This window comes from Tyto alba, unplaced genomic scaffold (genome assembly GCF_018691265.1).
Source record: "Tyto alba isolate M040663 unplaced genomic scaffold, T.alba_DEE_v4.0 Super-Scaffold_22, whole genome shotgun sequence".
Lineage (NCBI taxonomy): Eukaryota > Metazoa > Chordata > Aves > Strigiformes > Tytonidae > Tyto > Tyto alba.
Genome location: NW_024881296.1, coordinates 13,487,832 through 13,630,362, shown reverse-complemented (window position 1 = coordinate 13,630,362; position 142,531 = coordinate 13,487,832). Strand labels below are relative to the sequence as shown.

The 142,531-nt window shown below is 44.9% G+C and overlaps 4 protein-coding genes and 3 pseudogenes across 4 annotated transcripts; 6 read left to right on the top strand and 1 right to left on the bottom strand.

Annotated features, from left to right (window-relative positions):
* Positions 1 to 26,893: 26,893 nt before the first annotated feature.
* Positions 26,894 to 40,934, bottom strand: DACT2 (dishevelled binding antagonist of beta catenin 2; the record flags this gene model as incomplete). Its single annotated transcript, XM_032996918.2, has 4 exons — positions 26,894 to 29,525; positions 32,756 to 33,043; positions 34,502 to 34,634; positions 40,527 to 40,934. Coding segments are annotated over 4 exons (2,628 nt in total), but the record flags the coding sequence as incomplete, so codon positions are not given.
* Positions 40,935 to 58,091: 17,157 nt separating this feature from the next.
* LOC116964164 (protein ELYS-like) lies at positions 58,092 to 80,810 on the top strand. The gene is made up of 18 exons (XM_042796122.1): positions 58,092 to 58,200; positions 59,408 to 59,661; positions 62,562 to 62,745; positions 63,534 to 63,741; positions 65,034 to 65,150; positions 66,147 to 66,231; positions 69,328 to 69,478; positions 72,338 to 72,470; positions 72,558 to 72,739; positions 73,210 to 73,271; positions 74,913 to 75,060; positions 75,147 to 75,297; positions 75,820 to 75,927; positions 76,435 to 76,570; positions 77,878 to 78,075; positions 79,067 to 79,214; positions 79,301 to 79,451; positions 79,974 to 80,810. Exons 1-18 carry the CDS (start codon positions 58,092 to 58,094, stop codon positions 80,158 to 80,160), a joined length of 2,712 nt encoding a protein of 903 aa, XP_042652056.1. The 3' UTR covers positions 80,161 to 80,810.
* A 4,226-nt stretch (positions 80,811 to 85,036) lies between these two features.
* LOC122153749 lies at positions 85,037 to 87,068 on the top strand (annotated as a pseudogene).
* Positions 87,069 to 91,496: 4,428 nt separating this feature from the next.
* On the top strand, positions 91,497 to 114,306 carry LOC122153718 (protein ELYS-like; the record flags this gene model as incomplete). The annotated part of the gene is made up of 12 exons (XM_042795902.1): positions 91,497 to 91,727; positions 94,627 to 94,810; positions 95,599 to 95,769; positions 101,385 to 101,421; positions 102,714 to 102,830; positions 103,826 to 103,910; positions 106,985 to 107,135; positions 109,989 to 110,121; positions 110,209 to 110,390; positions 110,861 to 110,922; positions 112,563 to 112,710; positions 112,797 to 114,306. Coding segments are annotated over 12 exons (1,656 nt in total), but the record flags the coding sequence as incomplete, so codon positions are not given.
* LOC122153717 (dnaJ homolog subfamily C member 25-like) lies at positions 96,332 to 97,823 on the top strand. Its single transcript, XM_042795901.1, has 2 exons — positions 96,332 to 96,354; positions 96,768 to 97,823. Exon 2 carries the CDS (start codon positions 96,867 to 96,869, stop codon positions 97,374 to 97,376), a length of 510 nt encoding a protein of 169 aa, XP_042651835.1. The 5' UTR covers positions 96,332 to 96,354; positions 96,768 to 96,866; the 3' UTR covers positions 97,377 to 97,823.
* A 2,129-nt stretch (positions 114,307 to 116,435) lies between the features above and the next one.
* On the top strand, positions 116,436 to 119,829 carry LOC122153716 (annotated as a pseudogene).
* Positions 119,830 to 124,561: 4,732 nt separating this feature from the next.
* On the top strand, positions 124,562 to 140,780 carry LOC122153748 (annotated as a pseudogene).
* The last annotated feature ends 1,751 nt before the right edge of the window (positions 140,781 to 142,531 follow it).

The window sequence follows — 142,531 nt, the reverse complement described above, 5'->3', positions numbered from 1 at the left end:
CTTTAGTCTTGTGTTTAGTTGTTTTTAGAGGCTACGTGCTCTGACAGGGGCCACATATCAAATAAAATGGGCTTCATGGAGTGACATCACTTATTCATTACATGTTTTCATTTTCTCGTGATGTTCTGCATACTGAAAAACACCTTATTGAAGTTAAAAATATTCAAATAATACTTGTGGAAAGGTAAGAGGGAAAGCAGAATGATTAGATATGGAGACAAAGCTCTAATGAATTTTTAAGGACTCTCATTATCAAAGAGAATTGCAAAACACGAAGAGACCAGTGGTGTGGTGTACTGACTGCCGTAGCCCTCCACCAAAAAGTCATAGTCAAATTCCTATTTTCTTTGTGCAGTCAATCTTTGTGTCGTTTCTGAAAAGTGTTCTCAAGTGCATCTCTAAAAACCATTTCAGGCAGCTGCCCCAGCTTTCCTTTGCCTAGCAGGGACTGCGCTGCCACATTAGTTTCCTTGCCTTCAGAAGAAGTGAAAGGCCAAAAGTCCACAGAATAAACTGGAGATGAGGCAGACTAATTGGTCTCAAAATCAAAACATATGGCTTCTTTCAGGATCTTGACTTTTTAAATACTTGTTTAAAGTAAACATTTGCAATTCCTCATGAAAGGCACTTTCCTCCCTGAATCCTCTTGACCCTCAGTGACCTTTCTTACCAATTGCACATTGCTTTACCCTTGGGGATGATTAAATCTTGAGAGGTTTTTTTTCTTTTCTTCTTTTATTCCCCACATTTGTCTCCGAGGACTAACTTAAGGACTGGCTCAAAGAAAGCTAACCTGGGTCAGAAGGACAGAAACACGCCAGATGCCCACCTGAGCAACCCACATCAATGTCTGAGGCTGGGGCCGGAGGGGAAGGAAGCTGCTATTCACACATGTCGTCACAGCACTTTGTACTCATAAAACTGGACCACAAAAAATAATCGCCAAACACTGATTCACCAAAGCTAAGTTTTCAAGCTAATCTTTGAACTGAAAGGCAGCTGGGATGCCTTGTGTCCCACGGGCAGAGGGGGAGCACAGGGAGGGAAAAGTGGCCTGAGGCAAAGTCATCACTGAGACAAGACATTTTAAAACTATGACCTGTGGCTCTTGTCTCCTCTGACAGAAAAAGGCTGACAAAAGTGATTGACTCCAGGCTGTAATTGCTGGCGAAGGCAGGCAAACCCTCCCAGTTTGTCTCCAGGGTGTCAGTACATGAAAACTGATTGAAGTCTCTCTGAAGTCACTTTATTCATAACTTGTGTTCCCTGCTCAAACGCACTCCCAAGCCCATGTGTAATTTTTAGACAGTGTCAGAGCTTGTGCGAGGGTCGGGCATTGCACAGCCACTCACGCCCCGGCACAGAGGGCCGGACGCTCGCTAACAGGACCAGGAGGAGTTGTTGTCCGAGTCCAGGCAACAATTGTTCCAGCCTTTCTTTTCAGTCATGTTTGATGAGAAGCTATGAAGAAGATCAGCTGTTGTAAAGCACTTCATTTTCAAAAGCTCCGCTGCTTAATGCCTTTGTCTGTCGAGTTAGATGTCAGCTTGCTACTCCCGTCCTCAATGCACAACGTGTCTACAGGGCTTCAGCATGTGGCAGGCAGCACCCACTGCCCAGAGCAGTGCAGAGGCAGCAGGAGCATCCCACATCCCTGTATGCAGACGAGTGAGAGTTCTGGAGGCAATGAGACACAGCAGTGCCATGCACAAATAACCACATGGAAAAGCAGACTGGTAAATTGGCCAGACGCAGCACCACTGTCACTGGAGAGATCTGCATTTGCAGCCAGCTCACGCACCCCTGTGTAACACTGCAGTGCTTCATGCCTGACACCTCGGGAAATTCCTAGCCCTGTACCTCCCCATTAGCTGTACAGAGGGAGATGGGTTCTCTATAATGTATCTGCCATTGCAGCACACACAGTTACCTGCGCTGTCTTCAACCTGCCTACTGAGCAGCTTCATGCAGACTGAATAGGTATCTTGTCTAAATGAAGTGTATTTTGCTGGTTTTCATCCTTTGTTGAGAGCTGTATCTTGACTGCTATTGCCCTCCATGATCTTCCAGAGATTTCTGTACTGGAGCAGGAATTCTTTCCCTGAGACCCCAGAAAGATGTCAAGGACCTGCTAAACTAGGCAGGAAGATCTGTCAAGACTATATGAGGGAGGCACCTGCTTCCACCAGCAATTCCTGAACCCACAGCTCCAGTAAAGGATTCAAAGGGAAAAGACATAACCCTGTTATAGGGTGAGGGCTCTCCTTCACAAGGACCTGAGCTTTACAGGCATATCCCCATTCCACTCAGTTTGAATTAGGACCCTGAGTCCAGATTTTGCATGTTGACAGGAGTACCCTCGCTTCTGCATTGCTGGATACCCTGTCCTCCTGGCTGAACCTGTTTCCAGTTTGTGAAACTTAAGATTAAAGGAAGATATTTGGCTTGTCCTGTTGCATCTCTGCTAAGTGCTTTAACCACTGTGCTATGAAGTCACAGTTTTCTGATCTCATTAATGTTTATTTATTCTTGAAGAGTGGACTTACTTCAAAGGAAGAACTCATCTCTGATTCCCACAGCCTGAATGTTACATCTCCCACCAGATCTGGCTGCTGACCCCTTTCTGAGCAACAAAAAATAGGGCTTCAGTGTTGGGTCTCCTAGATTGAAGGAGAATGTCTTAAACTATGGCGAGAAAACAGTGAAAACAGCTGCTTTGTTAGTAGGAGCCTTCTGAGAAGATGAAGTAGAGTGCGTCCTTCAAGCAACAGAAAGGGGAAAGCAGAGTCTGAGCATCCTTCCAGGCCTTAGGCATTTGTCTGGTCTCTGCACAGCTTGGTGGTGTCAGAACATAATTTGTCCATGTCTGTGGACAAAGTCTTAAGTGTTTAGGGACATTCAGGTGTCAACTGGGGTCATACAGCCTCTGAGCAGAAGTCTAAAGTCAGATCTAACAAACATGTTGATTTAAGGCAGCAAAGTGACTTTTTTGTGAACCTACTCTTTTGTAATAGTGAGCAGGTGTGTTTTTCTGATAGCAACATATGCCCATTCCTGTTTTCCCTCATTTCGAAGTAATTTTGTTTGTCAGTCCTGGATTAGCAAGAGACTCTTGCATTAAAAATCACATTTGTAGACGAAGGGATAGTCTTAAACAACATTGTTGACACTGAGAGTTTAAACACATGTGTTACTTGAAATGGATTCAATCTTCAGAAAAAATATATATTAGATACTCATTTGTTTAATGAAGTAATAGTTCAGTAATGCCTTATTATAGGATTTAGAGATAGAGATTGAATCTATATTTATCAGATTCCTTCAGGATGTGCTCTGTTGCCTCATTTCTCTTCCATCTGTAAAATGAGGGATTCTTTCCCAGCTGTGCCCTAGGTATGATTGTATCAGAGGCTTAGATATGATATAACCAATCTGATACCAGACAGGATTTTAGCAGATCTTAAATGCAAAAATCAATGCCAGCTAGGCTAAACAAGACTCTTGACATACGAGCATGACCAAATGTGAGGGCTTGCTGTGGCTTAACTGAATATCTTCATGAGCTTATTTGTCAGTTTCTTTCATACACAAGGTCTCAAATCTGGTGTATATGGCCATACAAACCAGAAAATGTATGCCAAAAATGTTCAACTTCATGCGCCAGCAGGCTGTACAAGCATTTTATAGGAAACATTACTTCACAGAGCTGAATGTACACATACCTATGCTTATCAACTGTCTTTGTTGATGAAGTTATCCCTTCAATTATTTTTTTTTCCTTAAAGGATCCAGCATATTATCTCACATTAACATAGCTCCTGGAACCAGGTGGGGAAAATTCTCTCCTTCATGCTGATAATGAGGCCCCACAGTTCTCATTTTCAGTGCAGGTGAGATGGAGATATGCGTAAACTTGTCTCTGACTATATCTAGGCTGTGTGTCTTAGTTCTTTATCTATACATTGGTCTGGCTGGAGCGTGCTGTAATTCCTTGTGGCCTGCATGCCCGGGTTTCGTGCTCAGGCATTTAGGAAAATTGTGAATGCTCAAGCCCTTTTCAGCAGGGAGCCTAGGTGAGGCTGGGGCACCCTCTCATAGCCTTGCAGGGAGGAGTTCAGGGAGGAAGCTGTTGAAGAGCTATATAACAGGAGGAGCATCCTGAAACTCTACGGGGCAGTACAAGACAGAGTTATTATTCCGAAGGTTTTTACAGAAAAGATTACAGGTTCAGTGTGAATGGAGATTGCATTACTCATTCAAATATTGAGGCTGCCACTGTGTCTGTTGGATGAAAAAGATGTAAAATTAAATTATAAACTATGTTGAAGTAACACACTGAAGATGTGCAAAGAGGTTTCTTCATCTAAGTTATCTTTCTAAGTGCAGATAAGAAATTCCTTCTTTCCCACTCCCACCCCAAACCTCGTCATGAACCCTCAGCAAAAACAACTCTCCCAGTCTTCCAAGAGGTAAGGTAACTCCCTGCACTCCACTTGCTAGAAGTGACAGTAACATATTTATACATGTATTCTTAAATCAGTATGGTTCAGGTGATGTTAAATGAGGAGACCACCCATCTCTGGGGCTGTCCCTGCACCACCAGGCTGCCCTGTGGTTGTACCCCTGACCTTTAAGAGAATGCTTTTTAATCGCAGAGGACCACGTGGAGAGGGGGGCTGTCCCGATCAATGTCAGACACACAACTTCTCTGACATAATTTGGCAATACAATATAAACAAAAGACACACTTCATGGAAAAGGCATGAGGCACGCCCTGGCCCAGTTGCTCTGCACACTCACAGCCCAGCATACTAGACTATTTCCATTAGCTGAAGTAAACACCACTTGAGTGAAAGTAGGAGGGAGACATACCTCCTATTGAAATATCTGACTCTTTTCTGAAATGGAGATCTTTCAAATGTTTACTGTCTTTTTTCTAAGACCCTGTTTATAGTTAGTATTAGTACTGTGCAGTAGCAGTGCCACACAGCACCCCCCTGTTTTCCCATGAATGAGATGTTGAATGGATTGCTTCAGATTCTCTTGCTGGTGAAACGTACCTCATGGAGAAGACAAAAATCAAAGTTACGTTTATAACCTGAGTCTATTTTATTTTAGTGGCAAAAAGCCTTCTTGTTCAGTTTTAAAACTGATCCTGTTATAGTTTTCCCTTTGTCTCAGCTTTTTCATCTCTCTTAAAACAACTGTAAAGTGAAACATATTTTGGCTATTCTGATAATCAGGGAATCAACATTTGAAGAAGAGTTCTCCGAAGTGTGTATCACCCATAGCTCAAGGGCTCATTCCTGGGCTGAGGAAGAGTTGTTTAGGAGATCATCTCACCTTTCATTGTCCTTTGAAATTCCAGCCCCGACTGTTTATCTGCTCCACTGACTGCAGCCCATAAACCTCTGTGCAAAATGGGATTAGCAGAAATACTCACCACCTATTACGTTTTTTTGTTAAATTAAGGTGAGAAGAGCACACACGATCCCAAACCCATGCCATGGTAAGCCGATGCAGAGCCAATAATCTTGCTGCCTTCTCCAGCAGCAGCATTAACTAGGGCTCTTCTTGTAAGCTGCTGTAAACCACATTCTGCCTTATCAGAAATTACGAGATTTTACTCTGTTTTTCTCACTGGTAGTCTGTGAACAGAGAGCATCTGTAGCAGCCTTCTCAGCAGTCGGTAGTGGTCAGTCCTGTAGCTGAGCTGTTCGCTCTGAAGGGTGCGGTGTGGCTGAGCTGGTAGAAATTAAGTGAGCAGCGCTGCTGCTGCAGGCAATTCACAGTGATGATTTCTCCATATGGGAATTCAGCAATGAGTAGTTTTGGGTATAAAAATCTATATTAAAATATGTCTGTCTGAAAATTACAGCTAAATAAACAATATTCATTTTACAGACTGATTTTTTTAGATAGTCATTAGTGCTCAGGTTCCTTAGCATCTTACTGACAAAGAAAGCAGGGCAGAGAGCCTGGCTTTTCTGCACCAGCCCTATGTGGAAGTGTGCTAAGCTCTCTCCTGCAGGTCACGGGCTCAAGCCTTTGCCCAGGCCAGGGTAGGCTTGACGGCAGCAAGGACAGGGAGTTGAGGGGAAGGGAGAGTGAGGAACAGGACCTTCAGATGTTTCCCAGCCTCCGAGCTGTCCTCCACTCCCAGCAAGCAGAGAGGCAGCTGCGGGTTTCTGAGCTGAGCAATGGCACAACTTTGGTCCTGGATGCTTTTTCCAGCTGACAGGCTCTGTTGTCATTTTAACGCACGGGGCTGATCCTGAGATACTCAATGCTTTCCACTTTGTTGACATACAGGAAACATCCATTTCTGGATGACTGAATACACCAAGCTCTGCTTTGATAGTTTGGCCATCTGCAGTCAATGTTATCCCTAGTTATGCAGAAATGGAGTAGCTGCCTCCTGACATGGCCTGAGCTGACCCTGGCTTCCCTCTGCTTGTCTGTGCCATGCTCTCAGTCTGTAATAACAGCCCCAAGCTTAAAACAACACAAAAGGTATATTTACAAGGGGTCTTTTCTTGAAGGTGGAAGCCTCCCTAAACCTGAATCTGCAGAGATGCAGACAGGAAGCTGCTGAGGGCACCACAAATCATACACATCCTTATCGAATGACAGGTTATTAAACCTGGGCCTGAAGCTATATCAATGCAACTGTGCAGCATGGGTCTGGTTTGTAGTGTGGACACAACGAATCTTCTTCTCCCGGTCAAACACTGTGAACATGCCTCAGGGCATTTCCTTTCTAAAACAGGAAGTATAATACATCCCCCCAAAATTGGGATGTTGCACAGCAAAGTTTGCAAGGCTTTCAGATGCAGTTGTGTTTGGGGGCAACGTAGATATTAGCAATAATATTTCAGGTAGGTAGATTACAAGGTGATGATTGACTTTGTGAGCTTCTACCTTACTTTGTTCTCTAAATGAGAAGAATTAAAGAGCTTTGCTGCTGAAAGTTTGCAAAAACATTCATCTCTCAAATAAAGATCTATCTGTTTACAGCTAAGGGAAAGCAGTTGAAACTGTAGAATAACTGATTTCACTAGGACAAGCACAAGCTATTGCTGTGTGCAACTGGCAGTAAAATTCAACAGTGTGAAAGGATCAACGGGAGAAGATAGGAATATAAAGCAGATAAAATCTAGACCACTTAGGCTGTGTAATGCAAATTCATGCACATGAAGTATATGATGCAATGAACAGACAACTGAGAGTTTCATCCATAATTTGATTAGCCTTGAGTGGTTCTAAATAAAGTGGAATAGAAGAACAGGGCCATCAATTTGCAGTCATATTTCAGATGAGTTTCTCTTAATATATAGACACTTTAAAAGAGCATGAATGTTTATGTAGAAAGAGAAGAATGGGGAGTGATTTTATGCTGCCTGCAGTGATGTGAAGAATAATGTTGGGCAAGGATGTTAACCACTCACTGTTGTTTTAAATTTGCTTCTGACCTATCTGTTCATCGTTGCAACCTCAGCACTGTAATATGGCCTGCTTTGTTTTTTTGCAAGTTTACATAGTACAAGAAAGCAGCACACTGCAGAGTGACTTCTGCAAATAGCTTTGCAAATTCATGTTCCACATCTCTGCCTGCAGTTAGACACCCGTAGCCACAAATTAACGTTTCATGGCAGTTTCATACTTTGCAATAGTCAGATGGTTGCAAAAGTGATGTGTCCAAACAATGAACATGTTTCTGGCATTCATAGGCAGTTGCAGCTGTTGAGTCAGGCAGCCATTTTCAAAAATTTGGTCATAAATCAGAAAAGAATGGCTTTCTTAGCTGATGTAAAAAATGTTAACTTAGTTGAATGTGGTAGCCATAGTTCAAATGTGAATTAAACAGACCAGAAAAAGGACACATGGCTTGGGGCCATATGGCTAAATTTTCTGTCCTGAAACATGTTGTCTAGATCTAAATTACCTTTTTGGAACAGCCCCTGGCCCATGCTGTCTCCCCAAAATTTGTCCATCCTTTTTCTGGGGGAGGCTGCTCACCATGAGACCAACCTGACTGGTAAGCCTGGTATATACATGTACCACTGCCTGAGCCTGTGTCCTTGTCTTGTTGGGCTCACTGGTGTAAATTCAGACACTAGTGACATGGGATGAAACAACAGCAAATCGTGGCTGCATCACACATTTCCATCAACATCAGCATCAGTGTGGTGGTGTCAGAAAACTTGAGCCCGTCCTATAGAACTGTCTGTTATAGAGCAGCATGGAGTATACGAGGGAAGTATCTTAATGCCCTTGCTCCTTTCCTTGCCACTGATTTGCTCTGAAGGGAAGGAAGAGGAAGAAAAGTCACTGCATCACATAACAACTGAAATACTGTCCTTGGATAGGTTTACACACATCTTTAGCATGCTAGGGTGTAGTCCTGACTTGACCTCAAATGCGATCTTAGAAAAACTTCAGCAGCTATGTAAGAGTTTATCATCAGTGCAGGAAAATCTCCTTCCTTGTGTGCTTTAAAAGATAATCATGCTATTGATCCAAGCTGTTTTTTATAAGACTTTCACAGTCATTTTTTTTCAAAGGAAGCTGAGACTGGCCAAATCTTAGAAATAATCCCCTTAAGCTTTTAAACAAAAGGGCAATATTGACGCAAAGATATGTATGTACAAGCCAGGTAAGTAATGATAAGGGGGTACCCAGGGTGGAACAGCTTTCTGTGGCAGCAGCAGGGCAAAACACTGCACTGCACTAGGGGATGATATGATAGTGGTGGTTGCAATAGCCAGGGACATGACTTTGAATCCAGGGAAGACTACCCAGCTCCTTTGCTCCTGTGAAATTGCTCTGTAAGTAACTTCAAATTCCACACACAATTTTTTACTGGCATGAGGCCTTAGACTTCCCAGTCTTTGCTCCTCTGTGTCTTCTCTGTACAGAGGGGGAAATAAATAAGAAAGAACTCTCTTTCATTAAAAGCTGTAGTGTTATCATAGGAAAGACAAATTATCCAGTGTATATATTCAGTCTCACACTGGTCTGGTTGGTTGCATTGAGATATACAGATCTAATATCACAGTTGTTTAAATGAAGGGTAGAAGAAGTTAATTGCAATTTCTTCTCACTAAACATTTGTAGCAGAAGAAAATTAAAAAAAAAAAATAGGAACGAAAGTAAATATAAAACACATCAATTCCCAAGAAAGAGAATGAAAGAAGTGTCACCACAGGACACAGTTTCTGTCCTCCCTCCCAGCAAGCTCTCTGGGTGCAGATCATAGACTTTTCAAGGTCTGAGGCCATTACTGAAGGTAGCCTGAGTATATCAGGAATATTTCTCATTTTTATAATCTCTTAATAACAGACTACTCTCATAGGGTATGCCAGCGACATTAGCTTCTGCTATAAATTGCAGGAATTGCATGGTTGTTTCCTTGTGCCCTGAGCACATAAATATTCCCAAGGAGGAAGATGAGAGCCATCCATGGTCAGTGAGGGCAGAAGTAATAGCATTTATGTGGGTCAGCTTAGAAAGCATTATTAAAAACAAGCATAAAATCTGGCATTTTAATTGTAGGTGTTCCTGAGGGTAAGAGCCTTTCAAAACCCACAGACAACATCATTAATGAGAGAGGATACAAAGGAGGAACAGTACTGCTGTAAAATGCACTGCACGCTACCTCCGAGTGACCAACCTGCCTGAAAAGCAACTGAGTCTAGCCCCATTTTAGTGCAGTCAAAACAATAATCTGCCCAAAGACAATTACTGCCCTAGGCAAGAAAACTATGTTCAAGCCAGGGAAAAGAGTTTATATGGGTCCCAGCAGAGCTACAAGTCTGCAGTCAGGATCAAGGGGTGGTACAAATGCCAAGAAAGTTCAGAGAAGTGAGTTTACCTTGCACATTACAACAGTACTTTGTCTGGTCCATACTTACATTTAACAAGTTCCCTCCTCACCATAAATGATGGCACTTTTCTTTTTCACTGGAAAATAACAGATTATCAAAACAGCATTTCTATTGTAACATATTTTAGCTAAATTTTTCAGGACATCAGTTACAGAAACGCACTTCCAGCTCAAACAGGGAAGGAAGGAGAAACATTCCAGAGAAGCTGAGTGGCCAGGAGTGACAGTGCTCACCTTGGGCAAGAGCAGAGTGGTTCAGTGGATTAAATCAACTGAAATCAACATTTATTGGTCTTTGCTCTGGGCTTGAGTATCCTCTGGAGAGGGATGTGGCTGGACAGGAGGAGGCAGGAGGAGAGTCAACACACAAACACCAGAGTCCATGTTTGATCAAGCAAACCTCATCACTTAATTTATTTCAGGAAGGACAAAGACAAAATAAAGACAAAATAAATTGAAATAGGGACAGCCCATGCCACAAGTAGGTTCCAGGTTGCAGGGAAGGGCAGAGCCCCAACAGTAGCATGCCTGCTCTACATCTCTCTCAGATAAACACTTCTTCACAGTCAGTATTTCACTAGCAAATGACAGCAGCCTTGTGTAGCCTTTTCCAAAATATTTGGCTCCAGGGGTAACCTTAGACAATTGAGTTTCAGGAGGAGGACTGCAGCCACAGAATGGAAAGTAAATGAGGTTATTTGTTTACAGAAGAAAAGCATCTGATTGATTTGGGAGAGGAATTTCAGAAAGAGGAGACTTAGGCACAAGTCTCTTGTGACACTCAGGACAGCCTAGCACAGATGTCTTGCTATGCCAGATTAAGGAAAAAAAAAAAAAAAAAAAAGAAAAAGAGGAGTATGAAGTTAATATTATAATAATAAACTAAAATAGTTTCTTCAAAATTTGGGGGCTTTATCTAGCATAACAATCATAATGATCTCTTAAAAGGCTTGGTCAAAACCCATATTCTGCCTTTCTGGTCCTTACCTATTTCCTTTCAACTACCTAATGGCTTCCTCTCAAAAGGTGTGACAACATCTTCCCTTCCCACTTCAAAACCTGCTTTTTGTTTATTAGTTAATAATTTACTAGGAGCCTCAGGTAGTTCTCCTTTGTAAAAAATGCATGGGCAATCCCAGCTACAAAGTCAGCCCTGGCATTGTTACACCTCCACATCATCATTAAGTTACCTTATAGCTGTTCAACACAAGGCAAAGAGCCTCTCTGCTGCATCCCTGCTTCATCAGCACTTATTAAATTATCTGCCTCCATTTGGAGGAATCTTAAAGTGCCCGAAACACTCATGTTACTTTTGCACCAGGATATGGAGCCTGTCTGCTTTTGCAGCTTCTGCTCAGAGGATCCACACTGCTTGCAAGGAAAGTAGACTTTGGTGTACTTACTGTCAAAGTACATGGGAATACAAGAATACAAGTGGATGGGTCCTTGCCAGGCTGTGTGGATGAGAGGTGGGGCTGTACTGTTGTGTCGTATACCCTGGCTGAAGCCCAGGTGAGGCATCTTGGTGAGTGAGGTCTTGAGGGTCTTCAGTGTGGGGAGTAAAAGAGGCCAATTTCAGAGCAGGTTTCCAGCCACACTTACCTGTCAGTGCCAGTGTACCCCAAGGAGCTGAAATTCCACTGGGAACACTCAGAAATAGTCTCCTATATACAAAATACATGTCAGTGATGGGCCAAGGAGGGGGAATGTGGCTGTTGGACAGCTGAAAGGAAATAGGTAAGGATAACTAAGGACTGGCAAGGAAATGGGTGAAGATGGTCGTAGGTAAGGATTGGAGATATCAGGTCTATTTTCATGTGAGAGTTGAGGATTTGCGGCTGCCATTTAAGCACTAATTCTTTTGAAGACCAAGTCTTCCACTCCCCAAAACTGGCATACTGATACTGATTTAGTTGTTTATTTGCATGTCTTTTCCTGAGGCAGATAAAGTGTTTTCTTTTCAAGCTGAAATTTCATTTAATGATAGAATTATTGGCTTGTGTAAGTTTTACTGAAACATAATCATAAAGGATGTTCTTCATGGAGTACTTTTTGTAGGAAGCCTGACTATTAATATCACGTACTGTGCACCACTGAAAGATCAATTACTGGAGATTACGTAGGAAAAAATCTTATTGATTTACATACTCAAATAGTAGAGTCAAAACATAATAAATGAAACCAAATTCACATGCAACTTACTGAGACAAATATTTTGTTATGAAATATACAGTTTGAATGCTCTAAATATTCTTGTTTTCTTCATAATTACATCAAACACTTCCTCCCCTGTGTCCACTACAAGGGGAGAACGCACTTTATGTGTAAATAAACAAAATTTAGTTTGTGTCTATAAACTTGCCTTACACATATGAATACCCTGAAAACTATGAAAACTTTTATAGGAATTTTGCAAAGGTCATTGAATAGTAAGTATTAAAATGCAGAACTCATATCTATATATATACATATGTGCATATAAGTGTTCCAAACTAAAAAATGAGTGATGGCTCTGGCCCAGGATGGGCAGTATATCTAGCAGAGAGTTTCCGTGCTTAATAAAAGCTTTTCTCTGTCAAGTTGATTTAAAAACTGCAGCTGCTGTTTGAAGCTGCTGTATTTCTTGGAAACTCATTATAATCCAAAGAGGGTGTTTTATATTTGAGCAATAGCAGTGCATTCTAAAATTTTTTTGCTCACATGATTTTCTATGACTATTACACAGAATACAACAATTTTTTAATGGAATTTGGAACCCATAAAAAGGGGCAGATGTCTCAAAGAACTTTGCAGGCTGTACGATGAACATATTTTCATTTCCTTAATAAACTATATTTCTGTGCAATACTCCCATGAAAGCTGGAATTTTTAATGGTCTCAGTCGGTAGAGCTTTAGATGAGTTACACCAGTCTTCTAGATGTTATGTAAACCCTAAACCAGATTTGCAAAGGTTGTTTTATGTAAATTAAAATTTTGAGCTACTCCTTTTGAAAGATATTTGTATCTATTTTGTGGCTATTTCTTTATTCATCATGAAAGAAAAAAAAGGTGTAACCCCTTTTTGATTTTGACAAGTTTTATTATATAACATTTTCCAAATTAAAAGATGTCTTTCCTCTTCTATTTTTCTTTCCTACCTGCCCACCATATATTTTTTTTGCCCTATGTAATATACTAATTGATATCTTGATGAAGTTTTCCTGTTACTTCTCCACAGTATTTTTCTTTATGTTTTTTCCCTTTATTTATACGCCCCCACACACACTTTGCTCACACTCTTTTCAGAGCACAAGTGTAATGCAGTGAGAGGAAAAGAAAACAAATCTTACTGTCAAATCCCTCCCCAGCCCGACTCAGGCCTTTTGAGTCCTTTAGCCTCTTTAAAGATAGAATTACAATTTGTATAATCTATGCTTTGCCATACACAAGATCCAATAGATCCTGTCGCCACAGCTGATAGAAATGAGAAGCCATAAAGCTGCACATGAACTAGTAGCACACCTAGAACTGTTCTGACAGATGTAGCCTTAAATTGCATTTTTAATGTATTCAAATAAGCTGTACATAATTATGATTAACATTGCTATCCCCTGACTGATTCGTGATTAACATGTGTGAGCTTTAATATCATTTAGGAGAAGGATCAAGTGACCCTAATTGCATCCAACTTGTCCATTTAAGTGCTTGATTTTTTCTAGAAGAGTTGTTTGTATAAATGACACATCTCAATGAAGGGAAGCTGATGTTCTGGTTAAGTTTCTTTTAAACATGGTATAAATTACAATTTCAGTTATTAACGCCTTTTGTAGAACTGTACTTCAAAATGTTTCACATTAAAACTAATTGAGATGAGGAAGCAATGCACAAAAAAGTAGGAAATGAGGTCCTGGAACCTTATTTATATGCATCAGAATAATTACTCCAGCATGTAGAAGTGTTTCTTTTTCTTTGAGCTAAATATTTTCTTTCCCAATTCACTGTTAAAGCAAACATAATATGTGTGGTTTTGATCTTACTGTTGATTAAGAAAACCCTCCTAAAACCCTGAACCAGACCTCAGAAGCATCATTGTGCAGTGACAAAAGCTTTTTATTACTAATTGTAAAAGCAAGGCAGTCTCCAGCAGAGAGTCGCTGGGTTGCTGACTGATGCCTTGACAGATAACAGACAATCAGTTCCACAACACTCCAAGATTCCTGGTGGAAAAACAAAAGATGCTTAATTTACGAAAAACAACCAGGCATCCACTTAGTGATACCATTATGCACTGGAAAAGACTCCGTGACATGCAGACATACAATAAGCTTGCTAAAAAGTAGGGAAAGAGTGGGGTTTGTCCCTGAGTGGGTAAATAGTGAAGGAATGGCCATGACACTCATTAAAAGCCCTGAACCTTTCTTTCCCAGCTTGGGTGGGGCTGTCTAGTGTTTGCACAGCACGTCTAGGCGACAGCGTAGGGGTGAACTGTGTCCATTTGGAGATTCAGACCTATTCTAAGGGATTTTCTATCCCTCTGCTTGTCAAAATGGGACTGTCAGGCATTTCAGTCCTCTACCAAACTGGAATGGGAGGGTGGCAACAAGTAAAGCTACAAGAGGAATTCATAGGTCAGGAATGAGCCATTGGGATACTAGGGACACAGAACAGAGATCCAACAATTAATGGGGTTTCCAAAGCTTCCCAGAAGATTATTACAGACAGGCTGCAGCTGAGACTTTTTCGTTTGAATTTGAATCCCACAGCAAATGCACTGCAGGATTTTGAATATGAAATACAGAATTGTGTCACCAGCAAAGGGCAAATTTTCCTGAAGCAGTGAGGTGGATCTAAGTTTGCTATGTTTGCTTATCCTACTAAACAGCCCCTTTTCACCCTTCATCAAATCCCTGTTGTTGTTATTGTTATTACATGGATGCTCACTGGGATGGCATGAACATGCAAACCACAGGCAAGACCCTGCAGAGGCAGATGCAGGCAAAGAGGCAGAGGGAGTCTCTGCCCCACAGCACCTACCACATGTGACAGAAGGGCTTGGGAAGATGCCAGGGAAATGTATGGGGAAAGCTGAGAATGCCAAAAACGTAGCATACATCTGAGGGAGGCTGGGATCTACAGGTCTTTCAGAGCAGGAGCTGGGTCATTCATAGTGCATGAGAAACACTGGGTAGGGCAGAGCTATCAGAGCAGCCCTGAAAATGCAGGGTCTTTGTGCACAGCAGTTTAGCTGCTGTCATTAGTTTTATTAGGTCTTTCGCTTTTAATGTCACTCCAGCCACTCCAAACCCCGTGTCTCAGTGAGTGCTGAGGCTGGGTGTGGAGACTTTTGCCTTGTGGTTATTTGTAGCATGGGAAGAGGAAGAGATGGATAAAGCGCATATAAAACCTGGTTGTTACAGGAAAGACTTGCTCCCACACCTGCTGACTATGCAATTGAAGACACACATAGTCTGCCAGTGCTGCATGGAACACTATGGTGGAGGCTGGCATATCCAACAGCTTGTAATGAAACCAAACATAGGTTTGTCCAGACATGGGAAAGGGGATGCGTGAGGAAATAAACCAGGCAGACCCTCAGAATGAAATCACACCAGCTGAGAAATCTCTGGAGGAGAAGAACAGGGACTTGACCAACAGATAGCCAAAAAGCTGGATGAGGAATAATAATGTGATGATAAATTATTGACTGGGCTGAGATTTGGTTATCCCAGGCACTCTGCATCTGGTGTGATGGCAAAGCTGACTGACAAACTGTTCCACCCCAATAGTCCCACACAAGCACATGCATCTTTTTTTTTTTTTTTTTTTTGCTATGATTTAGATGCTCTGCAGCATACTTGAGAGAAATGGCAGATTTTGGACAGTCCTTAGAGCTGAGCTGAGATACAAGCAGTGATGACCTTTTGACCATGTTTGGTGGTTTTTAACACTGTGCTGGAATGTACACTGAACAAAGAGAGCAGTTTCTATGAAAACAGGTGCATTTGAACTGGTCAACCAAATACAGACTCCTGAACAAGATGGAGATGTTACTGAGATTCCTGGCAGACCCCCTGGGTGGGGAGCTTTCTGTTAAGACCAGAGGAAGCTATCTCTTGCATAAGATACATTTAAGTCCTGTGGCACCCTATAGCTGAATGACCTGCCATCAAAAGCTACCCTTCTCCTCTGGCATGCAGGAAAATTGTCCCTTCCCATTCATATGTACACTAAGCGCTCATGGAGCTTGCAGGAACTTGCTCTGAAGTTTGTTTTTATTTATTTTTTTTTTTTTACTTCTCAAACAATATCTGAATTACATTCCAGAGCTGAAACAAACACAGCAGTGCAACTGTCAAAACTATTCAGCAATTTCCCTTCCAAGTTACAAAAGTGCACCTTTTACTAAAGGAAAAAGAATGCATGTTACCTTTATTCAGCCCACCCAATGGAGTATCCTGCTGGGAAAATCCCTGTTTCTGGGGCCATAAGCTTTTCCCCTTTAAAGTTCTTGTCTTCAAAGTTTGCTTTTTGTTTTTACTGTAAATTACCTAGCAAAGTCACAGGGCTTCAAAAGTTGAGTATCTGTGCATGTCTGAGTCAATATAATTTATTTACTTACATATTTACTATCAGCAACTAAAATGAGATGCAGTACTTCATGTTTATAGTCCCCTTTTCACATGGATGTTTGTGATAGTTCTGGGTTCATTACATGAAATTGTGTGTTTAGGTAAATCTACAGAGGTTTGATGACTTGGTTCCTTCTTATCCTGCATCTGGTAATTTGGACTACTGCAACCAGTATGAAAGCAGGTCAGAAATATGAAGGAACTAGATTAGTTGTAGTTGTGGAGATGTCCCTGTGGAACATGCACTTTTTCTGTTGATAGAGTATATCTAGGACTAGCAGGCACTCGGGCTACCAAAAACATACTCTCTGTTTCCATTGAACAATTTTATACAACTGGAGAATGCAGTTTTGGTCATGTCTTGAATATGGCTTTGGACAACCTTAATAGAGCTGCAGAACTGATATATTGATATATTATTGTTTGGTTGATTTGGTTTGGTTTGGTTTTTTTTATACCCTGAATTAAAGACTGTTTGATTATTTAACTGTCAGTAAGAGAGGAAATATCTTTTACCTCTTTTTTTCCTATGGAAAGAATGGTAGTTTTCATTCCTTTGCTTTTGGAACGATGCAAAGTCATATGAAAAATAGCCATTTTAAAAATCAGCTGAGATTTTCAAAGCCTGCAAAAACCAATTATGTGCAAATTCCCTTTGACTTGATTTAAGTGACTGTGTAAGGTGCACAGGAATGGTAATCTGGCCTCTTTGATTCTTAAACAGAGCAATAAACCAATTCATAAACAGATTATTGAACAGAACAGTAACTAAAGCCTCAAAGAAAGAGAGACACAACATTACATGCTAATATCTAAAAAGGTAGGTGCTGCAACTTTCCAGAGGTTATTAGATGTTACAGAGTTTTTACAAGTCTATTCAAGGCTTGGTGTCCTCTAAAAATAATTCATCAGCTGTGCAGAAGAAGATATAAAAGCAGAGGTCTGAGGGATTTTTAATGCAATGATTTTTGATTCATAGATTCCTGTTTTATTTCTTTATTCTTAGATTAATCCAGGGTTTGGATATAATTTACAATGTCACAGCTCTGTGTTGTATATGTGTTATGGCTTGCCCTTACTCATATCATCCGTACACTTATGTGCTGGGCCTACCCTGAAACTCACTTCCACCATTGCCAGTACTGTCTAAAATAACTCCTTTATAAAAAAATAAAATGTATTAATCCCCTTCTATTTATTCTAACAGTTCCTTAGATATGTCAATGACAGCTGCATACAATCAAAAGCAGCTACCCACACCCTCAGAAATCAAATGTGTCTAATCTGATGTTACTTATTCAAAAGTCAGGTATCACTGAACTGAGTAATTTTGGCTCCTTGCAGCCAGTACTTCTGGAAAACAATTGAGTCCACCTATCTGGGAGACCTTGTTTGGAATGAGATAATTTCCCTGCTGACGGCAGTGCTACTCGCTCTCTACTGGAAATACGAAGTACTTAGGAGACTGGTTTAACTCAGATTCCTAAATTTTGGATGCCTGAAGACACACATCACAAATTCCATCCTAAACCCATTGGTACTTGCCTTTAAGGCATTGGAAGAGACTTTTTCCCCTAGCTTGCTGAGGAATTTTAAAATTGTTTTGTGATCTAAGGATCACTCTCCCCTTAAAACCAAAATACAGCATTGGAAACAACCAAAGTTAATAGACTCTAAAACTCAAAAGGATTACAGGAGGATTTAGTCTGACCTCCTGCACATTACAAGCCACAGCCTACAGATGAGATGACAGAGAAAGATATTTGGGGTTTTTTTGTTTGGTTGTTTTTTTTTGTTAGTTTTGTTTGCTTGTTTGTTTGATTTTTGTTTGGTTTTTTTTGTTTGTTTTTGTTGTTGTTTTGTTTTGTTTTGTTTTTTCAGAATGACAACATGGAAAGTTCTATTTTTATAGCAAAAAAGGGCTTTTATTGAAATAACAGAATAATTTCCATTGAAGAAAAATTCCTGGGAAGCTATAACTGCACTTGATAATTTTCTTCCTAATGTTTAAATAGAAGAAGCATTGTATTCATCTAGATATTTGGCTTTATCTGGCTTGAACTCACAAATATTTATTGAAATGCTAGAGGTGAGTTTAAAACGCAGAGATAGTTTTGTCTCTGAGTCCATTTAAAAATCAGGTTTGTTTCAGCGAAGATTTAATTATCTATTTGCTTCTTTAAACATAGTTTTATAACTTCTCAGACGAGCAGTCAAAGCAAATCACAATCATTATCCAGAGTTTCTTATTAAAGGAAGAACAGAATGTCTGCCAATACAGAAAGCCAAGTAAACCATAGAGAGTATGCTCCGTGTCTCAAAGGAAGACCTTTAGCTTTACAGGAACAAGATGTTTTTTCCTACGGGTGTTTGAGTAAATGAGAGCAATTAAAACTGATGTAGCATTGTGCAGCCATGCAGGCTCAACATACAATGACTGTATTATATATTACAAGAGGTACTTTATTGGTTGTATTTCTGCCGTGGATTTCTCTTAGCAATATGTGTCTAGTGAAGACAGTAATTATCCTAGCTGCCTTTCTTATAGTCTTGTATAAGTCTGCATACTTACAGAATAGACAATATATACTTATATATATAGTATAGTCTTTATAGTCTGGATACAGACTTGGCCTTCTTATACCTGGAAGGCTGATGTGAACTGAATCCATAGGGAAATACAAACAGTGGCCCTTTGTTGCAAACCACATTATCACATTGAGATTTGTTATAGAACACAATTTTATTAAGGGCAATTTGTGCTCAAATTGGTCTTGGAATATGCAAAAAATAGCGCTCTCCATCAGAGAATTGGGCAGTGTAACTTCAAATTTAGAGAGAGGCGGCTCAGGAAGCAAAGTCTGCTGCGATAAAGAAAACTGCAGACAGACACCAAAAGGCGTGGAGCCTAGCTTCCACAGGGCACGCTCTTACCTCAGCAGGCTGGGGTGGCCATCTCGGAAAAGTCAGGGAAACCGTTGTGTAAAGTGGAAAGTGGGATAAATTAATTCTGTCATTACAGTAGCTAATTATAGGTGATGGTGTAGAATGAAGTTTGTATGAAAATAGCTGTATTTTGTTTCTATTAATTCTCATGGCTGCCTGTGGATCTTTCAGCACATACCAACTGCACAGGGTTTTATCTTCCTCTAATTTGTAAAGGTGAAAATTGGGTATGCTTGTGCCAAGGAGCCAAGCTGATGTGGTGAGTAAGGACACTGAGGGTTGGTGTGTTGAGTGGGGTCATTCACCCCTGCATCATGTGGGCCCAACGGGAGACCCAACATGCATGATGTCTGCTTCGCATGAAATACCTGGGTGCACCTATAAAAAAAGACTGTGGAGGATCTGTTTGTTGCCGTTTGGGTTTTGATTTTTAGCCTAGGCTGCATCCTTCTCTGCAGTAGCTTCCTTGCTATCTAGGGCAGCTAACTCCCAGTGTCCCCAAATTACATGTCCAGAGACATACGAATGAACATGAGCCATGAGAGTATGTTTCTGCAGGCTGGGTGGGGAGACATGGCCAAACATTTTCTTGTTAAATGTCCTCTGCATGCACTGAGGTTGATCTTTATTGGCTTGACAAGTCTTCTGAGAAAAAGAGCAATTCCTCTGGAGGAAGGTTCCTGGCTGCAGACATGGGACACGGCAGCTGGGGAGGTGACGGGGGCTGGGTGGAGGGGACAGGGTGCAGGAGCAGCCCGGCAGGAAGGTGACCCCCAGGCAGCTGGCACCACAGGCTGGGTTTGGGAGGGCGCCTTCGGCTGTGGATGATGAAAACATATTCGGGATATTTGGCTTCTAAGCCTGCTGTGTTTCTGTGGCACACACGCCTCCCTGACAACCACACTGATGTTACTTAATGTGGGAGGCTGCTGTGATTATATACTAACCACAGTGCTAGAAAATTATTAACCCTCCTATAATAACAGAGCTTCAGAGTGTCCCTTTTTATCAGTCTCCCTGCCTATCTTGCAGACTGTTTCAGTCCTCTGTACTTATTTAACACCATCTGTGGAGAGCTTTTCCCCTTGATTTGCAGTAACTTATCATCAGACTGTGAAACTGTTTTTTTCTCATCTCAGCTCTCCTGGAATTCTTCCTGTATCTGGATGTATAGATTCCTTGTTCTGAAGTCCTCTTCATCTCAGACACCTAGGAGACAATATGTGGGTTTTCAGGCTTTTTTTGAGCTGTGAGCTAAAAATTTGAGATGAAAGTTCATACTGGGGTACAATGTAGTTAAGCCTGCTGGCATTAGGCTTATTATTCAGTTACCTTTCTCTGACCTCATAGAAGCAGCCTGCGCTCTATAAATACTGCTTATAAAGCTGTGGTTGTAGGCATACAAGTATTATATCAATTCCAGTGCCCCAGTGACAACAAAGGAGACCCAGGATGCAAACATAATTAAACCCACAGAATTTAAATGTAGCGTGAAGAGTTAGAAAAGCTATTCCACAATCATATTAACTTTATTAGATGTACTTTGTACATCTGCAACATATGCCTACTTTTTGGGGGAGAGGGAGGAAAAGATGCAGAATTTTACAAAAGATAGTTATGAGTACAATTCAGATGATTCAGAATTCAGGTGCAAATCAGGTAAGCACAGATGAAGCTTCCCTGAACATCTTGGTTTAACAAAATACATCATGGAATTATTTTCAATAAATTCAGCCCACTCCAAAGTCAAATTGAATATCCCCAACTTGTTAGCTTCAGTAGGTGTGATTAAAACAAAAAAGGGAAATGTTCACAGTACTAATTTTAATCGGCAGCATCTCGTTCTCAGTACCTCTCCCATATCAAGACCTATTTTCTTCGCAAAATATAGTCTAAGTCAGTGACAAGGTACAGTGTAGTCCAGACCCCCCTCTGCTTTTCTTCCAAAGCGATGTCTGTGGACATAATCACATCCACCCATCCACTGAGCTGCCTCTTCCCAGATATCTGTATATACATCTAATGCTATGAGGATGTACAGCAAATTTGCATTGCAATAAATAACTTCATAAACCTCAGTCCTTATGGAGTATAAAGAGTTCTATGCCAAGGTGAAATTCACAGCGACCAGAGGCCACAGTGTAGCTGATAAGCACCCTCTTCTTCCACTAATGCCACAGTGAAATAGCAATATTGGGGACAGAAGAGGTATTGATTTGGTTACGCACAGAAGCATGGTGAGCAACAAAGATAGTGAGCACACTTAGCGTATAATCAAAAAAATCTCTTTCCCTTTGAGAATAATTTCTGTTCATGTAGCCTTTTGCCATAAGTTGCTTCTGAGATAAAGAATCTGTTTAATTTCAACGATCGCAGCATAGAAGACTTTGGGTATGCCCTAGCCATTAACTTCTTCCATTTCCTTTCCATTGAATAAGTTAAAAAATGGTTTCTGCATTGCATGTTTAAGATATAACCAATTTTCTTCCTGATTGCAACTGTCTCTGCTCTTGCCCTTTTGCATGTCCAAGTGCATCAAGGGAGGGTCAAGTCAGATGACCCTCCTAATGAAGAGCATGATAATGAACTTCTGCTTCTCTTTTTTTGATTCTATTATTTAGAGAATGTTAAATAGAAAATGGGAAAAAAATGCATAAGAAGCCATACTACTGGCAATTTCTGCCAAATTCTGTATACCCGGACAGTGGTCAAAGACTTTTCATAATTGAACTTGCTGGCTTTCATTAGTGAATGAGCTAATAATCTTAGAAGATTTAAGAATTTATTTGTGTTTTAGCATTGCAGTGGTCCAGACAAAGTCTTGAACTTTTATATGTTAAATAGTTAAGCTCTTGTTGATGCTACAACTTCTCATATGGGTACAAGTTTCATTTCTGGATTCATGCTGAAGGGTACTTCCTGTTGTCTCAGGTCAATGTATCTATAACGTTCCACCTTGGAAATTGTAGAAGAGTTTGGTGGAATATTAAACATAATAACACACTGAGTGAATTAGAATCTTTAGCTTTTTAGACTCACTTTTTGGACATTAAGAATGTAGAAAAAGTATTGCATGTAAATGTAGGAGTGAAGGTTTGCAATAATGCATATTTCTCAGAGCAACTTGTTAGACTGATGTCTGTATCTTGGATGATGAAGACTGGGCACAGAAGGTGATTTGACAGAATTTTTGAAATGGAGATTCTTCATTTGGGCCTTGTAAGTCTGCAGTTTGGATTCAACATTGCCTGGTCAGCTCTGCCTGGTCAATTTGATCTGTGGGCTTTCTCCTCTCTTGGTTTGCAGCATTTACAGGATCACCAGACTGCTGATACTCTTTCAATTTGTGTTTTGAAAACCAGAATAAACCTGAAATACCATCATTGTGCACAGCCCTATCTCCCCTGCTCCGCCACTAACTCAGATGTGATATGGCAGTAGGATACTCCCCAGACAAATCAGCCATAAACACAGTTACTCCCACAGCCTGCAGCTCAATCAAGAATGAAAGTGAGGTCAGAAATCCTCCTTATTTTTCATTTGTCATGACAATCATCCTACTTGCTGACACCTTAGGAACAGCATGAGGGTATAAATGAATCCAGTGACTTCCCAGGAATTATGTCGTGGGTGAATTTGATGCACAGTATCCCCAGCTACAAATGCCAAGCCAGGAAAAGAATGGAAAAACACTGGAATGCTTGGGAAAAAAAAAAATCATTATTATCTAACAATAGTCTCCGGGCTTCATTACAATGATAACACATGGAATTAATAGATTTGATGGTGGCTGGACTTCTGCTCATTTCAGCTGTTGCTCCATTTATGTTCTGCATTGCAGTATAATTAGACATACTGTGATGGTTTTAAACCTGAGAAGTACAAGCATTAAAAAACAGCCCCTAGCTGAGCATTTCCCTATTGATTGCTCTTCACCCATATCTGAAGTATCACAGTAGCTGTCCGTACACAGTGGCAGCTAACTGTGGAGTCCTGGGTCTCCTTCACATCCATGTAAGATATGGGAGACTGCCTAAATGCTGTATTGGTGTCATTGTATGTTGATATTCCTCACAGGCAAGTTTCAGACATAGGACTTCTTGTCTTCCAGATTAACATATGTTCTTTCCTTTACATGGTTATTCAAGCTGCTCGTCTCAGGGCAGCTTCCGTAAGAGCATGTTCAGCAAGGAGGGTTGAGTTCATGGTTAGGGAGCAATAGGTACTATAGCTCTCTGCAGGAGCCAGAGGGTTTGCTGTGGTGTGGAGGGCAGAGGGGCTGCTGTAGTCAAAGGCTGAGCTACAGTCTTCCACTAAGCACAGCTGGGGTGAGCCCTTCAGCCTCAGGATGGTTGAGGAGGGCTCAAAAGGGGCTTGAAAATGAAAGCTGCTGCTATTGCTTCAGAGTAGCAACTGGGCAGTCCTTCCCTGGCATGCTGCTGTCTTGTTCCCTGTCAGACAGATGCCTTGCTTTGCTGCACGCTTCCTTTGAGCAGTCTTTCCCTAACCGGGGACTTTGCACTTAGTAGTCTGGAAGAACTCTGGGCTGGGGTGCTCCCTGACCTTGTAGCCTAGGAGTGATCAGCCTCTGTCCCACGGTTTGCATACTGGATGTGGACTTGAAAATCTAAGGTTAAGGCCAAGAAGGCTCATAATTATCCAGTTCCAAAATTATTAGAGTAATAAAAGGATAATGCTTTAAAATCATAATTCTGATCTATTCCACAAATTACTCTTAACACTTCCTTAATTCCCTTTCTATTCTCTTTTTCCTTTCTTTTCTTTGCTTTGTGGTTTAGGAGCAATTTGCTTCTACACCGAGGTGCAAATGCCTCCCTTTGTCAGAAGGAAACCACTGATCTGGTGCATAGATTTCAGCAGTGGATGATTTTGATTCACTGGAGCTTGAAGGGATGATGACAGATGTTAGCTCCTGCAACAGAGATGCTGCATAAAGCTGTTCTGAAACAGCCGTCAGATCTATATACTTGCTAATCAAGTCACAGTGAAAGTGCTAAACTTCTCACTCCTAAAAGTACCTGGTTTGGTGCTAGACTTCTAATTGAATCACCGACTGACATTTTTTCATTCTTTTAGGCTTTTATAGTACAAGATGCTGCAAGGTAAAACAATTTTGTGGATCCTCTGGAAGGGAAAACAGTGAATATTTCTATTTTGTTTTGCCATGACCACAATTAAAGCTGGGCATCTCTCATTCTCATTATGAGGCTCCATATGGACCTGAAAGCTGTTTTTATGATGTTTAGTATATACATATAAAAGAATAGTGCATCAGAGTACTTATTGATATTTGGTGACTTTAAGTATGTTTCATATGTTTGCTTTGGAGGCAGGCACTCCTGGGTGCTGTCAGAAGAGCTAGCCTGTAGTCTCTGGTGGACTGAGCAATGACCTGCATCACACTCGTACCCAGTTGTTATCAGAATTCTCAGTGTACGTGCCAACAAAACATACTAATTTTTATCACTGTTTACTGAACTACCATCACGTTCTTGGTGCCAGTATTGCTGGACTATCGGCCATCCAAATCTCCTGCCTTGCTTTGCACTGTCCCACTTCTTCCCTCCAGAGCTCTGGTCCCAGCGCAGTTTCTGCTCCAGCAGAGGAAAGCAGTGTTTCCGAAGGGCAGTGCTAGGGCCAAGGTCCAATGTCCTGGAACAAGGAGGGGTGGCACCACCCGCTCTGCCCTCCCAGAAAGTCACAGCTCAGTAGCATCACCGCACATGGTGACACAGCAACACTTAACAGCAGGTTCTCTGCATTTCTGGGGTTCTCCAGCACCACAGGTTTCCCCTGGATCAAGTGCAGGTACATAATCATATTTCTGTCAAATTAGCCAAGGCATAGGATGATGATGTTTGTGCCAGCTTATATGCATTAATGTTGGCTTTACGCTGGCTCTGAGATGAGAGATGTGATCTGACCTGGCAGAAGATGGGAGCTGTAGAGGCACTGATACCTCATCTAGCATAAAACCTGCCAGTACAAAATTAAGTCATCATTTTTCTTTATTTGAGTTGGCAGCGTGAGTTCATTCTGGATCAGCACTTTCATCATGTGTCTGGCAACATTTCTGACGGAGTATTAACAGCCCTAAAGCAGGATTTACTAAGTTGTGGGACCACAAAATTATTGTTTGAGCTTACTCTGATAAAAAGGCAGGGAGCTACTGGGTGGTGGTTTTACCAGGTTTCAGAATGCTCCTACCCAGAGCAGTATTCTAGTTAGGAACAATTTCCTTCCACATGAAAAAAAACAGTTTCAAAATTCCTATCTAACCAATAAACCCCACCCCAATACAGAAAATCCATGGATTAAAGGTTCATATGTAACTTTTTACACGCTCCCCCAAATGAAACCTTTTGTGTTTGGGAAAAAGAATCCTTTTGTGGTGTAGAAAGTCAACAAGGCATAAATCACTATTTTGTTTGTTCTGTTGCTAGACATGCTGAACAAGAAACCACCAGCAGACCTGTGAAATTCTCCCATTAAATCTACCACAGTGATTACACCCAATACACTTGGGATCATGAAAAAAATGTTTAAACATATTCCACTGGCTAAAATGTAGTATTTTTATAGTTGCAGCAAGGATGGTGCTATGCATTAGCTCGAATACTTGAATTAAATGACTTTACGTAACTTTTACTTTACCTCATTTTCTAAAAAGGATTTGAAAATAGAGTGGTTTACAAAACATAACATAGTTTCCAAAGAACAGAAGGCATTGGCTAAAAATTTAGTCTTTCAATACTCCTGTTTGATAATGAATGCTTGGAGTAAACAAGCACTCTTTTACCCAGTTTCTGCAAAGCACTTGCCTTTTGTTTCAAACCCAGTACACTGGGCTGAATGAGGTAATGCCTCTATCTCCCAGGCCAGGAATGTATTCAGATTGGGCACTGAAACAGGGTGGGAGGATAATACCTGCTCTTTGGTAAACACAGGGTGAACTTCAGCTCAGCTTCCAGATTGCTGTGCTCAGAGGAAAGAATTAGGACTGCTTGTCTGAAGACAAAAAAATCACTTCATCAGTTTAGCAACTGATTCAAAGCTTCACACAGGTGCCCTCAAGTGCATTCAAAACACATTAGGTATACATAAATACACATTTTAAATTAAAAGTGTCTTGTGAAAAAATTGCATCAATTTCAGTGAGTCAGTGAAACACTACCCTGTCCTCAATACAAATAGTGTTTTTAAATTCACTGATTTAGAAGCAGGTGCTGAAGCAGGTTTCCTGAGGTAGAGGCTGAAAGGACCCTGGTTCTGACTGAACTAAGGCAACCCTCTGAAAAATGAGAACCACCCCCCTGCACAGTGATCATGAAAAAACAAGTCTGCTTCACCAAAGAAAGCTCCTCTGCATTCCTGGCACGACGTTAGAATTCAGAGTAATTTTCTTTAGACATCAAAGTCAGACAAGCACAATTTTCAGAAGTACATTAAATAGTATTTATTGAGTTTGCAATTTCAGGGGCAAAGCTATAATCTCAGTCCCAGCTATTCACACACTGTAGCACTGAGCCCTCATGTTCTTTCAGCCATTCAACAAATGAACAATAACATGGAACATCATAAAAAGGGGGTTTGAAAAAAAAAAAACCCTATACTTTCAGGTTTGAAAACAGGAAACAAACTTAAGTATTGTTCTCATTCACAAATACATCTGCATTCTTGATTAACCATAGTATTGATTTTACAGAACAGATTCATCTTCCTGGTGTTTGGGAGGTGTGGTATGGTTGATCTGAAAGAAAGTAAAACTACAGAGAGCACTGAGAGCTTTTCCATACAAGCACAGTGACAGCTGGATGGTTAATGCAGACTTCAGACTGCAAAGAACTCCTCACAAGAGGGACGGATGCTACCAAATATCCAGTTGGGAAAAGCCCCTCTTCTTGGGAAGTCTTTGTGTCTGGGACCAATTCTGTAGGTACATAGGGTCAACAAACCATCAAGAGCCTGCCTGTAAAATCTTATGGCAGAGGCCGTTTTCATTTTCACCATGGTGACCCTTCTGTATAGTAAAAAAAGGCATCACACAATACACACGGATCCATATTTACAGAATAAATGGCAAAAGAGGAAATTAGATACAGTGACATTTATGTCCAGGCATTATCAAACAAGATCCCTTGTGTTGATTCAGGGGTTATTCACAGTTCTTTAAGCAAGTCCTTTTCTCTTCATATGGGTTCTCTTGTTTTGCAAATGAGAGCCACCAGGATCTCTCACTGTAAGAAACAGATGCTTGCTTTCCCTTAAACCATGGTCATGACCTTCAGAGAGGCAGGTTGGAATCTCCTAATCTTCTTCTTTAGCGCCTTTGAAGCTTTGATGCGACAGATTTTGGGCACTGGGGGAAGAGGCTTGGAAGAGGCCTCGACAGTTCCCAATTGTCTGACCGAACCTTCAGGCCAAATCAGCTCACTCTCATCCCCCTCATCATAGTCAAGGGCAAGGCTGCTACTGTTACTGCTGCCATCTGAATCGCTTTCACTGGATTCACTGTCCCCGAAACGGTTAGTCGTGAAATCGCTGACCTCCCCTTCACTAGTTTCTGCAATGGTGGAGTGGAAGAGAGAAGAGCACTCTGCAGAGTACTCAGAGTGGTCTGACTCGCTTTTGGCATAAGCTCCATGGCGCTGACTCTTGGAGCGAGCCCTTGTACTGACAGTGCGCAGGACACCAGCTCTCCTTGCTGGCTGCCTTGATGCTCCCAGGCCAAAGCTACTAGTGAGGCTGGCCAGGTGGGCCTTGGCAGAGATCTCCACTGTGGACTGCCACTTGCGCTGCTTCTTCTTGCTGGCTGCATCTACGCAAGCTCCTTCGAGTGAATACAGTGTGTTGGCAGAGGCTCCGTAGAGCTCTGGCCTGCATGGCACTGTGGGGAGCCTGACCTGCACAGGGAACAGGCTAGACTCTGAGCATGACCTGCCGGTCACGTCACCGGAATACGAAGGTCTCCGCACGAGGCTCTTTGCTCCGTGATGTCTTTGGGGCTGATTCCACTCACCAGGCAGCCTGGCAGCTCCATGGGACCCTCTTGATTTCTCCATGCAAAAGGCTTGCTTCCCAGGCCGTAGCACCCTTTCACTGTTCCTCCTCTTTATCTTCACTGCCTTTGTTTTGGAGCTGGCAAACTTGACTCGGACTTGGTGGGATTCTGCAGGGACAAACTGAGCGTGAACAAACTCACTCCATGCCACTCGCTCATGACCCCCTGTGTTAGTCAATTTGGCATTGCCACACCTTTTGAGGGGCAACTTTCTGGGTGGGATGGCTTTAGCGTTCCAGGTGCCTGGGCTAGAGTCCTCCTGGCACAGCTGTGAGCCGGATGAACTACATTCCACACTGCTCTCTGTTGCTTCTGCCAGAGGAGAGCCCCTTGCTGCTGACTTGGCAGGATAACAACTATTCACAGCTGAAGGCTCTGTGTCAGGCCGAGTGGATGGCTGTTCTTCATTCACACAGCACATGGTCTCCTGCTGCTTGGCACATTCCCCCTCCAGCACCTCTCTCTGCAGCTTCCCTTCAGCTTTGTTACTTTCCAGAGAACTTGCTTGTTTTTCCAGCTGGCTACTGCTGCTGTTAATTTTCACTCCACCGGTGCTGGGGGTTATAATGAGTCTCTGGTGCGTTGTGGCTGGCTGACTCTTTGTTGAAACCCACTCACTGGCATCAGCCCGGTTGTTCCCTTTGCATCTCGTCAGCTGCAGTAATTTATTGATGTAACCCCCTGGCTTGGCCTCAGCAGTTGGCCTAGTCCTAATCAAGCTGGGACCTGTGACACTAGGCATGGATTTGCTGGGAGGAGCCTGAATGTCTGCTTCTGGGGATGTCCCCACCAAAGAGAAAAGGGGACTTTGTAAAGCCACTGCATGAAGGGGGCTTGGGTAAGGATACACATCAATGCCATTCTTGGAGACCAAGTCGTTCTGGAATTTGGGGTCCATGCTGAGCAAGTGTGTGTCTCCAGCACGGCCCTGAGGCAATGTGGATTTGAGATCTGTCTCTTTCTGAAATCTAGCGTCTGCTGGAATGACTCTTTCCAAGTCACCTACACAGTGGATGAAAATAAATAACCTAATTAAATCACAGACAATTACATTCAAACTGGCTTACACTAAAGTGCTATTTCAGACCGATGTGCTAGCTTTTACTAAAATCAGTAGCATGAATGAAGAAAATAGTTTCAGTCCTCCAAGATCACTGAATTACTTCAAGGCTTTTATTCACCTGACCATAACAGGAGATGAGAATGCCTTTTAATGCCAGTAATAAATCTCTTGCCTTTGCAGGAAATTTAAACTGTGCTACTTAGATGAAAGTAAATCTCTGCATATATAAAGATGTTCTAGAATGTCACAATCTAACAGGAACCCAAACAACTAAACAAAACCAAGGGATTATTTTTATTTCTTAGCAGAGATAAAAAGTGAATCCAACAACCAGAAAGCCTGAAGCTGAATGCCATATAAAATTATCGAATATGACAGATACAGTTTTTGAACAGTCTGTCCCCCAGGATATAATAAAGACTTCCTCTGGATATATAACTATAACTCAAAAATTCCTGAAATTTCCAGCATGCAGAGTCAGTGGGATTTTTTTTTTTAAAGTGGTTAAATCTGAATTCCAGCTTTTCCTTAAACCCTTGTATATCACCTGTCTTGGAAGAATCTATAGTACTCAACCAGCTGCTATAAGAAGACTTAAACAGACACTAGGTTAGTGTTTCTTAACCTCTTAAATATTGGATGCTGTAGTTGTTTACTCTTTTGCATTTTGCTTTAGTAAGGTATTAGTAAACAGAAGCACTCCATGCACATGGGAGAGCCATTAAGTCTCGTGTCCCATGGGCCACAGAGGGACATGACTCTACTTTTCCTTAACCCCACATCCAGTGAAACCTCCTAACTGGATCGTTCATTTCATTTGATTACAACATTACCAGTGTCATGCCTTTCTCAAGTAACTTCTTAGAGATTCCAGAAAGAAATATTCAGAAGTTTTAATAAAAGGCAGAAAATAAGGAATGACATAATTCTATGTGTGTTTTTTAAAAAAAAGTCAACCTTAAGGACAAAGAATAATGAACTAAAGAATCTTTATTTTGACAGAGAAAAAAAGTCTAAGGAAAACTATTCAGGCAGATGGGAGGTTCAGTCCCTGAAGACGGCATTTTTATGGCCACCAATTGAGATCTCTTAAATTCTGGAGCACTGTCAAGGTTGCTGTCAGTTACACTTGACTGCTGCACCTTCCTCTTAGGAGCATCTCCTGTGTGCTGAGGGGACAGGTTGTGTTCTTGTGTGAAGCAAGACTGTTCCATCCAGACAAGTCACCCAATAGAGCACTATGGTGCTGTGTTACCTCTGGTACCAAGAGTACTGGAACCATCTGCAGTTAACTTGGATTTCTCTGCACAACAGTGCAGACTTCAGTGCCAACAAATCCTCAGCTAACTGGTTTCCTGGCTGCTTCATGCTACCAGAAAACCCAACCATCAAATCCAACCACATATTTCACTTACAGTGACTATTTCTGTCCTGTGACAGGAAGCTTTTGAAAGACTTCAGAATTTGGCATTGTCTGCAGTGTCCTACCTAAAGCACTTACAGATCTGCTACAGTGAAGGTTAGGATGATGATTTCTCAAACAATATATTTTCATAATAAAAATTAATTAGGAAATTGTTGGCAGTGGGTGGTGGTACTCTCTTGTGCAAAAAAAACCCCAGGAAGGTGATCAAAAGAATGCTGTTCTTGTGGTGTCTCAGCAAGCTCTCTGCTTGCCACTGAAAGAAAAGGCAATTGGTTTGTACCTGCAGTTATGTGTGGGGACAAGCTAAGGAGAGGAAAATAGAAATTTCTTCTCCTCTCCCAATGATGCTCTTATGAAGCAAGATTTTGCCTCGCTTCCTGCAATGTGGTCAACTTGGTGAGAATTGTTTCTTCAGGACTACACCCACTACTACCCCACTACGTATGTTTCTCACACTGAAGGAAGTAAGAGGTTGTACCCAGGGAACAGGGAGGTTGTGGTGGAAAAACAAAGGAGGGCTGAAGGAGGTCTGTCATCTTGCTCCCGCAACCTTACTTAACATCAGTTATCCCTTTTTCTGTCAGTGTTTCTCCATACTGAAAAAACCATAAAGCCGCCAGGGCCTTAGTAAACAGTTGCAAGGCAGGAAAGTTTCTAATAGAACAAAAAGTCTATGATCTGAACATAGAGGCTACGGAGCACTAAACTCAGCTCCATCCCCAGCCCCTGAGAAGCCTTTGCTTTTATCCTATAATTTACCACCATCGCTTCAGGTGTGTCTGCACAGATCGGTACAGAAGAGCTGGTCTTTCCTCCTGCTCCAAGCAAGCCAGAGGTGAGCTAGCTCAGGTCAAGAAGCTGTGGGAATGACTCCAGAATGACATGATACTTGACATGATGTTCCCAACAGCCTCTCTCTTTCCATAATGGAACTGTCACACATCTGGCTGGGTCCCCATATGAGCTACACTAACACAAGGTTGCTCTGAGGCCACAGAAGGACCCAAAATAAGAAATGATATGATGTCACTTCACAGATGGGTGAATGAGAGATTTGGAATATGAATGGACTTGTCCATTTTGTCTAAAGGTGTGATGTAAATTCATGGTTGATCCACTATTAGGCTCATGACTGGTTCCTAGATAGTCAATTAACCTTCAGTGTCTGTTATCCCTAACTAGATTAAGAAAAAGAATATCACTTAAGTCCACAGGAGTATGACTAAATAGGGCAAGGTATATACAAGTATTATCATACTAATTTTACAACAGATTGAGAAAACAGGCACTAACTCTGGAAGAGTCTCTTTCTCCTTAGGTATCTGTACAATCTTTCTCAGTAAAATGCATCATCTCTGACTTTGAATTCATGTTATATTTTTCTTATGTCCCTGCATCTTCGCACAAGGTATTTCAAATACTGCAATTTTCCTGATTTCACAAGCAGGTAAATTAAAAAAAGTACCTCAACATTCATTACAACTTTATCTCATGATCTTAAGTATTTTTCCATTTCTAAATGCATACTTTCTCATATTTGTTACTGTTTAAAAGTATCTGAGTGTGGAGACAAGTGAAAGTTAAACAGTAAACAGTTTGGCTCTGTGGTTTCGATTAATTCTCACTTTGTGTATTGAAAACTAACGTTATGTATTGATTACACATTGGTTAATTAGGTCCTAAAAGTAACAGACAGGATTCTGCCCTTCTCTTGAATGAGTATCCAGTTCTGCAGTCGATTACCTGTGGAAACTGGCCTTGGTCGGGACCTGGCAGGAGTCCCAGAAATGTCTGTGCTAGCTATAATCCGACATCCATCACTGACATAGGTTCCTGGCTGTTGGAAGCTGGTGGTGTGCACAGTAGTTTCATCTGCAGACTTGGGTCGGTAATCAAACACACTGAGCCTTGCTTTAGGGTGTTGAGAGCCGGGCAAGAGACTGGTGTGGGAGGAGGAGATGGACTCACTGTACACAGAGGTACAAGAATTGGAGAGTGAGCAAGAACCACCGTCACTCAGGTCATAGAAGCCTGCAGAATTAAAATAAAGAGGAAGATACTTCTTATTTACAGTAACTAGACAAGCTCTGTAAAAGAAAAATGCAGAGAATAAAATAAACCTTCATTTGCTATGTGCCACAGGCCTAAATTTACAATCATTTATTTGGGTAACTTTAGCAGAGGTACACTCCAATTCAACCATCTTTTATTGGGCTTCTGCATATTTGCTTAGGCCCTGGGCCAGCTTGGCACGCACATGCATGCTTAGTTCTGAGGGTGGGATGGGGTAAAGTGCAGCACCATCGCTCCCAGTTCTTCACTGGAGAACGTCTCTGGAGACTATTATGCAACTGGCATAAAATAGGGCCATCTTACCCTGTTGTAACTTGTGCTAGGTGCATACAAGCACAACTTGGATGGAAAAGTAGAGTAACACTAGCCTGTGATCAGAGCTGCCATCTATGATAGCTGAGATGTCTATGGGCAGAGAATGGAGGCTATCTTCCCTCTCTAGGTCTTGCGATCATTGACAATTAATTATGGAAGTATTAAAAAAGGCTCTGTATAAATTCAAGATAGGAATTATTGCTCTCCATATAATGCAAACAGAAAAGGAAGCAGTTTGCTTTTGAACTGTGTATGTGCCCAACTCCTCAACTTAAACACTCAACAGAAACTTGCATTTTTTATATCCACTTTAAGTAGCAGGCTGCAAATCTGTATGCTGTAAATAAAAAAATTCTTTCCTTGTCTCACTGAAGACTTAAGGCTTTTCAAAATTCAGTTTAAAAAGAAATATTTCCATTGCCCCAGACTAGATAACAGAAACTGGTTTTAACAGACATCCTAGCTATAAAAGTCTGCAGTACAGCACGCTCTGTGAATCAGACCAGAAACCTGAAACTCAGTCTCCTTCTGTCCATGAGAGCTTTGGGGTCTTTTTTCTCAGTATCTTTTAATACAAGCTGTTTCATTTTTATATAAATGACCAAACATAATTTGGCTGGAGCACTGCAATGCTAGTGATCTTCAAAGCCTTAGTGAACTTCAGGCCTCAGGACCCTTCTTGGATTCAAACAGAACACTGACATGGATGTCAGTCTCCTTCACTTCTAATAAGGACTCTAGCCACTTTGCCAGTGGTCATTCTGCACTGGACAAGTTAATTAATCAATAAACCTGCCTTCTTCCATTTGTGGCTAAAATCTCCATTTTAAAATTAAAAAACAAACAAACAAAAAAAAAAAAAACAACCCACAAACCAGAAAAAATACTGTTTGAATAAATAAGCATTTTCCAACTAAAACATCTTTGCGGGAAAATTCCCACCAGCTCTGTGAGTGTGCTCTGCGCCAGATGACTGCTCTCCACCTCAGCCATGGGGCACTGATTCTGCCCAAACAATACGGAGGGTTTTGCTTTGCAGCTGACACCCCTCAGTTCTCATAGCACCACGCCCCTGGGAATAAATGACCAAGTGCATGTTACCTGAGCTGGGCCGGCTGTCACTATCCAAGTATTCACTGGAGGTCTTACTGACGTCCAATTTCAGCTCACTTATTCGCTGGTCTAGCTGATCCAGGTGGCTTTTCAAGCCGACATCCTGTCTCCTCAAACGAGACTAATTCACAAGTCGAGGGAAGGAGGAGGAAATGAAGAATAATCACAGTTAGAATCTCAGCAGCAATGTATGAATTCAGGCCATCTGTGCTGGACAGATTCTGCTCTCATGAAGTGTTTTGCTTAGCTAGGGACTGTTGCAATTGGCTCTCTGTGATGAGACTGACATAATGGACAAGTACAAAACATTCTGTTTCTCAGTATATATTGTCTTCTGCCCAGCTGAACGTGTTCTCAAAACTTTTCATACTGAATATACTTATTTTAACCTTTAGGGTTTTTGCTACATCTATGGCAGGAACTGTATCTCTAAAGAGGATGACAATCTTTTAACTAATTAACATATTAATATATGCACTGTGTTTTGCCATACACTGCCTCTGAGCAGAGGATGAGATAAACATGGATTGTCTGCATGAACTCTAAGATGTTGCCTGATGAAAGGAAACTGCTGTATGGAAAGGTATCTTATTGCCACACAAAGTAAAGTCAGCATACTCCTTTCTGTAACACCCTTGGCTTTGATGACATGTCTTTATGGTTGAAAGGGTACACTGCATGAACTGTGACATCTATTTCACTGAAAGTTTTGCTTGCGTATCTCGTGGCTAACTATTTCCACACGTTTTATGCAAGAAGGCAGCATTTGAACGCTGCTGTGAAAATGACTGTATTTAAAATGGTGTCTCAAGCTTGTGAATAATAATCCTCCAGACGCCAGCAACAAGGTCCTTTGCCTACTTCAATCGCTGACCAGGCTGATCTGAGGTAGCAGTTCCCGCAGCTGCTCCCCCAGTATTTTTGCTGTCAGCACGGTGAGGCAGATGGCCAGGCATTAGGCACCAGCCAAAGAACCACAGTTTGTTTCTGCCACAAACTTCTCACATGGAACTTGGCAAATTATCTAGGCTCAGTCACTATTTAGGCCACTTCTAACTATATCACACCTCACCATCCATCCAACAGTACTTTACAGAAAGGTGGTCTCTTGAAGTTGGTTGTAAAGTTGAGTTCACAGACCTTGAGAGGCCAGGTTTCCACTCAGTAATGGCAAGAGAAAACATGTCTAAGATTCTTCTTTATGTGTATGTTTCAGATTTAAAAATACAGGTGGCAGTTCTAGCAATATTTCCAACCCCAAATATGAAAAAAATACAAACTAGGTCCCTTGAGCTAATTAAAATCTCTGCAAAATTAAATGACATGCAGAAAATCAAAATCAGTATGGTACACATTTTGGACTCCACTTTCCTTGTGTTCAGATTACTCAGCTTTTAGTATCTGCATTTTTAGGTTTCTCTATAGCTATAAATACTAAAAGCAAGGAAAGCGAAGATCCCAAGGTAAATGATTAAAAACTGGGATTCAAGGAAAAGAGAAAAAAGACAATGTCCCAAGTCTCACGAGACAACTGCTACAGTTGATGATGCTGATGAGAAGAATAAAAAGGTACTTCTAGCATGCTTTTATGGAGAACTGGAGGAACATGCAAGACACAAGAAATAAAGCCCTTTTTTGTTAGTGTCACACATCTAGAAAGGTTTTAAGGTCAAGATGCTCATTACTGCCTCCTAGGAAAACCCGTGGTGATCTTCTCTCTTCCTGTTTCATATAAACAAAAAGGAAGGGAAGAACCAAATAATAAAGGAGATTTTCTATCCCATCTGAATTATGAATGTGACACCTTCTCAGTACTACTTTATTTCCTTTATGGTGAAAAAGCAAAAAGCCTCCTTCAATCCTACCTACTCAGGAAATCACAAAGTTTTGTTTTCACGGCTGGAATTAATTGCTTAATGATTAATGTTTTGCCAGCCAATCCCTCAGTCTGTGGTTTCTGATTAATGACAGAGAGGCCACAAGGCTCTCAGGTATTCAAAGATTATTTATTATACCTCCAGGTTCTGTCTGCGCCTTCATAGCATTTTACCCAACATGCATGATTTACATCATCGTTTTTAACCCTTTTATGGTGTCTTACACCATCGGGTTTTCATGTTTCCAGCAGACTTCATAGCTTTGATCTTTCGGTTAACTCCTTCTGCACTCCAAGAGAAGAAGCATTCCTCAAACCACTTGGACAAGGATGACTTTTCCCGTGTGTTTGCTTGAGGTTGTTATTGCTCTGATAACCACACTGAGCAGCACCAAGAACAATAAACTCTCAACACACTCTTTCTCAATTCACAACATGAATTTTACATGAGACAAAACCTTGCAGGTGTAGCCATCTGTTTGCTTTGGGCAATGCAGCTGTGAAGACTTCTGTACACTGCACAATGCAGGACCTGACTTTCCAAATCAACTTGTATTATCGATGGCCTACAGATTTGGGGAGCCGAATCTGGGATAGTCATACTACTCATTTTTCAGAAGGAAGAACGCTCTCTGAAAAGCAGGTTCCTTTAAGTGAACACAAGTAGGCACCCCAAATGAAGGCACCAAAACCCATTGGTCACATTTGACTATTCTTCTCAACTATTACTCTCTTTGGTTAAACGGTGCGGGTGTGTGTGTTTGACACTTACTGGTTGTAGATTAGCACCTGATAATTTTATTAACCAGACTGTACTTTGAAATGGACAAAAGATAGCATTAATCTTACCTAGTTTTGCACACCTAAAATACACTCACCCTTGAGTCTTTTTTGTAACTGATGGTGCAAAGCATATGGTTTCAGAGGAAAAACAATTTAATCTATCCCAGACCCATATTATAGAGTGAGGTGAATTCCTTTTGGAAGCACCTCTTTCTTGCAGTTCACAAAAATTTTGTTAGTTTAATATTAAAATTTTTTTTAAAAATCCTGTTTTAAAGGATGTTTTCTATTTAAAACTATGTAAAGCAGAAAAAAAAAAATCTGTGCAAAATGCAGGGTACTAAGTGTTGTTTCTTTTTTTTTTCTTCAGTATAATGTGTCCCTTCTCACATTTTTATATCATCATAAGGCACCTGAAAGCTTGCAAAACAAAATAATCTGATTCAAATCAAATCAATTGTTTTTTATAAATACATTCTCTGAGGAAACAGCTAAGAAAATACGGGATGCTGCAGCCTTAGGTATCAATCTACTTTGACAGTGAAATTGTCAATTTCTTTCCTTGTGTTAGCCTTAATTTGCATCTCTTATTTTTCCTCTATGCGACCATGATGCAGTTTGGCTAAGAGACAAGTTTAGCACCTTTGGGATCACTGACAGTAGACAGCATCACTTAATTCTGCTTCTTCTCTGCTACAGAATTGATCCTCCCTGCACTGTAGTAACTTGCAGCTGCCAGAAAAGCCCCTGGTCACCCAAACGAGCCACTGGCTGGGGCAAAAAAGAACGTAACTGCTAGGGGCAACAGAAAGCCTGCAGCCTTGCTGCCTACAGCAGACTGCTGGAAAGGCCAGCTACGGGCTGTTGCTGGTACCTGTTGCTGGGGAAGAGATTGGGATGCTGGACTGGAATCCACACATGGTCCCTATGGCATCTGATGGCTCTGCTCCACCCATTCCCGCTAGTGGCACTCGACTCCTTTAAGATACAGCCTCTGCCCTTCTGTTTCTCACCTTACCATTATAGGATAAGCATGGCTTGACTTGTTACCTGCCTTGTTTTCATTGCCAAGATGCCCTGAGCCACGTCCAGCTGATACAGCTTCCACATTTTATGTTGCAAAGACCAAACTTTTTACAAATTAAACTGTGACCACGCTAAAGCCCAGGGCTACAGCCCTACTTGAAACTTGGATCAAGATACACTGCAAGGCAAATCTACATTTACATTGTTAATGAGTTTCTCAATCTGAAAGCTTATAGAGCAGCGATCACATACTCTATCCGTCCACGGGCCAAGAACAACAACAATGAAGACGTAACACTCCCTGAGCAATGCTGTGCTCTGCATTTTCTGTTGGTTTTAGTTTTAACTTAATTTCCTGTGATCATGAACAGAATTTTCAAGGGTTTTGAGTGCAATATGCTGTTCACGAGTCACCAAGAAACAATTTTCAGCCTGTGGTCACTGAGTTCCTAGGATCTGTGGGCTATTTCTAACAGGACTGTGAAAAGCCTGCTTTCAAGTGGATTTCCTTTGCTGTTAAGCAGCTTTTGAGGTATGCTCCTCTACTCAAATATATGTCCGCCATTTGCAGGGGAAAAAAACAATAAAGGTACTAGGTATGTCAATACGAAAAACTTCCAGCAACCATGGGTCAGTCGGAAGAGCTCTGTATCACTATTTCAATAATACAACCGCATTTTTGCTGAAGAACCTGCCCCTGGGTTTATGTAGTTCAGAGTCACCCCTCTCAAGCTTTATGAACACTTCCCTCCCAGGCAGCCCAGAAGACGTTTCCCATAATTGCACTGGCACCTACTGGTGAAATCTGTCCCTCTCTGGTGATGTGCTGAGCCACTCTCATCCTCCCAGCTCCTGCATGTCTAAGGGCAGAAATTAAAGGCCATTTTTTATTTCATTTTTAATGGGTAGTTTCTCCCATGTCCTTGTAACATGCCAATAAAGTCCTGACAAGCTGATCTTCTATTTTTGTATTTCATTTGAAACAATTCAGTAATTAAAGCACAACAGCTGACATGAAAAAAGAACAGTCACTATGGTCAGAGGTCATCGGGTGTTTCTGTTAACCCAGTGGCCCCAGACAGGCAATAAATGCCTTCAATTCTTTTGCTTAGTTAACAAAAAAAAAAAAAAAAAAAAAAAAAGTATAGCCATTAGTTACCATTATCAATTACAAGGAATCAAGATGTTGGCAGTCCACTTGTCCTGCATTTGTTACTTTAACCAAGATGTGCCCACTGCTGTGTTTTTATATGTGACAGCGAGGTTTCCCTGAAGGTTAAAGCCAATTTTACTCTGAGATGCTGCCTGCTAAAGCTGCCTATGGGGAGCGACTAACCGTGCTGTTTTCACACCCGACTGATAACTGATGGCCAAGTCTTGCACCAGTACAGGGAGGGAAAGGGCTCTGAATTGAGTCTGAGTTTACTGAGGTGTGTAATTGCCCATACTAGAGATTAAAGCCCTTTCCCCTTTGACTGTTGTCTCACCTACGACACTAGTTTCAGTCTCAATTCAGAATTTCTTTTTCTTCCACAACAAAAAAAACCCAAAAACATGCAAGCAGGCAGTGCAACACTTCAAATACAAGGCCTGGCGTTCGGTTATTCTCCTCTTTTGATCATGCAATCCGTGGCGAGAACAAAGTACTCCTGGCCCACGAACCCGCTCCTGTCAGGCACACAACTGCGCGGGCACACGGAGGTGTATGCACACACGCCTGTCCCAAACTCCTGAGCGATTACTCTATTTACGCGTAGCTCGCCCTGCGCGTCTTTTGACCTCCTGCTCAGGAGGCATTACTGCCATTACGAGCCGAGCGCTCACAAGCGGTACGTGCATCACGCAAGTTAATCATCTCCTACTCCTCGGCTCCGATGAATGAGCGACGCCGGGCCAGCAACTTCCCCTCGGCGCTCCTGCCGGCACGGAGCCCGCTACCACCGCGCCGCGTTTCGGGCCGGTGGATACGCGCCCAGGTGAGCCCCGCCTGAGGAAAGGCGGCGACCGGGGCGGGCGCGGCCGCCGCTCGCACCTGCCCGCGGCGGGAACCACCGCCGCCGGCCCCGCAGCGGCGGTTCCCGAGGCAGGGAACCGGGCGTCAGGCCCCGCAGCGGCGGTTCCCGAGGCAGGGAACCGGGCGTCAGGCCCCGCAGCGGCGGTTCCCGAGGCAGGGAACCGGGCGTCAGGCCCCGCAGCGGCGGTTCCCGAGGCAGGGAACCGGGCGTCAGGCAGCCCGGTGCCGGGCGGCCCTCCGCCCGCCCTCAGCGCCGTGGACCCCCGGAGGCGGGAAACGGGGTCCCAGAGGCAGCGGGGCGTGCCGTCCCTTACCAGCTGCTCCTTCAGGGCGGTGAGGGTGGCCTCCAGCCGGTGCTCCTTGCTGCCGGCGGACAGGGGCTGATCTCCTCCGCCCTCCACCGGCAGCTGCGGCATGGCCAGGGCGGCCCGCACCAGCTCCCGCTGCTTCTCCCGCAGCACCTGGAGCTCCTGGAGGCCGGCCAGGGCCGCCTGCAGCCTCTCGCCCACCCGGCCCCGGTCCCAGCCGCCCGCCCGCGGGGCGCCCAGCAGCATCGTCAACGCTGGGCCGCGGCACCGGCCATGGCAGCGGGGCGGCGGGGAAGCGGCGGGGCTGCTCCCGCCCCGGGCCGTGGCTGCGGCGAGGGCCGCACTCCCCGCTCCGCGGCTGGCACCGGAGCGAGTGAAGCGAGGCCGCGGCAGCTCCTGCGGTTTTGGAGGAGAGGTGGGGACAGGGGGAGGGAGAGAGGGCGGGCGGGCGGGCGGGAGGGAGGGAGGGAAGGAAGGGAAGAGGGCTGCGGCTCCGGGCAGCGCCGGGGCCACCTCTTCGGGGTGGATACGCGCGGAGAGGAGCCAGTGCCCTTGCGCTCCCCCCCGCCCCGCGCGGGGGCAGCCGCGGCCCCGGCCCCGGCAGCGAGGCCGGCCCTGGTGCCCGCCGGCCCCGGCACAGAGAGCGGCGGACGAGCCCCCGTGCAGCGCCGGGGCGGGCGCGCCCAGCTCCGGAGCGAGCGCTGGGGCGGCTGAGGGGATGGGCCCCGGGCCCGTCGCCGTGCTGCAGCCCCGCGCAGGTGGGAACGGTGCGACGGTTCGGTGCGGTAACGCTCCCCTCCCAAAAACGCGGCGCTTGTAGCTCTGTCCCTTCCCCTCTTTGCTGGTGTTGCCTGGCAGGCACAGCCACCCCACTGGCACTCCTCATCTCGGTCCCCAGAAACCAACCCTGCTGGCATCTAATCGCAGGAGTTTGCTTTCTTCTACTGAATTGTCACTTTGGAAGCAAGGCAGAGACCTGTTTTGTGAGGTCAAGGTGTGGCTCGGTCCCCCAAAAAGTCATTCAAAGGGCTCGGGATTTGCTTTAAATGGGACCTGAAAACACAGTTAGTTGTGGAAACTCAAGGCTATGGTGCTGTTGCTACCAAGAAATGCCTGTGTTTAAAGCTCCTAAGAAAAGGATCTGCAGCTTCTTGGGAGGTAGTTGGTTAGCAGACAGCAAAACCAGTATGTGTATTCTGTAGTGATGCTGAGGGGGAGAAGAAGCCCTGATACCAAGAGTGGTGAACACAGTGGGGACCATGCTAAGGGAGACTGATTTGCTGCTGCCTACACTGAAATGGGAAGCATTTGGATCCCACAGATCCTGAGATCACTGTGTACCACGCTCAAGAGATTGCAGTCACTTCAGGAAGGGTGTATCATTCCCCACAAAACAGTGAGTGCACACAAAACCCATCAGTCTGTGGTTATTTTCTGTTCACCCTGTGGTGTATCTTTAAAAGCTAGCGTACTTTAATTTGAATGCCACTTGACTTTGTACTGGGATACGTGAGTTGGGTGAGTGGGAACCAGTTGCTCTGTCATCTGTTCTTCAAGTAGCCTTCTTTCAACACCATGTGTGGGTGGCCGTTTCCACACTGAGATTGCAGCCAGCCTAGCTCTCCCTGTAGCAGCCCCTGGCTGTAGGAATGGCAGAAGCACTAGAGTAATGTCAAATCCAGCTACTCCTGGCAGGGGACAAATTATTTACGTGTTTGTTCACCAAGTCCCATGCAACACATTATTTGACAGTCCCAGTAGGACCAAGCCTTGCTTTCACCATGTCACTTTCAACAGTTTTCATGTAGCTTGATGATTTGAGAACAATATTTACCCTGCAAATTTGAACTCTGTCAGAAGGGATCCAGAGAGGTCCTATTCTGACAAGTCGTGCACAAATATTCATGAATGTCTTCAACTGCAGATGGAACTGCAGGAACAGGAAGGACTGATGGTCATAGCATTACAGTGCTTAGTTAACGTGTGTATGAGATATGACATGTATGATGTCATCTAAGGTGTGTTTTGTTTTATTTTGTCTTTTCCCTTTCTCTTTAATGGATATGACTCTGCTCTTCTTCCTTCCCCATTCATCTCGCTGAACTTCCCTTTACAGAGCAATGCCTCAGTGTCAGGATGACTGAACTCTTCATCTACAAGGTGGAAAGAAAAACTGAGTTCAAAACTGAGATAGTCTTGAAGGTGCTGACAAAAGACAGCATGAAATTCTGTCACCTTTTGGATGGAGGGTGGCAAACAACCATCAGTGTGTGCCATGTGGCAAGAATCTTGCAAAATGCCATTGCAGGTATGAGGAGCTGAAGCGTTTTTGTAAATCACTTGTCTTGGCCCTTGTTAAAACAGACATACAGCGCAGTTCCTTATTTTATTCAAACCATGTTCTAACATGACCAAATGAGTCACCAACACAAATACCAGTTAGTACATACTTGCTAGGAGAATTAGATAATATAAGGTCATATAACTTCCTTTCTTTTCCTCTTTCCAAGGAACTCTTATGCCTTGCTCTTTGTTCTTCCTCTTCTTTCATCTTTTTATCTTTTCATACATTAAATCCCAAATGGGCTATATCACATCAGTATCTTTATTCTAATCAGCTTCCTGATTATCCCCTCGGTTGTACTGATTACTTTCTTCCCCAGAACCCTTGTGATGTCACTTAATCTTTTCAGATAACTCAACAAATAGCTTGTGTTGTCCAGTTTCTGGAGGAGAGAGTAAAACATGTGAATTGTCCCCAGATTTAAAACTATGAGATTATGTGGGAACTGGTAGTGGTAAAGGTGAAAGCTTCAAAATAGGTACTTATAAAACTTCTCTTATTCTTAATGACTGGTAAAGAACAATGTTCGATATTGATGCTCTGTAAAGTTTTACTAGAAAATGACTTAAAAGAATGACTTAAGAAAGACTTAAAGGAATCAGTCTATAGGTTTTGCTGGCTATCTTTAGTACACTGAATCCAAATGCTGTAACGTAGCTTGCACTTTTCAGGAGCCAAACAGTGTGTCTTTTCACTTATGTTAACTTAATTCCATTATTTTCAAATACCTTATTCTTGATTTATGCAAGAGTTGGAATAAGATTTCTGTTTTCCACCTATGGATCCTGAGTTGTAGTAAAGGAGTTATATAGTTGAAAAATCAGACACCAAAACAGTAGGAAATAATTTGTCTGCATAACCTTATTTTAAGTCCTGATTTGTATGGTGTGGTCACACAGTGTTGTTCCTCAGTAAGTGTGTAGAATGAAAGATGGGTGATCAGTGGGAAACTACTCAATGTCCTCTGTCCTCATGCTCCAGCCCGCACCTTATTTACTGCAGATCATTTAAGCTGTGCACTGCCGGTAGAGTTTCCTTTTGCTTTTTAAAAATATACTTGGCATTCTAGCTGTTAAGTGCCTTATGGTATGAATGAATAATGTCTTAATAACATCCCAAAAGGTATAAAGCTGTTTTTGTCTTCTAGGAGGGGACCTGAGGCACTGAGTTTCGTTTCAGAGATGCTCACTCATTTTAGGTGCCCAGTGGAGATGCCTTTGGCCTGATTTTTCAGTGTACCTAGTATTATACAGTTAATATATATCTATTTTATTGTTCCAAGCAGGGTTCCCTTTGACTTCAGTTGCAGTTCTGAGCACTCATCGCTTTGGTAAATTGTATACTGGGCATTTTAATTTGAATCCCTAGAAAAATGAGGAACACAATTAGTGCTCCTCATATGGAGCCAGCTTGGGTGTGCCTGCACCTGTGGTAGAGACATGCCCTCAGAGCCTCATAAACTACCAGAAAGCAGGCAGGTGTTATTTACCCGGTTTGGCAGAGATGTACAAAGAGGTTAACCCTTTTACACAGGATTGAACAGGAAATCTGTGGTAGGACTTGAAAGTGAAGCAGAATCATTCATGTAACCACAGAAATTACTTTACTCCCAGTCCTGTGGATGTATACTAGCCGGTTAGTGTGAGACTAATATTAAGGGTAAGACAATTTGTATTGACCTCCAGATGTGTTTAAAAGAAAAGTAGTTGAGTGTTTGCTTTGGATGAAGTCCAGAGTACACAAAATGCTTTAGTATACCATAGAACTTCAAGAGGTAAATTGCGGTTTGCTTCCTGCTTTTGCTCATGTTGTGAAAAATAATTCAGAGGGGTTTTGGTAACATTACCTTGTGGAGAGATACAAGTCTCTCTGCATAGGCTTCAGCCTGTGCGTATTTAGTTGTGTCTTTAGCTTGTACTTCCATTGGCATGTGTAGCAATGGCTGAGGAAGAATCTGTTTGTTTAGGACTATCTCCTGACATGATAGAAACTCAGTGTGTGCACCAGCATCTTCACTTTGCCAGCCAGCCTCTCTGTCTCTGGGAATGTCATGTTCATGGGAGCTCCACAAGCCTCTTGCCATTGATCCTGCTGAGGGTCTCATGCAGATATGCTGCCTGAGGGAATTTTCTGAGCTGTTGACATCTGGCAGATGTTTAGAAGGTTAGTTGGAGGGTGCAGAGCAGTCACATGTGGTTTGAGCCAAGCCTAACACAAGCCATTATCCTACTTAAGATAAAGCAAAGTGCAGTTCTTGTACCTGTCACTCTTGTTCATCGTATGCCCAAGAAGATGTGGATGGAGCATATCCTTTCATGTAAAAGGACTGAGGCACTGCTTAGTGGCACAGGGTTCTGCTGTGGTGTGGGATGGAGACTTCTGACATTTTTGGGAAATACGAAGTTCTACCATTAAGAATATCCTGAAAGTGGACTAAACCCTTATGTTGCCCACACTGGATAGTGTTAATTCTGCACTAGCACTTTTTGCCAAAGAATGCATAGTATTATATGTCCCTCTGTGAGGTGACAGTAAGTAAATTGGCATTGTCCAAACATTTCATCTAATTAGCAGAGCAGCTGACTTTGAAAACACTCTTCTTAAAGGCTGATGTCTCGAAGATTACTTTATTTAATTAGAAAGAAACAAAACACTGGTAGGAAGATGTCTTTCTAGAGCTCAGAGAATTTTATTTGAATTAGAAAAAAAAGACTTTTTGAACTATATGTTACATGGTAATGGTTAGGGAAAATGAAGTGAGAGCACATCTGACAGATACATCTGCTGCTGCAAAACCAGATTTGAGTTGATGGAGGTCTTTAGAAAGAGGAATCTTCTAAAAACATGAGTAAAATCCTACCTTTGGCTACCAGGGATTAGGAGATGTCCACCTGTTTTTGTAATTATTTCTTTTTATTTTTCGCAGCATTGCAGATTGTTTCTCTTGTGTCACTCCCAGCACAATGGTGGGGGTTGCAAGGAAGGAAGGAGGCTTTTCTGAGGACTGTTACAAGCTTAGCATGAAAATGCTCATTCTTGTCTCTTTCCAGTTAATGCCCTCTAACTGTAATATTTGTAACTAAAAGCCCATATTTTGGAGTCCGTAAAAATGTGTTCATGTGAATAAATCTGTGGATAGATAGGCAAAAGGGGGAGGGGGCACAGGAGCAACTGTTGCACTGATAGGGACTCAGGAAGCACAGAATATGCAGGAGAATGGAAAAAGTGGTGGGGAACAGAAATCCAGGTAGTCAGAAGGAGTGGTACACAGTAGCCAGGATGAGGCTGGTGACAGAAGCATTAAGAGGGTTAAGCCAGAAAACAGGGTTAAGAGCATCAGTATTCAGAAAGAATGGGAGATGTGGGAATCTAATAGAAAATGGGAAAACAGTGATACAATTTGGTGAGGCTGTAATGGCTTCTTGCCAAGGATCTTGAAAGCATTGTCATCCTAAATTAACAGGGAAGAAGTCAAAACGCAAATAATTTGAACTGCAAGAGGTCTAAATTTACAACAGATCGTAACCAGAGGTATCTGGGGGGCACATGTGGTGAGTACGGTTGGCCTGGGCCAGTGCTCAGGGAGTTGCTGCACTTGCACGTGTTCACGGACACAAAGTTGTTGTAAGAGTCTTTGGAAAAAAAGGAAACTTTTAATTTGGCTTCTCTACAATGCCAAATACGGATACGGGGTGCTTCTGCCAGGGGATGGACAGGCCTAAAGAGAGGAGCTGGGTCAGAAGGCTGTCCCACAGAGATAGTAGGGCAGTTTTTGAAGAGGAGCTATCTAACTTGTTGCTGCGAGGGGCAGCAGTGTTTCCCCATCACTTCAAAACCGTATCTCTGTTCTGGTGGAAGGAGCCAGGCTGGCTGCTTGGGCTGGGGCACACACAAAGAGGAAATGGAAGCATGTTCATTCTGCTGCCCCTCTGGGCTAGGCGTGTTTTGTCCACACTGGCTCTAGCCCTGCTTTGATGTGGCTTGTAACCTTGCACTGGATTGTGCTCACTTGGTGCCAATTGTCCCTTTTCACTTTGGCTCCTGCGAAGAACAATTTGCAGGTCAATGCTTGCCTGAAATCAAACACACAAAGCCAGGACACAGTCTGCCTCATGATGTTACATCAGAAGCCAAGGAGAGCAACGATTATTTCTCTACATTGAGTGATACCTTCTTTTATGTCTATTGGTCTCTCTCATTAGCCTCTGGATGAAAATTCAGAACTGACTACTAGTTAATCCTGATATTAGTCTCTAATTCTCTCTTGCAGTCTCCCTCCTTTCCATATTTCCTCCCACCAATTACAGCCTGTACTTTTTTTCCCAGCAGAACCTCACTTTCTTCCTGTCCTCCTGATTTCTGTTGGCTCTGCAGCAATATTTTTCTGCCTTCATTATAATTCATAATGCTTAGCAAGTTCACATCACTTGGAGATTTAATTACAATATTGTTTAAAACCTTCTTCATGATCATGAATGTTAAATGTGAACTCCAGCAACATTGCAGTACAGTTTCAGATGCTCCTCCCAGTTTGGTCCTTGCTCTTTATTACTGCTTTTCTTCTACTTTATTACCCTTTAACAGCTTTACAATATAGGTCATCATGTTTGCATATCCAAACTGCCAGCTTTTCTGTTTGAATGCTAGATTACTCAAAGTGATTTGTAATCCCTTGTTTCAGGGTCTGCTGTCATTCTTACATGCACAGCTTATTTTTACTTATGGGCTTTTCTGCTAATATTGGAAATATTTTTGGATTGCACAGCTGTCTTCTAAATATATTTGGAATCACAGTCTCTGCTATTTTTTGATTTAATCATTTATCCTTCTTCATTTGCCTCTAGCTCAAGGGTTTCCAATTTTCTTCTTCCACTTGTCCAGCATTAATAAGACATTAATCCATCAAAGCCTTTAAAATTACATCAATCAGAGAATTCTTGTTCCATTGATTTATGTTTCACATCGTATGTTTCACATCATATTCTTAACTAGCATTTCCATGTGGATTTGTCTTTTCACCATTCCTTGTGTGTGTGTATGCAGGCATGTGTGTGTAACTCTATGATCTTTCTATTTTCAAAGTTCCGTACTTCTCTGCAAAACAAAGCAAAACCTGGTGTGTGTAAGGTTTGAAAAATGAATGTATTTCCAACAAGAAAAACTATACAGAATCATAGAATGTTTCGGGTTTGAAGGTATCTTAAGGATCACCTAGTTCCAACCCTGCTGCCACGGGCAGGGACACCTTCCCCCAGCCCAGGCTGCTCAAAGCCCCGTCCAGCCTGGCCTTGAACCCTTCCAGGGAGGGGGCAGCCACAGCTGCTCTGGGCAACCTGTGACTGCCTCACCACCCTCGCAGGGAAGAATTTCTTATAGCTAATCTAAATCAACCCTCTTTCAGTTTAAAGCCATTACCCCTCATCCCATCCCTAAAATCACTGACAAAGAGTCCCTCCCCATCTTTCCTGTAGCCCCCTTTAGGTACTCGGAGGCTGCTATAAGATCTCCCCAGACCTTTCTCTTCTCCAGGCTGAGCAACCCCAACTTTATCAGCCTGTCTTCACAGGGGAGGTGCTGAAGCCCTATGCGTGCCAGTGTGCAGTTCCAGAGTATAAAGTATTCCTCCTGCCTTACTTCAGAATTCCCCTCTGAGGTTTTAGAAAGGAAGGGAACTACCTTTTTTCTGGACAGATGTAGCTTAAAGTTTAGTTAGTGCAAAACAACCTCAAATAGTTTTTCCAGTGAGAATAAAACACAATGCCAGAAAAAAGAGGGAGAAAAAAGGGTCCTTTCATGGCAATGTATCAACAAGCTTAGTTAGGAATGGCAGAAGTTTTTAGGACATACGGTTAGAAAGCCTCAGGGCACCTATTCAGCAAGATATGTAAACACTCACCTAACTCTAAATAGACAAATGGTCGCACTGAAGTCAAAAGCACTACTTCTATGCTTTAATTTAGGCACATGCTTTAATAACTTGCTAAACTGAAGCCTAAATACCCACTAATTTTAATCTTGCCGAATACTTTTGGAAATTCTGGGTCAAGGCATTCAGAACAAAACATCTTTTGTTAAAAATTGTTAGCTTAATCCAGGAGGAACATGGAAAGAAAGAGGAATTCTTCTTACAGTTTCACAGCATGCTGATTCTCTGGTGTTGTATTTATTTGCATTGGAGATCTGTGCAGGTAGTGGGGGTTAGACTGCAATGCAGAGGATGGCATGGTAATGTGTTTTTATTGACTAACAGGCATTGAATGCATTCAGATAATGCACCCTTAGCTTGCTGGTTGCTCATAGGCTTGCTCCTTTTGGATTCTTTCACTAAAAAGCAGAAAAACCAAGCCAACAACCTGCTGACTTGTGAGGACTCTGATTTTATTGGGCAAGCTTTAAAATGCATTTCCTTTTCTAGGAAAGGTAAAATGGGGCAGATCCAGTTTGCTCCACTGAAATTAATGGTTAATGGGAATATTTTTGTGAGTTTTGTAAACTAGTAAGATTTATATGATGTTGTATGAGGATCACACTGAGCACTGTGGCAACTGGGAAATGTTTTCACATAAATGACGACTTTAGGAAGTGAAGGTGTGTGTATCCCCTCAGAAGCCCATCAGTGCAGCAACATCTGAGATGGGAGAAGAAGCCTTATCAAATTCCTTGTTTCATTCTGATAACATTAGATCCTTTCTTTTTGCTAAGACGGAAATGTATGAAAAGCCATATTCTGAATCTCATGTTTCCACCATTGTTTTGCCTCTTTATAAGAAGGAGCAGTTATATGCAAAACATGCCTTGGGGAGTATGCTTTCCTGCTGAGTCTACCCTGAAAGAATTAATCACAGAGCTTCAGTTGTGTCTCTATTTCCCAAAGCTGGGGCCTGTCTGGGCCCCATAGCTAGGTCAGTGATAAAACCATAGCAGAGATTGCTTCAGCATTATAAATTGGCAAAAATTTACTGGTATACATCACACCACTGTAGAATTGCTAAATTCATCAGTGGAGCAATATTATTGCAGACTTTTCTCATCAACAAAGACTTTGCTTCATTTTTTCATGTCTAAAAAGAGCAGTGGCAAACAAAAATAGTGATATTTATTTATTTTTCACTTATTTCTTTCCCATAAAGGTTAACTAAACTAGCTACTGAATAAAATTTAATTACTTTACAGACAATAGTTCTTTGCTCTTAGGCATATTGCAGGAGAGCTCTGCTGGCAGAGGGATGGTGCTTATTCTGTGAGACTATATTTTCAGCATGTTATGCAGCACCAGCAGGTTTGCAAAACTCCAGTTGTGTATCGGTACCAACAGTTAGTGTCTTGCATGCTTTGCTGTTTACATACAGGGTCTTCAGAATTCATCACCATCTTTGCAAAAGGGTGGTGATCAGGAGCAGTTATAAGTCATTAGTGAGCTGTGGAAAAACAAATGGAAAACTTAAGCATGTTGAGACACTAACAGTGTGCTCAGCAATGGGATGGGCTAAAGCACATATTGCACATTCCAGGATGGGGAAGATGAATGGGAGATGCATAGCTGATCTCTAATTCCTCTGCTACAGAGGCTGTGGAGTTTGTGCTTTGTTTAACATTTCTGTTCAAATTTTTTTGTGTGTGTGTGAATAGGCTGTGAACAAACACACACACATACACATTATCTATGCCGCGACTTTGCAATGTCACCCTCTCTATAACTTATTCCTCTTTAGCAAATTTGTGTTTATTTTCAGGTGCCTCTGAAGATTCCTTGGTTACATTCTTAATTGGATTTTTTACTAGACTAGTTCGATTGCAAAGTACGTTGCCATGTGAACACCTGGGAGAGACAGGAGACAGGAAATTGTAACTTGAGCTTTTAATAAAAAACTGGATTCTTAAAATCACTTAAAGTTTTATAAATTAATATCTGCAACCCATCCCCAAGTAATCCTTAATCATAATTCAATTGCAAAAAGTCATATAACACAATTAATTGGACACGAGATGATTTGGTATTGTGTGAAATATATACTACTATGTTCTGTACATACTACTGTTCGTAACATCTCATCCCTCACCATAGGAGATGCACATGGCCTCATTTGCTTTCCACATGTCTTTCTGATGCAAGAATGTGAGCATACAGGACATCTGTTACTTGTCTTGACGTCCTTTTGGCTGCAGTGATACCAAGTACTCTTCCCACCTGTGCCAGGCTATGAAATAAGCCTTTTGAGTCTCACCTTCTGCTGAATGTTCTTATACTCAGCTTCAGAGGTGTTGTGGAGAGCTTGCTTGAATGTACAGGAGTAGAGGAGCTGAGAGAATTAACAGAAGCCTATGTCAAGATGGTGCTGGGTTAAATCTGCATTAAGATTGAGACAGCAGAGAAATTATCCCAAAGGATACCACTCTCTAATTCTCAGAGAAACACAAGTAGCACTAGTATGTATTTCAGTAATGGCGCTGATAGAAAATTTTGCATGGTAATGACTCAGTGCTCCCTACATATAAATTATCTATTAAAGCTATTGAGCCAGATCCACTTTGAGCATACCTGAAAGCCAGCTTGAAAAATGTCCAGGGAATTAAGCTTGGTCTGAGTTTATGGGAGGGGCCAAGAGTGGTGTGGGAGGGGCCAAGAGCCGTTTGGGGGGCCAAGAATGGTGTGGGAGGGGCCAAGAGCAGTGTGGGAGGGGCCAAGAGTGGTATGGGCGGGGCCAAGAACAGTGAGGGAGGGGCCAGAGTGGTATGGGGGGGCCAAGAGGGGTGTGGGAGGGGTCAAGAGAGGTGTGGGAGGGGCCAAAAGGGGTGTGGGAGGGGCCAAGAGGGGTATGGGAGGGGCCAGTAGCAGTGTGGGAGGGGCCAAGAGCAGTGTGGGGGGGCCAAGAGCAGTGTGGGAGGGGTCAAGAGTGGTGTGGGAGGGGCCAAGAGCAGTGAGGGAGGGGCCAGAGTGGTATGGGGGGGCCAAGAGGGGTGTGGGAGGGGTCAAGAGAGGTGTGGGAGGGGCCAGAAGGGGTGTGGGAGGGGCCAAGAGGGGTATGGGAGGGGTCAATAGTGGTGTGGGAGGGGCCAAGAGCAGTGTGGGAGGGGTCAAGAGCAGTGAGGGAGGGGCCAAGAGCAGTGTGGGAGGGCTAAAGAGCGGTGTGGGAGGGGCCAAGAGCAGTGTGGGAGGGGCCAAGAGCCATTCAGAGGGGCCAAGAACGGTGTGGGAGGGGCCAAGAGCAGTGTGGGAGGGACCAAGAGGGATGTTGGCAGGGCCAAGGGGTATGTGGGCGGGGCCAGTGGCAATATGAGGGGCAAAAAGGGGTGTGGGAGGGGCACAGAGCGGTGTGGGAGGGGCCAAGAGTGTTGCGAGGGGGCCAAGAGCGATATGGGAGGGGTCAACAGCAGTGTGAGAGGGACCAAGAATGGTATGGAGGGGGCCAAGAGGGGTGTGGGAGGGGTCAAGAGAGGAGTGGGAGGGGCCAAGAGCGGTATGGGGGGGCCAAGAGGGGTGTGGGAGGGGCAAAGAGCAGTGTGGGAGTGGTCAAAGATGCTGTGGGTGGGGCCAAGGGCCTAGGGGCGGGGCCAAAAGCCAGGGGCATGACCAAAAGATGATGGGGCGTGGCCAAAAGATGAGGGGCAGAGTCAAAGGACAAGGGGGCGGGGCCAACGGCTGGGGGGGCAGGGCCAATGGACTAGGGGGTGGAGCCAAGGGCCGAGGGGGGCTGGGCTAACGGCTGAAGGGGGACGCAGCCAATGGCCGAGTGGGCGGGTCCAAGGGTGCTTTGAGCAGTGCCAAGGGGGCTGTGGGCGGAGCCAGTCGTCTTATGGGGGGGGCCAACAGGGGTGTGGGAGGCACCAAGAGGGGTGTGGGAGGGGCCAAGAGGGTTGTGGGAGGGGTCAAGAGACGTGTGGGAGGGGTCAACAGGGGTTTGAGAGGGGTCAAGAACGGTATGGGGGGGGTTAAGAGCAGTGTGGTAGAGGCCAAGGGCAGTATGGGGGGGCCAAGAGGGGTGTGGGAGGGGTCAAGAGCAGTGTTGGAGGAGCCAGGAGAGATATGGGAGGGGTCAAGAGCAGTGTGGGAGGGGCCAAGAGCGGTATGGGAGGGTCCAAGAGCCGTGTGGGACGGGCCAAGAGCGGTATGGGTGGGGTCAAGAGTAGTGTGGGAGGGGCCAAGAGCAGTGGTGCGGGGCAACAGTGGTGTGGGCGTGGTCAAAGGGGCTGTGGGCACCCCCTCTCACGCCCCTCTCACACCCCTCTTAACCACTCCCACACTGCTCTTGGCCCCCCCCATACACTCTTGGCAACTCCCTCACCCCCATTGGCCCCCCCCCATACTGCCACTGGCCAATCCCACAGCACCCTTGGCCCTGCCAGATCCCCTCTTGGCCCCTCTCACACTGCTCTTGACCCATCTCACAACTCTCTTGGCCCCCCCCACAACCCTCCTGGCCACCCCGTACTGTTCTTGACCCCTCCCACACTGCTATTGACCCCTCCCACACTGCCCTTGGCCCCTCCCATACCCCTCTTGGCCCCTCCCACACTTCTGGCCCCTCCCACAACACTCTTGGCCCCCCAAGCGAACAAAAGGAGCACCTGAGACTTGTAGACTTGAAACGGGAGGAAATACTCGAGATGAGCAAATACCTGTGATGCCTGTTCCTCCTAGGAGAGGTAGGAAGCCTAAACTGACTAATTCAGAAAAAGTAGAAAGCAGCCATTCTGATGGACAAGCGTTGTCCGTCAGCAGGCTGCCCATAGCTGTTACTCCAAGAGGAGGATTAAGGAGAGCAGAGGAAGCTGCTTCTGAAGTCTCGCAAGAGGCTAGCGAGGAAAGTTCTCCTGCTGAAGGTAGCGTTATTGCTTCTGCTCCTTCCAAAAGGACTAGAGGAAGAAAAAGTTGAGCAGGAGGTCAAGAAGCTGGCCAGAGTGCCACCGATCAGAAGATTAAACAGGCAGTCAGTCCCAGCAGAAGTGCAAGAAAACCGAAACTCATTGATTGACAATTTACTGGCAGTATTGTCAAGGATCAGGAGGGGCTGCCTAGTGACCAACTCCTCTTACCTGTGCCAACTAAAAGAGGCAGAAGGAGGAAGAGGAGTTCATCAGAAGTTTTGGAAAATTCTGCCCTTGATCTGTCTAAATCATCGCTTCCTCGGGCAGGATTTAAACTTCCTGTCACTCCTAGAAGACGCGCGAGGAAGGGGGCACAAATTTTCTTGGCAGGCAAAGAATCTGCCTGTACTCAGGAAGGCATACGTGCAGGTGGGAGAGTGGAAATCCTTGGTTCTCCTAGGGGCAGAAGAAGAGTTCCACATGCCAAGCCAGAAAAAACGGATACTCGTGAGCAAGAACTTCCACAGGCAAATGAGGAATCAGCCACACCCAGGAGTCTGGTTTGCCAATTGACGGGGTTAACACAAAGGACACAGACACCAAGCTAAAGAAATAGGCTTATTTTACCTTAAAGCAGCAGAAAGAATAAGCAAGGTAATGCACCTAGACATTACTGTTTAAAGCAGCAGAAAGAATAAGCAAGGTAATGCACCTAGTCGTTACTACATAAAGCTGGCTATAGTGATTAAGAAAGATCCATCACCAATTGCCCTCATACTTTACCATCACCCCGACCCGTGCATCAGCTGGGGAGCCCCGTCACAGCGAAGGATCAGAGAGCCTTTCCCAGAAATTGGGAAGTCCTACGCAGTGTGTCCACTCGTAGGTGAGGTCTCCGTCTGTGCTGTGAGAGGGTCTGGCTTTTATACAGTTTAACAAACAAGTCTAAACGAAATGCACAGGAGATACCTGGTAGATTGACATGCCTCACTCAGGCGTGTCCGGATCTGGCCAGGATCCGGGCACGTCTGAGGAGTTTCTGTTTTTCTTTACATTTGGGATTTATAGTTACTTCCTATTGTTTACTTACAGTTCCCAGGGATTGTTCCCAGGGTTGCATTTTCATGCTGATAAGGTGCTGGTTGCTTCATTCTGCTGCTAAGATGCTGATTGCTGGTGGGGGAATGCACTCAGAAGTCAACTTTGGTTTGAGGCCTATTGTTTGGGCCTTTTCTGTTTCAGAGTCCAGTAAGGAGAACCCGTCGGGGCAGAAAGAGACGATCGTTATTGAAGGAGAGCACAGGGGAGGAGGCCTTCTGCCGAGGACCTGATGGCAGTCCTTTGCTGCTTGAAGACATAAACCTGTCAGGACGTGATGAAGGATCAAGAACTTCAACAGATCCTGTTTCAAGAACCAGATCCTGCAGAACTGCCATGCATCAGAAACGGCCTGTTGAGGAAAAGGAGTCCTTCCTTTTCTCTCCTCCTCTCACAAAGCTGACAAAGAAATTTAAAGGTGGGTGCGCTACGATTATACCCAAAACAGGGCGTATTTATTGCTGTTTTGCAAACCAGAGAAGACAGACCGTGAGGACGGCTTTAGGTATTGTAAGGAATGTAACCGTGCAAAATCAAAAATCCTGCAAGAGGCCATTCATCTTTTTTCTGAACTCTGTATGAGTGGGTGGCTAGTTGAGATGGAAACAGATGAGGGGACTGCTCTGAGTAGAGTGAAATGAAATTTACGCTGAATTTTTGTTAGGAGCTCATTTTCTCTCAGTTTCAAAGCCCGAAGGGTATCTGTTATATGTATGTTTATGATATGTGCTTATATACGTTTTATAGATATGTATTTTATATATATATATATATGATAGCCATCCTTTCCCCCCAGTGGGGAAACAGAGGAGACACGCTTCCAAGTTCCGTTCAGTTTTTAACTTAAAATGAGCTGCATCTTGCCACAAACTACACAGCTGTTTAATTAATTAGGTGATAGTTTCTCATGGGCATATACTTTGCTAGGGAGGTTATTGTGCATAGGCTTCTTTTGATTAGAGTGCGTGGTAAAAAAAAGTTAGGCTTTGCTGGTGTGGCGTTGTTTCCCTCGCGTGGGGAGAACATACTTAAATCTGTAGGAGAGAGTCACCAAAAACCCAGGCCTGTTGCCCGTGTTGCAGATGTCCCCGCAGTTCAGCTTGTCAGGTTGCTGTTTGTAAAAGTATGTTTCAGCATTCGGGATTGAACAGCTGTCTGGCCAGGGTGCTGGGCAGCCTGCCCTGGGGGACCCTGCTTGAGCAGGGGGGCTGGGCCGGGTGACCTCCAGAGATTCTGGAAGGCCTTTGTCTTCATGGTGATGCTGTGATTCTGGAATCTGTGATGCGAGGGGCAAGCGGTGAGATGTCACTGGGGGGTGGCGCGCTGGAGGTGTCCTGCTGACTACGGTCTCCCTCTGCCAGGAAGGCTGCGTGTGTGTTCTGTGCTGAGGCACTCAGCACCTACGTCCGTCTGTCCAGGTACACCAAGCGGTGTGAAAAAGAGCATCATTTCAGAACTGACGTCGGGAGCTTTTGCAAACTCTGCCGCGTTAGGCAGGGACTGCACCCCTTGGATGACAGCGGAGTTTTGTCAGGGAATAGCCACAGGAGGTAGCTGGGTAAACTGGCTCTAGCGTCAAGTTCTGGGGTGGTTTGGCTTGTTTTTTCATTTAAAGGGAAGTCAAAGCTGTGGGCTGCATCAGCTCCGGGATCTTCTCTGCTGGGGGTTGTTGGGCTAGAGAGCTGAAACTCTTTCTTCTTCTCACCTGCTGCTGTAGATTCGTGCTTATGGAGCAGCCGCACAGACTCTGCAGGAGAATCTGTAGGCTGCGCTTGAGTGAGATAAGCCTGATTGTAGAATTCCGAGGCAGACGGTCTCCGATATGCTCGTGGCCTTTTAGAGTAAAACTCCTGTTTTGGTCTGAGTGGAGAGGTGATACCCCGGTGGGTCACGCTGCCACGCGGAGGGACTTTGACAGGCTGGAGAAATGGGCTGACGGGAACCTCAGGCAGTTCAACAAGGGGAAAGGCCAAGTCCTGCACCTGGGGAGGAACAACCCCATGCACCAGCATGTGTTGGGGGCTGCCCAGCTGGAAAGAGGCTTGGCAGAGAGACCCTGGGAGCCTGCTGGGCACCAAGCTGACCGTGAGGCAGAAGTGGCCCCCGTGCAGAGAAGGCTCTTGGTGTCCTGGGCTGCGTAAGGCGGAGCTTTGCCAGCGGGTGGAGGGAGGTGAGGGCTTTTGACTCTCTGGAGCCCCCGGATGCAGTGCAAAAGGCTGTCCCGCTGTTTACTTTGAAACGCTGACAAGCACCAAAAAGCAAATGCAGCAAAACTGCTGCAAAGAAGTTGTCCCAGTTGGAACTTGATCTGTGCTAGCTGTGAATGCTGGCAGAGTGGTCAGGCTGGCTGGCTGCAGCAGCGTCCTGCGATACTGGCTTTGCCATTGGCAACGCTTTTTTCAACGTGTTGACTTGTGCTTAGTGCAGGCCCCTGACTTACACTTCCTGCCTTTCCCACACTCCTTGGTTTTGCGCTGGCAGAAGATACTGGACATATTCTCAACCCGAGTGCTTGTGACTGGACATGTAGTGGATTCCAGTGCACAGGCTTCAGAGCATGAACTTTCTTACGGTGCCATTTTCAATAGCGCAGAGAACTTGCAGAACGTAGTAACTTGGAGTAGTTTGCATTCCCATGTGTATGGAATATCTCTTGTTTAGCCACCTATTTAACCCTGTAAATCAGTTCAGCTCTCAAGTTTTGCCACCAGCACCTCTGTTTTGACATAGTGAAATACGAACTCCTTGTGGAGCACCTGTAGAAGTGTGGACACCGTCTGAAGGGCCTAGAAATTTCTGTAGTAGACTGCAGGGATGTGATGAGGGCAGGCAGTAGGAAGGAAGGGACTGGAATAAGGAATACGAGGATCTCAGAACAGGAAAATATCAGTGTTTTAAAGTGCTGTGTTCTGTTTCCATCGTAAGTGTATGGGAAACTACTTTCTGAATGATGAACTGTGGAAGTCTGTATTGCTTGCAATGTGAAATACGATTTTTCTCAGCTCACATCTTATTAGCCTATGTGAGCAGACGTGAACTCAGGATATTGGGTTTTTTCCTGTTATTTATCTTGTCCATACATCTGTGTCACTTTTTGTTTGTGATCCCACAGGCATCAGAGAAGGGAAAGGATTCTCGCTTTGCTCTGCTGTGAGATTGAAAACTGTCCCGAGTGCCGCTTTTTTAAGGGAAAGAACTACAGGTGATGTACAGGAGATGATTCGCTGCATCCCGATGGAACTTGTGTCAATCTCAAAAATAGTTAGGGCTGACGTGGGTCATTTTTTTTTTTTTTTTCTTTACAGTGAAGAGTGCGAGACCTGATGGCTCGGGTAACGAGCAGTCTGCTGCAGTTTCCCGAGGTGACTGTTCAGGCACTTGGGGAAGATGAGACAACCCTAGATACTGTGCTGAGCGGGAAGTTTTCTGGAGGTGAGCATTTTCCTTTAAATTTGGTCTTGGTGCAAAGATGTTATTGCCTGGAGGTTACCTGAAGCACCGGGGCACCGTAGCAACTGTGTCAGGTTGGTGCTGTTAAGATGCGTCGGGTTTGCCGAGAACAGAAAGGATGTTTTAACTATTAAACGTGTTCATATTAAAACGTTAGTGTAGCTCAGCTTTGAAACTACAGCAGCCTGCACCCATCTTGTGCCATCAGAACAATTTCCGTAAGCGTTGCTGGGTCGGTGGCCCTCCTCAAATTCTAATTCAGTAAGAGGCAGTTTTCCAAAAAGTAATAGTGTTGTTTGGGGCCGTATTGATTTGTACCAGCTCAATCTCTGTGACCGTCACATGCCGAAATGTTACAGAGGCAAACCCCCCTGGTTTTACTTTTCTAGTGTGAATAAAAACAGAAGGAGGGGGAGAAGGCTGTTGAGCGCTGCATCCGTATTTCCCAAGAATCTGACAGGACGCAGATGAGTACCCAGTGAGAGTTGCTGAAAGTGGCTGAGCAGATTAGGTCATTGACTTTCTAGGTGATCTGAAAGTAGAGCTGGGTGCCTGCCCGGATGCCTGGGCTTCTGTTTAGACCAGCTAGAGTCCACCTGCCTGACTGGAAGTGCAGTGATTGAGTTGAGTTACTCCTTGCTTTGAGTTTGAGGAAGTTCAGTGAAACAGCACGTGTTAAATTCTTCCTGTGCTCAGCACGTGTAACAGTTTGAATTTACTCATGTGGTGCCCATTTTAAGATAAATTCTTGCGGAAGTCTAAATCCCTGCCCAAAGTAGGCATGTGGCAAGTAAAATGAATACACTAGAAACGAATTGGTTTAGATTTGCTCTACTCAAAGTAGGCTTTAGGACTTGTATTCCCCTATGTATTTAGAGGATTCTAGCAAAACCTAGCTGAATATGGTAAACAGACTAGAGATCAATATCTCGTAATCTTTATCCCAAACAATCAGAACTCTTCAGTGCGGGAGTGACAAGTACAAATGCAAAATACCAAAGGTGTTAATTTTCAAATACATTCCTTGAGGATTTCAACGGGTGGCTTTAACTACTTGACCGGAATCGGGCGGGTTGGTCTTCCTCTGCTCGGTACTTTTACTGAAGGAAAGGGCGGTGACTGTGACTTCTCGGCAGTTTTCAGTCTTCTGCTGGACCTTTGCTTAAGTCCTCTTGCGTTTCTCTTCCAGGGAGCCATGGCCTGGCGTGGCAGGCGTGTGGTCCTCAACTCGAGGCGGTGAGCTCTGTGACAGGAGCGCGGCTCTCTGCGTACCGTTTCCAGGGAGCAAATAAACAGCCTCCCACTGTGCGTGTGGTAAAGGAGTTTTCCTGGCAGAAGAGAACTGGGCTGCTGGTTGGCTTGGAAGAAGCAGAGGGAAGCGTTCTCTGTCTGTACGACCTTGGAATATCAAGAGTGGTTAAAGGCGTGGCTCTTCCAGGAAGGGTACGTGCTTTTTAATTGGAGAAACGAAGCTTTTATGTTGTTAGGTGCTGCACGATCCTGTTTCCGGAAAAGCTTTGGAGCGTCTCTTTGCAGGAGGTATTTTTTCTGTATTGCGTTAGCATTCTGTCGCTTCAGAGTATCCAGTCAAGGCAGCCTTGATCCTGGGCCTAACGGTACCATTATCTTTGGAGTTGACTGATCGTAAGGTAAGTTTTGTGGTTTTACTGCAGAGCACATAGTTACCTAACTCTCCGCTTCCACAAAAAAGGGCATTGAAAACTATGCTTTTTGGGGCAGAGTGAAAAGGGAAACCCCCCCAGTCTTTAAAGTCTCTGTAGCATACATTTCCTGAATGGTTTATTCTGTCAGAAATACTGTCTTTAACATATCTCAGAGGTCTGTAGTTGTGCTGTAAATGACTTAGACCCAGTCCCATGAGTCTCAGACAAGCAAGCCGGTGACTTCAGAGCAGAACAGATTCTTTCTGTTGCCTTAGGTTAGAAAAAAGAGCCTTTAGTAAGTTATCTGACAGACTGTTGAAAGATCAACTTTCCGTGTGTGGCCCTTGAACCTCTGATTATTGAAATTGTGTTTGTGTGGAGGGGATACAGTGTTGTGATGTTGCCAATTTTTTCTGTCTTGTATAAGCCCTGGGCTCAAATGATGTGATGACCCCTAGTCTCATTGTCTTAATGCAAACAAGAATCAGCGTAAGTTAATTGAACATCAAGGTGCATTCTGGTTTTATCCTCCCAGAATCTGCAACAAGTAAATACTTCTTTCTTACCCAGCTTTCCGTAAAGTGATTTGGCTTGACTTGCTAGAACACGGGTGGCATTTTGCTTGTTTGTTTGTAATGCTACAGTGTGATTACTAGTAGTAAGCATTTGTACTGTGGTAATTTCAGAAGATAGGAGTTGGGTTGCCGCTCCACTGTGTTAGTTTGCCTATCACCTTGAGAAATCCCGGAGTTTCAGACGGAAGGGCATGCTGTGTGCTGACATCAGCATATAATCAGTAAGCAAATGACATTTGTGGAAAATGACATTGCTTTTTATAGTTTTATTTGTTAAATCTAAGTGAACTGGGAATAGGAGAAGGAAAGGTTAAGAAGGACCATGTCACCTACCGCCTCTGTGTCTACAGAAGTGACTTGAGGTCGAATGTAGTTCTCGGTTGTATTAGGGAGTTTTTCTATAGCACGAAGAAATGCCTCAGGAGAAAATGTGAAGAAACGTTGTGGGGGAAAAGTTGGCTGTTGTGTGATGAAGGTTGTGGATTTCGGAATAAAGTCACAGCTTATTTGAGTGTTTGCTCTTACACCCTAGTGCTCTGGATTATAAGCATGTTTGGTCTGTTGCTTTCATTTTGCTTCCTATCTTTTTGCGACTAGATGAGGCAGACGGGCATAGACAGGGCAGAGGTATTGCCAGTTGGACTGTTAGCTTTGAAGTTGTGAGTGTGGGAGTAAGGGTAAGCAAAACCAAGTAGATAAAACTTGTACTTGGCCACGGTCCATAGGTTTTGAATTTCTTCGGTAACTCGTACTTCCAAATTATAAGTTACGTCATACGCGTTTTGAGTCTGCTGGAATGTTTCTCTGGTCTTCACGCTGATGATCTTTAAACGTAAAATGCAGATCTGTTCTTAACATCACTTTCCACAGTACTAACAGTCGTTACTGTTTTAAGGCTTTAATGAGCACCTTTGTTTCTGGACTCTTTTCCACGTGGGTATATCTTCTGTGGACAGCTAAGCTGTAGAGTTTAACACTAGCTTAGAGTAACTGTGGTCCAAGGTGTGAAGCCCTTAGTGTTTTAATACAGGGTATTTATAGTGACCGTATAACTGCCTTCTGGAGTAAGAGTAGGTGTGTAGTCACTCAGAGAATTAAAAAAAACAAACTCTCAAGCTTCGACAGAATATTGGTGTAATTCTGTGTGTGTGTGTGTGAGCATCTCTCACTGCCCTCTGGATATACACGTGAAGCACAGCAGAAAACTCAGAGTGTCAGTGGAGTATTATTTGAATGGGATTCTTGGAAAAGCGAATCTGAATGTAAGGCATTAATTATCTAAAACTGGTTTATAATGGTTGCATGTTTCAGAACTATTGAACGGTATTTTGACAAATGTTCCTGGTCTGTAGGCTTCTTCCGTAGTTGGAGTTAGCTTTTTATCCCACAAGCTGCTGTTCTTTTTGCTGCTGTTTTAGTCTGGCCTTTCAAATTTTTGTTCCCATTCACAAAAGTGCTGGTGTGCATGGAAAACTTTTTAGTTTATCTGGTTGTTACCTTTACCCTCCATGAGGACGAGCGTAAATTTTACTGAGCCAGTATCTCCCTTGAACACTGTGTAAAAATGTGTAATTCCCATGCAGATGGTGCGTCTACCATGCGACTTGACCGCTGCCTCGTGTGACTTACAGCCATGATTTATCGTAATACCTGTTTGGCAAAGGAGGCGTAGCCGGTGTCCCAGTGCCGATGGGCTGTGAGCAGTGGGAGAAGGCGATTTAGTTTTGTCTGTCTTCCTTCGGTCCCTTAATTACGGTCAAGTTTCTTGCATACGTCTGATTTTCTGTGTTTTCTTAGACTTAATTATTTCCAGGTAGCAAAGGGAGGTTGGTGAGCTGTAATAACAGAATGCGCCATGTGAGCGGAAGGTAATTCCGTTAAGTAACTGCGGGAGATCTAGTGAATGGGAAGAAGTACCAGGTGTTTGTAGAGGGCTTTATTTTATTATTATTATTTTTTCTTGATAAAATTGGATATTGTCTGTAAGCCTAATGATCCTGTATTTACCTTCTTGTTTCTGATGTGCTAATTCTGGTTTCACCTTCGAATGATTTCCGTTTAGCTTGTCAAGCAGCTTAAATACTGACTTGCACTCTCCCTGTAGGTAACTGCTGTAGAGCTCATAACTAATCACGGAGGCATCACCAGTGCGAGCGCTCGGCACCTACATCCGAGCCTGCAATGGCTCTTTGGCGTGGCAGCAGTGGCTACAGATGTTGGCCACCTACTTCTGGTTGACCTTTGCTTGGATAATTTATCTTGCAGTCAGAATGAAAGAGAAGCATCGGGTAAGCGTGCGCTTTTTAAACTTGAATTTAAAAGGAAGAAACCTGGTGTCTTTTTAACAAACAGTATGAGTGCCACTTTGCAGATACTCGTGTGCAGACATTGATGAGTGCTGATTACAGGTGGCAGTTTGACATCACCTAGTCCTGAACTGATGAAAAATGGGAGTGGCCCAGTGCTCCCGCTAATGCTGTAAACGCCCCCCTCCCACCACGATCCCCATGTCCCCGTGATTCTTGCCGGTGAGCTGTAGGGATTTCACCGTCTGAGTCGGTGCAGCTGCCTGGCAGGAAGTTGTGCCGGAGGTGCCCTATTTCTTGGGAACGTTGTTCTGCTTCTCTTAGCTGACTTGGGGCAGATCTTAAGCTTGCTTTTTGAAACAAATCCGACTTTCCAAAATTCATGCATGTGGGTGAATGAGATCTCCGGTTGGTGTATTCAGATGGCATACGCTGTTCCAGCTAATACAGCAGTGGCTTTGGGAGTTTATGGCACTTCAGATAGCTTCACCGTGAAGCCCCAACTCCTGATTTCCAAAGTCCAAGCAGAATTTGTCGCTGAAGGTTACGCTTTTACCTGGTTTTGCCATACGAGGGAAAATACCCGTCCGATCGGAGAGTTCTTATGTTCTCTGAATACACAGAAGACGGCAGTAGCAAAAGAAGCGTTGCATAAATGGGTATTTTGCCTGGGCTGGTAGAATCAGGTTACCCGTGTAGTCACGTCAGTGTTGAAAATGCAACGTGAATGGCATAACACATTAATTCCTTGTGTGGTTTTGTGTGTGTAGATCTGGAAGTTGCCAGTGGAATTCCTGTGGGAGTTCCAAAGAGAAGAAAAACTGTGGCCAGAGAAGGGAGACATCTCTGTTTTCAATTACAAAATCCTTCGGGAACAGCAGTATCAACCCTGAGCTACATAAGCAGAAGCAATCATCTCGTCGTGGGTTTTTCCGATGGCTACCTGTCACTGTGGAACATGAAAACGTTGAAGAGGGAGTAAGTAGGCCTTTACACTTGGCTGTGCCTGGCGGTGCACCGGTCTCCATGTTTTGCCTAAGGAAGGACGTTAATTACAAGAGAACTGTTTCCGGGACTGAAATTTTGCATGTAATCTTGGAAGAATGCTCAGAAATCCTCTTCTGACAGAGCTGTGAAGTCACACAAGGCCCGAGCGGACCGCCTTCTCCCCAGTGGACCGGGATTGTTTTCCTTACTGTGCCTGTGGATTGAGGCATTGTGGAAAGCGTGCTTCTTTGGGTTATGGCAAGCAGTTAGGACGTGATAGAGCTGATTTTTATCAGACAGTTTCTTCTTTCGGTGGCATTTGGTGAAACCAGGAAATGTGTGTATTTCGATGAAACAGATCTTAGAAATGCTTTTTCTGAAGAAGTTACTGCAATTAGGGCATGCATTGAAAGGCATAATTATGTTGCTAGTGTGATTTTGGTGGTGATATTCTTTAAAGTGTCCCGGATGATACTAGTGAGACATGAAGAATCAATAGCTGGTCTGTGCCTGAAAACATATTCTTTCTTACGTGTCAGCCTCGACCGAAACAGGGGAGTGAGCCATTCTGAGGCAGCAATGCACGTGAATGAGAGTTTGCGTGGAACACTTGGAGATGAGAATAAGGGACATGTGAACTCACGAGGAATAGAAAAATTAAGAGATGATTTTAAATCTGCCAGAGAGCAATCTCGCTCGAAATATTTGTCCAAATTCGGGTAGGGATTCACTTCAGCAAATCTGCAGTGCCTCTCCGGAAACTGTTGGATGCCTAAATAGACAGTGGAGGGATAATTAGACGGCAAGAAGCGACTGTGAAGGTACAGATAAGGTTCAGAAGTCTGGAAGAAAGGGGCTTTACGTAGTCCAAGTAAAGAAACGAGGAACTACTTCTGTTTGGCACTGGTTTACATTTGTTCAGAAGATACGCTGCGTTTTAAGTTCAATCTTGAAGTAGGCTACAGCAGCCAGAACAGTCATTTGCCTGGCAGCTGCAGTAATCGTCTGTGTTCCTCCCCCTCAGGCAGAGAAGGGCATAAACCCAGGCTGTTCCATTGGATGGACAGTAATTTCCTCACCCTTTGACAGTTGCATAAAAAGTAGTTGCTTCCTTGACTCACTTGTTTGAGAGGGAATTATGACCTCTGTACTTTGAGGATAAGCACAGAAGGTGCTCTTTTCTCAGGAGATGCTTCTAGCCCTCTACAAACTGTTAGGGCCAGTAGGATCACCTCTTAATTTCTTTTCTTTTCTTTTTCTTTTAAATTTCTTTAAACCTGTAGGGACCACTCTCAGCTTGCAGGAGGAAGGATTCCTGTCTATGCTGTCACTTTTCAAGAGCCTGAAAAGGATCCTCGCAACTGTTGCTACTTGTGGGCTGTTCAGTCTACCCAAGAAAAGTGAATAAACACTTACTATAAGCCACTGATTATTTTTTTTTTTTTCAATATTTGTCCGCATACAGTTGATATATACGTGCATATATGTTTCGTTTGTTCAGCTGTGCAGACGATTCTCTCAGGTACGGAAGCCGTTAAGCTTATAATGCAACCTTGTCAGGATTTAGCAGAAGTGAAGAGGGACCTACTGGTTCCTGCCTCCCGAAAGGAGGCAAAGCAACAGCGGCTGTATTGTTGTGCTCGCTTTCTTAAACGCTTGCTTTGTTTCTTGATGACTGCTTCATGATTTCTTTGATATTCGCACCGTGGTATGAAACTGCCGCTGAAAGGAGCCGAGGCTGCAGACCTGGAACACTAAACGTGCCGCTACCGCAGCCTGCTGCCCCGGAAGGAGGGAGGTGACAGTATTGCCTGTCACCTCGTGCCAGCTTCAGCAGCCTCTGGAGCCTTCACGAGCCGGTTCAGCTCACCTGGCACAAAACGCTCACTGTTGAGCAGAGAGGGCGATGGTTTCCTGCCGGGCTAATGAATCAGATCAGAAGGTGGAAGGGTGCAGCGTATGCAAGAGAGGGACGGGAAGTTTGGTGGGGAGGGGAGGGGAGGGGAGAAAGAAAGACCTCTCTCTTTCAGCATCAGCAAGCTACTTGATCAGCCCAGCTGTCCAGAGAGTGTCAATCTTTTTGGGTGTGACTGTAAAGCAGTTTTGCTGGAGAACGCTTCACGGTGAAGAACCGTTTCCAACAAACGTTAGTCCATACAGCATATTAAAGCTTTCAGACTGCATGGTTGGCATTTGTCCCCAAAGCTGTTAGTGCCAGCATTTCCTCCTTTGTGTTTTAGCTGCTAAATGTGACCGGTTGTCATGTTTTGGGCAGTGGGTTTTTCTTTTCAGCAAGAGCATGCTATTAAGAAGGCTTTGGTCTAGCTCTGATGAGGTGATGACAAGGACTATAAAGCAGCTTTGTAATCACATGTCATAATTTGTACCTTTTTCAGTGAAGGTGACGCTGTGAGTTTACATCTGTTGCAGTTACTATTTCATGAGAGAAAACGCCTGGCATCAGGACAGGTCATGTACGAGGTAAGACGTGCACGTATGTCAAAAGCTGAAAACAGTAATTTCCTCTTCGTGAGTAGCAGTTGAGTTGGCTGGGCTAATACTTGCCGTCAAAACTCAGAGCTGACTAAAAAAAAAATGTTTTGCCGAGTCTTCTTGGGCGTGGCCTTTGTCCGTACTTCTTGAGAACAAGTCATACAACTTCACACTGCAGTGTCGTGTGTTCCAACTAGATTCGTCTGCAAAGAGCCCATATACATGCAACTCCCGAAGAGGCAGCAGCTTTTCCAAATAAAATTCTTCTTAACTGAAGATGTGAGTAGCACCAGATTTCACCTCAGAGAGCTGAGGTCCTTCAGCAGCCTTTAAGAATGGGTCTACTAGAAATTCTGCTTGGCACCGTTTTTAAAAAAGCACACCAAAGGATTGAATAATGTTGTTGTGTTTGTGACCTGAGAAAGCTGTGGTGTAATTACTGTAAGACTTCCTGACCCTCTGCAGACTGTCCAATCAGTAGTACATTCACAGGCTTCCAGCAGGTGTCAGGCACCAGTCTCTGGGTTTGAGATATTTTACTCCCTCTGCTTCCCTGTGCTGAGTGCTGTGGAAGATTGAAACAGGAACCAATCTCGGGAGGGAGTTGAAGAAGGAACTAAACAGCTGGAGCCTCCGGGGAGAAAAGATGGGTTCTTCAGCTCGCTTCCAGATGAGCCGTGTAGCTTCGTACTGAGACCTGATGATACCTACTGCCCCCCAAAACAACTCCCAAGCCCCCCTCCCCAAACCCCAAAGATGCATTAAGCCAGGCCCTGTGCTCGACGGTGGACACTTTCAGTCTCAGAATACTTCCTTGTAGTCAGAGATTGGTCAGTACCACATGGCTCTCTGCCTATATGACTGGCTGAGTCAAGATCCTTGTCCATCTTCCATGGCAGAAAGTGTAAGAGTTGTTCCCGATTGCCAGGCCAAGTTTGAGTAAACAAAGAGGAAGCTAGCGTTGACCCTCGTTCATTGAATAGAATTCAGAGGAAGTTGAAAGACTTGTGTCTACTACAGCAGTGCTTTACTTTCCAGGAATCAGACTTGAGGCTATGAGACAGTGCAACTGACTTCTTACCATGGTAAAAAGTCACAAATAGGAGTTTTGGAACATGTGGCACTGTAGTTTTGTAAATAAGCATCAGAGTTGTGTCTCCACTGCCTTCAGGGCTGGTTTAAGCCTGTGCTCAAGCAATTAATGTAACGGAATGTTGAAGTTATGCTTACAAAGATCATTTTTATGCCATCTCGGGAGTTGGTAAATCTAGTGCCCCCAGGCGTGGCCATGCAGCACATCTTGGCCCTTGTCCTACACAGTGCCTGCGGCTGGACAGAGTATAGAGGCTCTGCTTTCATATCCGAGTCTGACCAGCGCATCTCGTTTGAAAACTGTCCTTGTAGTTTACTGGTCCACAAAGTAATTACTTAACACCTTCCATACAGCGGAGTTGCTCAGCTTAGATTTGCTTGCCCCAGTGGAAAATGTAAAATACAGTGGTTTGCTTCAGAAGGTGTCTCAGGCAGGAACTGGTATCTTCTTTCCCTTCCCCTCTGCCCCAACTCTGTGGCTGTTCATAGATGAATAAGAGAGGAAATTGATAGCCGTTCAAATTAATCTCCAAAAGGCTTATGGAGTTTGAGGACTTTATCTGATGCAACGGTCTTTTGGAATGATGGACTTCTCATTCTGGACAACATCATTTATTATAAACTGGTTTTAGTGATCGTTCCTTCTGTAATGAAAACGGGATCGGTTGCTTGGGCTTCATGCTAGTTTTTCAAAGAGGTGGTTTTGGCTTCTCTACTCTGCACGTGTCTGGTGGTGTCTGTTATTGCAGAAGTTACTTGATAAAATAGAATGAACTGTGCGTGCTTCAGAGCATAATTCAGCATTTTTCTTTTCAGTAATGAAAGACCCTTTTTTTTTTTTTTTTTTAAAGCCAGCCTTGATACTTATTAGTAGTATTTCCTAGAACGGTTAAGAGGAGGTTTGTCTCTTCTCAGATTAGGTGATTTAGATGTATCATATCAAATCCTATGGGAGTGTACTGTGTCGTACCAGTTCATTTTAGAGCTCTGAAAGTTTAGGAAACTTCGGTAGAGTGTGGTACAATTGATTGTTGTGTTGGTTTTTCCTTGGTGGTAGTATTTTGTGTGTTAGGTGGGAGGGGGTGTTGGTGAGTTGTTTTTTTGTTTTTGTTTTTGTTTTTGTTTTAAATTGTAGAGCTGCTATTTGTCAATACACACAATGATGTGTTGCATGGTAGACAGCCTGAACAAATTCTGTATTTGGAAAGACAGTATTTCAATTAATGCTTCCCTAGGAAAAGGTGGTATCAGAGGTTCAGCACAATCCTGCTGGGGTTTCGGTATATCTCAAAGTAGTTTGCTGGCTCTGTAGTAATTCATGATCCTAAACGCCTTGGCCGCGTGCCTCCCACATCCTCTCTGCTTCCCCTTTTGCTGGTGGCCGTGCTTGATGAAGGAACCGGGGGATATTTCACCCATTAGTGTGACAAGATTAGAGGAGGAGCTGGTAAAAGCTTATGTGGTTTGAAAGGAGACGGTTACTCGGTAAGAAGTCCTCACAGCTACTACAGAGGGATGCGTTTTCGCTCTGGTGGTGTGCCTGTAGATAACACCTCTTGACAGAGCTTCAGCTGCTGTAGTGCCAAGACTTCTCTAACATCCTCAGTCCTGTAATCAAGAGCAAAGAGCTTTGCATGCGTATGTATCGCCTGATTTCAGATACCTCTTTGTAGATCTGTCCTCCGGTTTGTAAAGAAACCCTGGTGTTGCAAGGATTTCTGCAAAACATGATTAGAACTGAATAATGATAGGGGAATGCTAAATTTTGAAAACGTGCAAAGCCTTTACAGCCAAAGATACCCCTTAGGATTTGACGCTTGATTCTCTTGCGTGCCAGACGTTGTTTCTGTTTGCCATCAGAAAGAAGCTCATGGGAAATACACAGTATAAGGTGCATATTATGTTACATTCTGGTACATAGATTCTTTCATATTTAGGAATAAGGCATGTTTTTACGCCAAAGTGACCTTTTGTCTCTCCTTTTTTCCCCAGGGTTTGGAATACTGTGACGAAAGGTTCAGTTTAGATCTCACGTGTGGAGTCTTTCCCTGGAGAGGGCCGACCGGCAATACCAAATTTCTGAGCTGCCAGACTGTAGAAAAATTTCCCAAGCCGGTTGACGGAGAGGATAGCGTTAATGAAGGTTTGTTCTGATGTCCGTGCTTGGTTATTCTAAAAAAGTAGTTTGGGAATCTAAGCAGTGAATGTTGTTCTGTACCCACAGAAAGTCAGAAAGTCTTGAGTATCTGTAGAGACGAGCTTGTTGGGCTTATTTAAATAGACAAAAGGGTTGCTTGAGTTTTGTGGGACTTCCTTAAGGGGGAAATTGGGGTTTATTTTGTGCTTGCTGACATGCTATAGCACTGTATAGTAGGGCCATCTCTGCAACGTTTGTCAGTCATTTTATTCCTCCAGCTGTCTTCTTGGAAAAAGAAGATCATTCTCTGCGTTGCTTAGGAATGTGATCTGAATATTTTTTTTTTCCCTGTTCACACCTATGTCTGTATCTGCACCCAGCTGGCGGCCACTCACAAGTGGTGTTCCCCAGGCCTCAGCATTGGGGCCAGTTCTGTTTAAGATCTGTATCAGCGATCTGGATGAGGGGATCGAGTGCACTTGGGTCACAACAACCCCACGCAACGCTACAGGCTTGGGGCAGAGTGGCTGGAGAGCTGCCCAGCGGGAAAGGACCTGGGGGTGTCGGTCGGCAGCCGGCTGAATGTGAGCCAGAGGTGTGCCCAGGTGGCCAAGGCGGCCAAGAGCATCCTGGCTTGTATCAGCAATAGTGTGGCCAGCAGGACTGGGGCAGTGACCGTCCCCCGGTACGCAGCCCCGGTGAGGCCGCACCTTGAAGTTGAAGGTTCTGGAGAACAAGTCTTAGGAGGAGCGACTGAGGGAGCAGGGGTTGTTTAGCCAGGAGAAAAGGAGGCTGAGGGGAGAGCTTGTCGCTCTCTACAGCTACTTGAAAGGAGGTGGGAGCAGGGTCGGGGTTGGTCTCTTCTCCCAGGTGTCATGGATGGGTATACTAACACGGTAACAGTTTGGCAGCAAATTGAGATTTATTAATGAGTAGCAGCACTTAATCATTAACCACCTTGAATGATTTACAAAATAATTCAGTAAAATACGTTATGATTAAAATAGTGACTTAACTGTACAGATTCAAAAATGACAAGAATCGCAATGACTTACTGTGTGGTATCCTAAATCTATCTCTCCATCTCTCTATCTCTCTATCTCTCTCTATCTCTCTCTCTCTATCTGTATACCTATCTGTCTGTCTATCTGTCTGTCTGTCTATCGATCTATCTACGTATCTATCTATCTATCTAAGTACATATGTTTATTCATAAACACAAGATGTACAAACACACAGACAGACAAAAATATTTGGATCCAGTGAAATATGTATGTACCCACACTCGTAAAAACAGCTGTGTATACCCAAACACATAGATAAGTAGAGAGGCGGGTGAAGAAAAGCTAGCCTACGGTTAAAATTTCCCTCTTCTCAAGCTTAGAGCAAATACTTGCAAAGCATCATCATTCCTCAACAGCCAATAACTGAGACCCGAGGGGGGCGACTTTGCCCAGCCCATCATTGGCTTCGACAGCAGACGGTGCCTCGAGGAGTTGATAGCTGAGAGGCGTCCCAACTCAGGGGAGATGCTGGTCACAGGCCCACTGCGATCCAGGAGAAGAGCTCAGAGGGTCTCACCTGGGGTCACTGTTTATGGGCTCCAGGATAACTGACTTTCGTTAGGGACTTTTCCACTCTGGCCCAGCTCCCATGATGAGCTATTTGGGTGTTTTCCACCAGTTGCGCAGGCCCAGAACTTGCTGGATGCGCAGTGCTGTTATTGCCCTCCCTCGGCCACTTGCCAGGTACAGAGGTACTAGTCTGTCAGGAGGTGATGGACTGTTACTCCTGCTCCCAGGTGATAGGGAGAGCAGGATCCAGGATGCAGCGGTAGCTTTCCTTGACCATGTACACAGTTAAAACTCTTATGGTGTCTTTCATTATCTTGCAGTAATTAAATATACCTCTCTGGGTTTACAAATCCAGTTACGCTCTGACCATATCTTCGAGCCTGCTGCAGTGATAACTTGCATAGCCGTTTGTTTTGACTGCGTTAGTCACCTTCCCCCGCTTCTTACGGGCCTTGACTTCTGTCTGGTGTCACAAAGACACTTGCATGACCTTTCTAGGCTATTTCTGCTGATTGTCTTTGACTTAGTCCTGAAGCGGCAACTTCCGTGTCTTTTGTGATGCCATCCTCGAGCAACGGTGTGTCAAAATCTAATCAAAGCACCTTTGGATTTTCTCCACTTGTGCCATGTTTCTGAGAGGAGTGCCTTCTAAAAACCTGTTGGAAACAAAAAAGAACACCACTCCCCCAACACCCCCAAGAAAACCAAAAAAAACCCAAACGGCAACAAAAAAACCCCTTTCTGCCTCCTTTTTCTGAAGTATGAGGCATGGAAAAAATACCTGTAACTTTTGTTTCTGTATTTGTTTTGTGTGATAATTGTGTTCTTTCGGTGCGGACATGCAGGAGAGGAGCTGTTCTGAAAATGTGTGGTTGAGACAAAGCTGGAAATTAGTAATGCTGGCTAAGTGATACAAGTGTATACGATGACTATTTGTGTGCTTTCTAAAAGAAGCAGTGTCTGTGTTCCTAGCATATTTTTTTTTTGCTCAGCTGTTCATCTAGCTAAATGTCTTGTTCAACTCTTAATGCGTGGCAAACTTAATAAGCTACTAATTATGTATCTGATTTGGCTTGGAACGGATACAATCCGAACAAGAAAAAGGGGCAGGATGCCTGGAACCTGTCACAGAGGTGTTTGCTACTCCGTGAATTGTTTTTCTTATTCTTAGTCAGTGTTGTTTTTGCATGAGTGGTAGAACAGAATTAAACCAAACTAGGAAGCGGTGCTTTAAAAATATCGGATACGGCATGTTTTCTACAAATAAGAAACAACGTCTTGTCTTTTACAGTAATATCTCCTGAGACCAGTGTATCAGTCTTCAGCTGGCAAGTGAATACGTATGGTGAGGGAAAGCCATCTACTTACTTGGGTGTATTTGACATTAACCGCTGGTATCACGCTCAAATGCCAGATTCACTGAGGTAGATTTTTCTTAGCTTCTTTTCAGTGTCCCCCCAGATAATTCATCTGAAAGTTGGCATTTAGCTTATGCACTTGTTTTCTTTAAGGCCGGAAGAACTCCTTCACGACTGCCCCTATTTTGCGCTGTGGTCACTGGATACTGGACTAAGTATGACTTCTCCAAGCCTCGTTTTGGATATTCGAGTACGTGAGCAGAGTCTCTGTCGCGGAGTGCCTCCTTCCTATCCACCACCTGATCAGTTTTTTAATCCAAGCTCCTATAATTTTGGTAGGTATTTCACTGCTTTTTATAGTGATAAGCTCAAACTGAGGTCAGATGACATGAAATAGTTCTCTTGTTCTCTGTCACTCGAAAACCAAACCCAAACCCCCAAACCCCCAGCTCCCACAAACCCAACTCAAATTACGTTGCACTAAGGTGGGATTTAAAATTGTGAAACACATCCGAGAGTGTGCTGAGTTTTGGGGTTTGGTGCTTTTATGATAGAGCCTGCGAAGAGGTGATGGTTATAAAATGAAATGACTTTGAACTGAAGCTCAAAGCACAGCACCTCGATTGCGCTAGAGATGAAAGTTCTAGACGCAGTAATTATTTTTTTAAAAAGTCTGTAAGTGATCTGGTGAGGAAGATGGGCACTGAGATCTGTCTTTCCAGATACTGCTGTTTAAAAACTGTAAACTGGTCATAACGTAACTGTGAGCGTATGGAAGCTTGTCAAATGTTGGTTGTTTCTGCAGATGGTACGTGCTTGCTGAACTCCGGAGTTGTCCATATGACTTGCACCAGCTTCCAGAAGGAGGTGATCATTTACCGAATCTTTATTGAGAATGTGAAGAGATGGACCTTTTCCAAGTTTTCTCCTGCACTGCTTTCACTGTCAGAGATGGGTTTATGCTCGTCCTGCCCATCCACACGCATAATTGCAGTTGTACCCTGCCAGTTTTATGCAAATGAGAATGTTTTCAGTCTGCTCTTGGAACTGTAAAGTGAGCACTGCCTCCTGATGAAGCGCGATCCGAGACTGAACGTCTAGAAGGGAATACAACGTTGCTCTAGGAGCAAGAACAAAAGCGTTCCTAAGAAGAAAGCTGTTTCTTCTCTATTACCCTTCAGTCGCACTGCCTGTGTAGTCTTGAGTTAGGGTTTTGATCCCTGGTCTGCTTGAAAAAGGAGGACAGAATGGAGAAAGTGAAAAACTGTGTTTGAGAAGTATTTGAGAAGAAATTTTTTTTTTTTTTTTCCCGACCCTGGCCAAATTCTAACTTCCAAGCCAGGGCACAGCTTGTGGCAAATAATTTTGAATTAAGTTTCAGCTCACTACGTATTGCCAACATAAATCAGCCTCTGCACAGAGAGGCTTATAAAGGCTCATGCAAAGCGTGATTTGAAGTTGTGTGTTAGTTTTAGCTTGTACAGAAAGTAATTTGTGTCAGTGTTCAGGGAAAAAGAAAGGCCCGTGTTTTGACAGAGAAGGGAGAAAATACTTAAGCATTGCAAGGGCCAATATTTTGTTTTACAGGATTTTTTTTTAGAAACTGTAACTGCTAGTTTGGCTGCCGTCCTTACGACTCTACGTAGTAATGCTTACTCGGATTGCTAACGCAAAGCATATTGCTGATGTGAGCTTCCCGAGAGTCTAAGTGAACAATTATCCTATTTCTCTTAGTGGTTAGCCAGACCCTTAGTGACTGAATAATACTGCTGTCTTAATCTGTAGTTTTTGATTGACGTTTCAGACCTTGAATTTTTTGAAGAAATCTGGTCCTTTAATACGTGAAGCCATTCATGATAGCTGCAAGAGGTGTCTTGCAGCTGGCTGTCTGTCTCCCAGGCCAGCTGATGTCCAGCCACCCAGTTTGGGTCAGGTGTCTGCCTATGAGGGAATCAAGGGGGAAATACATCCATCTTGCCTGACAGGGCTGTAGAGGCTACAAGACGTGGTAACCTGATGTTCCCATTATTTGCGAGTTGCACTGAGCTGCAGGTGTTGGCTTTAGTCAGCAGAAGTGATAGTACTCTTAGATCCAAACTAGGGAGTTTGACGGGGAACAGCCCTGATAGGCCTGTCTCTAGAGACCCGTCTATAAATTCTGTGCCACAGATACGCGCAAGGAAGCGTGCAGGCCGTGCTGGTCATGCGCAACACAAAGCATCTTTGCCTCAGACCCCCCGTGGCCCCCGTCGGTGTCTCCGAGCGTTGGGCTCAGTGCAGCAGCTGACGACGGGGGGGTCTCACTGGGATGCGAGCTGTTGCAAACATCAGCTGGCTGCACCAGACATGATCACCTGCTCCCAAGGAAGTGGGCTGTGGTAAACAATTACTGCTGCCAGCTCCAGTACAGCCGGCACGTCGTCCCGTAACTTCATGAATGACTTGCTGCTGTTCTGTGCAGTGCACTCGCTGTAATTAGTTAACTGCTTTACGCTTTTTATTCATCAGAATGATCGCCATCCTCGCTTCAGAGAGGGGGCATGTGCCAGAAAGTCTGAATTACGCCCATATCGGAAGATCCTTCCTAGAGTTCAAAGGCAGCTGGCTGCAGAGAGAGCCAGGCCTTACCATTTGCCTTCGTCGGCCTTAAGAGGAGGTAATTTTTAGCGCGGGGAATACAGCGGTCAAGAAACGCTCACTTTGATAACACAAGGCTGATAGGTTTTCCCTTGTGCTTTACAGTTGCGAGACCAAAGCCAGTATCAAGAGCAAGAAAACCAGCCAATTCAGGATATCTGGATATCATAGCAACTTTCATGAGTAATGTGTTATCCAGAATTGGAGCAGCATGGGCAGGAAATGAGCAGAAAACCTTTTCCTCACGATATGATAGGTAAGCAGCCTTTTCACAAAGTTCAGTTTTGAGCTACGTGTGTGGAGAGGAATAGCGAAAAATCCATTTGGATTATGTTAGTATTCTGGAAGGAAGGTGTACCTGAATAAACTTTGATTGGCTTTTTTGTAATCAGTTCATCCAAAGTAATATTTGGAGAGAGAGTTTTTCGGCTATGATAATCTTATTTAGGCCAAGACCTATACTGACACGATGGTAAATGTGTTTTCAAGAATTTAAGACAGCTGAAACTAGAACTGTGGTTGCCACCAAGCTCTCGGTGTACTGCTTTTGAGACACTTGGTTATGTGGCCAAACAGGGATCTTTGACCGCTTCCTGCCCAGTGTCTGCTTCGTTTCTGCCTTTCCTTCTTAACATCGGGCGGAATTGTAACGAGCGGAAAAGAGGCTGGTGGTTGTCAGATGATTTTCCTTCAGGGGCGATGGTCAAATAAACCTGAATTCCGGTATGTTTGGACTTCAGGGGAGTGAAAGTCAGTTACCTTTCCCTGTTTGTTCTAGTGCTAGAGTTGCAGAGCCACCAGCCGTACCTCGTCCTCTCCCTGAGGCAGAGTTGCGCAGTGCGGTTGTTGGGACACTGGTCACAAGATTTTCACAAAAATCTTCCAGGTATAGTAGATCTAGAGAGTGAATATTTCAAAATGGTGTTGCTTTTCTTATGTCTGTGTATATGTATGTGTGTGTGTGCGTGTGTGTATATACTTTCTGTGTTTGCAAAGTGCTCTGTTTGCATTTAGTTTTGTATCTGGTAAAGAAAAGGGCAATTTAAGGACACAACTCGGTGGAGAATTTGAAGTGGTCCCAGCATTGAAATGCAGGTGAATTTCTCTTTGACGTGAGAATTACATCCCTTGGTCAACTTAAAATGGGATTTCTCTTCCCTAAGAGGCAGTGATTTAGGAAATCAAGCTTGAAATGTACAGAAGTAACTAAGAAAAAAGGAAAAGGCGGTAACTTGTGCGTGGACCTGATACATCCCCCCAACAGTGAGGGCTCACCTCTATTTCTCGTTCCTTGAATGTCTTTCTTACATCTCATCTCAAGATTTCTTGAACGCCGCGTGATTTTCTTCCTTAGTTTATTTATGTTCATATTTTAAATTGGGTATCTTAACAGGTTGCTGGGTTTGGTGGATCGTCCTGTCCCTTCATGTTCTGCAGCACAGGGTGGTAGCTGGCAGTCACCATTGTTACAAAAGAATTCTTCAAGAGCACCAGAGTTCAATTTGCTACAGACTCCTCTTGTGGTTAAGGTTTGTATTTGGAAAAACAGTAAGAACCGACCAAACAAATGGCCTGTAAACTTTGTTTAAAATGAAACCACCAAAATGTTTGACACAAACACTGCTGGATTCAAACTGTGTCAAATTTTCAGAGCATGTGGGGTGGTTGTACATACAGTCCTTTTGGAAGCAGGAAGTTGGGAAAAGCCTTGAAGAGGGCAAGTTTAGTTCTAAGCTAATTGCAGTAGGCACGTTGTCCCATAACTTCATGAACTGTGCAGAACAAAGGAAGTTAAAATTGGGCTTTTCAATATGCTTAGACCCTTAAAGATGCAGTTTGTGGCTTAACCATCTCGTTATGCAAGCGCTCAGCAGCTCTGCACAGTTTGACTTGCATAGCCACCAGCAAGAACGTGCATGCTTCAGTTTCTTAATCCGGTGAAGTGAGTGACAGCTAAGTGATGTCCGTTAAGGGATGTCAGTCTCTGTCCAACTCAGTGATGGCTTTTGGCAGCAATTGTACTGGTTAATTGTTTGCGTTAAACTGTGTGTCCATTCAGTGCCTTCAAACTCTTCTCCTGTAAGGAAGTAACAACATTTGACCTGTCTTCTTGGTGCGGGTCTCTTTGCCTTTGCCTGCCTGAACAAAGTAGTTGTGATCTCTCTGAATGACAGCCTTTTTCTTCTCATTGAATATCGTCCCTCTCATTGAGCTAGTTTCCTTCTCCCCCTTTCAAACCCTTTCCATACTGTAAATTCTTCTTCCGAGCCGAGGTAAGAAGACCTGGATGCTTCTAGGTGAAGATGTGTAGGTATTTGTACAGCAGCCCCTTAATTTGGTGTAGCGCGCGGATGGATTCATCAGTGAAGCAATAAGCTCTCGCTGTTGCTTTGCTGATTGCCATTTTGCATGGCAGTGTGTTCAGTGGCAGTAGCTGGGGTAACATTTGAAGTGGTACGCCTTTTAGAGAGCAGAGTAGGAATTGCAAAAATTACTGGGAAGGGAGAGAACAATGCAGAAATCAAGACGCCATATCCTTGTTTCCTCAGGAAATTAATTTGAAAAATCACATTTTAGTTGGTGTTGGTGGGAAAAACCAACCAACCAACCAACCAACCAACATACCAAAAGAAAACCAAAAATCCACAAGATCCTGGGGGGTTTTATCGTTAAGATTTTCATACCTTTGGAGAAAGAGCAGTGCAGAGGTTAACTTTGTCCTCCCTGCCTCTGCAACCTCAGTCTGTAATTGAAACTAATGCTTTGGAGAAGTGGAGTCTTCCGTTTTGAAGGTACGAATTGGTTTTCAATTAAATATTTTTCTTTCTTTTCATAGAAAGCTGAAGTTTTGGCCACATCTGCTTCTGGTTTTCCCGGCTTTACTCCTCAGTCTATTCTCAGATCCAGCGTTCGCAGCACACCCCAGGCAACTCCCTCTGCGTTTCCAGGAGAATCAGTTACTCCTCCTCCCAGAGCAAACAAACACAGAGTGTCTTTCAAGGAAGGGAACTCAGATGAGAAATGGACTGTTGGGGTAAGCTGGGCTGTAGTTAGTGGATTTTACAGTCAAAGGCTTTCTAGTCTGTTATTTGGTTTAGAATTTTGGACAGTTTGCCAGAACTCCTTATATTGAGACCTGGACCTGCGATCAAGAATGGCAGGCTTGAATTTGGTCCAAAAAGGTTCCGCTAGACCTTCTGTAACATCACCCGTCGGCAGGCAGATATTCAAAATGCATGTCGGTGTCCTTGGCGGTTTCGCTCAAGCGTTGTTAGGAGCTGTGGTTGTTCCAAATTGCTAGCTCAGCTTCCCGCGATGCCTTTTCAAGCGGTGGTATGGCAGGAAGGTGAGGAATACAGCTCGAGCCATTGTTTGGGCTTGTTAAGGTTTGTGCATCTGAAAGCAGCAGAAGTCATGAGCTGCATTTACTTTTGATCTCTCTTTCTGCGAGGCTGAGTTTGCTTAACTTACGGTAAAAACAGACTCGGGATGAAGAGAGCTGGTCTGTCGCCTGTTCTCTAGCCCCAAAGTTCTGGGGTTTGCTTCTTGCCTCGCACCGGGCGTAGCATTCATACTGCTGTCAAACGAAGTTGGTCCACCTGCTAGTTGCCCCCTTCTACTCGGCCTTTGGTCCCGTCGGTTGGATTCCCTGACCCAGCTCGTTAGGCAGTTGCGGAAGGACCGTGCCAAGACCAGGGGCAGAACAGGGCCGTGTGCTCGTGTCTACATGTCGGAGCTGTCCGCAGGGTACAAACAAGTTGTCAGGATCTGGTTTTGTTACACCTCTTACTGCCTGTTGTAAGGGGTTCCTCAAAGGTAACAAGAGGCGTATCGGAATAAGGTTCTGCTGAGTGCCAGAACTGTTTTAACTGACAGTTGTCGGTTCTGTTACTGATCTAGTCTGCCTTCCACTTTGCTAAAATTACCGGGTGAAGTTGGCGTGTGCTGATGGGTAGAACTTGCTGCTGTTCTGTGCAGTGCACTCGCTGTAATTAGTTAACTGCTTTACGCTTTTTATTCATCAGAATGATCGCCATCCTCGCTTCAGAGAGGGGGCATGTGCCAGAAAGTCTGAATTACGCCCATATCGGAAGATCCTTCCTAGAGTTCAAAGGCAGCTGGCTGCAGAGAGAGCCAGGCCTTACCATTTGCCTTCGTCGGCCTTAAGAGGAGGTAATTTTTAGCGCGGGGAATACAGCGGTCAAGAAACGCTCACTTTGATAACACAAGGCTGATAGGTTTTCCCTTGTGCTTTACAGTTGCGAGACCAAAGCCAGTATCAAGAGCAAGAAAACCAGCCAATTCAGGATATCTGGATATCATAGCAACTTTCATGAGTAATGTGTTATCCAGAATTGGAGCAGCATGGGCAGGAAATGAGCAGAAAACCTTTTCCTCACGATATGATAGGTAAGCAGCCTTTTCACAAAGTTCAGTTTTGAGCTACGTGTGTGGAGAGGAATAGCGAAAAATCCATTTGGATTATGTTAGTATTCTGGAAGGAAGGTGTACCTGAATAAACTTTGATTGGCTTTTTTGTAATCAGTTCATCCAAAGTAATATTTGGAGAGAGACTTTTTCGGCTATGATAATCTTATTTAGGCCAAGACCTATACTGACACGATGGTAAATGTGTTTTCAAGAATTTAAGACAGCTGAAACTAGAACTGTGGTTGCCACCAAGCTCTCGGTGTACTGCTTTTGAGACACTTGGTTATGTGGCCAAACAGGGATCTTTGACCGCTTCCTGCCCAGTGTCTGCTTCGTTTCTGCCTTTCCTTCTTAACATCGGGCGGAATTGTAACGAGCGGAAAAGAGGCTGGTGGTTGTCAGATGATTTTCCTTCAGGGGCGATGGTCAAATAAACCTGAATTCCGGTATGTTTGGACTTCAGGGGAGTGAAAGTCAGTTACCTTTCCCTGTTTGTTCTAGTGCTAGAGTTGCAGAGCCACCAGCCGTACCTCGTCCTCTCCCTGAGGCAGAGTTGCAGTGTGGTTTTTGGGACACTAGGGACACAAATATCAGTATATGTTGGGGGGGTTTTTTGTCTTCCCTTTACAAAAACCACCTGCATGTTATTGACTGTGAGGTTTTGTTGGCTTTTTTTTTTGTATTTTAATAAAGGTAACCAACGATGATATAGCACTGCCTGGGGATTCATGGGAGCATCATCATGGAATGGCGGAGGATGCATCGTCTGAGACTAGAGATAAGGCAACTGTGCTTACTCTGAGCAATCCTGAGGAGGATCGTGCTGAAGTGGAAGCGTTTTCAAAAAGCATACCTGGAGATGGTTTGGAGAAAATGGATGTCAGCAAAGAAAACAGCAACTTCTCTGCCCGTTCAGACCAAACTACTTTGGAGTATCACGATGCAAAATCACCTGGCGGTTTTTCATCTGTTCCCATGTGCCGAATCGCAAATAGCTTAGCTGTTGATTTCTGGTGGCGAAAAAACAAGCTACAGGCAGCAGCCAGCCCGTGTTTTCTCATGAGTTGATAGGCAGTGCTTTTCACCTCTTAGTCTAGGCCAATCTGAAAATACTATGAAATTGTAGACTCTCAAGTAAGAAGGTAGCAGTTTTTTCTTATTTTGTTGGTACTTTTGTCTTCTGTGCAAAACTTGCAGGTTTCCAATCCAGGAATGCTTTTTTTTTTCTCGGCAAAGTAGTCCAGGTAACGAGTCTCTTGGATGTGCTTGGAGATAAATGTTCTGTGGTTCCTGTTGAATTCAAGCCGTTCCTAAAATAAAATGTGTTTTTCAAAGCCCTCTGCCGTGTGGATGACCAGTATGCGAGGGAGAGGGAAAAATGCAAGTTACAGTTACCGACGTGTCCGTTGGTTCAGGTCGCTTCCTCCTTGGCTGTGTATCCCCTGGCATAGTTTAAGAGCAGGCTTATCCCACAGCAGTCCTTGCTGTGGTGTGCCTTGCTGTTCAACTTGGCTTAAATGCAGACAAAAGCAGGAGCTATCGCTGGGTGACCGATCGCTTGCCTTTTGGTGCTACAACCGTATTTTCAGTACACAGAGAAGGGTGCAGGGAAGTAGTGTGTGATTTCTGTGAGCACCAACAGCACAAGCATATGTGGCCCTCAGAATCCAGGGCGCTGGAAGGCCTTTACGTTTCATCTAGCCTAGTGGTCTCGTAGTGGCTTCCGAAAGGGCGAGAACGGTATGCTCGTCTCAGCCGGATCCAACAGCTATGCAGGCCAGGTAAGATTTTACTCAAAGAACCAACTACAAGCAGTTGTAGCTAATACACGGTCGTAGACTGCTCATTTAGTTTATCTCCCATTATTAACGTTCATGTAAGCGTACTGCAGGTGACTGGCACGGGTCGGTTTACTGGTTGGAAGCCTTACCTAGCTTTTGCCTACGCTCCCGTCATCCCGGAACTCGGTATTACTTTCAAGCACGTTTGCAAATCTTGATTCAACCTGTTAGTGGGGGCACGCGTCCCGGGCAGCAGTGCTTGTGTATGCGTTTGCTTGCTCATCTGTGAAGAGGATGCACTCGATCGTTGTTTAGAGCGAGGTGTTGTGTGATCTGGCCCAAGGAGCACTGGAGAACGCCTGGCAAGGTTATAACGCTGCTCTGCTGGCGTACGGGCAGGCCGGCTCGGGAAGAGCTGTTGGACGATCGGCTGCGCTGCAAACAGAGGCCCGGTGCCCGTTGTGTGCAAAGAGCTCTTCAAAGCCACCCAGCATTGGGAAAAGTACAAGCAGTGCCAGGTGGGATTAGCGCAAAGTGTCACTTCTTTCCAAGACCTTTCCAGGCGGTACTTTAAAAGGCTGGGTTACTCTCAAATCGGAAAAATGGGAACCGTGACTCTGGAGCAGCTTCCGGTACAAGACAGAGTGGATCCTCTAAAATACTGTGGGAAACAAAGTTGAGGTAGTACAGCTGGATTTACAGATGGGTATGCATGAGAAAGTCTTTCCAGCACCTCGGTAAGGAAAATTAATGCCGCCTTCTATACAGCTTCATAGGGTACAGAAGCTTTACAGTGCCGCGCCTCTCCGCTACAGCAGAGGCCAAGTTTTCAGCCATGCAGTACAGCTTTTGTAGCTGCTGGATGCTCCCACTCCATCAGCATCCTGCGCTGGTTGTCCAGCGGATTCGAGCACTGCTGGAAGCAGAAAGCTTCACGCCCGTGCAGCAGGGCCGTCTGTCTGTGAGAGTACTGCCCTGGTTACTGAGGGCTGCTTGCGATTTACTCCTGTGTTCCTTCCCCTTCAGAAAGTGCTTTGTCCTCCCAAACCAGCCTCCCCCGCTGTGTGCCAGCAGGAACGACGCAGGGATGCCGTTTGTGAACGTGTTTCTGTGGAAACTCATTCCTTCCCATCTCGCTTGCCGTACCAATGTGGAAATGAAATCCCTATCTGTAGTCGAGTGTTGGAGAATGGCTCAGAGACAAGGGTCCTGAGCCCACCGAGCAATTGTACGATCAGAGCCTGCTCTAGCTGCTGATGCTGGGCCTCACTAGGGTTTGCTTGCAGCTGCTCGCAGCTGCTGATACCTGAGGAATGTCAAGGACACTTCAGCCTTGTGTACCGTGGTGTGTCGAAAACAGGTTGAGAGGAATTAGGAATAGTGGTCTAAGAAACCTAGTGTTATGATAACGGTGGTCTGAGAAACATTGTGTTACGGTACTGTTGTGTATCGAAAACAAGTAAACAGGAATCAGAAATAGTAGCGTGAGAAACTTAGTGTTATGAGAAACTTGTGCTGTAAGCTAACTGCAAGTAGGTGGACCGTGAGAATACGACCCTTAGAGCTTAAGCCAATCAGCTAGTGACTAGTAGGCATAATTAGTAGAAGGATTATAAAAGGCTGTAATGAAAATCAATAAACTGAAGCACACTTTATCACTCATACTGAGTCGGCTACGTTCTTCCTCCTTGGCCTGAGTCCTCGGCTCGCCCAGCCCGGCAGTCGAGTTACTCCTATTACGCACAGTTCTTGGACAGAGGAAAAAAAGCATGTCGTGGCTCTTTATTTTTACGTTTGATTTTGAACCATAGCCTTGCTGCTACTGACTGACCAGATTTTGTTTTGAAGTCAGCAGATTGAGGCCTCCTCTCCGGCTTGTTGCGATTCAAGCTCGCGAGTGACACCGCGGGCGTGCTGTCACTCCGGGGGTTCCCACGCACGCCCTTCGTTTACAGAGCCCCAGGAGGTCAGCATGGCCTCAAGCCCAGCTATCTTCTGTGCCCCCACCCTGGGCTCCCTCCCTCACCGCTGGCTGAGACACCCGGTCTTCCCAGAGACGGGTTTTCCTCCTGCTCACTGGCTAGCCCACCCTCGAGTCTGCCAGCAGTTTAGTCCCCGCTGTACTAAAAAGATGTGGGCAGGCTGGAGAGGGTCCAGAAAAGGGCCACAAAGATGATCAAAGGACTGGGAAGCCTGCCAAGTGAGGAAGGGCCGAGAGAAGGGACTGACAAGTACAAATGCAAAATACCAAAGGTGTTAATTTTCAGATACATTCCTTGAGGATTTCAACGGGTGGCTTTAACTACTTGACCGGAATCGGGCGGGTTGGTCTTCCTCTGCTCGGTACTTTTACTGAAGGAAAGGGCGGTGACTGTGACTTCTCGGCAGTTTTCAGTCTTCTGCTGGACCTTTGCTTAAGTCCTCTTGCGTTTCTCTTCCAGGGAGCCATGGCCTGGCGTGGCAGGCGTGTGGTCCTCAACTCCAGGCGGTGAGCTCTGTGACAGGAGCGCGGCTCTCTGCGTACCGTTTCCAGGGAGCAAATAAACAGCCTCCCACTGTGCGTGTGGTAAAGGAGTTTTCCTGGCAGAAGAGAACTGGGCTGCTGGTTGGCTTGGAAGAAGCAGAGGGAAGCGTTCTCTGTCTGTACGACCTGTGGATTTGTGGTCAGTCCAGAAAGTTCTGCAGCGTGACGATTGCTGCCGGTCGTGTGTGCAGCTTGTGTTGTGAAACTGCTCACGTTGTTCACGGGTGGTGGCAAATCGTTATCCAGGAACAGAAAGAGCAGAAATGGAGCGTGTCATTGCATAAATGGAATAGTCTGTTCTCTGTCCCTTAAACGCATGAACTGTTATCTGTGGCAGGGAGTAGATTGTATGTTTCCCACTTTACACGTGGTGGTGGTCTGAAAGGAAAAGCAGCATTTCACTGTCCTCAGTTTCACGAAGCTCAGCTTGAAGTTAGTCTGTCTGGTAATTAAGAATGCATTAACAGACATTTTTTACCTTCAGGTTATTGAAGATAGTGTGGGTACGGCAGAAACCTCAGAAGCAGCTCCTGAAACATCGCCGTGTAGTGAGCTCCATCCACCAGGCAATCTTCAACACAGCTGTGCTGCTTCAGAGCAACAGATTGAACGTGAATTGCCAGCTAGTGACGATGGTGAATGTGATGCAGCTGAGGGACACCGAGAGCTCTTTATATCTCAGAGTCATTTTCAGAGCTTCAAAAACCTGGGAAACTGTTTTGTGAAACTGCTTAACAGCCTTCTCCTCACGTATCTTTTTCTGTTTTACTGATCACTTCTGAAATCAAACCCGAAAGTTTGCCCTGTCACTTCAAGGCTCTTAGAACAAGTTAACCTTGAGACTCAGTGAGTGCTGGGACATGTTCTTTTTTCAGTAACATAGGAACGAATCGGTAAAGCTGAACTTGTCTTCCATTCCACTAGACGAGCAGCTATCTGTTCATATCATACTGACGTGCTAAATACATCTTTTCAGGGTTTAAGAAGCGGTTAACAACCACGCAGCCGCTCGGCCTCCCTCCCCCACCTGGGAATGGGGGAGGGAATTGGAGGGGCAAAGGGAGACTTGCAGGTTGAGATAGAAACAGTTTACTAATGGTAATAAAATAAAACGGTGACAGTAATAGAAATTAGAAACGGGCAATGCACTGTGCAGTTGCTCACCACCCGCTGACCGACACCCAGCCCGTTCCCGGCTAGCGATCCCGAAATACTAAGACCCCGCGATTGCAATCCCGGAAGCGAGAGAGAGCCCCTTCCCGCCCACCCCTCCTTTACATAGCGAGCGTGATGTTACATGACGTGGAATAGCCCGTTGGCCAGTCCGGGCCCGGTGCTTCAGCCGTGTCCCATCCCTGCTTCTTTTGTGCCTGCGCAAAGGCAGGACATAGGGATTTGGAGAGTCCTTGAAAGCTCAGTGTGCTGGCAGCATTCTTCTCGCTCCCGAAAAGGAACATGAACTCAATTCCAGCCCGAACCAGGACAAAGGTCACTAGATTCCAGAAGGCAAAGGCTCCCTTAATCACCTGTGACGGGAGTGGAAGATGAAACCAGGAGGCATCAAGTAGAGTATGGCATCACTGCTAGAACACACACAAGGGGACAACTGAGTGGAAGTCCAGGCATTCCCTCGGAAGGCACTCATCAACTGCTGCAGACAGACAGACCGGTTCTGTTTGAATGTCTCCTGGGAGAAGTACCAAGCGAACAAAAGGAGCACCTGAGACTTGTAGACTTGAAACGGGAGGAAATACTCGAGATGAGCAAATACCTGTGATGCCTGTTCCTCCTAGGAGAGGTAGGAAGCCTAAACTGACTAATTCAGAAAAAGTAGAAAGCAGCCATTCTGATGGACAAGCGTTGTCCGTCAGCAGGCTGCCCATAGCTGTTACTCCAAGAGGAGGATTAAGGAGAGCAGAGGAAGCTGCTTCTGAAGTCTCGCAAGAGGCTAGCGAGGAAAGTTCTCCTGCTGAAGGTAGCGTTATTGCTTCTGCTCCTTCCAAAAGGACTAGAGGAAGAAAAAGTTCAGCAGGAGGTCAAGAAGCTGGCCAGAGTGCCACCGATCAGAAGATTAAACAGGCAGTCAGTCCCAGCAGAAGTGCAAGAAAACCGAAACTCATTGATTGACAATTTACTGGCAGTATTGTCAAGGATCAGGAGGGGCTGCCTAGTGACCAACTCCTCTTACCTGTGCCAACTAAAAGAGGCAGAAGGAGGAAGAGGAGTTCATCAGAAGTTTTGGAAAATTCTGCCCTTGATCTGTCTAAATCATCGCTTCCTCGGGCAGGATTTAAACTTCCTGTCACTCCTAGAAGACGCGCGAGGAAGGGGGCACAAATTTTCTTGGCAGGCAAAGAATCTGCCTGTACTCAGGAAGGCACACGTGCAGGTGGGAGAGTGGAAATCCTTGGTTCTCCTAGGGGCAGAAGAAGAGTTCCACATGCCAAGCCAGAAAAAACGGATACTCGTGAGCAAGAACTTCCACAGGCAAATGAGGAATCAGCCACACCCGGGAGTCTGGTTTGCCAATTGACGGGGTTAACACAAAGGACACAGACACCAAGCTAAAGAAATAGGCTTATTTTACCTTAAAGCAGCAGAAAGAATAAGCAAGGTAATGCACCTAGACATTACTGTTTAAAGCAGCAGAAAGAATAAGCAAGGTAATGCACCTAGTCGTTACTACATAAAGCTGGCTATAGTGATTAAGAAAGATCCATCACCAATTGCCCTCATACTTTACCATCACCCCGACCCGTGCATCAGCTGGGGAGCCCCGTCACAGCGAAGGATCAGAGAGCCTTTCCCAGAAATTGGGAAGTCCTACGCAGTGTGTCCACTCGTAGGTGAGGTCTCCGTCTGTGCTGTGAGAGGGTCTGGCTTTTATACAGTTTAACAAACAAGTCTAAACGAAATGCACAGGAGATACCTGGTAGATTGACATGCCTCACTCAGGCGTGTCCGGATCTGGCCAGGATCCGGGCACGTCTGAGGAGTTTCTGTTTTTCTTTACATTTGGGATTTATAGTTACTTCCTATTGTTTACTTACAGTTCCCAGGGATTGTTCCCAGGGTTGCATTTTCATGCTGATAAGGTGCTGGTTGCTTCATTCTGCTGCTAAGATGCTGATTGCTGGTGGGGGAATGCACTCAGAAGTCAACTTTGGTTTGAGGCCTATTGTTTGGGCCTTTTCTGTTTCAGAGTCCAGTAAGGAGAACCCGTCGGGGCAGAAAGAGACGATCGTTATTGAAGGAGAGCACAGGGGAGGAGGCCTTCTGCCGAGGACCTGATGGCAGTCCTTTGCTGCTTGAAGACATAAACCTGTCAGGACGTGATGAAGGATCAAGAACTTCAACAGATCCTGTTTCAAGAACCAGATCCTGCAGAACTGCCATGCATCAGAAACGGCCTGTTGAGGAAAAGGAGTCCTTCCTTTTCTCACCTCCTCTCACAAAGCTGACAAAGAAATTTAAAGGTGGGTGCGCTACGATTATACCCAAAACAGGGCGTATTTATTGCTGTTTTGCAAACCAGAGAAGACAGACCGTGAGGACGGCTTTAGGTATTGTAAGGAATGTAACCGTGCAAAATCAAAAATCCTGCAAGAGGCCATTCATCTTTTTTCTGAACTCTGTATGAGTGGGTGGCTAGTTGAGGTGGAAACAGATGAGGGGACTGCTCTGAGTAGAGTGAAATGAAATTTACGCTGAATTTTTGTTAGGAGCTCATTTTCTCTCAGTTTCAAAGCCCGAAGGGTATCTGTTATATGTATGTTTATGATATGTGCTTATATATGTTTTATAGATATGTATTTTATATATATATATATATGATAGCCATCCTTTCCCCCAGTGGGGAAACAGAGGAGACACGCTTCCAAGTTCCGTTCAGTTTTTAACTTAAAATGAGCTGCATCTTGCCACAAACTACACAGCTGTTTAATTAATTAGGTGATAGTTTCTCATGGGCATATACTTTGCTAGGGAGGTTATTGTGCATAGGCTTCTTTTGATTAGAGTGCGTGGTAAAAAAAAGTTAGGCTTTGCTGGTGTGGCGTTGTTTCCCTCGCGTGGGGAGAACATACTTAAATCTGTAGGAGAGAGTCACCAAAAACCCAGGCCTGTTGCCTGTGTTGCAGATGTCCCCGCAGTTCAGCTTGTCAGGTTGCTGTTTGTAAAAGTATGTTTCAGCATTCGGGATTGAACAGCTGTCTGGCCAGGGTGCTGGGCAGCCTGCCCTGGGGGACCCTGCTTGAGCAGGGGGGCTGGGCCGGGTGACCTCCAGAGATTCTGGAAGGCCTTTGTCTTCATGGTGATGCTGTGATTCTGGAATCTGTGATGCGAGGGGCAAGCGGTGAGATGTCACTGGGGGGTGGCGCGCTGGAGGTGTCCTGCTGACTACGGTCTCCCTCTGCCAGGAAGGCTGCGTGTGTGTTCTGTGCTGAGGCACTCAGCACCTACGTCCGTCTGTCCAGGTACACCAAGCGGTGTGAAAAAGAGCATCATTTCAGAACTGACGTCGGGAGCTTTTGCAAACTCTGCCGTGTTAGGCAGGGACTGCACCCCTTGGATGACAGCGGAGTTTTGTCAGGGAATAGCCACAGGAGGTAGCTGGGTAAACTGGCTCTAGCGTCAAGTTCTGGGGTGGTTTGGCTTGTTTTTTCATTTAAAGGGAAGTCAAAGCTGTGGGCTGCATCAGCTCCGGGATCTTCTCTGCTGGGGGTTGTTGGGCTAGAGAGCTGAAACTCTTTCTTCTTCTCACCTGCTGCTGTAGATTCGTGCTTATGGAGCAGCCGCACAGACTCTGCAGGAGAATCTGTAGGCTGCGCTTGAGTGAGATAAGCCTGATTGTAGAATTCCGAGGCAGACGGTCTCCGATATGCTCGTGGCCTTTTAGAGTAAAACTCCTGTTTTGGTCTGAGTGGAGAGGTGATACCCCGGTGGGTCACGCTGCCACGCGGAGGGACTTTGACAGGCTGGAGAAATGGGCTGACGGGAACCTCAGGCAGTTCAACAAGGGGAAAGGCCAAGTCCTGCACCTGGGGAGGAACAACCCCATGCACCAGCATGTGTTGGGGGCTGCCCAGCTGGAAAGAGGCTTGGCAGAGAGACCCTGGGAGCCTGCTGGGCACCAAGCTGACCGTGAGGCAGAAGTGGCCCCCGTGCAGAGAAGGCTCTTGGTGTCCTGGGCTGCGTAAGGCGGAGCTTTGCCAGCGGGTGGAGGGAGGTGAGGGCTTTTGACTCTCTGGAGCCCCCGGATGCAGTGCAAAAGGCTGTCCCGCTGTTTACTTTGAAACGCTGACAAGCACCAAAAAGCAAATGCAGCAAAACTGCTGCAAAGAAGTTGTCCCAGTTGGAACTTGATCTGTGCTAGCTGTGAATGCTGGCAGAGTGGTCAGGCTGGCTGGCTGCAGCAGCGTCCTGCGATACTGGCTTTGCCATTGGCAACGCTTTTTTCAACGTGTTGACTTGTGCTTAGTGCAGGCCCCTGACTTACACTTCCTGCCTTTCCCACACTCCTTGGTTTTGCGCTGGCAGAAGATACTGGACATATTCTCAACCCGAGTGCTTGTGACTGGACATGTAGTGGATTCCAGTGCACAGGCTTCAGAGCATGAACTTTCTTACGGTGCCATTTTCAATAGCGCAGAGAACTTGCAGAACGTAGTAACTTGGAGTAGTTTGCATTCCCATGTGTATGGAATATCTCTTGTTTAGCCACCTATTTAACCCTGTAAATCAGTTCAGCTCTCAAGTTTTGCCACCAGCACCTCTGTTTTGACATAGTGAAATACGAACTCCTTGTGGAGCACCTGTAGAAGTGTGGACACCGTCTGAAGGGCCTAGAAATTTCTGTAGTAGACTGCAGGGATGTGATGAGGGCAGGCAGTAGGAAGGAAGGGACTGGAATAAGGAATACGAGGATCTCAGAACAGGAAAATATCAGTGTTTTAAAGTGCTGTGTTCTGTTTCCATCGTAAGTGTATGGGAAACTACTTTCTGAATGATGAACTGTGGAAGTCTGTATTGCTTGCAATGTGAAATACGATTTTTCTCAGCTCGCATCTTATTAGCCTATGTGAGCAGACGTGAACTCAGGGTATTGGGTTTTTTCCTGTTATTTATCTTGTCCATACGTCTGTGTCACTTTTTGTTTGTGATCCCACAGGCATCAGAGAAGGGAAAGGATTCTCGCTTTGCTCTGCTGTGAGATTGAAAACTGTCCCGAGTGCCGCTTTTTTAAGGGAAAGAACTACAGGTGATGTACAGGAGATGATTCGCTGCATCCCGATGGAACTTGTGTCAATCTCAAAAATAGTTAGGGCTGACGTGGGTCATTTTTTTTTTTTTTTTCTTTACAGTGAAGAGTGCGAGACCTGATGGCTCGGGTAACGAGCAGTCTGCTGCAGTTTCCCGAGGTGACTGTTCAGGCACTTGGGGAAGATGAGACAACCCTAGATTCTGTGCTGAGCGGGAAGTTTTCTGGAGGTGAGCATTTTCCTTTAAATTTGGTCTTGGTGCAAAGATGTTATTGCCTGGAGGTTACCTGAAGCACCGGGGCACCGTAGCAACTGTGTCAGGTTGGTGCTGTTAAGATGCGTCGGGTTTGCCGAGAACAGAAAGGATGTTTTAACTATTAAACGTGTTCATATTAAAACGTTAGTGTAGCTCAGCTTTGAAACTACAGCAGCCTGCACCCATCTTGTGCCATCAGAACAATTTCCGTAAGCGTTGCTGGGTCGGTGGCCCTCCTCAAATTCTAATTCAGTAAGAGGCAGTTTTCCAAAAAGTAATAGTGTTGTTTGGGGCCGTATTGATTTGTACCAGCTCAATCTCTGTGACCGTCACATGCCGAAATGTTACAGAGGCAAACCCCCCTGGTTTTACTTTTCTAGTGTGAATAAAAACAGAAGGAGGGGGAGAAGGCTGTTGAGCGCTGCATCCGTATTTCCCAAGAATCTGACAGGACGCAGATGAGTACCCAGTGAGAGTTGCTGAAAGTGGCTGAGCAGATTAGGTCATTGACTTTCTAGGTGATCTGAAAGTAGAGCTGGGTGCCTGCCCGGATGCCTGGGCTTCTGTTTAGACCAGCTAGAGTCCACCTGCCTGACTGGAAGTGCAGTGGTTGAGTTGAGTTACTCCTTGCTTTGAGTTTGAGGAAGTTCAGTGAAACAGCACGTGTTAAATTCTTCCTGTGCTCAGCACGTGTAACAGTTTGAGTTTACTCATGTGGTGCCCATTTTAAGATAAATTCTTGCTGAAGTCTAAATCCCTGCCCAAAGTAGGCATGTGGCAAGTAAAATGAATACACTAGAAACGAATTGGTTTAGATTTGCTCTACTCAAAGTAGGCTTTAGGACTTGTATTCCCCTATGTATTTAGAGGATTCTAGCAAAACCTAGCTGAATATGGTAAACAGACTAGAGATCAATATCTCGTAATCTTTATCCCAAACAATCAGAACTCTTCAGTGCGGGAGTGACAAGTACAAATGCAAAATACCAAAGGTGTTAATTTTCAGATACATTCCTTGAGGATTTCAACGGGTGGCTTTAACTACTTGACCGGAATCGGGCGGGTTGGTCTTCCTCTGCTCGGTACTTTTACTGAAGGAAAGGGCGGTGACTGTGACTTCTCGGCAGTTTTCAGTCTTCTGCTGGACCTTTGCTTAAGTCCTCTTGCGTTTCTCTTCCAGGGAGCCATGGCCTGGCGTGGCAGGCATGTGGTCCTCAACTCCAGGCGGTGAGCTCTGTGACAGGAGCGCGGCTCTCTGCGTACCGTTTCCAGGGAGCAAATAAACAGCCTCCCACTGTGCGTGTGGTAAAGGAGTTTTCCTGGCAGAAGAGAACTGGGCTGCTGGTTGGCTTGGAAGAAGCAGAGGGAAGCGTTCTCTGTCTGTACGACCTTGGAATATCAAGAGTGGTTAAAGGCGTGGCTCTTCCAGGAAGGGTACGTGCTTTTTAATTGGAGAAACGAAGCTTTTATGTTGTTAGGTGCTGCACGATCCTGTTTCCGGAAAAGCTTTGGAGCGTCTCTTTGCAGGAGGTATTTTTTCTGTATTGCGTTAGCATTCTGTCGCTTCAGAGTATCCAGTCAAGGCAGCCTTGATCCTGGGCCTAACGGTACCATTATCTTTGGAGTTGACTGATCGTAAGGTAAGTTTTGTGGTTTTACTGCAGAGCACATAGTTACCTAACTCTCCGCTTCCACAAAAAAGGGCATTGAAAACTATGCTTTTTGGGGCAGAGTGAAAAGGGAAACCCCCCCAGTCTTTAAAGTCTCTGTAGCATACATTTCCTGAATGGTTTATTCTGTCAGAAATACTGTCTTTAACATATCTCAGAGGTCTGTAGTTGTGCTGTAAATGACTTAGACCCAGTCCCATGAGTCTCAGACAAGCAAGCCGGTGACTTCAGAGCAGAACAGATTCTTTCTGTTGCCTTAGGTTAGAAAAAAGAGCCTTTAGTAAGTTATCTGACAGACTGTTGAAAGATCAACTTTCCGTGTGTGGCCCTTGAACCTCTGATTATTGAAATTGTGTTTGTGTGGAGGGGATACAGTGTTGTGATGTTGCCAATTTTTTCTGTCTTGTATAAGCCCTGGGCTCAAATGATGTGATGACCCCTAGTCTCATTGTCTTAATGCAAACAAGAATCAGCGTAAGTTAATTGAACATCAAGGTGCATTCTGGTTTTATCCTCCCAGAATCTGCAACAAGTAAATACTTCTTTCTTACCCAGCTTTCCGTAAAGTGATTTGGCTTGACTTGCTAGAACACGGGTGGCATTTTGCTTGTTTGTTTGTAATGCTACAGTGTGATTACTAGTAGTAAGCATTTGTACTGTGGTAATTTCAGAAGATAGGAGTTGGGTTGCCGCTCCACTGTGTTAGTTTGCCTATCACCTTGAGAAATCCCGGAGTTTCAGACGGAAGGGCATGCTGTGTGCTGACATCAGCATATAATCAGTAAGCAAATGACATTTGTGGAAAATGACATTGCTTTTTATAGTTTTATTTGTTAAATCTAAGTGAACTGGGAATAGGAGAAGGAAAGGTTAAGAAGGACCATGTCACCTACCGCCTCTGTGTCTACAGAAGTGACTTGAGGTCGAATGTAGTTCTCGGTTGTATTAGGGAGTTTTTCTATAGCACGAAGAAATGCCTCAGGAGAAAATGTGAAGAAACGTTGTGGGGGAAAAGTTGGCTGTTGTGTGATGAAGGTTGTGGATTTCGGAATAAAGTCACAGCTTATTTGAGTGTTTGCTCTTACACCCTAGTGCTCTGGATTATAAGCATGTTTGGTCTGTTGCTTTCATTTTGCTTCCTATCTTTTTGCGACTAGATGAGGCAGACGGGCATAGACAGGGCAGAGGTATTGCCAGTTGGACTGTTAGCTTTGAAGTTGTGAGTGTGGGAGTAAGGGTAAGCAAAACCAAGTAGATAAAACTTGTACTTGGCCACGGTCCATAGGTTTTGAATTTCTTCGGTAACTCGTACTTCCAAATTATAAGTTACGTCATACGCGTTTTGAGTCTGCTGGAATGTTTCTCTGGTCTTCACGCTGATGATCTTTAAACGTAAAATGCAGATCTGTTCTTAACATCACCTTCCACAGTACTAACAGTCGTTACTGTTTTAAGGCTTTAATGAGCACCTTTGTTTCTGGACTCTTTTCCACGTGGGTATATCTTCTGTGGACAGCTAAGCTGTAGAGTTTAACACTAGCTTAGAGTAACTGTGGTCCAAGGTGTGAAGCCCTTAGTGTTTTAATACAGGGTATTTATAGTGACCGTATAACTGCCTTCTGGAGTAAGAGTAGGTGTGTAGTCACTCAGAGAATTAAAAAAACAAACTCTCAAGCTTCGACAGAATATTGGTGTAATTCTGTGTGTGTGTGTGTGAGCATCTCTCACTGCCCTCTGGATATACACGTGAAGCACAGCAGAAAACTCAGAGTGTCAGTGGAGTATTATTTGAATGGGATTCTTGGAAAAGCGAATCTGAATGTAAGGCATTAATTATCTAAAATTGGTTTATAATGGTTGCATGTTTCAGAACTATTGAACGGTATTTTGACAAATGTTCCTGGTCTATAGGCTTCTTCCGTAGCTGGAGTTAGCTTTTTATCCCACAAGCTGCTGTTCTTTTTGCTGCTGTTTTAGTCTGGCCTTTCAAATTTTTGTTCCCATTCACAAAAGTGCTGGTGTGCATGGAAAACTTTTTAGTTTATCTGGTTGTTACCTTTACCCTCCATGAGGACGAGCGTAAATTTTACTGAGCCAGTATCTCCCTTGAACACTGTGTAAAAATGTGTAATTCCCATGCAGATGGTGCGTCTACCATGCGACTTGACCGCTGCCTCGTGTGACTTACAGCCATGATTTATCGTAATACCTGTTTGGCAAAGGAGGTGTAGCCGGTGTCCCAGTGCCGATGGGCTGTGAGCAGTGGGAGAAGGCGATTTAGTTTTGTCTGTCTTCCTTCGGTCCCTTAATTACGGTCAAGTTTCTTGCATACGTCTGATTTTCTGTGTTTTCTTAGACTTAATTATTTCCAGGTAGCAAAGGGAGGTTGGTGAGCTGTAATAACAGAATGCGCCATGTGAGCGGAAGGTAATTCCGTTAAGTAACTGCGGGAGATCTAGTGAATGGGAAGAAGTACCAGGTGTTTGTAGAGGGCTTTATTTTATTATTATTATTTTTTCTTGATAAAATTGGATATTGTCTGTAAGCCTAATGATCCTGTATTTACCTTCTTGTTTCTGATGTGCTAATTCTGGTTTCACCTTCGAATGATTTCCGTTTAGCTTGTCAAGCAGCTTAAATACTGACTTGCACTCTCCCTGTAGGTAACTGCTGTAGAGCTCATAACTAATCACGGAGGCATCACCAGTGCGAGCGCTCGGCACCTACATCCGAGCCTGCAATGGCTCTTTGGCGTGGCAGCAGTGGCTACAGATGTTGGCCACCTACTTCTGGTTGACCTTTGCTTGGATAATTTATCTTGCAGTCAGAATGAAAGAGAAGCATCGGGTAAGCGTGCGCTTTTTAAACTTGAATTTAAAAGGAAGAAACCTGGTGTCTTTTTAACAAACAGTATGCGTGCCACTTTGCAGATACTCGTGTGCAGACATTGATGAGTGCTGATTACAGGTGGCAGTTTGACATCACCTAGTCCTGAACTGATGAAAAATGGGAGTGGCCCAGTGCTCCCGCTAATGCTGTAAACGACCCCCTCCCACCACGATCCCCATGTCCCCGTGATTCTTGCCGGTGAGCTGTAGGGATTTCACCGTCTGAGTCGGTGCAGCTGCCTGGCAGGAAGTTGTGCCGGAGGTGCCCTATTTCTTGGGAACGTTGTTCTGCTTCTCTTAGCTGACTTGGGGCAGATCTTAAGCTTGCTTTTTGAAACAAATCCGACTTTCCAAAATTCATGCATGTGGGTGAATGAGATCTCCGGTTGGTGTATTCAGATGGCATACGCTGTTCCAGCTAATACAGCAGTGGCTTTGGGAGTTGATGGCACTTCAGATAGCTTCACCGTGAAGCCCCAACTCCTGATTTCCAAAGTCCAAGCCGAATTTGTCGCTGAAGGTTACGCTTTTACCTGGTTTTGCCATACGAGGGAGAATACCCGTCCGATCGGAGAGTTCTTATGTTCTCTGAATACACAGAAGACGGCAGTAGCAAAAGAAGCGTTGCATAAATGGGTATTTTGCCTGGGCTGGTAGAATCAGGTTACCCGTGTAGTCACGTCAGTGTTGAAAATGCAACGTGAATGGCATAACACATTCATTCCTTGTGTGGTTTTGTGTGTGTAGATCTGGAAGTTGCCAGTGGAATTCCTGTGGGAGTTCCAAAGAGAAGAAAAACTGTGGCCAGAGAAGGGAGACATCTCTGTTTTCAATTACAAAATCCTTCGGGAACAGCAGTATCAACCCTGAGCTACATAAGCAGAAGCAATCATCTCGTCGTGGGTTTTTCCGATGGCTACCTGTTGTCGGGGGCAGCCTGGTCTCTCCTTCTAGCAGCGAGACAGAGCTGATTAGGAAGGACGTGCTCAACTTGGCGTCTCGTAACTTGCACAATCTGTAAACAGACTGTCACAACCCTGAAGCCAAGGACGATTTATTCCTGGAGGGCTGGTTTCGTAACTAAAGATAAGCTTGTGCTATAGAAACAAGATGTAGGAGTAGAAGTTAAACAAGAGGAAGAATGCTGTGAGCTAGCAGAAAATTAACTGCAGAAAAAGTCAAGCTGACCTTAGACATTAGCCAATTATGAGCTCAATTTTTGCAATATGTATTAGGTGATTAACCATTGTGCCAATCAGCTTAAAACACACGTCTCTCTTTGTCTGTTTGGAATATAAAAGCGGTTGTTGTGTTCAATAAAGTGGATCCTGCCTTGCATCGAGCTGGGTCTCCGTCTCTCAATCGCGGCAAATTGGTGACCCCGACGTGATTCGGGATTAAGAACCACCTATCTGCGTGGCATGCTGCGAGTCCCACAGAACTTTGAATGAGCTGCTGAAAGGAAGCAGGAGCCGGCATTAAGAATCCCTCCGGAGTTGTGAGGTGAGCTGTGGGAAACATGGGAAGTCAAGTCTCTTCCCCAGAGAGGGACGTGTACGAACTTATGAAAGCCCTTCTTAAAGAGCATGAAAAGAATCTCTCTGGGCAAGATCTTAAGGCTATGCTCAAGTGGGTACAAGTGAAAATCCCCACTGTAACTGCTTGCAGTATATTTACGACTGAGCTTTGGGATGACGTGGGGGTTAAGCTGTGGGACGCGGCTACAACAGGGAATGCTGAAGCACAGCGCATGCTCCCGTGGTGGAGGACTATCTTTGAAACTCTGAAGGCTCAGAAGACTGTTAAGAATAAAGACACTAAAGACAGGAAAGGTCTCCCGGTCGATAAGAAGACCTCGGAGCCTCTTGAGGTGGGTGCCGCCGAGTACCCCCCAGAGGATTATCCTTTTGATCCAGGACCAGTGGACCCAGAGGAGGAGCCAGATCTCTACCCTCCCGATCCCCAGGACGTATGGGCAAATATTAAACGACAAGCCTTAGAGCGCCAGATAGATAATGTGGAAGCGCGGGGGTGGTGGCGGCAGCGAAATGGCGGCGGCGGCGGCGGCGGTCGGGCGCGCAGTGCCGGCGTGGCGGCGGCGGCTGCTGTGCCTCTGTGTGTGCGCCGCGCTGCTGCTGCCGGCGGCGCGGGGCCTCACCGAGGGGCTGTACTGCGGCCGCCGGGTGTGCTACGAGGTGCTGGGCGTCAGCCGGCAGGCCAGCAAGGCGGAGATCGCCCGCGCCTACCGGCAGCTGGCCCGCAAGTACCACCCCGACCGCTACCGCGGGGAGCCGGCCGCGCTGGGCGGCGGCCCGCAGGCGGCACACGAGAAGTTCCTCGTCATCGCCACCGCCTACGAGACGCTCAAGGTGAGAGAGCGGGGACCGCCGCCGCGGCCGGAGCCGCTCCGGATGAAGAAATGCGCAAAGATTATGACTACATGTTGGATCATCCTGAAGAGTATTACAGGCATTATTATCACTACTACAGCAGGAGATTGGCACCGAAAGTGGATGTCAGAATAGTGATTCTGGTTACGGTGATCTCCCAGGCTAAATGGCCCCCACAATGGCCTCTGGCTAATGTTTCTCAGACCTTAGCAGGGATTGGGGGTGCTGGAAATAGTCACCAGAGCCTAGAGCTCATTCAGATACTGGGCCCGGAGGGGCATGTAGCCTCTGTTAAGCCCTTTGTGCTACCTGTGCCTATGATCTTATGGGGACGTGATGTACTGTCACAATGGGGAATGGCTATTCAAACGCATTTTTAGGAGGGGCCATTGAGGTGCGCGACACCCTGAAATTAACCTGGAAAACTAATACCCCTGTCTGGGTGGATCAATGGCCCCTGCCGCTAGAAAAGCTTCGCGCCCTGAAAGAATTAGTTGATGAACAGTTATCCAAAAGACATGTTGTGCCCTCTGTAAGCCCCTGGAATTCACCTGTTTTTGTGATTAAAAAACAAACTGGCAAGTGGCGCTTGCTCCATGACCTCAGAAAAATTAATGACGCTATGGAAGACATGGGGGCCCTGCAACCAGGGCTCCCTTCTCCCACAATGATCCCCCGGGACTGGTCTCTGACAGTCATTGACCTCAAGGACTGCTTTTTTAATATCCCTTTGCATCCAGAAGATTCTCCTAAATTTGCTTTTTCAGTTCCAAGCGTCAACATGCAAGCTCCATTGCAGAGATATCAGTGGGTTGTGCTACCACAAGGAATGAAAAACAGTCCCACAATATGCCAATGGTATGTAGCCAAGGTCCTTAGCCCTGTTAGAACAAAGATGCCCTGCGTTTTATTGTACCATTATATGGATGATATTCTAGTGGCAGCACAACATCACGAAGTCATGGAGGAAGCTGTAGCCCTTGTCATAACTGCTGTTAATTCAGCAGGTCTTTGTGTTGCGCCGGAAAAGGTTCAGAAAATACCACCATGGAAATATCTAGGCTGGCGCATACGGGCTCAAACTATAGTCCCACAGCCTTTACTAATTCAAGCAGATGTGAGGACTTTGCATGATGTGCAGAAGTTGTTGGGAACAATTAATTGGGTCCGACCTTTGCTAGGAATTTCCAATGCAGATTTAAGTCCTTTATTCGACCTGCTTAAGGGGAGCACAGACTTATGTTCCCCTCGCGCTCTCAACCCTGCAGCTGTTGATTCCTTACAAAAAGTTGCTACAGCTATTACCTTAAGACAGGCACATCGATATGCCCCTGAGTTACCTTTCCTTTTAATCATTTTGAATCCTGCTCGACAGCCTCATGCCTTGATATTTCAATGGGACTTGCAGGAGTCTGACCCGTTGCTTATCATTGAATGGGTATTTTTACCGAATCAACCCACGAAAACCATCTCAACACAGCATGAAATGTTTGCATCCTTGATTGTCCGTGCCAGGCGGCGCTTGTTAATGTTGTCTGGAATGGACTTCACTTGTATTTATTTGCCTATGGTCAGTGATTATTTGCAGTGGCTTCACCAACAATCGGAAGCCTTCAGTATAGCGATAGCTGGTTATACAGGCCAACTCACTTCTCACCCACCTTCTCATAAATTGTTTAATGCTAATTTCCAGCTTGTACCTAGACCAAAGAGGAGTGACCAGCCTTTGCAAGCTCTTACTGTTTTTACAGATGGATCTGGGAAGTCCCACAAATCTGTTATCCTCTGGTGGGACGACCAGCGCAAACAATGGGAATCGGATATAAAGACAGTGCCGGGTTCCCCCCAAATCGTGGAACTGACTGCCGTCGTCCGAGCCTTTAGAAAATGGTCTACACCGCTTAATATCATCACTGATTCAGCTTATGTTGCAGGGATTGTTGAACGAGCTGAGGCGTCTGTGTTACGAAATGTCTCACATTTTGCATTATTTGCTTTGTTACAGGAGCTTATTTTTCTTTTAGATTCTCGCATTCATTCCTATTTCATTATGCATGTCAGATCTCACACTTCCTTGCCTGGCTTTATAGCGGAAGGGAACCGGCAAGCTGACCTGCTTACATTACCGGTACAGGTACTGCCAGACCGCATAGCACAAGCAAAACTTAGCCACGCTTTCTTTCACCAAAATGCTGGTGGGCTTAAGCGACAATTTGGCCTTACTACTCAGCAGGCAACCAGTATAGTTGCTGTGTGTCCCGATTGTCAAAGGCACTCATTTCCTACAATAGCAGGAGGAGTTAATCCTAGAGGATTGCAAAGTTTGCAACTTTGGCAAACCGACGTCACTCATTTTTCGGAGTTTGGTCACTTAAAATATATTCACTCCTCTATTGATACCTTTTCTGGGGCATTATTTGCCTCTTGTCATACTGGCGAAAAGGCGCGCGATGTTCAACGACATCTGCTGCGTGCTTTTGCCACTTTAGGCATACCTTCTCAAATTAAAACTGACAATGGCCCTGCATATATTTCAACTGCAATTAAAAAGTTTTTGAGTTCTTGGGGGATCAACCACATTACGGGTATCCCTCATTCCCCCACGGGCCAATCCTTAATTGAACGCTCTCATCAGTCTCTAAAACGCTTATTGCAACAACAAAAAGGGGGAGTAGGGACCGTTACCCCCGAGGAACGTCTTCAGAAAGCTTTATATGTTTTTAATTTTCTGAATTGTTCTTTGATAGACAGTAATCCTCCCATAGTCCGTCATTTTAATACGAATGCTTCGCTTGAACTGCAAATCAAGCCGCCCGTGCTGATCCGAGATCCAGAAACAGGTACAGTCATGGGACCTTATCCCCTTATTACATGGGGTAGAGGTTATGCTTGTGTTTCTACAGAGAAGGGGCCTAGATGGATTCCCGCGAAGAGCGTACGACCTTTTCGTGAACCCCTGCCACAACCAACTGGAGAGGGACCGGAGTGCTCCAATCAGAATTTTGGACAGCAGACAGAAGAACTGCCCGGAAACATCACAACTGAAGAAGGAATTACATGAATAAGTATTGAGAACTGTCCATTGCAGAAATTACCTGTGGTTCATGTGAAAACTGTGACCCTTGGATTTTGTGTGAATGTTATACTTGTGCGAAAAAGTGGATTTTTGGTCTTTCAGTCAACGTTTTGCAGCCTCATTGTTCCTGCCCGGAGCTGCTGCTGGCAGAGCTTTAGCAACTCTAGACAAACTAGGCTGCTGGCTTGCAAAACAAACTAACGCTACAAGTCAGGCACTGTCTGGTCTCTTATTAGATGTGGATAGCGTTCGCCATGCTACATTACAAAATAGGGCCGCTATAGATTTTTTGCTTTTAGCTCAAGGTCATGGTTGTGAGGATTTTGACGGTATGTGTTGTATGAATCTTTCAGATCATTCTGAGTCAATTCACGCTAGTATACAGCAACTCAAAGAGGGGGTTTCCAAACTTCACCAAGAAGATAGTTGGGATTGGCTGGATAAACTGTTTGGAGGCTGGGGCCTATCAGGATGGTTGAGAAGCCTTGTAAAAATGATTGTGTATGCTTTAGTCGTTTTCATTTTTTTGTTACTTTGTTTACCCTGTTTTTTGCAGTGTGTGCAGAACCTGATAGCCAGCTCAGTGAAAAGGATCCTTGTTGTGCAACAAGAAGGGGGAGATGTCGGGGGCAGCCTGGTCTCTCCTTCTAGCAGCGAGACAGAGCTGATTAGGAAGGACGTGCTCAACTTGGCGTCTCGTAACTTGCACAATCTGTAAACAGACTGTCACAACCCTGAAGCCAAGGACGATTTATTCCTGGAGGGCTGGTTTCGTAACTAAAGATAAGCTTGTGCTATAGAAACAAGATGTAGGAGTAGAAGTTAAACAAGAGGAAGAATGCTGTGAGCTAGCAGAAAATTAACTGCAGAAAAAGTCAAGCTGACCTTAGACATTAGCCAATTATGAGCTCAATTTTTGCAATATGTATTAGGTGATTAACCATTGTGCCAATCAGCTTAAAACACACGTCTCTCTTTGTCTGTTTGGAATATAAAAGCGGTTGTTGTGTTCAATAAAGTGGATCCTGCCTTGCATCGAGCTGGGTCTCCGTCTCTCAATCGCGGCAACCTGTCACTGTGGAACATGAAAACGTTGAAGAGGGAGTAAGTAGGCCTTTACACTTGGCTGTGCCTGGCGGTGCACCGGTCTCCATGTTTTGCCTAAGGAAGGACGTTAATTACAAGAGAACTGTTTCCGGGACTGAAATTTTGCATGTAATCTTGGAAGAATGCTCAGAAATCCTCTTCTGACAGAGCTGTGAAGTCACACAAGGCCCGAGCGGACCGCCTTCTCCCCAGTGGACCGGGATTGTTTTCCTTACTGTGCCTGTGGATTGAGGCATTGTGGAAAGCGTGCTTCTTTGGGTTATGGCAAGCAGTTAGGACGTGATAGAGCTGATTTTTATCAGACAGTTTCTTCTTTCGGTGGCATTTGGTGAAACCAGGAAATGTGTGTATTTCGATGAAACAGATCTTAGAAATGCTTTTTCTGAAGAAGTTACTGCAATTAGGGCATGCATTGAAAGGCATAATTATGTTGCTAGTGTGATTTTGGTGGTGATATTCTTTAAAGTGTCCCGGATGATACTAGTGAGACATGAAGAATCAATAGCTGGTCTGTGCCTGAAAACATATTCTTTCTTACGTGTCAGCCTCGACCGAAACAGGGGAGTGAGCCATTCTGAGGCAGCAATGCACGTGAATGAGAGTTTGCGTGGAACACTTGGAGATGAGAATAAGGGACATGTGAACTCACGAGGAATAGAAAAATTAAGAGATGATTTTAAATCTGCCAGAGAGCAATCTCGCTCGAAATATTTGTCCAAATTCGGGTAGGGATTCACTTCAGCAAATCTGCAGTGCCTCTCCGGAAACTGTTGGATGCCTAAATAGACAGTGGAGGGATAATTAGACGGCAAGAAGCGACTGTGAAGGTACAGATAAGGTTCAGAAGTCTGGAAGAAAGGGGCTTTACGTAGTCCAAGTAAAGAAACGAGGAACTACTTCTGTTTGGCACTGGTTTACATTTGTTCAGAAGATACGCTGCGTTTTAAGTTCAATCTTGAAGTAGGCTACAGCAGCCAGAACAGTCATTTGCCTGGCAGCTGCAGTAATCGTCTGTGTTCCTCCCCCTCAGGCAGAGAAGGGCATAAACCCAGGCTGTTCCATTGGATGGACAGTAATTTCCTCACCCTTTGACAGTTGCATAAAAAGTAGTTGCTTCCTTGACTCACTTGTTTGAGAGGGAATTATGACCTCTGTACTTTGAGGATAAGCACAGAAGGTGCTCTTTTCTCAGGAGATGCTTCTAGCCCTCTACAAACTGTTAGGGCCAGTAGGATCACCTCTTAATTTCTTTTCTTTTCTTTTTCTTTTAAATTTCTTTAAACCTGTAGGGACCACTCTCAGCTTGCAGGAGGAAGGATTCCTGTCTATGCTGTCACTTTTCAAGAGCCTGAAAAGGATCCTCGCAACTGTTGCTACTTGTGGGCTGTTCAGTCTACCCAAGAAAGGTGAATAAACACTTACTATAAGCCACTGATTATTTTTTTTTTTTCAATATTTGTCCGCATACAGTTGATATATACGTGCATATATGTTTCGTTTGTTCAGCTGTGCAGACGATTCTCTCAGGTACGGAAGCCGTTAAGCTTATAATGCAACCTTGTCAGGATTTAGCAGAAGTGAAGAGGGACCTACTGGTTCCTGCCTCCCGAAAGGAGGCAAAGCAACAGCGGCTGTATTGTTGTGCTCGCTTTCTTAAACGCTTACTTTGTTTCTTGATGACTGCTTCATGATTTCTTTGATATTCGCACCGTGGTATGAAACTGCCGCTGAAAGGAGCCGAGGCTGCAGACCTGGAACACTAAACGTGCCGCTACCGCAGCCTGCTGCCCCGGAAGGAGGGAGGTGACAGTATTGCCTGTCACCTCGTGCCAGCTTCAGCAGCCTCTGGAGCCTTCACGAGCCGGTTCAGCTCACCTGGCACAAAACGCTCACTGTTGAGCAGAGAGGGCGATGGTTTCCTGCCGGGCTAATGAATCAGATCAGAAGGTGGAAGGGTGCAGCGTATGCAAGAGAGGGACGGGAAGTTTGGTGGGGAGGGGAGGGGAGGGGAGAAAGAAAGACCTCTCTCTTTCAGCATCAGCAAGCTACTTGATCAGCCCAGCTGTCCAGAGAGTGTCTATCTTTTTGGGTGTGACTGTAAAGCAGTTTTGCTGGAGAACGCTTCACGGTGAAGAACCGTTTCCAAGAAACGTTAGTCCATACAGCATATTAAAGCTTTCAGACTGCATGGTTGGCATTTGTCCCCAAAGCTGTTAGTGCCAGCATTTCCTCCTTTGTGTTTTAGCCGCTAAATGTGACCGGTTGTCATGTTTTGGGCAGTGGGTTTTTCTTTTCAGCAAGAGCATGCTATTAAGAAGGCTTTGGTCTAGCTCTGATGAGGTGATGACAAGGACTATAAAGCAGCTTTGTAATCACATGTCATAATTTGTACCTTTTTCAGTGAAGGTGACGCTGTGAGTTTACATCTGTTGCAGTTACTATTTCATGAGAGAAAACGCCTGGCATCAGGACAGGTCATGTACGAGGTAAGACGTGCACGTATGTCAAAAGCTGAAAACAGTAATTTCCTCTTCGTGAGTAGCAGTTGAGTTGGCTGGGCTAATACTTGCCGTCAAAACTCAGAGCTGACTAAAAAAAAAATGTTTTGCCGAGTCTTCTTGGGCGTGGCCTTTGTCCGTACTTCTTGAGAACAAGTCATACAACTTCACACTGCAGTGTCGTGTGTTCCAACTAGATTCGTCTGCAAAGAGCCCATATACATGCAACTCCCGAAGAGGCAGCAGCTTTTCCAAATAAAATTCTTCTTAACTGAAGATGTGAGTAGCACCAGATTTCACCTCAGAGAGCTGAGGTCCTTCAGCAGCCTTTAAGAATGGGTCTACTAGAAATTCTGCTTGGCACCGTTTTTAAAAAAGCACACCAAAGGATTGAATAATGTTGTTGTGTTTGTGACCTGAGAAAGCTGTGGTGTAATTACTGTAAGACTTCCTGACCCTCTGCAGACTGTCCAATCAGTAGTACATTCACAGGCTTCCAGCAGGTGTCAGGCACCAGTCTCTGGGTTTGAGATATTTTACTCCCTCTGCTTCCCTGTGCTGAGTGCTGTGGAAGATTGAAACAGGAACCAATCTCGGGAGGGAGTTGAAGAAGGAACTAAACAGCTGGAGCCTCCGGGGAGAAAAGATGGGTTCTTCAGCTCGCTTCCAGATGAGCCGTGTAGCTTCGTACTGAGACCTGATGATACCTACTGCCCCCCAAAACAACTCCCAAGCCCCCCTCCCCAAACCCCAAAGATGCATTAAGCCAGGCCCTGTGCTCGACGGTGGACACTTTCAGTCTCAGAATACTTCCTTGTAGTCAGAGATTGGTCAGTACCACATGGCTCTCTGCCTATATGACTGGCTGAGTCAAGATCCTTGTCCATCTTCCATGGCAGAAAGTGTAAGAGTTGTTCCCGATTGCCAGGCCAAGTTTGAGTAAACAAAGAGGAAGCTAGCGTTGACCCTCGTTCATTGAATAGAATTCAGAGGAAGTTGAAAGACTTGTGTCTACTACAGCAGTGCTTTACTTTCCAGGAATCAGACTTGAGGCTATGAGACAGTGCAACTGACTTCTTACCATGGTAAAAAGTCACAAATAGGAGTTTTGGAACATGTGGCACTGTAGTTTTGTAAATAAGCATCAGAGTTGTGTCTCCACTGCCTTCAGGGCTGGTTTAAGCCTGTGCTCAAGCAATTAATGTAACGGAATGTTGAAGTTATGCTTACAAAGATCATTTTTATGCCATCTCGGGAGTTGGTAAATCTAGTGCCCCCAGGCGTGGCCATGCAGCACATCTTGGCCCTTGTCCTACACAGTGCCTGCGGCTGGACAGAGTATAGAGGCTCTGCTTTCATATCCGAGTCTGACCAGCGCATCTCGTTTGAAAACTGTCCTTGTAGTTTACTGGTCCACAAAGTAATTACTTAACACCTTCCATACAGCGGAGTTGCTCAGCTTAGATTTGCTTGCCCCAGTGGAAAATGTAAAATACAGTGGTTTGCTTCAGAAGGTGTCTCAGGCAGGAACTGGTATCTTCTTTCCCTTCCCCTCTGCCCCAACTCTGTGGCTGTTCATAGATGAATAAGAGAGGAAATTGATAGCCGTTCAAATTAATCTCCAAAAGGCTTATGGAGTTTGAGGACTTTATCTGATGCAACGGTCTTTTGGAATGATGGACTTCTCATTCTGGACAACATCATTTATTATAAACTGGTTTTAGTGATCGTTCCTTCTGTAATGAAAACGGGATCGGTTGCTTGGGCTTCATGCTAGTTTTTCAAAGAGGTGGTTTTGGCTTCTCTACTCTGCACGTGTCTGGTGGTGTCTGTTATTGCAGAAGTTACTTGATAAAATAGAATGAACTGTGCGTGCTTCAGAGCATAATTCAGCATTTTTCTTTTCAGTAATGAAAGACCCTTTTTTTTTTTTTTTTTTAAAGCCAGCCTTGATACTTATTAGTAGTATTTCCTAGAACGGTTAAGAGGAGGTTTGTCTCTTCTCAGATTAGGTGATTTAGGTGTATCATATCAAATCCTATGGGAGTGTACTGTGTCGTACCAGTTCATTTTAGAGCTCTGAAAGTTTAGGAAACTTCGGTAGAGTGTGGTACAATTGATTGTTGTGTTGGTTTTTCCTTGGTGGTAGTATTTTGTGTGTTAGGTGGGAGGGGGTGTTGGTGAGTTGTTTTTTTGTTTTTGTTTTTGTTTTTGTTTTAAATTGTAGAGCTGCTATTTGTCAATACACACAATGATGTGTTGCATGGTAGACAGCCTGAACAAATTCTGTATTTGGAAAGACAGTATTTCAATTAATGCTTCCCTAGGAAAAGGTGGTATCAGAGGTTCAGCACAATCCTGCTGGGGTTTCGGTATATCTCAAAGTAGTTTGCTGGCTCTGTAGTAATTCATGATCCTAAACGCCTTGGCCGCGTGCCTCCCACATCCTCTCTGCTTCCCCTTTTGCTGGTGGCCGTGCTTGATGAAGGAACCGGGGGATATTTCACCCATTAGTGTGACAAGATTAGAGGAGGAGCTGGTAAAAGCTTATGTGGTTTGAAAGGAGACGGTTACTCGGTAAGAAGTCCTCACAGCTACTACAGAGGGATGTGTTTTCGCTCTGGTGGTGTGCCAGTAGATAACACCTCTTGACAGAGCTTCAGCTGCTGTAGTGCCAAGACTTCTCTAACATCCTCAGTCCTGTAATCAAGAGCAAAGAGCTTTGCATGCGTATGTATCGCCTGATTTCAGATACCTCTTTGTAGATCTGTCCTCCGGTTTGTAAAGAAACCCTGGTGTTGCAAGGATTTCTGCAAAACATGATTAGAACCGAATAATGATAGGGGAATGCTAAATTTTGAAAATGTGCAAAGCCTTTACAGCCAAAGATACCCCTTAGGATTTGACGCTTGATTCTCTTGCGTGCCAGATGTTGTTTCTGTTTGCCATCAGAAAGAAGCTCATGGGAAATACACAGTATAAGGTGCATATTATGTTACATTCTGGTACATAGATTCTTTCATATCGCCAAAGTGACCTTTTGTCTCTCCTTTTTTCCCCAGGGTTTGGAATACTGTGACGAAAGGTTCAGTTTAGATCTCACGTGTGGAGTCTTTCCCTGGAGAGGGCCGACCGGCAATACCAAATTTCTGAGCTGCCAGACTGTAGAAAAATTTCCCAAGCCGGTTGACGGAGAGGATAGCGTTAATGAAGGTTTGTTCTGATGTCCGTGCTTGGTTATTCTAAAAAAGTAGTTTGGGAATCTAAGCAGTGAATGTTGTTCTGTACCCACAGAAAGTCAGAAAGTCTTGAGTATCTGTAGAGACGAGCTTGTTGGGCTTATTTAAATAGACAAAAGGGTTGCTTGAGTTTTGTGGGACTTCCTTAAGGGGGAAATTGGGGTTTATTTTGTGCTTGCTGACATGCTATAGCACTGTATAGTAGGGCCATCTCTGCAACGTTTGTCAGTCATTTTATTCCTCCAGCTGTCTTCTTGGAAAAAGAAGATCATTCTCTGCGTTGCTTAGGAATGTGATCTGAATATTTTTTTTTTCCCTGTTCACACCTATGTCTGTATCTGCACCCAGCTGGCGGCCACTCACAAGTGGTGTTCCCCAGGCCTCAGCATTGGGGCCAGTTCTGTTTAAGATCTGTATCAGCGATCTGGATGAGGGGATCGAGTGCACTTGGGTCACAACAACCCCACGCAACGCTACAGGCTTGGGGCAGAGTGGCTGGAGAGCTGCCCAGCGGGAAAGGACCTGGGGGTGTCGGTCGGCAGCCGGCTGAATGTGAGCCAGAGGTGTGCCCAGGTGGCCAAGGCGGCCAAGAGCATCCTGGCTTGTATCAGCAATAGTGTGGCCAGCAGGACTGGGGCAGTGACCGTCCCCCGGTACGCAGCCCCGGTGAGGCCGCACCTTGAAGTTGAAGGTTCTGGAGAACAAGTCTTAGGAGGAGCGACTGAGGGAGCAGGGGTTGTTTAGCCAGGAGAAAAGGAGGCTGAGGGGAGAGCTTGTCGCTCTCTACAGCTACTTGAAAGGAGGTGGGAGCAGGGTCGGGGTTGGTCTCTTCTCCCAGGTGTCATGGATGGGTATACTAACATGGTAATAGTTTGGCAGCAAATTGAGATTTATTAATGAGTAGCAGCACTTAATCATTAACCACCTGAATGATTTACAAAATAATTCAGTAAAATACGTTATGATTAAAATAGTGACTTAACTGTACAGATTCAAAAATGACAAGAATCGCAATGACTTACTGTGTGGTATCCTAAATCTATCTCTCCATCTCTCTATCTCTCTCTCTATCTCTCTCTCTCTATCCGTATACCTATCTGTCTGTCTATCTGTCTGTCTGTCTATCGATCTATCTACGTATCTATCTATCTATCTAAGTACATATGTTTATTCATAAACACAAGATGTACAAACACACAGACAGACAAAAATATTTGGATCCAGTGAAATATGTATGTACCCACACTCGTAAAAACAACTGTGTATACCCAAACACATAGATAAGTAGAGAGGCGGGTGAAGAAAAGCTAGCCTACGGTTAAAATTTCCCTCTTCTCAAGCTTAGAGCAAATACTTGCAAAGCATCATCATTCCTCAACAGCCAATAACTGAGACCCGAGGGGGGCGACTTTGCCCAGCCCATCATTGGCTTCGACAGCAGACGGTGCCTCGAGGAGTTGATAGCTGAGAGGCGTCCCAACTCAGGGGAGATGCTGGTCACAGGCCCACTGCGATCCAGGAGAAGAGCTCAGAGGGTCTCACCTGGGGTCACTGTTTATGGGCTCCAGGATAACTGACTTTCGTTAGGGACTTTTCCACTCCGGCCCAGCTCCCATGATGAGCTATTTGGGTGTTTTCCACCAGTTGCGCAGGCCCAGAACTTGCTGGATGCGCAGTGCTGTTATTGCCCTCCCTCGGCCACTTGCCAGGTACAGAGGTACTAGTCTGTCAGGAGGTGATGGACTGTTACTCCTGCTCCCAGGTGATAGGGAGAGCAGGATCCAGGATGCAGCGGTAGCTTTCCTTGACCATGTACACAGTTAAAACTCTTATGGTGTCTTTCATTATCTTGCAGTAATTAAATATACCTCTCTGGGTTTACAAATCCAGTTACGCTCTGACCATATCTTCGAGCCTGCTGCAGTGATAACTTGCATAGCCGTTTGTTTTGACTGCGTTAGTCACCTTCCCCCGCTTCTTACGGGCCTTGACTTCTGTCTGGTGTCACAAAGACACTTGCATGACCTTTCTAGGCTATTTCTGCTGATTGTCTTTGACTTAGTCCTGAAGCGGCAACTTCCGTGTCTTTTGTGATGCCATCCTCGAGCAACGGTGTGTCAAAATCTAATCAAAGCACCTTTGGATTTTCTCCACTTGTGCCATGTTTCTGAGAGGAGTGCCTTCTAAAAACCTGTTGGAAACAAAAAAGAACACCACTCCCCCAACACCCCCAAGAAAACCAAAAAAAACCCAAACGGCAACAAAAAAAACCCCTTTCTGCCTCCTTTTTCTGAAGTATGAGGCATGGAAAAAATACCTGTAACTTTTGTTTCTGTATTTGTTTTGTGTGATAATTGTGTTCTTTCGGTGCGGACATGCAGGAGAGGAGCTGTTCTGAAAATGTGTGGTTGAGACAAAGCTGGAAATTAGTAATGCTGGCTAAGTGATACAAGTGTATACGATGACTATTTGTGTGCTTTCTAAAAGAAGCAGTGTCTGTGTTCCTAGCATATTTTTTTTTTGCTCAGCTGTTCATCTAGCTAAATGTCTTGTTCAACTCTTAATGCGTGGCAAACTTAATAAGCTACTAATTATGTATCTGATTTGGCTTGGAACGGATACAATCCGAACAAGAAAAAGGGGCAGGATGCCTGGAACCTGTCACAGAGGTGTTTGCTACTCCGTGAATTGTTTTTCTTATTCTTAGTCAGTGTTGTTTTTGCATGAGTGGTAGAACAGAATTAAACCAAACTAGGAAGCGGTGCTTTAAAAATATCGGATACGGCATGTTTTCTACAAATAAGAAACAACGTCTTGTCTTTTACAGTAATATCTCCTGAGACCAGTGTATCAGTCTTCAGCTGGCAAGTGAATACGTATGGTGAGGGAAAGCCATCTACTTACTTGGGTGTATTTGACATTAACCGCTGGTATCACGCTCAAATGCCAGATTCACTGAGGTAGATTTTTCTTAGCTTCTTTTCAGTGTCCCCCCAGATAATTCATCTGAAAGTTGGCATTTAGCTTATGCACTTGTTTTCTTTAAGGCCGGAAGAACTCCTTCACGACTGCCCCTATTTTGCGCTGTGGTCACTGGATACTGGACTAAGTATGACTTCTCCAAGCCTCGTTTTGGATATTCGAGTACGTGAGCAGAGTCTCTGTCGCGGAGTGCCTCCTTCCTATCCACCACCTGATCAGTTTTTTAATCCAAGCTCCTATAATTTTGGTAGGTATTTCACTGCTTTTTATAGTGATAAGCTCAAACTGAGGTCAGATGACATGAAATAGTTCTCTTGTTCTCTGTCACTCGAAAACCAAACCCAAACCCCCAAACCCCCAGCTCCCACAAACCCAACTCAAATTACGTTGCACTAAGGTGGGATTTAAAATTGTGAAACACATCCGAGAGTGTGCTGAGTTTTGGGGTTTGGTGCTTTTATGATAGAGCCTGCGAAGAGGTGATGGTTATAAAATGAAATGACTTTGAACTGAAGCTCAAAGCACAGCACCTCGATTGCGCTAGAGATGAAAGTTCTAGACGCAGTAATTATTTTTTTAAAAAGTCTGTAAGTGATCTGGTGAGGAAGATGGGCACTGAGATCTGTCTTTCCAGATACTGCTGTTTAAAAACTGTAAACTGGTCATAACGTAACTGTGAGCGTATGGAAGCTTGTCAAATGTTGGTTGTTTCTGCAGATGGTACGTGCTTGCTGAACTCCGGAGTTGTCCATATGACTTGCACCAGCTTCCAGAAGGAGGTGATCATTTACCGAATCTTTATTGAGAATGTGAAGAGATGGACCTTTTCCAAGTTTTCTCCTGCACTGCTTTCACTGTCAGAGATGGGTTTATGCTCGTCCTGCCCATCCACACGCATAATTGCAGTTGTACCCTGCCAGTTTTATGCAAATGAGAATGTTTTCAGTCTGCTCTTGGAACTGTAAAGTGAGCACTGCCTCCTGATGAAGCGCGATCCGAGACTGAACGTCTAGAAGGGAATACAACGTTGCTCTAGGAGCAAGAACAAAAGCGTTCCTAAGAAGAAAGCTGTTTCTTCTCTATTACCCTTCAGTCGCACTGCCTGTGTAGTCTTGAGTTAGGGTTTTGATCCCTGGTCTGCTTGAAAAAGGAGGACAGAATGGAGAAAGTGAAAAACTGTGTTTGAGAAGTATTTGAGAAGAAATTTTTTTTTTTTTTTTCCCGACCCTGGCCAAATTCTAACTTCCAAGCCAGGGCACAGCTTGTGGCAAATAATTTTGAATTAAGTTTCAGCTCACTACGTATTGCCAACATAAATCAGCCTCTGCACAGAGAGGCTTATAAAGGCTCATGCAAAGCGTGATTTGAAGTTGTGTGTTAGTTTTAGCTTGTACAGAAAGTAATTTGTGTCAGTGTTCAGGGAAAAAGAAAGGCCCGTGTTTTGACAGAGAAGGGAGAAAATACTTAAGCATTGCAAGGGCCAATATTTTGTTTTACAGGATTTTTTTTAGAAACTGTAACTGCTAGTTTGGCTGCCGTCCTTACGACTCTACGTAGTAATGCTTACTCGGATTGCTAACGCAAAGCATATTGCTGATGTGAGCTTCCCGAGAGTCTAAGTGAACAATTATCCTATTTCTCTTAGTGGTTAGCCAGACCCTTAGTGACTGAATAATACTGCTGTCTTAATCTGTAGTTTTTGATTGACGTTTCAGACCTTGAATTTTTTGAAGAAATCTGGTCCTTTAATACGTGAAGCCATTCATGATAGCTGCAAGAGGTGTCTTGCAGCTGGCTGTCTGTCTCCCAGGCCAGCTGATGTCCAGCCACCCAGTTTGGGTCAGGTGTCTGCCTATGAGGGAATCAAGGGGGAAATACATCCATCTTGCCTGACAGGGCTGTAGAGGCTACAAGACGTGGTAACCTGATGTTCCCATTATTTGCGAGTTGCACTGAGCTGCAGGTGTTGGCTTTAGTCAGCAGAAGTGATAGTACTCTTAGATCCAAACTAGGGAGTTTGACGGGGAACAGCCCTGATAGGCCTGTCTCTAGAGACCCGTCTATAAATTCTGTGCCACAGATACGCGCAAGGAAGCGTGCAGGCCGTGCTGGTCATGCGCAACACAAAGCATCTTTGCCTCAGACCCCCCGTGGCCCCCGTCGGTGTCTCCGAGCGTTGGGCTCAGTGCAGCAGCTGACGACGGGGGGGTCTCACTGGGATGCGAGCTGTTGCAAACATCAGCTGGCTGCACCAGACATGATCACCTGCTCCCAAGGAAGTGGGCTGTGGTAAACAATTACTGCTGCCAGCTCCAGTACAGCCGGCACGTCGTCCCGTAACTTCATGAATGACTTGCTGCTGTTCTGTGCAGTGCACTCGCTGTAATTAGTTAACTGCTTTACGCTTTTTATTCATCAGAATGATCGCCATCCTCGCTTCAGAGAGGGGGCATGTGCCAGAAAGTCTGAATTACGCCCATATCGGAAGATCCTTCCTAGAGTTCAAAGGCAGCTGGCTGCAGAGAGAGCCAGGCCTTACCATTTGCCTTCGTCGGCCTTAAGAGGAGGTAATTTTTAGCACGGGGAATACAGCGGTCAAGAAACGCTCACTTTGATAACACAAGGCTGATAGGTTTTCCCTTGTGCTTTACAGTTGCGAGACCAAAGCCAGTATCAAGAGCAAGAAAACCAGCCAATTCAGGATATCTGGATATCATAGCAACTTTCATGAGTAATGTGTTATCCAGAATTGGAGCAGCATGGGCAGGAAATGAGCAGAAAACCTTTTCCTCACGATATGATAGGTAAGCAGCCTTTTCACAAAGTTCAGTTTTGAGCTACGTGTGTGGAGAGGAATAGCGAAAAATCCATTTGGATTATGTTAGTATTCTGGAAGGAAGGTGTACCTGAATAAACTTTGATTGGCTTTTTTGTAATCAGTTCATCCAAAGTAATATTTGGAGAGAGACTTTTTCGGCTATGATAATCTTATTTAGGCCAAGACCTATACTGACACGATGGTAAATGTGTTTTCAAGAATTTAAGACAGCTGAAACTAGAACTGTGGTTGCCACCAAGCTCTCGGTGTACTGCTTTTGAGACACTTGGTTATGTGGCCAAACAGGGATCTTTGACCGCTTCCTGCCCAGTGTCTGCTTCGTTTCTGCCTTTCCTTCTTAACATCGGGCGGAATTGTAACGAGCGGAAAAGAGGCTGGTGGTTGTCAGATGATTTTCCTTCAGGGGCGATGGTCAAATAAACCTGAATTCCGGTATGTTTGGACTTCAGGGGAGTGAAAGTCAGTTACCTTTCCCTGTTTGTTCTAGTGCTAGAGCTGCAGAGCCACCAGCCGTACCTCGTCCTCTCCCTGAGGCAGAGTTGCAGTGTGGTTTTTGGGACACTAGGGACACAAATATCAGTATATGTTGGGGGGGTTTTTTGTCTTCCCTTTACAAAAACCACCTGCATGTTATTGACTGTGAGGTTTTGTTGGCTTTTTTTTTTGTATTTTAATAAAGGTAACCAACGATGATATAGCACTGCCTGGGGATTCATGGGAGCATCATCATGGAATGGCGGAGGATGCATCGTCTGAGACTAGAGATAAGGCAACTGTGCTTACTCTGAGCAATCCTGAGGAGGATCGTGCTGAAGTGGAAGCGTTTTCAAAAAGCATACCTGGAGATGGTTTGGAGAAAATGGATGTCAGCAAAGAAAACAGCAACTTCTCTGCCCGTTCAGACCAAACTACTTTGGAGTATCACGATGCAAAATCACCTGGCGGTTTTTCATCTGTTCCCATGTGCCGAATCGCAAATAGCTTAGCTGTTGATTTCTGGTGGCGAAAAAACAAGCTACAGGCAGCAGCCAGCCCGTGTTTTCTCATGAGTTGATAGGCAGTGCTTTTCACCTCTTAGTCTAGGCCAATCTGAAAATACTATGAAATTGTAGACTCTCAAGTAAGAAGGTAGCAGTTTTTTCTTATTTTGTTGGTACTTTTGTCTTCTGTGCAAAACTTGCAGGTTTCCAATCCAGGAATGCTTTTTTTTTTCTCGGCAAAGTAGTCCAGGTAACGAGTCTCTTGGATGTGCTTGGAGATAAATGTTCTGTGGTTCCTGTTGAATTCAAGCCGTTCCTAAAATAAAATGTGTTTTTCAAAGCCCTCTGCCGTGTGGATGACCAGTATGCGAGGGAGAGGGAAAAATGCAAGTTACAGTTACCGACGTGTCCGTTGGTTCAGGTCGCTTCCTCCTTGGCTGTGTATCCCCTGGCATAGTTTAAGAGCAGGCTTATCCCACAGCAGTCCTTGCTGTGGTGTGCCTTGCTGTTCAACTTGGCTTAAATGCAGACAAAAGCAGGAGCTATCGCTGGGTGACCGATCGCTTGCCTTTTGGTGCTACAACCGTATTTTCAGTACACAGAGAAGGGTGCAGGGAAGTAGTGTGTGATTTCTGTGAGCACCAACAGCACAAGCATATGTGGCCCTCAGAATCCAGGGCGCTGGAAGGCCTTTACGTTTCATCTAGCCTAGTGGTCTCGTAGTGGCTTCCGAAAGGGCGAGAACGGTATGCTCGTCTCAGCCGGATCCAACAGCTATGCAGGCCAGGTAAGATTTTACTCAAAGAACCAACTACAAGCAGTTGTAGCTAATACACGGTCGTAGACTGCTCATTTAGTTTATCTCCCATTATTAACGTTCATGTAAGCGTACTGCAGGTGACTGGCACGGGTCGGTTTACTGGTTGGAAGCCTTACCTAGCTTTTGCCTACGCTCCCGTCATCCCGGAACTCGGTATTACTTTCAAGCACGTTTGCAAATCTTGATTCAACCTGTTAGTGGGGGCACGCGTCCCGGGCAGCAGTGCTTGTGTATGCGTTTGCTTGCTCATCTGTGAAGAGGATGCACTCGATCGTTGTTTAGAGCGAGGTGTTGTGTGATCTGGCCCAAGGAGCACTGGAGAACGCCTGGCAAGGTTATAACGCTGCTCTGCTGGCGTACGGGCAGGCCGGCTCGGGAAGAGCTGTTGGACGATCGGCTGCGCTGCAAACAGAGGCCCGGTGCCCGTTGTGTGCAAAGAGCTCTTCAAAGCCACCCAGCATTGGGAAAAGTACAAGCAGTGCCAGGTGGGATTAGCGCAAAGTGTCACTTCTTTCCAAGACCTTTCCAGGCGGTACTTTAAAAGGCTGGGTTACTCTCAAATCGGAAAAATGGGAACCGTGACTCTGGAGCAGCTTCCGGTACAAGACAGAGTGGATCCTCTAAAATACTGTGGGAAACAAAGTTGAGGTAGTACAGCTGGATTTACAGATGGGTATGCATGAGAAAGTCTTTCCAGCACCTCGGTAAGGAAAATTAATGCCGCCTTCTATACAGCTTCATAGGGTACAGAAGCTTTACAGTGCCGCGCCTCTCCGCTACAGCAGAGGCCAAGTTTTCAGCCATGCAGTACAGCTTTTGTAGCTGCTGGATGCTCCCACTCCATCAGCATCCTGCGCTGGTTGTCCAGCGGATTCGAGCACTGCTGGAAGCAGAAAGCTTCACGCCCGTGCAGCAGGGCCGTCTGTCTGTGAGAGTACTGCCCTGGTTACTGAGGGCTGCTTGCGATTTACTCCTGTGTTCCTTCCCCTTCAGAAAGTGCTTTGTCCTCCCAAACCAGCCTCCCCCGCTGTGTGCCAGCAGGAACGACGCAGGGATGCCGTTTGTGAACGTGTTTCTGTGGAAACTCATTCCTTCCCATCTCGCTTGCCGTACCAATGTGGAAATGAAATCCCTATCTGTAGTCGAGTGTTGGAGAATGGCTCAGAGACAAGGGTCCTGAGCCCACCGAGCAATTGTACGATCAGAGCCTGCTCTAGCTGCTGATGCTGGGCCTCACTAGGGTTTGCTTGCAGCTGCTCGCAGCTGCTGATACCTGAGGAATGTCAAGGACACTTCAGCCTTGTGTACCGTGGTGTGTCGAAAACAGGTTGAGAGGAATTAGGAATAGTGGTCTAAGAAACCTAGTGTTATGATAACGGTGGTCTGAGAAACATTGTGTTACGGTACTGTTGTGTATCGAAAACAAGTAAACAGGAATCAGAAATAGTAGCGTGAGAAACTTAGTGTTATGAGAAACTTGTGCTGTAAGCTAACTGCAAGTAGGTGGACCGTGAGAATACGACCCTTAGAGCTTAAGCCAATCAGCTAGTGACTAGTAGGCATAATTAGTAGAAGGATTATAAAAGGCTGTAATGAAAATCAATAAACTGAAGCACACTTTATCACTCATACTGAGTCGGCTACGTTCTTCCTCCTTGGCCTGAGTCCTCGGCTCGCCCAGCCCGGCAGTCGAGTTACTCCTATTACGCACAGTTCTTGGACAGAGGAAAAAAAGCATGTCGTGGCTCTTTATTTTTACGTTTGATTTTGAACCATAGCCTTGCTGCTACTGACTGACCAGATTTTGTTTTGAAGTCAGCAGATTGAGGCCTCCTCTCCGGCTTGTTGCGATTCAAGCTCGCGAGTGACACCGCGGGCGTGCTGTCACTCCGGGGGTTCCCACGCACGCCCTTCGTTTACAGAGCCCCAGGAGGTCAGCATGGCCTCAAGCCCAGCTATCTTCTGTGCCCCCACCCTGGGCTCCCTCCCTCACCGCTGGCTGAGACACCCGGTCTTCCCAGAGACGGGTTTTCCTCCTGCTCACTGGCTAGCCCACCCTCGAGTCTGCCAGCAGTTTAGTCCCCGCTGTACTAAAAAGATGTGGGCAGGCTGGAGAGGGTCCAGAAAAGGGCCACAAAGATGATCAAAGGACTGGGAAGCCTGCCAAGTGAGGAAGGGCCGAGAGAAGGGACTGACAAGTACAAATGCAAAATACCAAAGGTGTTAATTTTCAGATACATTCCTTGAGGATTTCAACGGGTGGCTTTAACTACTTGACCGGAATCGGGCGGGTTGGTCTTCCTCTGCTCGGTACTTTTACTGAAGGAAAGGGCGGTGACTGTGACTTCTCGGCAGTTTTCAGTCTTCTGCTGGACCTTTGCTTAAGTCCTCTTGCGTTTCTCTTCCAGGGAGCCATGGCCTGGCGTGGCAGGCGTGTGGTCCTCAACTCCAGGCGGTGAGCTCTGTGACAGGAGCGCGGCTCTCTGCGTACCGTTTCCAGGGAGCAAATAAACAGCCTCCCACTGTGCGTGTGGTAAAGGAGTTTTCCTGGCAGAAGAGAACTGGGCTGCTGGTTGGCTTGGAAGAAGCAGAGGGAAGCGTTCTCTGTCTGTACGACCTGTGGATTTGTGGTCAGTCCAGAAAGTTCTGCAGCGTGACGATTGCTGCCGGTCGTGTGTGCAGCTTGTGTTGTGAAACTGCTCACGTTGTTCACGGGTGGTGGCAAATCGTTATCCAGGAACAGAAAGAGCAGAAATGGAGCGTGTCATTGCATAAATGGAATAGTCTGTTCTCTGTCCCTTAAACGCATGAACTGTTATCTGTGGCAGGGAGTAGATTGTATGTTTCCCACTTTACACGTGGTGGTGGTCTGAAAGGAAAAGCAGCATTTCACTGTCCTCAGTTTCACGAAGCTCAGCTTGAAGTTAGTCTGTCTGGTAATTAAGAATGCATTAACAGACATTTTTTACCTTCAGGTTATTGAAGATAGTGTGGGTACGGCAGAAACCTCAGAAGCAGCTCCTGAAACATCGCCGTGTAGTGAGCTCCATCCACCAGGCAATCTTCAACACAGCTGTGCTGCTTCAGAGCAACAGATTGAACGTGAATTGCCAGCTAGTGACGATGGTGAATGTGATGCAGCTGAGGGACACCGAGAGCTCTTTATATCTCAGAGTCATTTTCAGAGCTTCAAAAACCTGGGAAACTGTTTTGTGAAACTGCTTAACAGCCTTCTCCTCACGTATCTTTTTCTGTTTTACTGATCACTTCTGAAATCAAACCCGAAAGTTTGCCCTGTCACTTCAAGGCTCTTAGAACAAGTTAACCTTGAGACTCAGTGAGTGCTGGGACATGTTCTTTTTTCAGTAACATAGGAACGAATCGGTAAAGCTGAACTTGTCTTCCATTCCACTAGACGAGCAGCTATCTGTTCATATCATACTGACGTGCTAAATACATCTTTTCAGGGTTTAAGAAGCGGTTAACAACCACGCAGCCGCTCGGCCTCCCTCCCCCACCTGGGAATGGGGGAGGGAATTGGAGGGGCAAAGGGAGACTTGCAGGTTGAGATAGAAACAGTTTACTAATGGTAATAAAATAAAACGGTGACAGTAATAGAAATTAGAAACGGGCAATGCACCGTGCAGTTGCTCACCACCCGCTGACCGACACCCAGCCCGTTCCCGGCTAGCGATCCCGAAATACTAAGACCCCGCGATTGCAATCCCGGAAGCGAGAGAGAGCCCCTTCCCGCCCACCCCTCCTTTACATAGCGAGCGTGATGTTACATGACGTGGAATAGCCCGTTGGCCAGTCCGGGCCCGGTGCTTCAGCCGTGTCCCATCCCTGCTTCTTTTGTGCCTGCGCAAAGGCAGGACATAGGGATTTGGAGAGTCCTTGAAAGCTCAGTGTGCTGGCAGCATTCTTCTCGCTCCCGAAAAGGAACATGAACTCAATTCCAGCCCGAACCAGGACAAAGGTCACTAGATTCCAGAAGGCAAAGGCTCCCTTAATCACCTGTGACGGGAGTGGAAGATGAAACCAGGAGGCATCAAGTAGAGTATGGCATCACTGCTAGAACACACACAAGGGGACAACTGAGTGGAAGTCCAGGCATTCCCTCGGAAGGCACTCATCAACTGCTGCAGACAGACAGACCGGTTCTGTTTGAATGTCTCCTGGGAGAAGTACCAAGCGAACAAAAGGAGCACCTGAGACTTGTAGACTTGAAACGGGAGGAAATACTCGAGATGAGCAAATACCTGTGATGCCTGTTCCTCCTAGGAGAGGTAGGAAGCCTAAACTGACTAATTCAGAAAAAGTAGAAAGCAGCCATTCTGATGGACAAGCGTTGTCCGTCAGCAGGCTGCCCATAGCTGTTACTCCAAGAGGAGGATTAAGGAGAGCAGAGGAAGCTGCTTCTGAAGTCTCGCAAGAGGCTAGCGAGGAAAGTTCTCCTGCTGAAGGTAGCATTATTGCTTCTGCTCCTTCCAAAAGGACTAGAGGAAGAAAAAGTTGAGCAGGAGGTCAAGAAGCTGGCCAGAGTGCCACCGATCAGAAGATTAAACAGGCAGTCAGTCCCAGCAGAAGTGCAAGAAAACCGAAACTCATTGATTGACAATTTACTGGCAGTATTGTCAAGGATCAGGAGGGGCTGCCTAGTGACCAACTCCTCTTACCTGTGCCAACTAAAAGAGGCAGAAGGAGGAAGAGGAGTTCATCAGAAGTTTTGGAAAATTCTGCCCTTGATCTGTCTAAATCATCGCTTCCTCGGGCAGGATTTAAACTTCCTGTCACTCCTAGAAGACGCGCGAGGAAGGGGGCACAAATTTTCTTGGCAGGCAAAGAATCTGCCTGTACTCAGGAAGGCATACGTGCAGGTGGGAGAGTGGAAATCCTTGGTTCTCCTAGGGGCAGAAGAAGAGTTCCACATGCCAAGCCAGAAAAAACGGATACTCGTGAGCAAGAACTTCCACAGGCAAATGAGGAATCAGCCACACCCGGGAGTCTGGTTTGCCAATTGACGGGGTTAACACAAAGGACACAGACACCAAGTTAAAGAAATAGGCTTATTTTACCTTAAAGCAGCAGAAAGAATAAGCAAGGTAATGCACCTAGACATTACTGTTTAAAGCAGCAGAAAGAATAAGCAAGGTAATGCACCTAGTCGTTACTACATAAAGCTGGCTATAGTGATTAAGAAAGATCCATCACCAATTGCCCTCATACTTTACCATCACCCCGACCCGTGCATCAGCTGGGAGCCCCGTCACAGCGAAGGATCAGAGAGCCTTTCCCAGAAATTGGGAAGTCCTACGCAGTGTGTCCACTCGTAGGTGAGGTCTCCGTCTGTGCTGTGAGAGGGTCTGGCTTTTATACAGTTTAACAAACAAGTCTAAACGAAATGCACAGGAGATACCTGGTAGATTGACATGCCTCACTCAGGCGTGTCCGGATCTGGCCAGGATCCGGGCACGTCTGAGGAGTTTCTGTTTTTCTTTACATTTGGGATTTATAGTTACTTCCTATTGTTTACTTACAGTTCCCAGGGATTGTTCCCAGGGTTGCATTTTCATGCTGATAAGGTGCTGGTTGCTTCATTCTGCTGCTAAGATGCTGATTGCTGGTGGGGGAATGCACTCAGAAGTCAACTTTGGTTTGAGGCCTATTGTTTGGGCCTTTTCTGTTTCAGAGTCCAGTAAGGAGAGCCCGTCGGGGCAGAAAGAGACGATCGTTATTGAAGGAGAGCACAGGGGAGGAGGCCTTCTGCCGAGGACCTGATGGCAGTCCTTTGCTGCTTGAAGACATAAACCTGTCAGGACGTGATGAAGGATCAAGAACTTCAACAGATCCTGTTTCAAGAACCAGATCCTGCAGAACTGCCATGCATCAGAAACGGCCTGTTGAGGAAAAGGAGTCCTTCCTTTTCTCTCCTCCTCTCACAAAGCTGACAAAGAAATTTAAAGGTGGGTGCGCTACGATTATACCCAAAACAGGGCGTATTTATTGCTGTTTTGCAAACCAGAGAAGACAGACCGTGAGGACGGCTTTAGGTATTGTAAGGAATGTAACCGTGCAAAATCAAAATCCTGCAAGAGGCCATTCATCTTTTTTCTGAACTCTGTATGAGTGGGTGGCTAGTTGAGGTGGAAACAGATGAGGGGACTGCTCTGAGTAGAGTGAAATGAAATTTACGCTGAATTTTTGTTAGGAGCTCATTTTCTCTCAGTTTCAAAGCCCGAAGGGTATCTGTTATATGTATGTTTATGATATGTGCTTATATACGTTTTATAGATATGTATTTTATATATATATATATATATGATAGCCATCCTTTCCCCCCAGTGGGGAAACAAAGGAGACACGCTTCCAAGTTCCGTTCAGTTTTTAACTTAAAATGAGCTGCATCTTGCCACAAACTACACAGCTGTTTAATTAATTAGGTGATAGTTTCTCATGGGCATATACTTTGCTAGGGAGGTTATTGTGCATAGGCTTCTTTTGATTAGAGTGCGTGGTAAAAAAAAAGTTAGGCTTTGCTGGTGTGGCGTTGTTTCCCTCGCGTGGGGAGAACATACTTAAATCTGTAGGAGAGAGTCACCAAAAACCAGGCCTGTTGCCTGTGTTGCAGATGTCCCGCAGTTCAGCTTGTCAGGTTGCTGTTTGTAAAAGTATGTTTCAGCATTCGGGATTGAACAGCTGTCTGGCCAGGGTGCTGGGCAGCCTGCCCTGGCGGACCCTGCTTGAGCAGGGGGGCTGGGCCGGGTGACCTCCAGAGATTCTGGAAGGCCTTTGTCTTCATGGTGATGCTGTGATTCTGGAATCTGTGATGCGAGGGGCAAGCGGTGAGATGTCACTGGGGGGTGGCGCGCTGGAGGTGTCCTGCTGACTACGGTCTCCCTCTGCCAGGAAGGCTGCGTGTGTGTTCTGTGCTGAGGCACTCAGCACCTACGTCCGTCTGTCCAGGTACACCAAGCGGTGTGAAAAAGAGCATCATTTCAGAACTGACGTCGGGAGCTTTTGCAAACTCTGCCGTGTTAGGCAGGGACTGCACCCCTTGGATGACAGCGGAGTTTTGTCAGGGAATAGCCACAGGAGGTAGCTGGGTAAACTGGCTCTAGCGTCAAGTTCTGGGGTGGTTTGGCTTGTTTTTTCATTTAAAGGGAAGTCAAAGCTGTGGGCTGCATCAGCTCCGGGATCTTCTCTGCTGGGGGTTGTTGGGCTAGAGAGCTGAAACTCTTTCTTCTTCTCACCTGCTGCTGTAGATTCGTGCTTATGGAGCAGCCGCACAGACTCTGCAGGAGAATCTGTAGGCTGCGCTTGAGTGAGATAAGCCTGATTGTAGAATTCCGAGGCAGACGGTCTCCGATATGCTCGTGGCCTTTTAGAGTAAAACTCCTGTTTTGGTCTGAGTGGAGAGGTGATACCCCGGTGGGTCACGCTGCCACGCGGAGGGACTTTGACAGGCTGGAGAAATGGGCTGACGGGAACCTCAGGCAGTTCAACAAGGGGAAAGGCCAAGTCCTGCACCTGGGGAGGAACAACCCCATGCACCAGCATGTGTTGGGGGCTGCCCAGCTGGAAAGAGGCTTGGCAGAGAGACCCTGGGAGCCTGCTGGGCACCAAGCTGACCGTGAGGCAGAAGTGGCCCCCGTGCAGAGAAGGCTCTTGGTGTCCTGGGCTGCGTAAGGCGGAGCTTTGCCAGCGGGTGGAGGGAGGTGAGGGCTTTTGACTCTCTGGAGCCCCCGGATGCAGTGCAAAAGGCTGTCCCGCTGTTTACTTTGAAACGCTGACAAGCACCAAAAAGCAAATGCAGCAAAACTGCTGCAAAGAAGTTGTCCCAGTTGGAACTTGATCTGTGCTAGCTGTGAATGCTGGCAGAGTGGTCAGGCTGGCTGGCTGCAGCAGCGTCCTGCGATACTGGCTTTGCCATTGGCAACGCTTTTTTCAACGTGTTGACTTGTGCTTAGTGCAGGCCCCTGACTTACACTTCCTGCCTTTCCCACACTCCTTGGTTTTGCGCTGGCAGAAGATACTGGACATATTCTCAACCCGAGTGCTTGTGACTGGACATGTAGTGGATTCCAGTGCACAGGCTTCAGAGCATGAACTTTCTTACGGTGCCATTTTCAATAGCGCAGAGAACTTGCAGAACGTAGTAACTTGGAGTAGTTTGCATTCCCATGTGTATGGAATATCTCTTGTTTAGCCACCTATTTAACCCTGTAAATCAGTTCAGCTCTCAAGTTTTGCCACCAGCACCTCTGTTTTGACATAGTGAAATACGAACTCCTTGTGGAGCACCTGTAGAAGTGTGGACACCGTCTGAAGGGCCTAGAAATTTCTGTAGTAGACTGCAGGGATGTGATGAGGGCAGGCAGTAGGAAGGAAGGGACTGGAATAAGGAATACGAGGATCTCAGAACAGGAAAATATCAGTGTTTTAAAGTGCTGTGTTCTGTTTCCATCGTAAGTGTATGGGAAACTACTTTCTGAATGATGAACTGTGGAAGTCTGTATTGCTTGCAATGTGAAATACGATTTTTCTCAGCTCGCATCTTATTAGCCTATGTGAGCAGACGTGAACTCAGGGTATTGGGTTTTTTCCTGTTATTTATCTTGTCCATACGTCTGTGTCACTTTTTGTTTGTGATCCCACAGGCATCAGAGAAGGGAAAGGATTCTCGCTTTGCTCTGCTGTGAGATTGAAAACTGTCCCGAGTGCCGCTTTTTTAAGGGAAAGAACTACAGGTGATGTACAGGAGATGATTCGCTGCATCCCGATGGAACTTGTGTCAATCTCAAAAATAGTTAGGGCTGACGTGGGTCATTTTTTTTTTTTTTTTCTTTACAGTGAAGAGTGCGAGACCTGATGGCTCGGGTAACGAGCAGTCTGCTGCAGTTTCCCGAGGTGACTGTTCAGGCACTTGGGGAAGATGAGACAACCCTAGATTCTGTGCTGAGCGGGAAGTTTTCTGGAGGTGAGCATTTTCCTTTAAATTTGGTCTTGGTGCAAAGATGTTATTGCCTGGAGGTTACCTGAAGCACCGGGGCACCGTAGCAACTGTGTCAGGTTGGTGCTGTTAAGATGCGTCGGGTTTGCCGAGAACAGAAAGGATGTTTTAAACTATTAAACGTGTTCATATTAAAACGTTAGTGTAGCTCAGCTTTGAAACTACAGCAGCCTGCACCCATCTTGTGCCATCAGAACAATTTCCGTAAGCGTTGCTGGGTCGGTGGCCCTCCTCAAATTCTAATTCAGTAAGAGGCAGTTTTCCAAAAAGTAATAGTGTTGTTTGGGGCCGTATTGATTTGTACCAGCTCAATCTCTGTGACCGTCACATGCCGAAATGTTACAGAGGCAAACCCCCTGGTTTTACTTTTCTAGTGTGAATAAAAACAGAAGGAGGGGGAGAAGGCTGTTGAGCGCTGCATCCGTATTTCCCAAGAATCTGACAGGACGCAGATGAGTACCCAGTGAGAGTTGCTGAAAGTGGCTGAGCAGATTAGGTCATTGACTTTCTAGGTGATCTGAAAGTAGAGCTGGGTGCCTGCCCGGATGCCTGGGCTTCTGTTTAGACCAGCTAGAGTCCACCTGCCTGACTGGAAGTGCAGTGGTTGAGTTGAGTTACTCCTTGCTTTGAGTTTGAGGAAGTTCAGTGAAACAGCACGTGTTAAATTCTTCCTGTGCTCAGCACGTGTAACAGTTTGAGTTTACTCATGTGGTGCCCATTTTAAGATAAATTCTTGCTGAAGTCTAAATCCCTGCCCAAAGTAGGCATGTGGCAAGTAAAATGAATACACTAGAAACGAATTGGTTTAGATTTGCTCTACTCAAAGTAGGCTTTAGGACTTGTATTCCCCTATGTATTTAGAGGATTCTAGCAAAACCTAGCTGAATATGGTAAACAGACTAGAGATCAATATCTCGTAATCTTTATCCCAAACAATCAGAACTCTTCAGTGCGGGAGTGACAAGTACAAATGCAAAATACCAAAGGTGTTAATTTTCAGATACATTCCTTGAGGATTTCAACGGGTGGCTTTAACTACTTGACCGGAATCGGGCGGGTTGGTCTTCCTCTGCTCGGTACTTTTACTGAAGGAAAGGGCGGTGACTGTGACTTCTCGGCAGTTTTCAGTCTTCTGCTGGACCTTTGCTTAAGTCCTCTTGCGTTTCTCTTCCAGGGAGCCATGGCCTGGCGTGGCAGGCGTGTGGTCCTCAACTCCAGGCGGTGAGCTCTGTGACAGGAGCGCGGCTCTCTGCGTACCGTTTCCAGGGAGCAAATAAACAGCCTCCCACTGTGCGTGTGGTAAAGGAGTTTTCCTGGCAGAAGAGAACTGGGCTGCTGGTTGGCTTGGAAGAAGCAGAGGGAAGCGTTCTCTGTCTGTACGACCTTGGAATATCAAGAGTGGTTAAAGGCGTGGCTCTTCCAGGAAGGGTACGTGCTTTTTAATTGGAGAAACGAAGCTTTTATGTTGTTAGGTGCTGCACGATCCTGTTTCCGGAAAAGCTTTGGAGCGTCTCTTTGCAGGAGGTATTTTTTCTGTATTGCGTTAGCATTCTGTCGCTTCAGAGTATCCAGTCAAGGCAGCCTTGATCCTGGGCCTAACGGTACCATTATCTTTGGAGTTGACTGATCGTAAGGTAAGTTTTGTGGTTTTACTGCAGAGCACATAGTTACCTAACTCTCCGCTTCCACAAAAAAGGGCATTGAAAACTATGCTTTTTGGGGCAGAGTGAAAAGGGAAACCCCCCAGTCTTTAAAGTCTCTGTAGCATACATTTCCTGAATGGTTTATTCTGTCAGAAATACTGTCTTTAACATATCTCAGAGGTCTGTAGTTGTGCTGTAAATGACTTAGACCCAGTCCCATGAGTCTCAGACAAGCAAGCCGGTGACTTCAGAGCAGAACAGATTCTTTCTGTTGCCTTAGGTTAGAAAAAAGAGCCTTTAGTAAGTTATCTGACAGACTGTTGAAAGATCAACTTTCCGTGTGTGGCCCTTGAACCTCTGATTATTGAAATTGTGTTTGTGTGGAGGGGATACAGTGTTGTGATGTTGCCAATTTTTTCTGTCTTGTATAAGCCCTGGGCTCAAATGATGTGATGACCCCTAGTCTCATTGTCTTAATGCAAACAAGAATCAGCGTAAGTTAATTGAACATCAAGGTGCATTCTGGTTTTATCCTCCCAGAATCTGCAACAAGTAAATACTTCTTTCTTACCCAGCTTTCCGTAAAGTGATTTGGCTTGACTTGCTAGAACACGGGTGGCATTTTGCTTGTTTGTTTGTAATGCTACAGTGTGATTACTAGTAGTAAGCATTTGTACTGTGGTAATTTCAGAAGATAGGAGTTGGGTTGCCGCTCCACTGTGTTAGTTTGCCTATCACCTTGAGAAATCCCGGAGTTTCAGACGGAAGGGCATGCTGTGTGCTGACATCAGCATATAATCAGTAAGCAAATGACATTTGTGGAAAATGACATTGCTTTTTATAGTTTTATTTGTTAAATCTAAGTGAACTGGGAATAGGAGAAGGAAAGGTTAAGAAGGACCATGTCACCTACCGCCTCTGTGTCTACAGAAGTGACTTGAGGTCGAATGTAGTTCTCGGTTGTATTAGGGAGTTTTTCTATAGCACGAAGAAATGCCTCAGGAGAAAATGTGAAGAAACGTTGTGGGGGAAAGTTGGCTGTTGTGTGATGAAGGTTGTGGATTTCGGAATAAAGTCACAGCTTATTTGAGTGTTTGCTCTTACACCCTAGTGCTCTGGATTATAAGCATGTTTGGTCTGTTGCTTTCATTTTGCTTCCTATCTTTTTGCGACTAGATGAGGCAGACGGGCATAGACAGGGCAGAGGTATTGCCAGTTGGACTGTTAGCTTTGAAGTTGTGAGTGTGGGAGTAAGGGTAAGCAAAACCAAGTAGATAAAACTTGTACTTGGCCACGGTCCATAGGTTTTGAATTTCTTCGGTAACTCGTACTTCCAAATTATAAGTTACGTCATACGCGTTTTGAGTCTGCTGGAATGTTTCTCTGGTCTTCACGCTGATGATCTTTAAACGTAAAATGCAGATCTGTTCTTAACATCACTTTCCACAGTACTAACAGTCGTTACTGTTTTAAGGCTTTAATGAGCACCTTTGTTTCTGGACTCTTTTCCACGTGGGTATATCTTCTGTGGACAGCTAAGCTGTAGAGTTTAACACTAGCTTAGAGTAACTGTGGTCCAAGGTGTGAAGCCCTTAGTGTTTTAATACAGGGTATTTATAGTGACCGTATAACTGCCTTCTGGAGTAAGAGTAGGTGTGTAGTCACTCAGAGAATTAAAAAAAAAACAAACTCTCAAGCTTCGACAGAATATTGGTGTAATTCTGTGTGTGTGTGTGTGAGCATCTCTCACTGCCCTCTGGATATACACGTGAAGCACAGCAGAAAACTCAGAGTGTCAGTGGAGTATTATTTGAATGGGATTCTTGGAAAAGCGAATCTGAATGTAAGGCATTAATTATCTAAAACTGGTTTATAATGGTTGCATGTTTCAGAACTATTGAACGGTATTTTGACAAATGTTCCTGGTCTGTAGGCTTCTTCCGTAGTTGGAGTTAGCTTTTTATCCCACAAGCTGCTGTTCTTTTTGCTGCTGTTTTAGTCTGGCCTTTCAAATTTTTGTTCCCATTCACAAAAGTGCTGGTGTGCATGGAAAACTTTTAGTTTATCTGGTTGTTACCTTACCCTCCATGAGGACGAGCGTAAATTTTACTGAGCCAGTATCTCCCTTGAACACTGTGTAAAAATGTGTAATTCCCATGCAGATGGTGCGTCTACCATGCGACTTGACCGCTGCCTCGTGTGACTTACAGCCATGATTTATCGTAATACCTGTTTGGCAAAGGAGGTGTAGCCGGTGTCCCAGTGCCGATGGGCTGTGAGCAGTGGGAGAAGGCGATTTAGTTTTGTCTGTCTTCCTTCGGTCCCTTAATTACGGTCAAGTTTCTTGCATACGTCTGATTTTCTGTGTTTTCTTAGACTTAATTATTTCCAGGTAGCAAAGGGAGGTTGGTGAGCTGTAATAACAGAATGCGCCATGTGAGCGGAAGGTAATTCCGTTAAGTAACTGCGGGAGATCTAGTGAATGGGAAGAAGTACCAGGTGTTTGTAGAGGGCTTTATTTTATTATTATTATTTTTTCTTGATAAAATTGGATATTGTCTGTAAGCCTAATGATCCTGTATTTACCTTCTTGTTTCTGATGTGCTAATTCTGGTTTCACCTTCGAATGATTTCCGTTTAGCTTGTCAAGCAGCTTAAATACTGACTTGCACTCTCCCTGTAGGTAACTGCTGTAGAGCTCATAACTAATCACGGAGGCATCACCAGTGCGAGCGCTCGGCACCTACATCCGAGCCTGCAATGGCTCTTTGGCGTGGCAGCAGTGGCTACAGATGTTGGCCACCTACTTCTGGTTGACCTTTGCTTGGATAATTTATCTTGCAGTCAGAATGAAAGAGAAGCATCGGGTAAGCGTGCGCTTTTTAAACTTGAATTTAAAAGGAAGAAACCTGGTGTCTTTTTAACAAACAGTATGCGTGCCACTTTGCAGATACTCGTGTGCAGACATTGATGAGTGCTGATTACAGGTGGCAGTTTGACATCACCTAGTCCTGAACTGATGAAAAATGGGAGTGGCCCAGTGCTCCCGCTAATGCTGTAAACGCCCCCCTCCCACCACGATCCCCATGTCCCCGTGATTCTTGCCGGTGAGCTGTAGGGATTTCACCGTCTGAGTCGGTGCAGCTGCCTGGCAGGAAGTTGTGCCGGAGGTGCCCTATTTCTTGGGAACGTTGTTCTGCTTCTCTTAGCTGACTTGGGGCAGATCTTAAGCTTGCTTTTTGAAACAAATCCGACTTTCCAAAATTCATGCATGTGGGTGAATGAGATCTCCGGTTGGTGTATTCAGATGGCATACGCTGTTCCAGCTAATACAGCAGTGGCTTTGGGAGTTGATGGCACTTCAGATAGCTTCACCGTGAAGCCCCAACTCCTGATTTCCAAAGTCCAAGCCGAATTTGTCGCTGAAGGTTACGCTTTTACCTGGTTTTGCCATACGAGGGAGAATACCCGTCCGATCGGAGAGTTCTTATGTTCTCTGAATACACAGAAGACGGCAGTAGCAAAAGAAGCGTTGCATAAATGGGTATTTTGCCTGGGCTGGTAGAATTAGGTTACCCGTGTAGTCACGTCAGTGTTGAAAATGCAACGTGAATGGCATAACACATTAATTCCTTGTGTGGTTTTGTGTGTGTAGATCTGGAAGTTGCCAGTGGAATTCCTGTGGGAGTTCCAAAGAGAAGAAAAACTGTGGCCAGAGAAGGGAGACATCTCTGTTTTCAATTACAAAAATCCTTCGGGAACAGCAGTATCAACCCTGAGCTACATAAGCAGAAGCAATCATCTCGTCGTGGGTTTTTCCGATGGCTACCTGTCACTGTGGAACATGAAAACGTTGAAGAGGGAGTAAGTAGGCCTTTACACTTGGCTGTGCCTGGCGGTGCACCGGTCTCCATGTTTTGCCTAAGGAAGGACGTTAATTACAAGAGAACTGTTTCCGGGACTGAAATTTTGCATGTAATCTTGGAAGAATGCTCAGAAATCCTCTTCTGACAGAGCTGTGAAGTCACACAAGGCCCGAGCGGACCGCCTTCTCCCCAGTGGACCGGGATTGTTTTCCTTACTGTGCCTGTGGATTGAGGCATTGTGGAAAGCGTGCTTCTTTGGGTTATGGCAAGCAGTTAGGACGTGATAGAGCTGATTTTTATCAGACAGTTTCTTCTTTCGGTGGCATTTGGTGAAACCAGGAAATGTGTGTATTTCGATGAAACAGATCTTAGAAATGCTTTTTCTGAAGAAGTTACTGCAATTAGGGCATGCATTGAAAGGCATAATTATGTTGCTAGTGTGATTTTGGTGGTGATATTCTTTAAAGTGTCCCGGATGATACTAGTGAGACATGAAGAATCAATAGCTGGTCTGTGCCTGAAAACATATTCTTTCTTACGTGTCAGCCTCGACCGAAACAGGGGAGTGAGCCATTCTGAGGCAGCAATGCACGTGAATGAGAGTTTGCGTGGAACACTTGGAGATGAGAATAAGGGACATGTGAACTCACGAGGAATAGAAAAATTAAGAGATGATTTTAAATCTGCCAGAGAGCAATCTCGCTCGAAATATTTGTCCAAATTCGGGTAGGGATTCACTTCAGCAAATCTGCAGTGCCTCTCCGGAAACTGTTGGATGCCTAAATAGACAGTGGAGGGATAATTAGACGGCAAGAAGCGACTGTGAAGGTACAGATAAGGTTCAGAAGTCTGGAAGAAAGGGGCTTTACGTAGTCCAAGTAAAGAAACGAGGAACTACTTCTGTTTGGCACTGGTTTACATTTGTTCAGAAGATACGCTGCGTTTTAAGTTCAATCTTGAAGTAGGCTACAGCAGCCAGAACAGTCATTTGCCTGGCAGCTGCAGTAATCGTCTGTGTTCCCCCCTCAGGCAGAGAAGGGCATAAACCCAGGCTGTTCCATTGGATGGACAGTAATTTCCTCACCCTTTGACAGTTGCATAAAAAGTAGTTGCTTCCTTGACTCACTTGTTTGAGAGGGAATTATGACCTCTGTACTTTGAGGATAAGCACAGAAGGTGCTCTTTTCTCAGGAGATGCTTCTAGCCCTCTACAAACTGTTAGGGCCAGTAGGATCACCTCTTAATTTCTTTTCTTTTCTTTTTCTTTTAAATTTCTTTAAACCTGTAGGGACCACTCTCAGCTTGCAGGAGGAAGGATTCCTGTCTATGCTGTCACTTTTCAAGAGCCTGAAAAGGATCCTCGCAACTGTTGCTACTTGTGGGCTGTTCAGTCTACCCAAGAAAGGTGAATAAACACTTACTATAAGCCACTGATTATTATTTTTTTCAATATTTGTCCGCATACAGTTGATATATACGTGCATATATGTTTCGTTTGTTCAGCTGTGCAGACGATTCTCTCAGGTACGGAAGCCGTTAAGCTTATAAGCAACCTTGTCAGGATTTAGCAGAAGTGAAGAGGGACCTACTGGTTCCTGCCTCCCGAAAGGAGGCAAAGCAACAGCGGCTGTATTGTTGTGCTCGCTTTCTTAAACGCTTGCTTTGTTTCTTGATGACTGCTTCATGATTTCTTTGATATTCGCACCGTGGTATGAAACTGCCGCTGAAAGGAGCCGAGGCTGCAGACCTGGAACACTAAACGTGCCGCTACCGCAGCCTGCTGCCCCGGAAGGAGGGAGTGACAGTATTGCCTGTCACCTCGTGCCAGCTTCAGCAGCCTCTGGAGCCTTCACGAGCCGGTTCAGCTCACCTGGCACAAACGCTCACTGTTGAGCAGAGAGGGCGATGGTTTCCTGCCGGGCTAATGAATCAGATCAGAAGGTGGAAGGGTGCAGCGTATGCAAGAGAGGGACGGGAAGTTTGGTGGGGAGGGGAGGGGAGGGGAGAAAGAAAGACCTCTCTCTTTCAGCATCAGCAAGCTACTTGATCAGCCCAGCTGTCCAGAGAGTGTCAATCTTTTTGGGTGTGACTGTAAAGCAGTTTTGCTGAGAACGCTTCACGGTGAAGAACCGTTTCCAAGAAACGTTAGTCCTACAGCATATTAAAGCTTTCAGACTGCATGGTTGGCATTTGTCCCCAAAGCTGTTAGTGCCAGCATTTCCTCCTTTGTGTTTTAGCCGCTAAATGTGACCGGTTGTCATGTTTTGGGCAGTGGGTTTTTCTTTTCAGCAAGAGCATGCTATTAAGAAGGCTTTGGTCTAGCTCTGATGAGGTGATGACAAGGACTATAAAGCAGCTTTGTAATCACATGTCATAATTTGTACCTTTTTCAGTGAAGGTGACGCTGTGAGTTTACATCTGTTGCAGTTACTATTTCATGAGAGAAAACGCCTGGCATCAGGACAGGTCATGTACGAGGTAAGACGTGCACGTATGTCAAAAGCTGAAAACAGTAATTTCCTCTTCGTGAGTAGCAGTTGAGTTGGCTGGGCTAATACTTGCCGTCAAAACTCAGAGCTGACTAAAAAAAAATGTTTTGCCGAGTCTTCTTGGGCGTGGCCTTTGTCCGTACTTCTTGAGAACAAGTCATACAACTTCACACTGCAGTGTCGTGTGTTCCAACTAGATTCGTCTGCAAAGAGCCCATATACATGCAACTCCCGAAGAGGCAGCAGCTTTTCCAAATAAAATTCTTCTTAACTGAAGATGTGAGTAGCACCAGATTTTCACCTCAGAGAGCTGAGGTCCTTCAGCAGCCTTTAAGAATGGGTCTACTAGAAATTCTGCTTGGCACCGTTTTTAAAAAAGCACACCAAAGGATTGAATAATGTTGTTGTGTTTGTGACCTGAGAAAGCTGTGGTGTAATTACTGTAAGACTTCCTGACCCTCTGCAGACTGTCCAATCAGTAGTACATTCACAGGCTTCCAGCAGGTGTCAGGCACCAGTCTCTGGGTTGAGATATTTTACTCCCTCTGCTTCCCTGTGCTGAGTGCTGTGGAAGATTGAAACAGGAACCAATCTCGGGAGGGAGTTGAAGAAGGAACTAAACAGCTGGAGCCTCCGGGGAGAAAAGATGGGTTCTTCAGCTCGCTTCCAGATGAGCCGTGTAGCTTCGTACTGAGACCTGATGATACCTACTGCCCCCCAAAACAACTCCCAAGCCCCCTCCCCAAACCCCAAAGATGCATTAAGCCAGGCCCTGTGCTCGACGGTGGACACTTTCAGTCTCAGAATACTTCCTTGTAGTCAGAGATTGGTCAGTACCACATGGCTCTCTGCCTATATGACTGGCTGAGTCAAGATCCTTGTCCATCTTCCATGGCAGAAAGTGTAAGAGTTGTTCCCGATTGCCAGGCCAAGTTTGAGTAAACAAAGAGGAAGCTAGCGTTGACCCTCGTTCATTGAATAGAATTCAGAGGAAGTTGAAAGACTTGTGTCTACTACAGCAGTGCTTTACTTTCCAGGAATCAGACTTGAGGCTATGAGACAGTGCAACTGACTTCTTACCATGGTAAAAAGTCACAAATAGGAGTTTTGGAACATGTGGCACTGTAGTTTTGTAAATAAGCATCAGAGTTGTGTCTCCACTGCCTTCAGGGCTGGTTTAAGCCTGTGCTCAAGCAATTAATGTAACGGAATGTTGAAGTTATGCTTACAAAGATCATTTTTATGCCATCTCGGGAGTTGGTAAATCTAGTGCCCCCAGGCGTGGCCATGCAGCACATCTTGGCCCTTGTCCTACACAGTGCCTGCGGCTGGACAGAGTATAGAGGCTCTGCTTTCATATCCGAGTCTGACCAGCGCATCTCGTTTGAAAACTGTCCTTGTAGTTTACTGGTCCACAAAGTAATTACTTAACACCTTCCATACAGCGGAGTTGCTCAGCTTAGATTTGCTTGCCCCAGTGGAAAATGTAAAATACAGTGGTTTGCTTCAGAAGGTGTCTCAGGCAGGAACTGGTATCTTCTTTCCCTTCCCCTCTGCCCCAACTCTGTGGCTGTTCATAGATGAATAAGAGAGGAAATTGATAGCCGTTCAAATTAATCTCCAAAAGGCTTATGGAGTTTGAGGACTTTATCTGATGCAACGGTCTTTTGGAATGATGGACTTCTCATTCTGGACAACATCATTTATTATAAACTGGTTTTAGTGATCGTTCCTTCTGTAATGAAAACGGGATCGGTTGCTTGGGCTTCATGCTAGTTTTTCAAAGAGGTGGTTTTGGCTTCTCTACTCTGCACGTGTCTGGTGGTGTCTGTTATTGCAGAAGTTACTTGATAAAATAGAATGAACTGTGCGTGCTTCAGAGCATAATTCAGCATTTTTCTTTTCAGTAATGAAAGACCCTTTTTTTTTTTTTTTTTTAAAGCCAGCCTTGATACTTATTAGTAGTATTTCCTAGAACGGTTAAGAGGAGGTTTGTCTCTTCTCAGATTAGGTGATTTAGGTGTATCATATCAAATCCTATGGGAGTGTACTGTGTCGTACCAGTTCATTTTAGAGCTCTGAAAGTTTAGGAAACTTCGGTAGAGTGTGGTACAATTGATTGTTGTGTTGGTTTTCCTTGGTGGTAGTATTTTGTGTGTTAGGTGGGAGGGGGTGTTGGTGAGTTGTTTTTTTGTTTTTGTTTTTGTTTTTGTTTTAAATTGTAGAGCTGCTATTTGTCAATACACACAATGATGTGTTGCATGGTAGACAGCCTGAACAAATTCTGTATTTGGAAAGACAGTATTTCAATTAATGCTTCCCTAGGAAAAGGTGGTATCAGAGGTTCAGCACAATCCTGCTGGGGTTTCGGTATATCTCAAAGTAGTTTGCTGGCTCTGTAGTAATTCATGATCCTAAACGCCTTGGCCGCGTGCCTCCCACATCCTCTCTGCTTCCCCTTTTGCTGGTGGCCGTGCTTGATGAAGGAACCGGGGGATATTTCACCCATTAGTGTGACAAGATTAGAGGAGGAGCTGGTAAAAGCTTATGTGGTTTGAAAGGAGACGGTTACTCGGTAAGAAGTCCTCACAGCTACTACAGAGGGATGTGTTTTCGCTCTGGTGGTGTGCCAGTAGATAACACCTCTTGACAGAGCTTCAGCTGCTGTAGTGCCAAGACTTCTCTAACATCCTCAGTCCTGTAATCAAGAGCAAAGAGCTTTGCATGCGTATGTATCGCCTGATTTCAGATACCTCTTTGTAGATCTGTCCTCCGGTTTGTAAAGAAACCCTGGTGTTGCAAGGATTTCTGCAAAACATGATTAGAACCGAATAATGATAGGGGAATGCTAAATTTTGAAAATGTGCAAAGCCTTTACAGCCAAAGATACCCCTTAGGATTTGACGCTTGATTCTCTTGCGTGCCAGATGTTGTTTCTGTTTGCCATCAGAAAGAAGCTCATGGGAAAACACAGTATAAGGTGCATATTATGTTACATTCTGGTACATAGATTCTTTCATATCGCCAAAGTGACCTTTTGTCTCTCCTTTTTTCCCCAGGGTTTGGAATACTGTGACGAAAGGTTCAGTTTAGATCTCACGTGTGGAGTCTTTCCCTGGAGAGGGCCGACCGGCAATACCAAATTTCTGAGCTGCCAGACTGTAGAAAAATTTCCCAAGCCGGTTGACGGAGAGGATAGCGTTAATGAAGGTTTGTTCTGATGTCCGTGCTTGGTTATTCTAAAAAAGTAGTTTGGGAATCTAAGCAGTGAATGTTGTTCTGTACCCACAGAAAGTCAGAAAGTCTTGAGTATCTGTAGAGACGAGCTTGTTGGGCTTATTTAAATAGACAAAAGGGTTGCTTGAGTTTTGTGGGACTTCCTTAAGGGGGAAATTGGGGTTTATTTTGTGCTTGCTGACATGCTATAGCACTGTATAGTAGGGCCATCTCTGCAACGTTTGTCAGTCATTTTATTCCTCCAGCTGTCTTCTTGGAAAAAGAAGATCATTCTCTGCGTTGCTTAGGAATGTGATCTGAATATTTTTTTTTTCCCTGTTCACACCTATGTCTGTATCTGCACCCAGCTGGCGGCCACTCACAAGTGGTGTTCCCCAGGCCTCAGCATTGGGGCCAGTTCTGTTTAAGATCTGTATCAGCGATCTGGATGAGGGGATCGAGTGCACTTGGGTCACAACAACCCCACGCAACGCTACAGGCTTGGGGCAGAGTGGCTGGAGAGCTGCCCAGCGGGAAAGGACCTGGGGGTGTCGGTCGGCAGCCGGCTGAATGTGAGCCAGAGGTGTGCCCAGGTGGCCAAGGCGGCCAAAGCATCCTGGCTTGTATCAGCAATAGTGTGGCCAGCAGGACTGGGGCAGTGACCGTCCCCCGGTACGCAGCCCCGGTGAGGCCGCACCTTGAAGTTGAAGGTTCTGGAGAACAAGTCTTAGGAGGAGCGACTGAGGGAGCAGGGGTTGTTTAGCCAGGAGAAAAGGAGGCTGAGGGAGAGCTTGTCGCTCTCTACAGCTACTTGAAAGGAGGTGGGAGCAGGGTCGGGGTTGGTCTCTTCTCCCAGGTGTCATGGATGGGTATACTAACATGGTAATAGTTTGGCAGCAAATTGAGATTTATTAATGAGTAGCAGCACTTAATCATTAACCACCTGAATGATTTACAAAATAATTCAGTAAAATACGTTATGATTAAAATAGTGACTTAACTGTACAGATTCAAAAATGACAAGAATCGCAATGACTTACTGTGTGGTATCCTAAATCTATCTCTCCATCTCTCTATCTCTCTCTCTATCTCTCTCTCTCTATCCGTATACCTATCTGTCTGTCTATCTGTCTGTCTGTCTATCGATCTATCTACGTATCTATCTATCTATCTAAGTACATATGTTTATTCATAAACACAAGATGTACAAACACACAGACAGACAAAAATATTTGGATCCAGTGAAATTGTATGTACCCACACTCGTAAAAACAACTGTGTATACCCAAACACATAGATAAGTAGAGAGGCGGGTGAAGAAAAGCTAGCCTACGGTTAAAATTTCCCTCTTCTCAAGCTTAGAGCAAATACTTGCAAAGCATCATCATTCCTCAACAGCCAATAACTGAGACCCGAGGGGGGCGACTTTGCCCAGCCCATCATTGGCTTCGACAGCAGACGGTGCCTCGAGGAGTTGATAGCTGAGAGGCGTCCCAACTCAGGGGAGATGCTGGTCACAGGCCCACTGCGATCCAGGAGAAGAGCTCAGAGGGTCTCACCTGGGGTCACTGTTTATGGGCTCCAGGATAACTGACTTTCGTTAGGGACTTTTCCACTCTGGCCCAGCTCCCATGATGAGCTATTTGGGTGTTTTCCACCAGTTGCGCAGGCCCAGAACTTGCTGGATGCGCAGTGCTGTTATTGCCCTCCCTCGGCCACTTGCCAGGTACAGAGGTACTAGTCTGTCAGGAGGTGATGGACTGTTACTCCTGCTCCCAGGTGATAGGGAGAGCAGGATCCAGGATGCAGCGGTAGCTTTCCTTGCCATGTACACAGTTAAAACTCTTATGGTGTCTTTCATTATCTTGCAGTAATTAAATATACCTCTCTGGGTTTACAAATCCAGTTACGCTCTGACCATATCTTCGAGCCTGCTGCAGTGATAACTTGCATAGCCGTTTGTTTTGACTGCGTTAGTCACCTTCCCCCGCTTCTTACGGGCCTTGACTTCTGTCTGGTGTCACAAAGACACTTGCATGACCTTTCTAGGCTATTTCTGCTGATTGTCTTTGACTTAGTCCTGAAGCGGCAACTTCCGTGTCTTTTGTGATGCCATCCTCGAGCAACGGTGTGTCAAAATCTAATCAAAGCACCTTTGGATTTTCTCCACTTGTGCCATGTTTCTGAGAGGAGTGCCTTCTAAAAACCTGTTGGAAACAAAAAAAACACCACCCCCAACACCCCCAAGAAAACCAAAAAAAAACCCAAACGGCAACAAAAAAACCCTTTCTGCCTCCTTTTTCTGAAGTATGAGGCATGGAAAAAATACCTGTAACTTTTGTTTCTGTATTTGTTTTGTGTGATAATTGTGTTCTTTCGGTGCGGACATGCAGGAGAGGAGCTGTTCTGAAAATGTGTGGTTGAGACAAAGCTGGAAATTAGTAATGCTGGCTAAGTGATACAAGTGTATACGATGACTATTTGTGTGCTTTCTAAAAGAAGCAGTGTCTGTGTTCCTAGCATATTTTTTTTTTGCTCAGCTGTTCATCTAGCTAAATGTCTTGTTCAACTCTTAATGCGTGGCAAACTTAATAAGCTACTAATTATGTATCTGATTTGGCTTGGAACGGATACAATCCGAACAAGAAAAAGGGGCAGGATGCCTGGAACCTGTCACAGAGGTGTTTGCTACTCCGTGAATTGTTTTTCTTATTCTTAGTCAGTGTTGTTTTTGCATGAGTGGTAGAACAGAATTAAACCAAACTAGGAAGCGGTGCTTTAAAAATATCGGATACGGCATGTTTTCTACAATAAGAAACAACGTCTTGTCTTTTACAGTAATATCTCCTGAGACCAGTGTATCAGTCTTCAGCTGGCAAGTGAATACGTATGGTGAGGGAAAGCCATCTACTTACTTGGGTGTATTTGACATTAACCGCTGGTATCACGCTCAAATGCCAGATTCACTGAGGTAGATTTTCTTAGCTTCTTTTCAGTGTCCCCCCAGATAATTCATCTGAAAGTTGGCATTTAGCTTATGCACTTGTTTTCTTTAAGGCCGGAAGAACTCCTTCACGACTGCCCCTATTTTGCGCTGTGGTCACTGGATACTGGACTAAGTATGACTTCTCCAAGCCTCGTTTTGGATATTCGAGTACGTGAGCAGAGTCTCTGTCGCGGAGTGCCTCCTTCCTATCCACCACCTGATCAGTTTTTTAATCCAAGCTCCTATAATTTTGGTAGGTATTTCACTGCTTTTTATAGTGATAAGCTCAAACTGAGGTCAGATGACATGAAATAGTTCTCTTGTTCTCTGTCACTCGAAAACCAAACCCAAACCCCCAAACCCCCAGCTCCCACAAACCCAACTCAAATTACGTTGCACTAAGGTGGGATTTAAAATTGTGAAACACATCCGAGAGTGTGCTGAGTTTTGGGGTTTGGTGCTTTTATGATAGAGCCTGCGAAGAGGTGATGGTTATAAAATGAAATGACTTTGAACTGAAGCTCAAAGCACAGCACCTCGATTGCGCTAGAGATGAAAGTTCTAGACGCAGTAATTATTTTTTTAAAAAGTCTGTAAGTGATCTGGTGAGGAAGATGGGCACTGAGATCTGTCTTTCCAGATACTGCTGTTTAAAAACTGTAAACTGGTCATAACGTAACTGTGAGCGTATGGAAGCTTGTCAAATGTTGGTTGTTTCTGCAGATGGTACGTGCTTGCTGAACTCCGGAGTTGTCCATATGACTTGCACCAGCTTCCAGAAGGAGGTGATCATTTACCGAATCTTTATTGAGAATGTGAAGAGATGGACCTTTTCCAAGTTTTCTCCTGCACTGCTTTCACTGTCAGAGATGGGTTTATGCTCGTCCTGCCCACCACACGCATAATTGCAGTTGTACCCTGCCAGTTTTATGCAAATGAGAATGTTTTCAGTCTGCTCTTGGAACTGTAAAGTGAGCACTGCCTCCTGATGAAGCGCGATCCGAGACTGAACGTCTAGAAGGGAATACAACGTTGCTCTAGGAGCAAGAACAAAAGCGTTCCTAAGAAGAAAGCTGTTTCTTCTCTATTACCCTTCAGTCGCACTGCCTGTGTAGTCTTGAGTTAGGGTTTTGATCCCTGGTCTGCTTGAAAAAGGAGGACAGAATGGAGAAAGTGAAAAACTGTGTTTGAGAAGTATTTGAGAAGAAATTTTTTTTTTTTTTTTTCCCGACCCTGGCCAAATTCTAACTTCCAAGCCAGGGCACAGCTTGTGGCAAATAATTTTGAATTAAGTTTCAGCTCACTACGTATTGCCAACATAAATCAGCCTCTGCACAGAGAGGCTTATAAAGGCTCATGCAAAGCGTGATTTGAAGTTGTGTGTTAGTTTTAGCTTGTACAGAAAGTAATTTGTGTCAGTGTTCAGGGAAAAAGAAAGGCCCGTGTTTTGACAGAGAAGGGAGAAAATACTTAAGCATTGCAAGGGCCAATATTTTGTTTTACAGGATTTTTTTTTAGAAACTGTAACTGCTAGTTTGGCTGCCGTCCTTACGACTCTACGTAGTAATGCTTACTCGGATTGCTAACGCAAAGCATATTGCTGATGTGAGCTTCCCGAGAGTCTAAGTGAACAATTATCCTATTTCTCTTAGTGGTTAGCCAGACCCTTAGTGACTGAATAATACTGCTGTCTTAATCTGTAGTTTTTGATTGACGTTTCAGACCTTGAATTTTTTGAAGAAATCTGGTCCTTTAATACGTGAAGCCATTCATGATAGCTGCAAGAGGTGTCTTGCAGCTGGCTGTCTGTCTCCCAGGCCAGCTGATGTCCAGCCACCCAGTTTGGGTCAGGTGTCTGCCTATGAGGGAATCAAGGGGGAAATACATCCATCTTGCCTGACAGGGCTGTAGAGGCTACAAGACGTGGTAACCTGATGTTCCCATTATTTGCGAGTTGCACTGAGCTGCAGGTGTTGGCTTTAGTCAGCAGAAGTGATAGTACTCTTAGATCCAAACTAGGGAGTTTGACGGGGAACAGCCCTGATAGGCCTGTCTCTAGAGACCCGTCTATAAATTCTGTGCCACAGATACGCGCAAGGAAGCGTGCAGGCCGTGCTGGTCATGCGCAACACAAAGCATCTTTGCCTCAGACCCCCCGTGGCCCCCGTCGGTGTCTCCGAGCGTTGGGCTCAGTGCAGCAGCTGACGACGGGGGGGTCTCACTGGGATGCGAGCTGTTGCAAACATCAGCTGGCTGCACCAGACATGATCACCTGCTCCCAAGGAAGTGGGCTGTGGTAAACAATTACTGCTGCCAGCTCCAGTACAGCCGGCACGTCGTCCCGTAACTTCATGAATGACTTGCTGCTGTTCTGTGCAGTGCACTCGCTGTAATTAGTTAACTGCTTTACGCTTTTTATTCATCAGAATGATCGCCATCCTCGCTTCAGAGAGGGGGCATGTGCCAGAAAGTCTGAATTACGCCCATATCGGAAGATCCTTCCTAGAGTTCAAAGGCAGCTGGCTGCAGAGAGAGCCAGGCCTTACCATTTGCCTTCGTCGGCCTTAAGAGGAGGTAATTTTTAGCGCGGGGAATACAGCGGTCAAGAAACGCTCACTTTGATAACACAAGGCTGATAGGTTTTCCCTTGTGCTTTACAGTTGCGAGACCAAAGCCAGTATCAAGAGCAAGAAAACCAGCCAATTCAGGATATCTGGATATCATAGCAACTTTCATGAGTAATGTGTTATCCAGAATTGGAGCAGCATGGGCAGGAAATGAGCAGAAAACCTTTCCTCACGATATGATAGGTAAGCAGCCTTTTCACAAAGTTCAGTTTTGAGCTACGTGTGTGGAGAGGAATAGCGAAAAATCCATTTGGATTATGTTAGTATTCTGGAAGGAAGGTGTACCTGAATAAACTTTGATTGGCTTTTTTGTAATCAGTTCATCCAAAGTAATATTTGGAGAGAGACTTTTTCGGCTATGATAATCTTATTTAGGCCAAGACCTATACTGACACGATGGTAAATGTGTTTTCAAGAATTTAAGACAGCTGAAACTAGAACTGTGGTTGCCACCAAGCTCTCGGTGTACTGCTTTTGAGACACTTGGTTATGTGGCCAAACAGGGATCTTTGACCGCTTCCTGCCCAGTGTCTGCTTCGTTTCTGCCTTCCTTCCTTCTTAACATCGGGCGGAATTGTAACGAGCGGAAAAGAGGCTGGTGGTTGTCAGATGATTTTCCTTCAGGGGCGATGGTCAAATAAACCTGAATTCCGGTATGTTTGGACTTCAGGGGAGTGAAAGTCAGTTACCTTTCCCTGTTTGTTCTAGTGCTAGAGCTGCAGAGCCACCAGCCGTACCTCGTCCTCTCCCTGAGGCAGAGTTGCAGTGTGGTTTTTGGGACACTAGGGACACAAATATCAGTATATGTTGGGGGGGTTTTTGTCTTCCCTTTACAAAAACCACCTGCATGTTATTGACTGTGAGGTTTTGTTGGCTTTTTTTTTTGTATTTTAATAAAGGTAACCAACGATGATATAGCACTGCCTGGGGATTCATGGGAGCATCATCATGGAATGGCGGAGGATGCATCGTCTGAGACTAGAGATAAGGCAACTGTGCTTACTCTGAGCAATCCTGAGGAGGATCGTGCTGAAGTGGAAGCGTTTTCAAAAAGCATACCTGGAGATGGTTTGGAGAAAATGGATGTCAGCAAAGAAAACAGCAACTTCTCTGCCCGTTCAGACCAAACTACTTTGGAGTATCACGATGCAAAATCACCTGGCGGTTTTTCATCTGTTCCCATGTGCCGAATCGCAAATAGCTTAGCTGTTGATTTCTGGTGGCGAAAAAACAAGCTACAGGCAGCAGCCAGCCCGTGTTTTCTCATGAGTTGATAGGCAGTGCTTTTCACCTCTTAGTCTAGGCCAATCTGAAAATACTATGAAATTGTAGACTCTCAAGTAAGAAGGTAGCAGTTTTTTCTTATTTTGTTGGTACTTTTGTCTTCTGTGCAAAACTTGCAGGTTTCCAATCCAGGAATGCTTTTTTTTTTCTCGGCAAAGTAGTCCAGGTAACGAGTCTCTTGGATGTGCTTGGAGATAAATGTTCTGTGGTTCCTGTTGAATTCAAGCCGTTCCTAAAATAAATGTGTTTTTCAAAGCCCTCTGCCGTGTGGATGACCAGTATGCGAGGGAGAGGGAAAAATGCAAGTTACAGTTACCGACGTGTCCGTTGGTTCAGGTCGCTTCCTCCTTGGCTGTGTATCCCCTGGCATAGTTTAAGAGCAGGCTTATCCCACAGCAGTCCTTGCTGTGGTGTGCCTTGCTGTTCAACTTGGCTTAAATGCAGACAAAAGCAGGAGCTATCGCTGGGTGACCGATCGCTTGCCTTTTGGTGCTACAACCGTATTTTCAGTACACAGAGAAGGGTGCAGGGAAGTAGTGTGTGATTTCTGTGAGCACCAACAGCACAAGCATATGTGGCCCTCAGAATCCAGGGCGCTGGAAGGCCTTTACGTTTCATCTAGCCT

Excerpts from the sequence above, each read along its gene's own strand:
- LOC122153717 (XM_042795901.1), top strand. The coding sequence starts at position 96,867 with ATGTGGAAGCGCGGGGGTGGTGGCGGCAGCGAAATGGCGGCGGCGGCG.
- LOC116964164 (XM_042796122.1), top strand. The coding sequence starts at position 58,092 with ATGGCTCGGGTAACGAGCAGTCTGCTGCAGTTTCCCGAGGTGACTGTT. Across the intron at positions 59,662-62,561 it reads GCGTGGCTCTTCCAGGAAGG|GTAACTGCTGTAGAGCTCAT; the intron begins GTACGTGCTTTT and ends CTCTCCCTGTAG. Across the intron at positions 69,479-72,337 it reads AGAGGATAGCGTTAATGAAG|TAATATCTCCTGAGACCAGT; the intron begins GTTTGTTCTGAT and ends TGTCTTTTACAG.